General features: G+C 45.1%; 4 protein-coding genes, 2 long non-coding RNA genes and 1 other non-coding gene across 17 annotated transcripts; 3 read left to right on the forward strand and 4 right to left on the reverse strand.

Moving 5' to 3' along the window:
- Positions 1-5,887: 5,887 nt before the first annotated feature.
- Positions 5,888-6,027, reverse strand: LOC118547288 (U4 spliceosomal RNA). Its single transcript, XR_004923034.1, has one exon. It is a non-coding gene; the product is annotated as a U4 spliceosomal RNA (small nuclear RNA).
- Positions 6,028-14,735: 8,708 nt separating this feature from the next.
- MPEG1 (macrophage expressed 1) lies at positions 14,736-17,831 on the forward strand. The gene has a single exon (XM_036110576.2). It carries the CDS (start codon positions 15,003-15,005, stop codon positions 17,154-17,156), a length of 2,154 nt encoding a protein of 717 aa, XP_035966469.2. The 5' UTR covers positions 14,736-15,002; the 3' UTR covers positions 17,157-17,831.
- A 2,042-nt stretch (positions 17,832-19,873) lies between these two features.
- On the reverse strand, positions 19,874-56,339 carry DTX4 (deltex E3 ubiquitin ligase 4). 5 transcript variants are annotated; one of them, XM_078057971.1, is made up of 9 exons: positions 55,638-56,335; positions 46,877-47,600; positions 40,511-40,572; positions 40,004-40,165; positions 37,815-37,876; positions 36,766-36,918; positions 33,370-33,531; positions 28,522-28,611; positions 19,874-23,353 (listed from the first exon to the last, which is right to left on the reverse strand). In XM_078057971.1, exons 1-9 carry the CDS (start codon positions 55,846-55,848, stop codon positions 23,120-23,122), a joined length of 1,860 nt encoding a protein of 619 aa, XP_077914097.1. In that variant the 5' UTR covers positions 55,849-56,335; the 3' UTR covers positions 19,874-23,119. The 5 variants fall into 5 exon arrangements, with proteins under 5 accessions (XP_077914097.1, XP_077914101.1, XP_077914099.1 ...); XM_078057975.1 differs by lacking the exon at positions 55,638-56,335 and adding an exon at positions 53,858-53,951; XM_078057974.1 differs by lacking the exon at positions 19,874-23,353 and adding an exon at positions 25,119-25,430 and having other exon boundaries at positions 55,638-56,336.
- An 8,715-nt stretch (positions 56,340-65,054) lies between these two features.
- Positions 65,055-75,990, forward strand: LOC118547222 (uncharacterized). The gene is made up of 4 exons (XR_004923011.2): positions 65,055-65,166; positions 74,048-74,238; positions 74,440-74,544; positions 75,868-75,990. It is a non-coding gene; the product is annotated as an uncharacterized LOC118547222 (long non-coding RNA).
- FAM111A (FAM111 trypsin like peptidase A) lies at positions 66,459-77,848 on the reverse strand. Of its 2 annotated transcripts, none has more exons than XM_036110574.2 (5): positions 77,424-77,848; positions 74,589-74,618; positions 72,873-73,028; positions 72,223-72,336; positions 66,459-70,890 (listed from the first exon to the last, which is right to left on the reverse strand). In XM_036110574.2, exons 4-5 carry the CDS (start codon positions 72,298-72,300, stop codon positions 69,136-69,138), a joined length of 1,833 nt encoding a protein of 610 aa, XP_035966467.1. In that variant the 5' UTR covers positions 72,301-72,336; positions 72,873-73,028; positions 74,589-74,618; positions 77,424-77,848; the 3' UTR covers positions 66,459-69,135. The 2 variants fall into 2 exon arrangements, with proteins under 2 accessions (XP_035966467.1, XP_035966463.1); XM_036110570.2 differs by lacking the exon at positions 72,873-73,028 and adding an exon at positions 73,086-73,178 and having other exon boundaries at positions 77,424-77,845.
- Positions 77,849-78,105: 257 nt separating this feature from the next.
- LOC118547221 (uncharacterized) lies at positions 78,106-80,023 on the forward strand. The gene is made up of 2 exons (XR_004923010.2): positions 78,106-78,280; positions 78,784-80,023. It is a non-coding gene; the product is annotated as an uncharacterized LOC118547221 (long non-coding RNA).
- A 16,631-nt stretch (positions 80,024-96,654) lies between these two features.
- FAM111B (FAM111 trypsin like peptidase B) lies at positions 96,655-111,054 on the reverse strand. 6 transcript variants are annotated; one of them, XM_036110557.2, is made up of 7 exons: positions 110,914-111,054; positions 109,389-109,547; positions 106,743-107,613; positions 104,753-104,890; positions 103,822-103,868; positions 102,808-102,974; positions 96,655-100,419 (listed from the first exon to the last, which is right to left on the reverse strand). In XM_036110557.2, the coding sequence occupies exons 3-7, from the start codon at positions 106,865-106,867 to the stop codon at positions 98,302-98,304; spliced, it is 2,595 nt and encodes an 864-aa protein (XP_035966450.1). In that variant the 5' UTR covers positions 106,868-107,613; positions 109,389-109,547; positions 110,914-111,054; the 3' UTR covers positions 96,655-98,301. The 6 variants fall into 6 exon arrangements, with proteins under 6 accessions (XP_035966450.1, XP_077914104.1, XP_077914106.1 ...); XM_078057978.1 differs by having other exon boundaries at positions 104,753-107,610; XM_078057980.1 differs by having other exon boundaries at positions 102,808-102,917; positions 104,753-107,613.
- Between the last annotated feature and the right edge of the window lie 32,089 nt (positions 111,055-143,143).

A 143,143-nucleotide genomic window follows, 5' to 3' on the forward strand; every position in this document is an offset into this window, starting at 1 on the left:
GGGTTTCTCAGTGGGACAGTTTTATAAATGGTTTTATTCTCAAATGACTTGAAACAAGGGAGAAACAAAAACGTTAAAACAAAAACAGAATGGAATTGGTAACAAATACATAATGCTTTTCAAAGGTAACAGTAGTGATGATGCTCCATCCCAACTTAGAGCATTTGCATCTAGATTTAGATAAAGAAATGCCCAGTTGTGTTGTAGTCTCTGATGAAGGAGAACAGTCTCGAGTAACAATATCAAGACATTGGGGTCAAGGGGATGATAAGGGAGGAGGATTGATGTTTAAAGTCTACCCCTGGATTAAGCCAGATAAGAAGAGAGACAATATTGTATCAGCATCCATATTGAATTGTTTCTACTGGAGGACTCTAGAAGAAATATACCAACAAGTGCCTTCATAGCAACGATTTTTCTGTATTCCCCCTGTCAACACTGTGAATTATATCACTGAACATGGAAACATGAATTCTGTCTACACTGGCTGCTGAAAAGTTATGAGCAAAATCTGTGACTCATCTGTGGTAAGAATTTGGGTCACCTGCCATGCACTCTTATTCTTATTCCTGGTTCTCTTCTGTATTCCTGCTTTGTGTCTCTCACCATTCTTTATTCTATTACCATGTATATTTTATATATCTCTGCAAAGTGCTTGCTCAAATATTTGGGAGCAAAGTAGAATATAAAAATGTCTAAGAGTTTGCTTTACACACCAGGTTGGTGCATTTAAACAATTTTTTTAATTTAAACTCAATTTAGGTAACATATACTGTATTATTAGTTTTGGGGGTAGAATTTAGTGGTTCATCAGTTGCATATAACACCCAGCGCTCATTACATCAAGTGCCCTCCTAATGCCCATCACCCAATTACCCCAAGCCCCACCCACCTCCCCTCCAGCAACCCTCAGTTTGTTTCCTACAGTTAAGAGTCTCTTATGGTTTGCCTCCCTCTCTGTTTTTATCTTATTTTATTTTTCTTTCCTTCCCCTATGTTCATCTGTTTTGTTTCTTACATTCCACATGAGTGAAATCATATGGTGTTTGTCTTTCTGTGACTGACTTATTTTGCTCAGCATAATACCCTCTACTTTCATCCATGTCCTTGCAAGTAGCAAGATTTCATTCTTTTTGATGGCTGAGTAATATTCTATTATATATGTGTGTGTGTATATGCCACATCTTCTTTATCCATTAATCTATTGATGGACATCTGGGCTCTTTCCACAGTTCGGCTATTGTGGACATTGCTGCTATGAACATTGGGGTGCAGGTGCCCCTTCTTTTCATTACATCTGTATCTTTGGGGTAAATACCTAGTAGTGTAATTGCTGGGTCATAGGGTAGCTCTATTTTTAACTTTTTGCGGAACCTCCATTCTGTTTTCCAGAGTGGCTGCGCCAGCTTGCATTCCCTCCAGTAGTGTAGGAGGGTTCCCCTTTCTCCCCATCCTCACCAACGTGTCATTTCCTGATTTGTTAATTTTAGCCATTCTGACTATTGTGAGGTGGTATCTAATTGTGGTTTTGATTTGTATTCCTCTGATGCCAAGTGATGTTGAGCATTTTTCCCTGTGCTCTTAGACCAACCCAGTCAAGAAATGGGTTGGTGCATTAGTCATGTAGGTCGCTGATGTCTCTGACCTCTGCTCCAATCCCACCCTTGTTCCTACTCTGTAGTCAATCTAGACCTCTTCCCCATAATTCTCCAGGTTCCCTCTCAGTCTCTGTCTCTGTCTCTCTCTGAGCCTCTGTGTATCTCTCTCTCTGTCTTGGAGGACCATCCCGACCCCCTAGTCCAAGCTGAGGCCCTCCCAAATGTTCTCTTAGCCCTCCATACTGCCCTTTCATACAGTTCATCATTGTTCAATGTCTGTCTTCCCATTAGACTACAATCTCCACGGCCAAGCAAGTGGTGCCTGACACACTCTGTGCACAATAGATTTTTGTGAGTACATAATCATACGCCTGTATCTCAGAAAGTTTTTAGAGCTGTAAGTGACCTACCAGTGACTAATCTGTTCCATTCCCCTCTTTGCACAAATAAAGACTTGAAGCTCTGGGGGGTGACATGATTTGCTAACGGCTCCCAGTTGGTTAGTGAAAGCACCCTGTTTACAGCCCAGTAGCCTTCCAAGCACTCCACAACAGCTGGTGGTGGCCTGTCAACGGCTTCTCCAAGATGAGGTGAAACTGCTCTAACCAAGAACGCAGTGTAGGATCTTTGCTTCACAGTTTGGCAACTCTGACTTCCTGTTTTCAGGGAAATCATGCCACTCAGCTCTGTTGTGTGAATTTCATGACTGGGAAACTTTCCTCCTTCTGATCAGAATTGTAATGCCTCACTGAAATAAACTGGACAAAGTACATGCTGTTCTCATACCGTGTTCCAGGGTCCCAGGGATCTGTACAGGCCTTTTCCAAGAGGTGAGAAGGAGAGGAAGCCACTGGGCTTTGGGGCCCTGGCCCTTGTTCAATCAATCAAGGCATTCCCCTCCCTTTTTTTAAAACATGTTTTAAATATTAGTTTCTGTGTGAGCTTGCATTTGAAAATAAAGTTTCCACTGCTAAAATTATGCTTATAATCTGTAAATTTAATATAGTCCTCTAATTTTGTGAATGAAGAAGTGACAGGCTGAGGAAGAGAAGGAATTCGCAAGAGAATGACAAGTCTGGGATTCAAGCTTACTGCTCCTGACTCCTGGTGCCTTGTCTGTGCAATTTAAACACACACACACACACACACACACACACTCACACTCCACACAAACTCAGTCCTCTCTCACACGAACACATATACACTCACACATACATACTCACAGTACTCTCTCACACACACAATACACTCATACACAATCACACAACATATAAATACACACACAAACACACCATGGAAGTGAAGGGGAAGGAGAGAAGAGGTGGTTCTTGTTAACATCCCAATACCAGTAAAGTTGGTCTCAGGCCTCTCTCCACCCCAGGAGCTCGGCTTGCTTCATCCTTCCCTCTCCATCCTACTTGTGCAGTGACCAGATGTTCTCTTTCCCTCTCTCTGCTCTGGAAAAGTTCTGTTCTTGTCACTTTGTGAGAATAGCTATTCTCCATCTTTTCCTGGGGGTGCAGCAAGAGGGAAAGGCAGGTCACATTGGAAGCCTGAGCTCTCCCAGTGGAAACAGAGTTGTTGCCTCTGGAGAAAGGACTTCAGACTTCAGTGAAGGAGTTTTCTTACTGCGAGGAGGGGTGTGATAGCAGGAAAGTTTGCCTCCAAAAGCCCTGACACCACAGTGCCCGTGTGCCACCCCCAAGTACATCTATGAGAAATCAACCATACAAAGTAACCATAACATGGCAGAATGCGGCTGGTTGGGCTGACTCAACCAGTGGAGGACTCCTCTCCCCCTTAGACACATGCAGGGACACATTTCTTCAAACACAAAGATTCAAGCTCAAAACCAAGGAAGGGAAATACTTTGGTGTCAGAAAGAGAACTCGAAATCAGAGCAGCTAGTGGAGCTAAAGTTCTGTGGCTAAGGGGCTTTCTGAGTCATAGCGGGGTACTGAGGCATTAGGGGCTGTGGGAGGTGATCTAGGCCACTGGGCCTGTGTACAATATTCACAGGGGACTGGGAGTCAAGAGAGGCTGTCTGTCTCAGCCACCACCTGCAGATGAGAAAAACTCCACCCACTTGCCTGTGGGAAATGGTTGAGATGCTTGCCATCTTCTAAGAGGTATCAGAACCCCAGGTTGTGTTCATGCAAATGTCAGGTCTTACTTCACACTGAGGCCAAAGCAAGAAATTAACATAAACACTGGTTCAGTAGGAGTATCAGGCCTCAGCAGAGACAAATTTAAACCCACCTTGGAGGGACAACTGCATGAACCAGAGCAAACTGGCTTCCCATAGCAAACCCCAGTGGAAAAGGAGCTCAGGAGTCATAAGTTACAAACCACACAAGGAAACAAGCCAGCAAGAGGAAGTAGCAGTGGGAACAAGTGCAAAAATGTCCATGCCATGACCCAGATGGGACAGAATATCCTCAACATTTATTAGTAAAAGATCACAGCTGTAGCTTTCAGCTGAAGCAAGTTAATTGGATTGTAGACTCATGGACCATGTATCATGCAGACATTGCAAAGGAGCTCAACAAACTATTATTTTATAGATTCAGAAACAGAGATTTAGAGAGGGGAAGTGACTTATCTAGGGTCACCAGCAGGTTAGTTGCAGATGAGGAACACTATCCAAATCTCCAGAATTTTAACCCTGTGCTACTTTTACTGCCCCATGATGCCCTAATTTCCCAGTTAGACATGAAAAACCTAGCTTTAAGAGAGGAACAGGAGGAAAGAGGGACAGAAAGATGTTCTTAAGACCTTCTTAAGACCTTAAGACCAGAGCCAAGGCCCTTGGTCTCATTAACCAAGCCCAGATTTGGTTATGTAACAACTAGAAATTTTAAATAAAACCCCTCCTATTTTCTTTTGCATTATGCTGACCTGTTTCTCTTTCCTATTCTTCCTCTACCTTCCTTAGTCCTTGTCCCGACTGTCAGCATGAAGGAATTGTCATCAGAATCGGGGCAGGTCAGTTCTGATAGTTTCTCCTTCCTACCCAACTTCTACCCCACCCTCTAGGCAGGCTCTGCTTGCACACTGTGCAGGAGGGTCAGGGAGGAGGGAGAGGGAGTGGGGGAGGGGGTGAGACATGGTACCCTTAAGCCAGCCTCACTAGCTGCAGGTACTTGGCAGGGATGGGGATGAAGGTGAGTATGGAAGTGGATATGGGTTCACTACTTCAGGGCCAGAGCTTTAAACACCAGTTCAGACATAAATAAGGCAAAAGCTCTTGGCACGTAGGAGTACTCCCTCTGGGCTTTTATAATTCATTTGTTACATAAGACACTAGGCTCACACAATCCCAGATTCACCCAGGATATAATTACGGATCAGAAAACCAAATTATTTTATAATAAGAAATAACAAAGAGCACACAGTAGTCCCAGAGTAAGTGCTCAGAAATATTGGCATAAATTGAAATAAAAATCCTATCATAATGTTGCTTCAGCTTGAATATTCATTCCCAATCAGACCATTCATGGCCTGATTTTCCAGGGGTGTGTTTGAGAATTATTGCCAGCTTTGTCTGCTTTGTTCATTTATTTACTCATTCAATAGTAACAAATATTGGTTGGGCATTAGCTACGTACCAGATACTGCACTAGAGCCTGGAATACAAAAATGAAATGAAAGGACACAGTCTCTTCCCATAAGGAGCTCACAATTTACTGGAAGAGAAAGTCAAACAAAAAGGTCATTAAAATATACAGTGACAAATGCAAGGGATGCTATGGAGCACATAAGAGGGACATTATAATATTAACTAATGTTCCACATTAATTAATGTTTTATTGGGAGGTACAATCCCAGGGCAGCAAAGGTAAAAGCGCAAGGGAGCTAAGGCAGGGACAGAGACAAAGCAAACTAAGGGGGTCTATTACTGAGCTGATCACAGCTTAAGGAAAGATACAGTTGTCTAGTATCTTCGGACAGATCGCATGAAGCCACCAGTCCTCCAAACGGTCCACTGGAAGGAAGAGCAAATTATTTGCCAGATCCCACCTATCTCTTATCTCTAATTCATTAATGTTCACTGGCACGTGGAATTAAGTCCTCTGTACGAAAACTCTTCAGTTTGGGTTTGCCTCCACAACACCCACTAATAAAAACACATAGTCAAAACTTTCTTACATGTTCACACTCTTCATTTCTCCCTGCCCTAATCCCGGTAAATGCTATTCTACTTTCTGTCTCTATGAATTTGCTTATTCTGGGAACCTCATAAAGTGGAATCAGTCCTTTTTTTGTCTGTCTAGTCCCAATTTTGAAAAGCCTCAGAACGCTGGCATAAAATTTCTGGGATATGGATTCTTGTCTTCAACTTCAAACATAAATTGGATACCCCTCCTATTAGCAATAATCGTGCCTCAGATAAACCTCATTGGCTACGATATTGCCACTGCGCAAAGCTTGGACACCCCTCCTAAATGGACTGTCTTGCCCTGTTTGTTCCATCACCTCGGGGCCTGTAGGTCTCTGCCATTGACTGTTCTGGAATCTCATTAATAGAGTTCTAAGACTGCAAGGTTCTCACTACATTTGTTCTTTTATTCAGCTATTTTTTACAACAAATATTTATTGACTATCTACTATGTGTCAGATGCTTTTCTACAGAAGACTGGTATTCATGTGTATAGGTTGTGAAAATATTGAAATATATTCTTCTTGGGCGCCTGGGTGGCTCAGTTGGTTAAGCGACTGCCTTCGGCTCAGGTCATGATCCTGGAGTCCCTGGATCAAGTCCCGCATCGGGCTCCCTGCTCGGCGAGGAGCCTGCTTCTCCCTCTGACCCTCCCCCCTCTCATGTACTCTCTCTCATTCTCTCTCTCTCAAATAAATAAATAAAATCTTTAAAAAAAAAAAAAAGAAATATATTCTTCTTGTGGGGCGGAGCAAGATGGCGGAGGAGTAGGAGACCTAAATATCATCTGGTCCCAGGAATTCAGCTAGATAGGGATCAAACCATTCTGAACACCTGCGAACTCAACAGGAGATTGAAGAAAAGAATAGCAACAACTCTGAACAGAAAAGTGACCACTTTCTGGAAGGAAGGACATGCGGAGAAGTGAATCTGAGGCGATATTCGGGAGGATAGATGGCGGGGGAGGGGTCCTCCCTCGGCCACTTCTGGCAAGTGATAGAGCAGCGGAGCACAAAATCGGAACTTTTAGAAGTCAGCTCTGCTGAGGGACATCGCTCCAGTGGCTAAGCGGGGGGGGAGGGGGGGTGGTGGAACCCTTGTGGGACAGTGTGGTCTCAGGACCCTCGGGGTCACAGAAAGACCGGGGGTGCCTGAGTGCGGCAGAGCTCCCAGGGATCGGAGCGGGGAAGCCGGCTGCAGAGACGGAACGGTCACAGGCCAGGTGAGCACGGAGTGCGGCCGGAGACAGGGGAGACAGGAGTGACTGACTGCTTTTCTCTGGGGGCGCACTGAGGAGCGGGACCCCAAGTTCTCGGCTCATCCGGGGTGTTGGGAAAATTGGACAGCCACATGCAGAAGAATGAAACTGGACCATTTCCTTACACCACACACAAAAATAGACTCAAAGTGGTTGAAAGACCTAAATGTGAGACAGGAGTTCATCAAAATCCTAAAGGAGAACACAGGCAGCAACCTCTTTGACCTCAGCCGCAGCAACTTCTTCCTAGAAACATCGCCAAAAGCAAGGGAAGCAAGGGCAAAAATGAACTATTGGGACTTCATCAAGATAGAAAGCTTTTGCACAGCAAAAGAAACAGTCAACAAAACCAAAAGACAGCCAACAGGATGGGAGAAGATATTTGCAAATGACATATCAGATAAAGGGCTAGTATCCAAAATCTATAAAGAACTTATCAAACTCAACACCCAAAGAACAAATGATCCAATCAAGAAATGGGCAGAAGACAGGAACAGACATTTTTGCAAAGAAGACATCCAAATGGCCAACAGACACAGGAAAAAGTGCTCCACATCGCTCGGCATCAGGGAAATCCAAATCAAAACCTCAATGAGATACCACCTCACACCAGTCAGAATGGCTGAAATTAATAAGTCAGGAAATGACAGATCTTGGCGGGGATGCGGAGAAAGGGGAACCCTCCTACACTGCTGGTGGGAATGCAAACTGGTGGAGCCACTCTGGAAAACAGTATGGAGGTTCCTCAAAAAGTTGAAAACAGAGCTACCATATGATCCAGCAATTGCACTACTGGGTATTTACCTCAAAGATACAAGTGTAGGGATCTGAAGGGGTATGTGCACCCCGATGTTTATAGCAGCAATGTCCACAATAGCCAAACTGTGGAAAGAGCCAAGATGTCCATCGACAGATGAATGGATAAAGAAGAGGTGGTATATATATACAATGGAATATTATGTAGCCATCAAAAGAAATGAGATCTTGCCATTTGCAACGACGTGGATGGAACTGGAGAGTGTTACGCTGAGCAAAATAAGTCAATCAGAGAAAGACATGTATCATATGACCTCACTGATATGAGGAATTCTTAATCTCAGGAAACAAACTGAGGGTTGCTGGAGTGGTGGTGGGTGGGAGGGATGGGGTCGCTGGATGATAGACACTGGGGAGGGTATGTGCTATGGTGAGCACTGTGAATTGTGCAAGACTGTTGAATCACAGATCTGTACCTCTGAAACAAATAATGCAATATATGTTAAGAAAAAAAAAAGAAGATAGCAGGAAGTGAAGAATGAAGGGGGGAAATCGGAGGGGGAGACGAACCATGAGAGACGATGGACTCTGAAAAACAAACTGAGGGTTCTAGAGGGTAGGTGGGTTGGAGGATGGGTTAGCCTGGTTATGGGTATTAAAGAGGGCATGTTCTGCATGGAGCACTGGGTGTTATACTCCAATAGTGAATTATGGAACACTACATCAAAAATTAATGATGTAATGTATGGTGATTAACATAACATAATAAAAAAAAAGAAATATATCCTTCTTGTAGGTTAACAGTTACTTTTCCAAGCTTACCAAGTACCCTATCTGCTCTGATCCCTGCCTTGGAAACCCTGAAATTCTTCATGACCCACTGATTAAGGAATAATTGGGTCCACAAGAGGCCTCTAGGACACTCACACTATGGTCCTCACTTATTCTGATTAGTCATTAAACAAGATAGACTTAATCATACTCCCACAGGACTTCCAGGATGGTGGGTACGTAAGCCAAACACCTTCTCTTGCTTGGGTCTGGTATACAGCATCACTGTCAAGATGGCCATAGCCCAAAAGTCTGATCTCAGCCACCAGAGGATCAAACGGACAATTTGGGTTCAGTTGAAGAAAATGTTTTCTAAGAATCAGAATTATCTGCAGACAGTAGGTAGGGAGCCACCCTGCCCTGGAGGCATCTAAGCAGAGGTTGGATTATATTGGATTGTGAGACTATATTGGAGGTGGCACAAGCTTTGGCTGGGAGAGCAGGTCCACTCCAATTATGGGATTCTATAATTCTATGATTCTAAATTGGGCATCAGTAAACTACAGACCATAGCCAAAATCCAGCCCCGCCCCAACCCATTTTTGTAAATAAAGATTTATTGGAACACAGCATGCCCATTAATTTACATATCATCTACTTCTGAATTACAAGGGCAGAACTGAATAGTTACCACAGAGATCATTTTGTTTCAAAGCCTAAATTTTTTTACTCACTGGCCATCTACAGGAAAAATTTGTCAACCCCATTCTAAAAGCCTCCTAGGATGAATTCTTTGATAAAGCAACCAATCACTTCTAATTTACCTTTCTCATTAATCCAGATGGCATGGCTACTAGATTGTTTTCCTTAAAAAGATGCCTGTCTTCGTTTAGGATATTAGTAAAAAATATTCAGGTGATCCCTCAGAGTCAGTACGGCTTCCCATGCTGTCAAATGGACAACCAAAGGAAAGTTAAGCTCCTGAGATGCTATAATATGCCTCTTCTCCTATTTCCATTGTGAAAGGACTGAACTACAGAGTCAACCTGAACATAGCGGCAAGCTCAGCAAAGCTGAAAGTAGATACACACTGAGCTCCTACCTGCGTCCTATGGAGCTTTACATGGATGATTATTTACAACTTCACCTGTTACATACAGGTAGATGCTACTACTTATGTTTCATAGTTGATGTGACGGGGGTTTAGGGAGGCTCCAGAACTTGCCCAAAAGTCACATATGGAACCAGGATGTTGCCTACATTTCAATTCTGAAAACTCTGCTTCCCATCCATGTTTATCAGCCCAGACTTAAGATATTTTGAGTTACTATACTAAGCAGAACAAAATCTAGAGACTGAATAGACCCACAACCCAGCCCATGCTGTTAATGTCACATTTAGATCACCAAAAAAAGCAGAGACAATAGGAATATCTTTTTTAAAGGATTTATTTATTTTAGAGAGAGTGAGCAAGCAAGAGAGTTCACAATTGGGGGAGGGGCAGAAGGAGAGGGAGAATCTCAAGTACACTCCCCACTGAGCAAGGAGCCCAGTGCAGGTCTCAATCCCATAACCTTGAGATCATGACCCCAGCCAAAAACAAGAGCTGGAAGCTCAACCCACTGAGCCACCAGGCACTCCTGAAACAATAGGAATATTTCAGTGGAGGACCCAAAGCTCCCAACTCCAAATAATTCTGGAAGAACCACCTCACCTAATTTGCTTGTTTTACCTTAACCTATTCATGATTATTTTAGGTAGAAAGAAAAATGTCTCTGTTCAAAGTCCCATCTGAAGATCCTGTGGTTAAGGAGGGAAAGATTGAATGTTAGGCTGTTTTGTTATCCAATAATGAAACAAATATAGAAATATGAAATCTGCCAGCAGTTGACCCAGGGAGGTCAAATGCCACTCAGTCAATTCTTTTGTTCAGCTATTCCTCAAAGAGGAAGTTACATGACAGGAAAGACGTGGGGACCGAGAATCAAGGACATAGAGGAATCCCACTGTATTTCCAGTCCTGTTGTGTACAAAGTCCTTCATGTGAAGCTGCTTTCAGCTGAAGGAAAATACAAGAAGCACTCTTCATATTAGACTGATGTCATTTGGAACCCCGAAGGCAGATGGGGAGGGGGAATGGGTTGGTCCTAACTGCTCTGTCTCTGCAGAGCTTAGATTGGAGAGGAGATGGAAAAGGAAGGGAGCTCTGAGGGTTCACTCAGTCACCCAGACTCTTAAAAGAGCATTAAATTTGGTATTGGCTAATCCAAATATAGCACCTACAATGGGTGCCCAACAAATAATAGATGCTCAATAAGTATTTAGGGAGGTGGGTTGGGGGGATGGGGTAACTGGGTGATGGGCATTAAGGAGGGCACATGATGTGATGAGCACTGGGTATTATACACAACTGATGAATTACTGAACTCTACTTCCGAAACTAATGATATATGTTGGCTGACTGAATTTAAATTTTAAAAAACAAGTATTTATTTAACGGGTGGATGAATCAGGCTTTCATTAGAATGTCCTGGAGAACTATGCTGGGAAGGGTACGGAGGCAGCCTCAGAGCTCAGCAGGAATGAATGGTATGACTGATGAGTGATGTCTGCATGACGTGGAATAAGGAAGTGCAGCCTAAAGAGTCAGTGACTGTTTCTTCTTTATTGCAGTGAAAATGTCACCTTACACCACAGACCGTGTCCCTCAAACCTACATGTGGAAATGGCAAAGAGAAAAAAAGGAGCAGAAAGGGAATAGTGGATGAGGAGAAAAAGCATTAGCAAAATTGGGAGGAAGAGGGGAGGGAAAAGTGTTAACCAAGAAAAGAAGAAAAATGGCATAGGCTGGCAAATCCTAACCTAGCTTTCAGTGGGAATATGCGGCATTTCACATGGGCCTTCTGTTTTTACCAAGGTTAAAAGGACTCAAGGAACCACAATGTTCTTATTTTTGGGGTCAGAATGCAAACAATCCTGGTGGGAAGAACAGTCTCAGAGGGGAAGAGCTTGACAAAGCAGCTCTCCAAACATCAGCTTAGCAATCAACTCTTCAAGAAAAGAAAATGTGGTCACTTTGTTAACTGATACTTCCTGGATTTTCCAGAACCAAGTTGATTCCAGAATCTATAAAAGACATTGTTCCTCAGCCCATTTTGCGACCATTTGACTGGTTTCCTGGATTCCTGCTAAAAATAAGAAAGGGATTGGTCCCCGCAAACACAGCCAGGGTTTCCTGCCCATGTCAGACCGCAGGTGATATGCAGAAGTAGGAAACAGCTAGACCTGCTCCAAGCCCACACATAACTGAACCTCACACGTGAATCATGGTTTGGCTCAGAAGGTTGCACGTGCTCAGGCTGAGAAAGAAAGCAGACGTGGGACTTCCCTCTTGCCTGTTTCTGGAGGAAGTGAAATCACACTTTTGCAGCACTGAGGTATATCTTTTGCATAAAAGTGGCCTTTTTCTTTTAGAGACCAACATTGTGGTTTTTAGGCCCTTGAGAGTAGCCATCTGGAGAGTTTCTGGGATTGCATATGCATTTCAGCACAAGAAAAAGCAGAGGAAGTTGCCAGTGAGCAGAATAAAGCAGGAAAGGAATGTGTGACCCCCTCTTCCCCCCATAGTCAAGGTCTCATGGCCACTTCCTCACACCTGACCACCATGAGCAGCAATTCCTGCTGGTAGCACGCAAATTTAAGTTGTGCTGGAATTCCCATCATTCTACACTTCTCCTTTCATTGTTTCTCCATGAATAGAAAAGAGAACTTCCTTGAACACAGCAATCGCGGGCTTCACATCATTTCAGGTATATGGAAATTCCAAAAATAATTTGTTTCTTTTGTGTTTAAAATGCATTTTCATTGCTTATTTTCCCGAGTACAAAAGCGATGATTGTTCCACACCCATCCCTGTGTTTGCTACTTAGTAGATTCTCACTGAAAATGTGTCAGATGAGTAAAGATATGCTCCTTGTTGAAAACTCCAAAAATATACGAAAGTGAGAGGGAAAAATTTAAATCATCTATAAAACCTACAAGCTGGATACCATCGCTGTCAATGAGTTGGTGTGTATCTCTCTTGTGATATATATGTGTACATGGTGGAGGTCACACTAAGTGTCTATCATGCTTTTATCACTTAACATTATGGCATAAGAATTTCTTACGTTACTAAAATTTTTTGAAAATATAGTTATGTATAACACCCAGTGCTATCCACAACTAATGAATCATTGAACACCACATCAAAAACTAATGATGTACTATATGTTGGCTAACTGAACATAATATTAAAAAAATAAAAATTAAAAAAGACCTAATTACAAGATAAAAAAAGATAAAATAAAGAAAATATAGTTATGATGGCTGTAAAATATTTTGTCATATGGATGCAATATAATTTCACTCCTGCTGGCTCTTTTAGCTATTTTCCACTTTTTGCTATGGTAGAAATGAAGAAGACTGTCCAAACAACAGGACAACTGTGTGCGTTCAGAGATATAGTAACACCTGCATAGAGAATGATCTATATTCGCCTTGCTTTTATTCTCATTGCAGAAGAGTGAGAATGCAACAGGATCTATTAACAGGAAAACAAAAAATAAGAAACTGTCAGCATGTCTCCAAAACCGGGTCAGTGTGAGGGTTTTCTCGTGATGATGAACTAGCCCTGCGAGAGTCTGACAAGGAGTGTGTGGGGATTTTAATAGACTTTTTGGAAGTACTCGAGGGCACTCACCTCTAATTTTTCTAGTGGTCAAATCACTCTACTGAGCTACAAATTTATAACTAACTCATTTATAAATTAGCCAGGACATCCCGTGCACAGGCTTGCTTCTGTGGCCAAATATAAACGACACTGGCTCATACATTAATCCCTCCCCGATATAAGTAGATTCCTCCATGCATGATAAACTAGCCATGAATAAACCCAGAACATCACCAAGGTTTTAATAAGAGTGAGTTCCACCTGTGAACCTGGACAACTGGTCTATTTCTACCTGAAAACAGCTGTCACTGCATCGGGGGCAATATGCCGCCATTCAGTTCCCTGAGAACTCTTCCCAGGTTGCATGCAGGTGATGGTGTCGTGATACATGTAAACTGAAACATGATGTTTTCAGCCTCAGCACTGCATCTGGTTCGTGGTAAGATTTGGGGGGGCCATGAGGGTACCATTGGGAGCTTCGTTAATTGCTTTGGATTATTTGGCTACCACTGAATGTACTAAGATGCTCCCTACTGGTCTTAAAGTAGTGATGGAGCTGGGCTTCGATGAATCCTGTGCTAGATCAGTGGGTCTGGAAACACTCTTCCAAATTACGGGGTCTAATAGGCACAGAAGGAAATTCATGAAATTATGTTCTCCTGACGATAGAACAAATGAATTGTTGCTTTAAAAAAATGAGTAATAAAGAGGCACATTCTTTTTTATGCACCTATACTGAGTACATGAACTTAGCAGCAGAACAAAAAATTAAAGATGTAACAGCAGGTACCCACTTATTGCCCACTGTGTACACACACACACACACACACACAGAGGATGTATAAGTGTGTATATACATACACAAATATTCCTGGGCCACTGTCTGCTTTTCATCAATCAAAATCTAGATTAGAGTGTGGATTTTCTCTTTGCTTAAACATTTCTGCATGGAAGGAAACGACAGTGTGCGGATCACTGGCTTTGACTCTGGATGCGGAGGACAGTACACACTGAGGTTTCCAGCGTGCAGCAAAACCGAGTCCTCTCCAGGCCTCTACGGTCCTGCCTCAGGTAATAGCACCTCCGAAGCCTGGACTAAGGCTTGTGACAGGGAAACCCCACAGGACTTATGTCCAAGATTTTCCCTCCTTTCCCGTGTGTGAACTGCCTTCCCCTCTGGTGAATGGGAGCCCAGGCCTTGGCCTTGACCTACAGCGAGCCTAGGTAAGGTGGAGGCGCGGCGTCTCAGCAATGCTGATGTTGCCATTCACCTCTGCATTTATAGTAAAAGGAAACTGATGCTGGAGTCCCAAGAGAGAGCCGTCAAGGAAAATTTGAAACATCAGAGCAGAACGTGAAACCAAAGGTTTCTTTCAAAGCCGGAAATCTCCTGTGAAGGAAGCAGTAAGACATGTGGTCGCCCTTTTTCTGAGAGCCCACTGCTGTTGCAGTCACTAGCCTGGGGCTGGGGGGCGGTGGGGGCAGTTAGGGTGGTTACCTGTTCAGAATATAGGGCTGCATTCGCATACCTGGTACAACATGATTTTCTTCAAAGTCCTGATGGGCCTTAGCATTCTGATAGACTCTCATTTCCCTATTTTGCCCTGAGATTAGCCTGAAGAGGAACTGGTGGCTTGAGGAGAACTGTTGTATGTGTTTGTCTCAGCAGCTGCCTTTTTTCCCATCTGTTCAGTTTGCACCAAGCTCGCTGGCTGCGACTTAGGGCTGGCGTGTGGTTGGGGCTGAGCCATGAACGGCCTCGGGGGTGCCATCCTCTTCTGGGCGGTAGTAGCATGGGCTAAAACGGACAAGCCTTTGGGAGAGACAAATGAGGCTGGATTTCAAAAATGCAAGAATGCCTTAAAACTACCTGTTCTAGAAGCCTTACCCGGAGGGGGCTGGGATAACCTGCGGAATGTGGACATGGGACGGGTGATGGACCTGACTTACGGGAGCTGTAGGACCACAGAGGATGGACGGTACATCATCCCTGATGAAATCATCAGCATCGCCCAGAAACAGAGCAACCTAGAGATGAACTCCGAAATCCTGGGGTCCTGGGTGAATTACCAGAGCAGCACCTCCTTCTCCATCAACTTGGAGCTTTCCCTTTATTCCAAGATCAATGGCAAATTCTCCTCTGATTTTCAGAAGATGAAGACCCTTCAAGTGAAAGACCAAGCTATAACTACCCGGGTTCAGGTAAGAAACCTGATCTACACGGTCAAAATCAACTCAGCTTCAGAACTAAGCCGGAGGTTTAAGAAGGAGCTCATGGACATCTCTGACCGCCTGGAGAACAACCAGACGCGGATGGCCACCTACCTGGCAGAGCTTCTGGTCCTCAACTATGGCACCCACGTCATCACCAGCGTGGATGCTGGAGCTGCTCTCATCCAGGAGGACCACATCAGATCCTCATTCTTACAGGACGGCCAGAGCAGTCACACTGCTGTGACCGCATCCGCTGGGATTGCCTTCATGAACGTGGTGAACTACAAATTTGAGGAGAACTACACGTCGCAGAGCGTCCTCACCAAGAGCTATCTCTCAAACCGAACCAACTCCAGGGTGCAAAGCATCGGAGGGGTTCCTTTTTACCCAGGCATCAGCCTCCAGGCCTGGCAGCAGAGCATCACCAACCACCTGGTGGCCATAGACCGCGATGGCCTGCCTCTGCATTTCTTCATCAACCCCGACATGCTGCCTGAGTTGCCGGGGCCCTTGGTGAAGAAGCTGTCCCGCACAGTGGAGGCTGCCGTGAGGCATTATTACACGTTCAACACCTACCCTGGATGCACAGATGTCAACTCGCCCAACTTCAACTTTCAGGCCAACACTGATGATGGCTCTTGCGAGGGGAAAATGACCAATTTCTCCTTTGGAGGAGTTTATCAGGAATGCACCCAGCTCTCAGGGAAGGAGACTGCCCAGCTCTGCCAAGACTTGGAGCAGAAGAATCCGCTCACTGGTGATTTCTCCTGCCCCTCTGGCTACTCCCCAGTCCACCTGCTGTCCCAGATCCACGAGGAAGGTTACAACCACCTGGAGTGTCGACGGAGATGCACCCTCCTCATCTTCTGCAAGACGGTGTGCGAAGATGTGTTCCGGGTGGCAAAGGCTGAATTTAGGGCTTTTTGGTGCGTGGCGAGTGGCCAAATACCGGAAAACTCAGGACTGCTTTTTGGGGGCCTCTTCACTGGTAAGAGCATAAACCCTTTGACAAATGCACAGGCCTGCCCGGCTGGCTATTTCCCACTGAGACTTTTTGAAAACCTCAAGGTATGTGCCTCTCAGGACTATGAGTTGGGATATAGGTTTTCCGTCCCCTTTGGTGGGTTCTTTAGCTGTGCAGTTGGAAACCCCTTGGTAAATTCTGCCATAGCCAACGATTTAGGGGCACCTTCTCTAAAAAAGTGTCCTGGGGGCTTCAGCCAACACCTAGCCCTCATCAGTGATGGATGCCAAGTGTCCTACTGCGTCAAGGCCGGGCTTTTCACAGGAGGCGCTCTGCCCCCTGCCAGGCTCCCACCTTACACCCGGCCACCCCTCATGAGTCAGGCTGCCACCAACACTGTCATTGTGACAAATAGCGAGACGGCAAGTTCCTGGATTAAAGACTCCCAGACCCGCCAGTGGAGGCTGGGGGAGCCGTTAGAGCTGCGCAGGGCCATGGGGGTCATCCGCGGGGACGGCAGTGGTCTGTCGGGAGGGGCAGCAGCTGGGGTCACAATGGGGGTCACCACTGTCCTGGCAGCCACCATTGCCCTGGCCGTCTATGGCACCCGGAAGTACAAGAAGAGGGGCTACCAGGCATTGGACGACGAGAGGCAGAGTTTGGCGGCGGGCTCTGCAGAGACGGGGGGCGCCCCTGGCCAAGAGCAGGAGCAGAGTCCAGCCTAAATCTCTCTCGGGAAACGTCTCTCTCGTCTCTGTAAGCATGCCTTTCATCGCTTCACTCTTCACTTCTGCCTTCCTGAGGACTGGCGTGGCAGGTGCAAGAAAAAGCAGGTATAACTTTGTGACTTCCTTAGGGCTCCCGGCCACAAAATGAACAGAGCTGCGTGGACAGGGTTGGGGTGGGGTAGGAGAGCCAACGTGACTTTTTAAGCCAAAGTCATCGTGGGGGCTAAAACATGAAGGGGGTATCTTTTCTCTGTGTGCATCGTTGATTATCTTCACCTGAATACATACGTGAGAAAAGAGACGGGGGGAGCATGTTGACCTTTGGATTTGGAGACCATGCATTTAATCTGAGATCGGCCACGGTTTCCAATTCACGAGCTGTAAGAATTTCTGTCTAAGTGTTACCCTCTTACTGTTTTGTTTTTTTAAAAATCTCTCTGGAGTTCATGCTCCTGGAGGCTGAAAATTCCGCCAGAAGATACGGGAAGTCCCGCATGGCCACTGATTTTCACTGTTGAGGGCTCTGTACTGATGGATGGGGTCCCCTCAAGCTCATCTGAACAGCAAGATGTTGTCTCTACTAAGTCCACATTTTCCAGCCTTCCAGCCACAATCCTGACTCACTCAGACCAGGTCACTTTTGGACTTCAGAATAAAGTCCTCAAAAAAATATTTTAACTTATAATCTTCTATTAGGAGGTCAAGGGAGAAGGGATGGTTTGGAGAAAAGGCATAAGTTAAAAAAAGGGTGAGAACTGGACAAGATCCTGGCACTCAGGGGAAACTGGTTACCCTAACCACCTCCCTGGCTTATGGAGCTGCAGATTGGGGTAGAACAAGCATTACAGTTTCCTGGTCTCTGTTACCAGAGTACTACCCCTGCTTTGTCGATGAGGGGCCCTTCCCCTTTCTGTCCTCGCATCACATGTACACACCCCCAAACACACATGTGTGCACCCCCCGAACACATCCCCCAAACATACACAGACACACACCCCAAACACATGTGTGCACACACACCCCCACCCTCCCTCCACACACCACATTCCAACAAGAAGTCTGCATTTTTCTAGGGGCAGGAGACAAAGTAAACCCACACCTAAGTATTATTTCCTCCCTAAAACAAAATAGAGCAGAACCTACCAATTATGTACCCTACCTTTGTTTTTTTTCCCCCAGCAGAAAAGAGGCTGACATGATTAAATCTATGTTTTTAAATGAAACAAAAAAGGCATCCAACACCTTTTGTGATACATTTATTTCTGTTCCAGGCTGACCTCCCTCAGGCATCCAGCAGGATGCATGAGTGTTTCCTGGCATTTGGGGCTTTGCTCAATTTTATTTCTTTCTTTTTTCTTTTTTTTTTTTTTTTTTGAGGGGGGAGGTTTGGCCCAATTTTTATACCAATCTCACCGAATTGTAACGATTAAGGTGAGTCTATTAATACCTCTCCACGACATTAAAAAAAATTTTTTTTATTAAGTAAATTCTACTCCCAACATGGGACTTGAACTCACAAACCTTGAGATCAAGCGTCACATGCTCTACGCACTGAGCCAGCCAGGCGCTCCTTCTCTACAACATTTTTAATAGTTACATATCTCTTCACCGAATCAGATGCCACGAATGAGTTAATTTTTATGAAGGATAATCTGTCCTCACCTCGTTAACATTCACAATCACGAGTTTAGGCTTACATAAACCCTTCTGAGAAGGCTGCAGCATCCCAGGCTGTGGGAAGATGGGAAGGAGGCTACTCATTCGTCTCACCCTCACCTTCACACTCACACTCACACTCATCCCTAGCTGCCCAGCCGCCAACACTGATTTCTGCAACCTCGTCTCTGAACTCTGCCGCTTAAGCATTAAAATATTCTCCTAAACCTCTGGGGGTTTTGTGGGTAAATTTCAGCTGAACTAACCACTTCTTTGCAAATTCCCCCATGAATTCCTTGAAGACGACTGAGTCAGAGACAAAGTACAGCTAAGGGCTCTCGGACTTTTAATGCTAACTGCCCTTTGAGATAAAAGTTCTTCACAAACTTACATTTCTAACAAAATTATGCATAAGTATGCATTAAAATGTGTACTTAAGGAACACGCTGTCTGACTGCTCATCCACAGGAAATGAAAATGCGGGGGTTTGCAGTTTTCGGGTCATTTTGCAAAGTCAGGACCCAGAGCGGGAATTTCACAGGCTCTGCTGTCTTGACCCAGGAGCTCAGGCTGGGGCTCTGTGGGAAGATGAACCCCAGCTTCGCGAAAACAACACTCTCTAGACTCTCAGAAATAGAGACACATTTGGGTGATCAGGGCAGCTTTGCATTTGCATTTTGTGTTCGTGTTAGTGTCGCGATGATTAATACTAAGTATTTATTTGAGAAACAACAGCCTGCAAATTACTGAAACATACGCTACATAGTAGTCAGGTGGAGGGAACTGTAAGAAACATTTGTGTTTTTTAAGGCGGTCTTTCCCACATAGATTCACTTACATTTCCCCAGCCAGGCGGTGCGGTCTAGTTCTTGAGAGGAACAAGAAGTCAAGCCGGGTCCCTTGGTCAAATGTGGGGTGGAAAAGATATGGGGGGAAAAAGAGAAAAGGGATTCTCCCACCCCACCTTGGGGCTTGTGGTTGCTTACAGGTCGGGGAAGTGCCCCAAATGCCTCACAATTCGGTGCCCTAATCTGCAAAAAGCAGAAGGTTAACAGCAATTTGTGGTTGTTCACTTGCCATTTATTGTTCTGCACATACACCTCATGAGCACCAGGTGGCGATGTCCTCTCACAGCAACACCAAGGACTTCAAAACACACCAGTTACAAAGATTTACATTAGGACATTCGCCTTCCCTCTCCCAGAAAACCCCCACTCAATTGCCAGTGACCACAGACAAGAAAAGGGGACAGGGCCCTTTCTTGTACCACATGGGGCCTGCCCCCTACCCTCTCATGCACACAACAGTGCAATAACAGGACGAGTACTTTTGACCAAGTGTAAAACCACAGAGAAGTCCAAGTTTTACAAAAAAGGTAGAGGAAAGGATATGAAACACAAAGGCACGCACAACCACATATACACAAGTAACCTTTAAGGGATGCGCATCTGACAGAGTTAGTCCTCAATCCCATTTGTCATCCCTGGAGACTCAGGAAGGGAGAAAGTAGGCTGCTGGTGCATGAAAGGAAAGGCGTGGGATTCCCCTCGCGGGCCAGGAGACACAGCGGGAACAGCAGTGGTGGGAAAACATCCTATGTCGGAGGGGTGGGTGCTCAGGACCCCTGCTTGCAGGGTTCTCACTGAGCCCGAGACTGTGCCTTTCCAGGCTGGCACAGAAAAAGGGCAAAGGGATGCCCCCGCCTTGCCTGGCACAGTGTTAGAAAGGAGATTCAAGATCCCTTCTGCCTAGAAAGCCCCTCAGAAGAACAGCATAAGGATGAGGTCACGCCTATGGAGCATCTTCAGAGAGGAAGAGAACCGGGCACAGACATAGTCAGCATCCTAGACAGGGAAGTCTTGAAGTATGAAGACTCACTCTCAAAGTGGTATTGCCCCCGGCACCCTGCCTGGTCCATTCGCAGTCCTCTCCCTTCTTTGCTCAGCTGTCCCCTTCCCCGCCCATCCCTTCTTCTGCCTGCTGCAGGGAAACCAGCCTCTCCCCGCTGACCACTGCCAGTTGTCAGAGTGTATTTTCTTCCTCTCCCCACCTACTCCACAGCTGTGTGTTTCTACCCACTGACCCTCAATCTGTTTCCTGATCCCCGTGGGTGAGAAGCTCAGCAGACACTTGACCCGGGTCTCCTGCTGAAGGCGGAGATGGTACTAAGTCTACAGTGAGGCTCTTCAATGATCTCTGTTACACGGTAGCCTGGCAGAGGGCACGGGGTGTGATATTAAACACCGCAGCAATGTCCCTTCCACTGAGTTCATATGTTTCCTCCCGACTGTGGCAGGAAACTGTGCCCTGTGGTGCAGTGAACTCAGGTCCAATGTCCTGGTCCGCTGGTGAGATAAGATGGCTGCCGGCTGACAGGAGAAACTGGACCTAAGGTGTCAGGAACAATTCCTCCTATCAGAGCTTCCTCTGCTGGAGCCAATTAGCATCCTGATAGCCATTTGAAGAATGAGGAAAGGCTCAGCACCAGCATGTCCCAAGGAACTGGGTGACACTCAGGGGAATCCACTGGCCACACGAACATCAAAACGGTTATGGGCGAACAGCAAGGAGCTACAGAGCCAGTTTGCAGGAAAGCCTGGCTTCAGGTTCTAACTTAAGTACCATTTCTGAAGGTTCTTTTGTTTCAATTTTCTAGCATCAAAAACCTTCCAAATATTATGAAATATATATGGATATATATACGTCAAACCCCCAAAACATGAGGTATATAAATTCAAATTAGTATCCAGAGGAACTTCCCTCAAACATATAGTTCAAAGAACCCACTTTCAAAGGGGGAATTGGGTTTCCCTTCTTGATCCCCCTTCTCTCCTCCCTGACCCCCAATTCATTCCTTAAGGGAAGCGAAAAGCAAGAGGAATGCTGGAGAGGGGATAGAGTCTTGGGACACAACCCAAATGCAGGTTGGACTGGACCATGATGTGGTCCCAACCCTGTTAGGAATGAGCTAAAAAGTCTCCCTCCATGCTCTAGGTCAATCTGCAACAGATGAGGGGCCCAGCACCACCTCTGAGCTCTGATTAGCAAATGTACATGGAGACAGATCAAAGCCCTCATAGAAACAAGACTGGATGAATTGGTTAGATCCAATCTTGAAAGAGATATAAAAAGGGGTCAGTCCAGCCCTCATCTTACACTTCTTCCCAAGCACAGTTCCTTGGGGCATCTGGCAAGATGCATGATTGTTACCATCTGGGTCCAAGTTTACTATGGGATGGGTTGCAAAGGGTGAGGAAAGTTAAGGAACCACAGCTTGATTGTTTGATCCCCATCAGAACTGGAGTTTGACAGTTTGCAAAACAGAATGGGAGAACAGGATGGGACTGTCCACCAACCTGGCCCAGTGGTGCATACACGCACACACACATATATATGCACATACACAGATGGCACAGAGCCCAGCGTGGGCTCTACTCACAGTGACTTGATGAAACTCATGGAATCTTTGAGCTGGTCTGGGATGAGTTGGGAAGAAGGCTTTGGGCTCCTCTCCCTGAGGACAGTTCAGATGCTAAGTGGGATGCAGACTCTGGTCTGGTCAGAGAGGGGCTGGAAACATCATGGGATGCCACCCCAGAGAGGAATCCCAGAGTCCATCCATCCACACAAGAGAACCAGATGCCTCTTTGGACAGGTCAAAAATGTGAGGAGGGAGGGCCCAGAGAAGCCAATGACTGTTATGAGAGCTAAATGTGCTCCCAGAAGCCTTTGCCTCCCTGACCCTCTTGGTGAGAAGTGCTTCCTCGCTGTACAAAGAGGCATTGATTTCTGATGTCACAGCAGTTTAGCGGTTCACCCCTTTGCCCCCCAATCTTGCACAGTGAGAGCTCCTCGCCTCCAGAGGAGGAGAGAAAAGCAGAAACTCCGCTCTCAAAGGAGAGTGGAAGCAGCAAGAAGCCAGCTGAGGTACTGAACCTCAGGCTTCACAAGGCCAGGGTTTGGAGTGCCCGTGCACTGTCCGTACCCTAAGTGTGCTGACCGTGCCCCCTACTTAGGGGGGTGGGGGGTTCTTGCCTACCCAGCACCGAAAACTCCATGGGAACAGACCGAGGATGGCCCTCATCCCTTGTCCCCTTTGTGGTGGATGAGGTTTATGAATGACGTCACCTTACTCAATCTCGCTCCCCGCTATGGCCAGGAGGGATGGGGGATGGGGATAGGACAGAAGGGGAAATGAGGGAGTCGGGAGGGCATGGCACCGACTTCCACCTTGATTCTCCCGCTTCCTGCCCTGTGGTCCCCACAGCCCCTCCTGGCCCAAAGACCCCCCTCCCCCCACCAGCTCAATCCTTCTCCTGGGCAGTGCTGTCCTCCGAAATGCCCTGGGCAGCCAGTTCAGCCAGCACATTATCCAGGTAATTGGCGTCTGGGTAGCCGTGACCTGTGAGATTAGAGCCGAACTCTGTCTTGTGGTGGACCTCGTTCCAGATGACGGTATCTGACTCGCCTGTGGTGCTTGAGGTACCAATGGCAAAGATGAGGCGGCGATCCCAGGCCACGAGCAGCAGCTTCAGCACCTGAGCGAGTCAAGGCAGGAGACCAAAGGCAGACACTTAGTGTTGGTCAAAGACTACGCCTTGGACGGCAGAGTCTTCCCAAAGGTCCACCTCTTCTTGAGTCATGATGCCCCAAGCGGCACAGTGAACAGCAAGAGTTTGGGTGTGGTGTCAGGGAGGCGCAAGTCTTGGTTCTGTCACCAGTGAACTGTGGGAACTTGGACAAATGATGTCACCTTTCTGAGCCTTAATTTCCTTACTTATAAAATGGCAATGCTATGATCTGCTAAATGTTACCAGCGCTTTCATAGTAAGGACTGGCACACGCTACTCAACAAACGTTAGCTACCAACATCACGGCTAAAAGATAGGACCTAGGAATTTAAGGCACTTACGATCCCAGAGCTTCGGAAGCTGTGCCTTCGCTACCACCCCCTCCCCGAAGCGGGTATTAGGGCACACGCAGCTAGAGACGTGCCATAGTTCTCCAGGGACGTGGTTGAAGTGCTGTGACCTCTACCAGGCTATTTCATATGTATTTGCTCCCCTGGTCCTCACGAGCACACTTGGAGGCAGATCTGGCAGGGGCTATTATCGTCTCTATTTTATAAGTGACGCCCAGTGAGGTGTTAGGCCTTGCAGAATGTTCTAATTCAGCGAAATTAAAAAAAAAAAAATCGTTGTTGAGTAAGACAACTGCCTAACATCCTATCCAGCATGAAGAAAGCACCCGATGTAAATGCCCTGGATACAAAAAAGAACTACCATGGGGCATCCAGGTGACTCAGTCGGTTGAGCGTCCGACTCTTGATTTCGGCTTGGGTCATGATCTCAGGATCGTGAGATCGAGCCCTGAGATGGGCTCCATGCTCAGCGGGGGATCTGTTCTCTCCCTCTCCTTCTGCCCCTTCCCTTGTTCTCTCTCTCTCTCTCTCTGAAAAATAAAAAGTATTGGGACGCCTGGTGGCTTAGTCAGTTAACCGTCTGCCTTTGGCTCAGGTCATGATCTCAGGGTCCTGGGATTGAGCCCCGCATCGGGCTCCCTGCTCAGCAGAGAGCCTGCTTTTCCCTCTGCTGCTCCCCCTGCTTGTGCTCTCTCTCTCTCTCTGACAAATAAATAAATAAAATCTTTAAAAAATAAAATAAGGGGCGTTTGGGTGGCTCAGACGGTTAAGCGTCTGCCTTCAGATCGGGTCATGATCCCAGGGTCCTGGGATCGAGCCCCGCATCGGGCTCCCTGCTCGGCGGGAAGACTGCTTCTCCCTCTCCTTCTACCTGCTGCTTCCCCTGCTTGTACACTCTCTGTCAAAAATAAATAAAATCTTTAAAAAATAAAATAAGTATTAATAAATCTTTTCTTTTAAAGATTTTATTTATTTATTTGACAGAGACAGAGAGAGGGAACACAAGCAGGGGGCATGGGAGAGGGAGAAACAGGCTTCCTGCGGAGCAGGGAGCCCGACGCGGGGTTCGATCCCAGGACCCTGGGACCATGACCTGAGCTGAAGGCAGACGCTTAATGATGAGCCACCCAGGCGCCCCTCTTCTTTTTTTTTTTTTTTTTTTAAGATTTATTAACACTGGGGTGCCTGGGTGGCTCAGTCATTAAGCGCCTGCCTTCGGCTCAGGTCATGATCCCAGGGTCCTGGGATCAAGCCCCACGTCGGGCTCCCTGCTCCTCGGGAAGCCTGCTTCTCCCTCTCCCACTCCCCCTGCTTGTGTTCCCTCTCTCACTGTGTCTCTCTCTGTCAAATAAATAAGTAAAATCTTAAAAAAAAGAACTACTGTCAACATGGTATGGGCTGGAGGTGGGAAATTATAACAGTCACAACAATAACAATAGCATACGTTAGAAATATGATCGACCTCCCCTGAGTGTTCACTTACAAGTAGCAAGCACTGGGTCATGTAGTAGTTACAACAGATACAACAGGTATTCTCATCAATCCCCGTTCTGCAGATGAAGAAGCTCAGCAGAATAAGACTTGCCCTGGTCGGACACCAGGCAAGCGCAGAGGGGACCTTGACTTCAGGACTGCCTGACTTCACCGCCCGTCCATGGTCTGAATCACTACTCTGTTGACTCTCAGATGCGAATCTGTATAGATTTCAGGGAGGAAGATGCTTTTGAACCGAGTATCGGAGGGAGAGGAGGGTGTGAATATAGTTAACCCTTGAGCAACACGGGTTTGAACTGCTCAGGTCCACTTATATGCGGACTTTTTTTTTTTACAGTCCTATAAAAACTTTTATAGGACAGCACTTACAGTTTTCTTAATAACATTTTCTTTTGTCTAGCTTACTTTATTGTAAGAATACAGCATGTCATACACATACCATACAAAATATGTGTTAATTGACTGCTTGTGTTATCGGCAAGGCTTCTGGTCAACGGTAGGCTATTACTGGTTAAGTTTTGGGGTAGTCAAAAGCTTTATGTGGAGGGCCTCCTGGGTGACTTAGGCAGTTAACTGTCCGACTTGATTTTGGCTCAGGTCCTGATCTCAGGATCCTGGGATGGAGCCCTGTGTAGGGCTCCGCGCTCAGTGGAGGGTCTGCATGAGGATTCTTTCCCTCTGTCCCTCCCCCCACTCCCTCTCTGCTCCCTCCCTCTCAAATAAATAAATCTTTTTAAAAAAAGTTATATGTGGATATCAACTTCAGGAGGATGGGGGCCAGCTCCCCTGACCCCTGAGTTATTTAAGGGTCAACTGTATATCAGTAGAAAAGGACATGTAGACACAGGAAATAAATATGAGCTGAAGCGTGTGTAATTACAACAACAGTTTTCACCATGCTGGGCATTTTACAAATGCTACTTTCATTTAATTTTTACAACATCCTGTCCATGCAGATAGAAATGATCACCGCTGTTTTATAGATCCGGAAACTAAGACTTCAGAATGTTCATCTTTATGCCAGTCCCCACTTCTGGTAAATTGCAAAACTAGGACTCGGACCAAAGCCAGTCTGGTTCCCAAACCCATGCTCTTTATTACCTTGCTGTGCAAGAGCCCAGGTTAGGGCCCCAGACCAGCAGACAAATGAAAGATAAAGGTGAGGAATTAGTATGAGGGGAAGGTTTAGACCCACACTGTAGTAGGTCTTATATGCCAAACTGAGAAGGTTGTACATTGTAAAGAAGGAAGGGAAAGACATCAAAACAATTTTTTGGGTTTTTTTCCTACTTTATTTCTTCTCAACAAAAAAGCTTGATGCTAGAAACCATGCTTTAGGATATCTAACATGTGGGGCGCCTGGGTGACTCAGTCTGTTAAGACTGCATCTAGAGTAAAGCTCAGGTCTTGATCTCAGGGTTGTGAGTTCTAGCCCTGTGTTGCGCTCCACACTGGGCATGGAGCTTTACTTTATTTTTTTTATTTTTATTTTTTTTTATGGAGCCTACTTTAAAAAAAAAGGATATTTAACCTGGTAGCAGGTGAAAGATGAAAGGATTTACTAGGTTGGGAGTGGCAGGATTAGAAAAGGAGTCAATTTAGCGGGCAGTTCACAGGGAAATGCCCCAAGTGGGGTGGTCATTCAGAGCAAGGGTCCACTAACGTGTCCAATCTGGGTCCCAGGGATCCTGGGTATGTCATTAACATGGGGAAGGAGGCATGGAAGAGGAGCAGCTCTTGGCAAGAGGATTCAAGTTTTAGTAGTAGGACTTCATAGTGGACATGTTTAGTCAGCAGTTGGGACAGTCGATCTGGGGCTCAGGTACCGATTTGGGGCTGTTCAGGGCAATCAGGTATCAGGACTAAGCCTGACTCCTAATCTGAGGACCTTGCACTGGGCACATCTTCACGATGTGGTTGATTTTCTCATTGTTCCAAACGATCTGCTTTCTCCTCTGTAAGAGGAGAACATATCCATACCCTTTGCCGTGGGACCCAAGGGGCCACTTGTAGGCAGTTCACGACCCCATTGCTTGCATGGTGCCCAAGGCTGGTGAAATGTGAGTAGGAGCAACAAGCTTTCAGGGGCAACTCTAGTAGGATTGTACCATTCCACTTGGATTTTCTCTTGGTCCTCGGCCCAGTTCCATGGGAAGGGCATAGATCACAGAAGGGCTGCTCCTTCAAGCTGGATTCCAGGGCATGGAGCCCCGTGGAGCAGACTGAGCTGACTCAAGCAGCAAACAAGCCACAGCTACTGGCATGCAAAGTGCATGAGAAATAAACATTTGTTGAAGTCGGCCTCTGAGACTGAGGTTGTTTGTTACACAGCATGACCTGGAGAAAGCTAGCTAAAATCCACCTCTTGGGGCACCTGGGTGGCTCAGTCGGTAAGTATCTGCCTTTGGCTCAGGTCGTGATCTCAGGGTCCTGAGATCGAGTCCCGCATCAGGCTCCCTGCTCGGCAGGGAGTCTGCTTCTCCCTTTCTCTCTGCCCCACCCCTCCCCCGCTCATTCTCTCTCTCACTCTCTCTGTCTCAAATAAATAAAATAAAATCTTAAAAAATAAAATAAAATCTACCTCTCGTCCAGCACTGCACCCTAGCACCCCACAAGGGGCACAACACCCCCTAGATCTATGGTTCTTATCCTTTTTGAGGTTAGGGAAGGTTTTGAAAATCCAATGATTTTCTGGCCTTTGCCACAGAAAAATGAACATAAAAACTTCATTCTAACTTTACAATTCATAGAACCACTGAAGCCTGACCATGAATCACTGGGAATCCAGAAACCCAGTGATTTTTTTCCCTCTGCCTTTTTGGGACAGTCAGAGAATACAAAAGTAAATTATAAAAGAGTAATCTCCCCCACATTAAGATCCCTGCCGCAAGGGATCTTTAATGTGCTATCAGATCACCTGGGATCTTGTTAAAATGAAGTAGGTTCTAAGGTTCTGCATTTCTACCAAGCTTCTAGGTGTGGCCCCCAGTACTGGTCCCAGGACCAGTTGCTAAGCAGCAAAGCCTGAGAGAAAGGATCCTAAAATAGATCAATTATTGCCGGTATTATCCAGGAGAAGAAAGAGCCGTACCCCCACCACCCTGCAAGAGAAAAAAATTCTAATCCTATGTACCCTTACCTATGGCTGACTCAAATATGACCTTGTTACCATGTGCATCTAGAGTAAAAAGAGACCCCGCTCTTTTTAGCCTGTGCATGGCAGGAAGCAAAACTTGGGGCCCTGACACAGAAGTAAATCCTCCCCCACCCCACCCAGACGCCCGCTCTTACTTTTCTCCCTTTCTCGCTGTCCGGAAGGTAGCAGTGTCGTGGGAAGCCCCGGGCGCTGAAACTCTTCCCAGGATTCGGGTGTTCTGGCCCCTGAAAGCAGAAAGAAAGACAGCGAAGGGCGGTGTTCAACATATTTTTAACAAAGGGGTGCAGACCGTGACTAATTCAAATAATGATGACAATAATAAGGGTCGTAGTGTCTAGACAGAGAACAGATCCCAAAGCCGTGACAGTAGTGGTTTCACCTGGGTTTGGACCCAGAGGTGTTGGCTGGAGCCCTCTCTTGGGGTGTGGATACCCCGGCTGTTAAATAGGGAGAATATGAATGTTAAGTGCGCTTGGCCCCAGAGCATAGTAAGAACTCGGTAAATGTTCATAATCATCATCCAACAGCTATGCCGGCTCTTTTGTTTTACGAAAGAGGAAAACTTGCAGCCTAGAGAGGTTACTGGGCTTCTCCAATGGCTTTGCCAAAACTTAAGTCCAGGTTTCCTGGGGCACACTGAACGGTCTACCTCCAAACTACTCAGAATCACAAAAGTGCCTCTGAGCCAGGGGCCGTGTGATCACCTTCTTTATCCATTCAACCACTGGTGGACACTTAGGTTTCTACCCTGTCTTGGCTATTGTGAATAATGCGGCAGTGAACGTGGGGTGCACCAATACCCCAATTAGGCAAGCAGTCTCGGGCCGCTGGGTGGGAAAGAAACTGAAGCAGACTTCAGCCAGAAGGCAGGCTTGGTAATCAGGGTCCAGAATGTGTCCACAGGCCCCCTGAGCAGCTCATGAAAAGGGCGGGATTTTCTCCCAGTACCACTGCACATACTTCCCTCAACCCGTGCCCGCCCACACACAAAGGTCTGCCTGTAATTTCGGAGCATCTCTGACCCGTGAGGGTCTGTGGAACCCCTTGAAAAATCCCTTCTAGATGAAACCAATATAATAATGATAATTCCATGCAGCTCCTGGCACAAGCTCTCACACAAATGGTAAGTGAGTTCTGGCTGAAAAAAATGAGTGAACGAGTGAATGAATGCAAGAATGCCAAGATTGCAAGAAAACACAGACTTTTGAGGGTTTTTTTTCTTTTTTGTTTTATAATGGATGGTGGTTCCAAATTGATGTTAAAATCCTGTGATTTAAGAAAATTTTTTAATAGCGTGGTAGATCATCTATCATTTGGCAAACTGAACAGCGTTGAGTGCGATATTGGCGAAGGGAAAGGTCCCTGTGGGCTGAGAGCCGCAACACCGTCTTCTTGGAGATGCTTGGAGATGCGGGACCTGACAGCCCTGAATTCCGCATCCATGCGAAATCACTCCACATTTACAACACGCTCACGGCCACAGCTGTTTGTCGGCCAGGCTGCCCGACGGAAGGGCCGATTCCCACCACGGCTCTGCCCGCGCCTCGCCCGCCTGGGACGTGCCCGGGGTGCAGCCAACCCAGACGCCCGCCCGGCACCGACCCAGCAGGGCTGCCTGCTCCCGGCCTGTCACTAAGCGGAACAGTCACGACTCTGCCTCCCTGGATCAGAGTTTCTCCCCCAGGGAATCATTCTCTGAAGGCGGAGCTCCTAGTTCTCGACTGCTCATGGAAGCCCAAGCCCGTGCAGTCTCTGGGAGTCTCTGGGGACAGGGACAGACGTGGCCCTCGTGTCCTGCTGCGGATGTTCAGGGTGGGTCCACGGAGCGGCTGTCCTGACCGCAGAGAGAGGCATTTCCCTTGACACAGCCTTGGGGCCCCTCTCCCCCCTAGTGCCACCTCTCCGTTCTTCAGTCCCGGAGGCTGGGAAAAGAGCCTCCTGCAAAAGAGTTGCCCTGTCCCGATCCTCGCCCACTTCAGTCTGTTCTACTTGCCACCACGGGGCCGTCGGCTGTTTCTCCCGACTCCCACATTGTCAGTCCTGTGGCTACCATCCAAACTGGATGCCTCCAGTCATCGCAGAAGTCTCGGCGGCCCCCACATCCAACCGTATCTCGCTCTCCCTTGTCCCCAGCGCCTCCCGCGTTCGGGCCCCATGACCCAGAGTGGTCTCCTAACTGGCCTATCAGGTCTTCACCCCTCATTCTTCTGCCCGGCAGACCTTCCTGAACCGCATTCCCAATGCACAACTTTCCATGATGCTAGTCTTGCCCAGCAGCCTCTTAGTGCTCCCCAGCCTGGCAGGCGAAGTTGTAGCCCCCCACATGTTGGCGTCCTCCCATGGTCTGGCTGCGGTCCTCCTTCACCGCCTAGTCTTCTCCACCCTTCATGCGCCCTCCTCCCATCCCCCACCTTTGCAAGTCATAAATCCCAAATTAAACTCTTCCAACACCCCCATTTCCTCCCCGCTACAACTCCGCTGTGTCCTCCCACTACAAATCTCTCCATTTCTTCATGGTTCTCCAAGCTCTACTACCATGTGCCCTGCACCAGAAAGTCTCCTCCGACCCTCCCAGATAGACAGACATAAGCCCTCTTCCTCACCCTGAGAAATAGCATACTCCAATAACGCCAGTGACCAGGCACTGAGCACCTCAGCACTGCACCCAATACCACAATGTGCACATACAAATGTCATCTCCTAGCCTGCCAAACCCTCTGCACAGGAGGCTCCCAGCTCTACAGATAAAGAAACCGAGCTCAGAATGGTCAAGGGGTCATCCAAAGTCCCAGCCAATAAGGAGTCAACCAGCAGTCAGAACCCAGGTCTGCCAGACTTTGGAGACGCTGTGTGGCCTCCCACAGCATTCATCAATGGTGCACGCCGTGTTTTGCTCTATAGTTTTGTGGTGTGTATTTATTTTTCCTGAGTGGCTGGTAAGTCCCTCAAGGAAGAACCATGTTTTTTATTCAGTTCTTTTCTTTTACAGACTATCACACACCCCTGTTTTATTTCTTCCATGTGACTTATCACTAGTTGGAAGTACCTTGGTTGTGCATCTGTCTGTTGTCTTCCTCATCCCCCTTGAGTGGGGACATTAGGGGAGCAAGGACTGTCCGTTTTGTTCATCATTGTTTCTCCAGCACCTAGAATGTGCCTGGCCCATAATCCATCTCCCAATATTTGTTAAATAAGAGACAGGGGCGCCTGGGTGGCTCAGTTGGTTAAGCGTCTGCCTTCGGCTCAAGTCATGATCTTGGGGTGCTGAGATCGAACCCTGTGTGGGGGCTCCCTGCTCAGCGGGAGGTCTGCTTCTCCCTTTCCCTCTACCCTTCCCCCTGCTCATGCTCTCTCTCTCTCAATCTCTCTCTCCCAAATAAATAAAATCTTTTTAAAAAATAAGAGACAAAATGGAAGAAGGCAAGGAGGAAGGAGGAGGGAAGGATAAACTAATAAATATTTGCCCAATAAATGAATCCAATAAGTACCCTAGATCATTTTGGAAAAGCTTCAATGTGTGATGGAAGGAACACATTTGTATTTACTGGCAGGAATACTGTTCAATTTGTTCCTTAGGACTGCCTTTCAAAGAATCAAAAGAGGAGAGAAATGCCCCTCCCCCAAATCAAAGCCAAGGAACATCTATCAAATATTAAATGCAAATGTCATTTGACAAAGAAACTCTACTTCTGGAAAATTATTCTACAGATACACTCACAGGCATACAAGGTTTTTCACTACAGCATTATTTGTTGTAGTAAAAGATTGGAAACAATCCATATGCCCCTCAAATGGAGACTGTTGAATATAAACTATGGTACATTTACATGATGGATTATCACCCAGAGCTAAGAAGGAACAAGGAAGATACACTGACATGGGAAGATCTACAAACTCTATTGTTAATTGAAAAATGCAGGGCGCATCACGGTGTGTCTAATATGTCATGTTTTGGGTGCGCATGGGCGGGGCGGAAAGCATCTTCGCTGCGCAGGCAGAGAGAAAGCTGGGGGACACGTAAGAAAGTCAGAACAATGGTGGAAGGTCAGCGGCAGGGGCTGAGACCGTGTAGATGGGAGAAAGGAAACTTTTCATAGTATAAAATTATCTTAGCCCTCTCGGGCTGCTGTAACCAAAAGCCACAGGCAGGGCGGCTTAAACAACACAAGTGTGTTTAACACCGTTCCGGAGGCTGGGAAGTCTAGCGCCAGCAGATCCAGCGTCTAGTGGGCACCCCCTTCCTGGTTCACAGATCCTGTCTTCTCCCTGTGGCCTCGATGAGGCAAGGGGAGGGGGGTCCCTGGGGGCTCTTCTACAAGGGCACCCATCCCGTTCGTGGGGGCTCCACCACATAACCTGTTCGGTTTCACGGGTTCCCAGCTGGACAGGAACTTGCACCTGGGGTCTCCCCCACCTCTGATCTACATGGTCTGTAGGCCAGACCTCAGATTTAGACTTTCGAGTTGATGCTGGAATGAGTTAAGACTTTGGGCACTATTGGAATAGAACGCATTTTGCACGAAAGGACAGGAAGCTGATGGGATGCTATAGACTGAAAGTCTGTGTCCCTCCGAAATTAATGGGTTGAAATCTAACCCCAAGGTGATGGTATTTGGAGGCGGGGCCTTGGCGGGGGGGGGGTGGGGTGATAAGGTGAACCCTCCTGAATGGGATCAGAAAGGAACCCTCCCTTATGAAAAAGACCCCAGAGAGCTCCCTGGCCCCTCCTGCCATGAGGACACAGCAAAAAGACATCTATGGACTAGGAGGCAGGCCCTTACCACACAGTGAATCTGTCAGCACCTTGACCTTGGACTTCCCAGCCTCCAGAACTGCGAGAAATAAATTCCTGCTGTTTAAAAGCCACCCAGTGTGTGGTATTTTGTTACAGCCGCCTGAACAGATTAAGACACACATATTTCCTGCCAACATGTAAACCTAAAAAAAAAAAAAAAATAGCCAGTGGCTGAGAGTGAGCTCACCTGAATGCCGGGAGGGATGCTGTAGATGATCCGGATGGTTTTGCAGTCGGGGTGGCCAGGCAGGGAGTGAGGGATGAGGTGGTACTCCATCTTCCCCGGAGGCTGGGTGCCTGTCTTCACTCCATAAATGGTCTTACAGGTTGGACACTGCAGACTTCCATCCTGAGGGGACAAGGCCGGAACAGCCACATTGGGAATCAGTTTTGGTAACAACCTCCCCACCTAACGCTGGAAGGAAATGAAGATAAAGGGCCAGGGGAACGAAATGCACCCAAATAAGTAAATTCCACAACTCAGCTCCCTGCTAAGGGACATGTAAGAGAGACCCCACCCTTGAAAGGGAGACCAGCTCACGGGGGCGGGTTAAATCATTATTTACCCGCTAAGTACCAAATGAGTGGGGCAGACAACAAAGTACCAGGGAGTACATTGCCGAACTGCCAAGCATCACAACCCCTGAGGAGTTTGCTAGAAATAAAGATGCCTGGACCCCACCCCAGGACACCGAGTTGGACTGGTTGGGGGTAGGGGGTTACCTATGGAACATAGCGGTTAAGAGTAAGAACTCTGAAGTCAAACCACCTGGATTTGATTCTCAGCTCTGCCATCTACCTGCTGTGTGACCTTGAGCAAATTAATTAACCTCTCTGAGTCTTGTTTTTGTTTTTGTTTGTTTGTTTGTTTGTTTTTTCACAGAACAAGGAAAATAATAGTATCTATCTCACCGGGTTGTTGGAAAGATTAAATTAGATAACCCACGGGAAGTCTTGCACGCCATGAAGTGGTGTATCTAAATGTTATTCGTGCTTTTATGATCTCTGTGGCGAGTCTAATGCTCGTACAGTTTGCAAACCACTGCTCTGAAAAGACAAAGTGGGTGCCATGTGCTGGAGTAGATGAAGCTGACTTTTTTTTTTTTTTAAAGATTTTATTTATTAATTTGACAGAGAGAAAGAGAGCGAGAGCAGGAACACAAGCAGGGGGAGTGGGAGAGGGAGAAGCAGGCTTCCCGCCAAGCAGGGAGCCCGATGCGGGGCTCGATCCCAGGACCCTGGGATCATGACCCGAGCTGAAGGCAGACGCTTAACGACTGAGCCACCCAGGTGCCCCGATGAAGCTGACTTTTAAGAAAATGATCCCTGAAGAAGAGCTGTGAAATGGCTTTGAAGAGGGAGGATAAGGTCTGCACATGCAGTGAAGGAGGGAATGAGTTGTTAGTTACAGCATTTTAAACCTTACAACAGAGTTTACATCTTGTTTCATTCAGGCCTTACCTGATAGTGGCTGAAAAGGAATATTAGCCTTATTATTACTATTAGTCTTAAAAATGAGTCCCTTTGACAGAGAGGAAAACTGAGGCACAGCACACTTGAAGGCCAGGGCCCCAGCGGGTGTGTGTAAACACCCCAGCTCCGCATTGCACCTTGGGGGCTGTGTTGGGGGGCAGGGCCAGACTCCGGATGCAGAGATATAAGGGGCCCTGGCTTCACAGCGGGGCCCAGCGAGGCGTGAACTGCATGGGTGGGAGGAGCCTTGTTCCCAGGCTTTCCAGAAGAGAGTGGGTGAGAAGGAAGACGTGAGCAGGGAGCAGCGTGTGCAGAAAGGGCTGTGGCATAACAGGGACCGGAGTGCTCCAGGACGTCTGCACCACCTCAGGAGGACAGAGATCCTCTGCGGAGCTATCTGGGGACTTTTCAATGGAAGCTCTATGAATTTAAAAGAATAACTTGTATTCAGGGTGATGGAGAAGGTTCCTTCATGTGATCGATGGATAGGAACCCAAGGCTTGGGGTCAAGAGCCCACGGTCCCGCTCTCTGCTCTGGCCTTAACTTGCTTCATGACCTTGGGGGTGAATCACTTCATTTGTCTCTGGGCCCTTTTGTTCCCTCTTCTGTGCAAAGAAAATTTAAAATGCATGCTTCAAAGTATTAGTGCAAAAAGAATGAAGGATAGTGTCTTGAGACATATTTCTGAAGCACTATGGAAATAAATACAGAGGTGCTAGATTATTCTTGAAAACAGACACCAAAAATGGAATGAATGTGCTAAAAACCCGTTTAAATCCAAAATAACCTCTTAAAACGCAAAATCCCAATGAAACCTTTTAACCTAGGGTCAGAAAAGTGAGCACCAGACCAGACAGGCATCATCCATCAGTGACTGAGCTTGAGCTCTCTGAGACGAGAAAGATCCCAAGGTCAGCACTATGGGAACTTAAATCACAGGACTATATAAAGATGAAGGGGAAAAAATTACAGCTATCATATCAAGGAGATATCAAATTGAATAATAATGGTAATAATACCCTGAAAGTAGGTGTTGTTTTATCTCCATTTCCAGATGGAAAATGAAATCTCAGAGAGATTGAAAATCTGGCCCAAGGTCATTCAGTTGCTAAGCCAGGGTTCCAGCTTGGGTCCGCTGCCTCTCTTGCCTCTTTTTCCCACAGCAAGAGAAGTCCAGAGCACTCTCCGAAAGCCAGACTTTTTTTGGGGAGGGGGGATGAGTAAGCAGCTGGCGATACCAGGGAAATCTCAGACTCTGATGCGATCCAAGCTGGGTCTGGAGAAGCAAGTAGGATTTGAATTCATGGAGATAGGGGAGTGATGGTTATTCCCAGCACAGCAAAGAACTTGAGAAAAGTCAGTGGCTTCATGAAAGCTCGGACAGTGTAAGGAGAGAGTTGTCATCTCAGGAGACTCCCAGATTCCTCGGAATCAGCCTCCTGGAGGAATACCACCCCACCATCAGTGATGGACAAGAGAAGCACCACAAACGGCCCTACCCTCCTCCAACAGGGAGGTTCAAAGGCCTACCAGGAATACTTTGGCAACAGTCCCTAATGTCTCTGAAGGGGCAATCGAGGGTGTTTTGAAATTGTCCAAAGAAAATGAATTGTAGGAGCGCCTGGGTGGCTCAGTCGGTTGGGCGTCTGCCTTCGGCTCAGGCCATGATCCCGGGTCCTGGGATCGAGCCCCACATCGGGCTCCCTGCTCAGCGGGGAGCCTGCTTCTCCCTCTCCCTCTGCCTGCCTCTCTGCCTACTTGTGCTCTCTCTCTCTCTCTCTGTCAAATAAATAAATAAAATCTTGAAAAAAAAAAGAAAGAAAATGAATTGTAACGAAAATCACTAGCCCTGGAGAAGGACAAGTAATTAAGGAAATCCATCTACACTGGTAGTAATGAACACCCCCACGGGCCCATTGTCATGGACCCCCCCAAAAAACCCCTCAGGGACTAGAAGTCTATACCTCTCAGACCACCCCACCCAGTGTAGAGACTGGGGGCAGTTGGCTAAGACAGGTTATCATTTTGCGGAGGCCTGATCCTGATCACGGGGGCGCAACCCCAACAGGGCCCAGCGTGGGAGGTGGGCGCCCACGGGCTGGCGCTAACCTTATTGCCATTGTTGTACATAGCGACCAGGCAGTAAATGTGGTAGATGTGGCCGCATCTGGACAGCTTGCCCACCAGGTCAGGCTTGACTGTTGGCTGCAGGCCCTTGTAGCCCGAGGGGGCCGTGAGGCGCTCCATGCAGATGGTGCAGTCCTGGGGGAGGGGGGACAGAGCAGAGAAGCTGTCAGCTCTCACCCGGCCCGGGAAGCCAGAGCATCTCCACCGTGATTCTTGCATGGTCAGAGGTCAGGCGAACTGTCCCTCCTACTCTTCTAGAAAACCCACAAACCAAGGTAGAGACAGATGTGCCTTTGGGAATCTAAATATAGCTTTACCTCACTTTACACAATGGAACAATTCTTAAAATAATTGCTGGTGGTGGTCTGTGCTTACCTGGGGCTCACCCCCAAAGCTGTAATCTCCTTCAGGGCTATGGGATGATGCACTGTCCTTTCCTGGTGTTCTCCAGTGACTTGGGGAAGAAATAGACTCTTGCCGATAGACCCTTTAAGCTGAACATTTGCAAAGGAATTGCACCTCAAGTGTACCAGACGGGCTGCTACTTAAATAAGTTTATAAGAGGATTTCTCAACCTTGGTGCTACTTGCATTTGGGGTTGGAGAATTCTTCGCTGAGGGGGCTGTCTTGGGCACGGGTGGGTGTTTGGCATCCTTGGCCTGTGCCCACAAGCATTCCCTCTCCCCTCCAGACATGCAAAATCCCCTCTGGCTGAGAACCACCGATTTACATCAAACCCATTGAAAAGTCAGTTCATGATACGATAATGTAGCTTATCCTACTGTTGGTCTTAAATTCAGACTGTTAATGGAAAGGTAGCTTAGAATCAATCAGCCCTTTGCTGAACGGGGCGGGTGGGGGGTCAGCGGGTGTCTGCAGCTCCGGACCACCAACCTCGGAGCCCTGTGTCAGCTCTGACCAGCTCTGTACCAGTCAGGACACAGAAAGCTGCTCCCACTGCATCCTGCGGAAAAATCCGGCAGGGGAAATGCTGAGGGGTGCAAGCCCTGCCCTGCTCCCCCTGCGCTCACCTCATCTGGCGGGTGCCGGACTTTCTGCAGATACTTCTTCAACACTTCTTCGGGGGTTTTACCTGTTGGGGGACAGGATGGTTGGTGGGCCACCAAGACAGAGATAAGGGATCAAACAGCCTTGTCAAGCTGGGCATGCCAGAGAGGGGAGTTATCAGCCAGGCTCCAAGCAGGAAAGGGGAGGAATTCATTCTGCAATCGGATTTTAGACTCTGAAAGGGAATCAGCAGATGGAGGAGGAGGTGGGAGGTGTTCGTGCCCATCTCTACCTCCTGCAGTCTTCTCCCTGACAAACGCCCCCTCCCCACGCCGTGCCTATTTTCAACAAACCCGCTTTTTGCCCGAGATAGGCTGAGTGGGTTTCTCTTCCATATAATCAGAACCTGGGCAATGCCCAAAGCATGTGGTGAGGCGACAGCTGGAGGAACTGTGTAAACTGTTACATGTTAAAAAAAAAACAACAAAAAAAACCCATGAGGTAGGCTTATCGCTTTCCTTTTACATCGTGCTAAGTACTGTCTCGATCTATAATGTGGTGTCGGGGTGATGTTATTTCCCTGGGAAAGCAGGAAGCGGTGCCCACAGCTTCGGGATGCTGTTCGTCCGCTGAACCTCCTTCAGGGCCTCCTTCCCGCCTGTGCGCAATCCGGCCACTAAGGGGTCAGAACCTGTGCCTACACACTCGCCCCGAAGGACCCCGCCTCAGCTCTGCGGCTGCTCTTTCTGGCTGCTGGTACTGGTTGTTAAATGTTTTGACCATCACCCCAAGCCCCCACCCGGCAACCACGTTTTGAAGTTCCAGTGGGATCGCACCTATATTGTAACTTGGCCCAGGGCCTGGCAAGTAACAGGCTCTCAATTAATTCTTAGACGCAGGACCGTGGCAAGGAAGGGCCTGCCTCCCGGCTCTTGTCTCTGCTGCTAGCAGAGACAGCCCTGCAGTGGGGAAGCAGCCTGCCAGGCTGCCGTGATTCCGGAGTTTCTTTGGGGACGGGCCCCGGAGGCGGCAGCCCCAGTCTGAAGGCAGGAGGCAGGATGACTCGGCCTAAAAAAGGGTCAGTGCCTCCCTGGGCACCTACGTCTCTGAGCCGCTCTGAGCTTCCGTTTGCTCACCTATAAAATGGGGAAGAGCAACAGCTCTTGCTCAGAGGGTTGCTTTGACAATTCAGAGAGCGGATGGACGCACAGTCCTTTAGAGCTTTTCCAGCTAAGGGTCCAACGCGAGCTATTAATAATCACAGGAAGAGCGCGAAAGTGTGAAATCCCGTCATTTCCTATCAGATGATGAACAAGGCAATCGAGTTCATTTAAGTAGAGAACTTTTGATGGAGCAGGAAAGTAGGGCAAGGGTTTGAGGAGGCGGATCATGCAACCACCAAGAGCCGGGAGGCAGGCCCTTCCTTCCTACTGTCCTGCTTCTAAGAATTAAGCTTCTTTTAATTGAGAGCCTGTTACTTGCCAGGCCCTGGGCCAAGTTACATGTAGGTGCGATCCCACTGGAACTTCAAAACGTGGTTGCAGGGTGGGGGCTTGGGGTGATGGTCAAAACATTTAACAACCAGTACCAGCAGCCAGAAAGAGCAGCCGCAGAGCTGAGGCGGGGTCCTTCGGGGCGAGTGTGTAGGCACAGGTTCTGACCCCTTAGTGGCCGGATTGCGCACAGGCGGGAAGGAGGCCCTGAAGGAAGGTTCGCATGGCCAGAGTCTAGGGGCTCTAGAGGGACACAGGACAGTGGTTACTCCCTAGCTGCCATGGATGCATTCTGGGGCACCCCTGCCCAATACTGCCTGTGAGCATTTTCACCCCATCGGAAAGGTCTGAAAACAGACTCTCTGCGGTCACACGACTTGCAAGTGGCAAAGTTGGGGTTTGAACCCAGTCTGTTTGGGTTCCAGTGCCACGGCGATCTTCCTCTGTATTGTATTTTATTTGCGTCACACTTCGTGGTTTTATGTTTCTATATTTCTGTGCTGCGTTTTTATCCATCTTAAAAGCGTCTCCATCTGATTCATACACAATCCACTTTGGTACCATCATCGGAACAGGTACTAGTTGGGCCCACTTAGCGGAGGCAGAAACGAAGGCACACAGGGTGAAGCTATGGGTTTGACCTTTAGTGATGGTGGCCGAGCCAAGGCTGGGGCCCAAACCTTTGACTCGTGTACCCCTCAAGATAAGGAGGCCAATACCTTTCTTGGCTTGTTTTTTGGTAGTCTTGCGGCTCGTGTTGGAAACCCCTGGGATGGATTTGATTTCGCTCTTGCTGACCGGGGGTGGGTGGAGGACCAGCTTTGGGGGCCTAGTGAGACACACAGGCAGCCCCGCGGCGCTCATGAGAATCCCAGTGATTCCTGGAAGGGCAGGGCATGAAGAAGGACTGCAGAGTTAGCTCCCAACATCCCATAAACTCCCCTCCCCATAAACCCACCCTCCTGCTTCCCAGCAGAGTTCTTGGAACTCGCTTATTCTCTACCTCCCCTTCCTCGCAGCTTTCCCCAGAAATATATGCATTCACTCACCTTCAACAGCATGCTTTGCTTTTAACAATCAGTTCTCCCCACACTCTTCCTGCCCTTCCAGCCCTACTCCTAAAATCCTCATTCACTTTAATTCTTTCTCTTTTATAAATTGCTCACTACCGACTTTACTGCTTTCTTTTTCTGCCCCGAGCAAGGGCAGCCCAGGGTCTCTCTTACCTGCCAAGGCAGGATTCACAGGACTGGACCCATTTAGGTTCTTCACTGGCACGGTGGGGACCCTGTGGAAGGCAAGAACAGGTACGTTATGGTTTTGACAAGCGGGACAAAATGGGTCAGTGCTGGAAACCCCAAAATTCACCCCCTGAGGGGTTCCCCTTTTATACAGAAACTACGTATCCCTACTAAAGTCAGAGTCAGTTCTTAGCACCACAACCAGAAGAGTTCCCTTTATTTATTTATTTTTAAAGATTTTATTGATTTATTTTGGGGGGGAGGGGCAGAGGGAGAGGGAGACAGAGAATCTCAAGCAGACTCCTAGCTGAGTGTGGTGTCCGATGTGGGGCTCGATCCCAGGACCCTGAGATCATGACCTGAGCCGAAATCAAGAATCGGATGCTCATCCGACTGAGCCACCCGGCATCCCTAGAAGCGTTACCTTTAAAATCTAAGACCAGGTCACCCTTCCACTCAGAACCCCAAAACTCAGAATGGCTCCTCAGTTCACCCAAGGTCCCAGCAATGCCCACACAGCCCTGTGTGACCTGCCAACACCCTCCACTCTCAAGCCCTCACCTCCCTGGTCTCTCCACATATCGCTCACCATCTCCGTCGGCTCCAGCTGTTCTTCCCAAATGCCAGCGATGCCCCTTCCTCGGAGCCTTTGCATACGCTGTTCCCTCTGCCTGAAAGGCTCTACCACCAGAGAGCTGCTCAGCCTCCTCCTACGGATCCTCCGGTCGTGGCTGACCTTTTCGTGAGGTTCCTAAGACCATCTCATTTAATACTATGACTCATCCCTCTCATCCCACCTCAATCCCTCTTACCTCGTGCTATTTTTTTTTTCATGGAACTTAGGATTTTTTAAAAATAAGTTGTTGCTTTATTACCTCCCCTTCCAGAATCAGAGGCTCTGTAAGGGCAAATATCTTTGTTTCATTCAGAGCCTGACACTAGCAGGCATTCAGTGAGTATTGGTTGACAGAACGATAAATAAAGAAGCAAGTTCAAACCTGGGTGTACATAAGAGTCACCGAAGAAGCTTTTAAAAAGACAGAGCCCCCAGTCTGAATCAGAATTCCCACTGGGGGGGGCCCAAGAACCTGCATTTCCACTAGCTTCTGCTGAGAGGATGCAGCCCAGCATTGGGAAACCACTGTTCCAATAGCTGTCACCCCTCCTTTTCCCTGAGAAATCTAAATATCAGGCAAAGCCTCCTCCTCTTTCTGTCCTTCTCCCCAGAAACCCGAGCCAGGCTGGAGAGGAGTCCGCACAGCTGCCTGGGAAAAGCAAGCCCTCCCACGATGCTGAAGAGAAAAATAGAGGACACGTGGGGCTGGGTCTTGCGCCATCTCCCCGCCCCCCCCCCCACCACCCAGGCTTCTACAGCTGGGCTCGGAGGGGAAGTGGGCTTGGAGACACATGGACTGGGTCACAGATGACTCCAGGAGCCAACAGTTCTGCTGTGGGGGCAGGGCTGTGCAGGGAAAACAGGAGGGGGAAGGGCATGTTCTGTTGTGTCTTTATATTGTTTATTATTTGTTTATTTGCCCATTCCTATTGAGCCCTACTTCGTTTGGGACGTTCCGTTAGAGCCTGGGGCACAGCAGTGGACAAGACAGCCCGTGGCCCTCCATCTATGTGTGGTCATGGCGAAGAGGCACAGGGCCCACCTGGTCCCATGCACAGTCGTAACAGCTCACGGTGTATAAATCCATCTCAGACTTCCAACAACCGACGCAAGAGGGGCTATTATCCTCAACCTCGTTTTAATAGGCAAGGAGGCTGTGGCTCAGAGAGGTTAAGCAAACTTGATGGAGGCCACACAGCTAAGGATTCCCACCCAGGAAGTCTGGCCACAGAGCCCACTGTTGTAGCCACGCACCGGGCTGCATTCTCGTGTCCGTGCGAACCTGCTATCACCCCACGTTGCAGACAGAGAACATGGGAGCGCAGAGAGAGTGTGGAATAAACCCACGACTAAGACAGAGGAGTTGGCATGGGGCTGAGCAGGGGCTCTGTCTGTCCCCCACAAGCCCGCAGGGATGGGTGCTTCCCTGGCTGAATCTTTGGCAGGGGCGGGGGCGGGGGGGGGGGGCTGTCCCTTCCCGGGATGTTGACATGTGCGCTGGGGCTGTAAGGATGTGAAAGAACAAATGTGGGAGTGTTTGTGTCTCAACAGGCCACCACAGGCTACTTTCCCCCCAGGATAAATCAAACTCGCATGGGGGGAGGGGAAGGCTGCATTCAACACAAAGGAAAGTCAGCCAAGGAAAGAGGCCCAGCCTTGCTTCTGGACTCCGTGGCCTGCCCTCAGGGCCAGGCCTGCTAGGGTGGATGGGAGTCAGGAAAACCAGGTTCGAGTCCCAACCCTGCCAGTTAACTCCTCACGACCTCCCTCAATTTTTTCCGAGCCTCAATCTCCTTACCTGTGAACCTGTGAGGGTCTGGAGTTAGCAGATGCCAGGGGGACTTCCTGAAGATTCCCTACCTTAGTGCTTAAGAGCAAGGCAGCTGCCTGAGCCCTGGGTCTCCCACCCGAGCTGACTGGGCTCCCCACAGCTGGTCTGGGGACCCGCGTGAAGGGTCTATTCCCCGGCTCCCCACCAGGGGGCAGCGCTCGCAGTCCAGCCCCGCACCTGCCTTGCCCCTACCAGCTCCAAGGCGGCCCCCCCACCCCAGCTGATAAGTAGCTGTGATCTGGGTGACAAAAGCCACCTTTGTTCCCACAAACTGGACTGGCAGGTTTCCACACCCAATCTGGTTAACCAGGAAAGAGTCCAATCCCCAGAGCACACCCTGGGCAGCCCAAGAACCCGGGGAGGGGGCCAGGCCTGAAGAGAGGGAGGGTCTGCATGAGGACCCTGGACTCCGGGAAATACTGTGGGAGAGGCGGTGTCCCTGTCTTTCCAGGAAAGGGACAACGTGTCGGTAGGCTCTGGATGGTGGCAGCGAACCGGCGGAGGGGACTATTTGCTTACGGAATGCAGAAGGGCACTGTGGAGGGGGCCCTGCACGGGGGTCAGGAAACCTGCCTTCTCGTCCAGCTTGGCCCGGCTTTGCGCCTTTGGTGGGGCCACACAGCCTCCCTGCACTTCGCTGACCACATCCGAGTCACCACACCCATGAACAGGACACCTCCATCTCTGTCCCCGGGGTCCCTGAGAGGATTTAGGTCAAATAATCTGCAAACAGGCAAGCCCTATGCAAATTGGGTGGTTGTTTACATTTTTGTTTCCCAACTATAAGAGGAAGTTGAGCTCGATAAAGCCTTTTCCTGCTGTAATAGTCCAATTTTCTCAGATTCTTGAGGACATCGAGTGTACAGGGTAAGGTTGAGAGGAGGGCAATGCTTAGGATTGTTGAGTTGGCCTTACCTGATCAGCTCCTCCCCCACGGTGGTGACTGGTTAAAATGGAAACCAGGGAGGTGGCCCATGTCGTCCCCACCGGTGGCACCCTGCGGGCACCCCGGCTGTCATGCCTGAGCCCTCCTTCCAGAAATCGGCAACGCAATGACTGGCATGCGGCTCACATCCTCCCGGCAACTCGGCTCAGCCGAAGCTGTCTGGCCTAACCATCAGAAGACTCCCTCCCCCATGCCGCCGGGCTGTTCTCAGTTTCCATTTCTGTCCCTCAAGCACAGAACTAAGAAAAGAGAAGAGCTGGCAAGGTGGCAGAAGGAGGGGGCCGACGGCAGGAGAAAAGCTCTGCAGATACCATGGTGAGAAGGAGTGGGGGTTTTCTGGGGAGTTGTGAGCCGACCCAGGAATCCTCAGGCCGGACAACGGTCTTGTCTCTCCAGCAACCGAAGTCTCGCCAGAGATAGAGAAGCCTCAGTTCTGGAGGAGGAGGCCAGAGGGGCCACTCCTGCCCCCCACTCCGCAGCCCCCCTCTCGTCTCTTTAGAAACCCCCTGCTTGTGTCTCTGAATAATTCACAGGGTCTTTTGTTCCCCGCAAACCCTTCTCCTCAGCCCACCTCTCCCGCCCTCCCTGGTCTTCCTTTTTTCCGTGGGAAAGTTGCTTGAAGAGCTCGCGGACAGGGAGAGGAGGGGAAGGGGCCAGTCCACGACAGAAGGTCGACGGCAGTGCCGCACAAAGGGGACAAGCACGCTAATTAAATGGCCAAGAAAGACTGGAGGAGAAGATGGTGGTGGGGGTGAGGGTGGTGGTAAGAGGTAGAAAAAGGAAAGGGCTGGAAGATAGAGGGGTAGGGCGGGGCCTCCCCTGTCAGGAAAACAGAGCAGAGCAAAAAGCTTGTTTCTATAGCCCTTTTGAAGGGGGGTGCTGCCCGGACCTCCGCGCCATTCTCTCGCTCCAATTCCACTGGCAGGCAGGGGGAATAAAGCGGAGAGATGAAGAGCTGCCGGCTGGCTCCCTGGGTGAGATTTAAAGTGATCTGGGAGTCCTTCCCCTCAGTTATGGCGTGAGGTCACTTGGCATTTGTCAAGGGCGCCAGCAATGAGGTGGGGCATCAGACTCTGCTCAGCTCTGACTTCAGTTCAGCGACTTTCAATAGACACAGGTGAATAAGAGCAGCTAATACTGACCAAACCCTTCCTAGGTGCCACACATTGTGCTAAATCTAGACACGGAGTATTTCATTTAGTTCTCGTGACAGCCCTGAGAAGGAAGGTACTATTACTCTCCCATTTTACAGATGAACAAACTGAAGACTGAGGGTGCATAATCTGCCCCAAGTTACACACCAAGGTACTTGGGTTCCCGCCTGGGTGGGCAGGCTCTGGAGGCTGCGTTTTTTGTCCACTATCCGAGCCTCCCTCTGCCACACAAATAATTACCCCAGAACTGTGTCAGAGGCCCCCCGGAGGCTGCTGGCTGACCTGGGGAAGAAAGAGAGCAGTGGCGTGGTTCAGGTGCCCATTCCCCTCTCCCAAATATTCTGCCAGCTCAGAAGTAGTCATAGGAAAATCCCATGCATCTGACCAGCACTTTACCATTTATAAACTGCCTTCACATCAGCGAGGAGCTGAGCTTGAGCCAAAAGGGCAGAGGACGGGGGGAATAAACCCTGGGCTCCAACCCCCACTCTATGACACCTGAGCCGTGTGGCCCTCCTTGGAAAGTTAATTCTGAGCTGCTGACACAGGGCCAGCGAATGAGGTAAGACTGGCAAGTGCATCTGGTAAACTCTCAAGGGATGAACTCCCTTTGTGGAGGTTTCCACAATGACTCCATGGGGCGGGCAAGGCGAGCCTGACGATCCCCACTTCATGCACAAGGAAACTGGACCTTGCAGAGGCTCTGTGGCTTCGTTTAGTGGCAGAGGCCGGAGGGAAGGCTGGGCCTCTCCTTCGGCAGCGCACCCTCCTCCTCTTTCCTCCCACTGCTGAGCCTCTGTGTGCAGACAGCCTCCTCTGGGCAGCCTGAATTTCACACTCAGGGGTTCAACCTCACTGCAAACAGCGCTGACCGCCTGGGGTTCAGGGGTCACAGGTGGGGTCAGGCCCTTCTGGAGAAAGGAAGAGTGGGCCGTTGTGAGAGGCCCATCTCACCAGAAATCAGGAGCTGGCAAGGCAAAGGCTGTGGGCACCACATGGACCTGGGTCTCTCCCATTTGAAGATTGGGAAGACCAAGAAGATCATAAAAAACAGTGATCACAGAACCCACAGCAACACCAGGCTGTCACAGGAAGTCCTGAGACGACGCACAGAAAGTGCCTGGCACACGTAGTGAGTACTCGCTAAATATGCGCTGTTACTTCCAATCGGGAGTTACCCCTCCAGTTTCCAGAGAGACCAAGGAAAGGGGCTGACCTCGTGTGGCACTACTGTGTGCTGGGCACTGCGGTGGGTGCCTACAGGGAAGCAGCACGGCCGAGTCAGAATAGTCTGGCCCTGACGTCAGACTTCCCGGAGTTTGAATCTTGGTCTCAGCCAATGATGGCTCCGAGCCTTTGAGGAAGAGAACCTCTGGTTTCTTCATGGGTAAGATGGGATCGAAAGGCCTACTTGCTTAAATGAGGTGATAAAGCCCCCAAACTAGATCCTGGTGGGAGCCCATTCAGTGTTGCCTGTTAGGGCATGGTGTGTGTAACCTTGAACCCTCAGCAGCTAGCCTAACATGGGGATTATCACCGGCATTTACACAGGAGGAAGTCAGGACTCTGGGATGTTAGGGCTCTGTCCCAAATCACATGGCCATGGCAAAGCTAGGACGGACCCCAGAGGCCAAGCCCACCCTTAGCCACCACACCACGCTGCCTTCCACCCGCAACCAGAGGGTCAGGACAAGACGACAGGGAGCTTAAGTCTTGGCAGCCCCTCTTTCATCTCTGGCCCAGCCCAGTCGGGTCCTATGCCCTTGATGAGGAAATGCGCAGAGGCAGCCTTGGAAGTACCTACCCAGAGGCGATCAGCACCCGGGACTGGGCAATGGCCAGTCGCTGCAGGTTGGTCCGATTTAAGGTCGCCAGGGCCACCCTTCCGGTCTTGCCGTTGGCTCCGGGGGGACTGGCGGGAGAGCCCGCCGTCACCCCTGCCGGCGTGCTGGAGGCCTGTCGCCGGATCGCCTGCGATGGGACAGTCTTCCCCGGCCCTCGGACGGTGCCCGTGCTGTCCAGTGGCTTGGCCCCGGGGCCTGGCGGGGGGGGCAGCTTGACCGCTCCAGGTGGGGGCATGTTCTTGCGGGCCGCTGGGGGCTGCAGGGGCCCGGTACCCCCGTCGGCCACGGCCGCCTTGATGCTCATCACCAGAACGCACTGCGGGCAGGAGCAGGGCGGGGCGGCGGGCGAGGCGGCCGACGCGGGGCTGGCCGGCCAGGACTGGGCCTTCGGCAGGGTGCCGGTGACCATGGGGTAGATGAGATCCAGGCGCCGGCGGACGCGGCGTTGGCGCTGGGTCTGCCGGTTGATCTGGCCCATGGTGCTGAAGTCAATGACGTAGCTGAAGCCGATGGAAGTGAGGTCGATCCAGGGGTGCTGCTTCTCATAGGCGTGCTGGATGGTGATGCCCACTTCCATGTCATAGGGCGTCCAAGAACCGTTGTCGTTCTCCCACTCCCACACCACGCCCTTGCCGGGGGCCGAGGACGGGTCGTAGTAGTTGCGGCGAACTGGGCGGAGGGTCCCTGCCGGAGTGGGACGGAGGACAGGGTCAGGGTCAGCAAGGAATGAAACTGGACTGTGTTCCCTTCAGAGGCAAACGGGAACCAGTCCTGCTGTGGGCGGGCCCTAGGCTGCCTGCTGAGGTACCAGCTTTGAATGAGACTCCTTCCTGCCTTGAGGACTGTGCGGTTGCCCGGGGTGGGAGCAGCTCAGCTCGGTGACAGTGTGAAGGGTGTGGGGCCGTGCGGGGTACCCGAAAGAGCACCTGCCCCTTCTTAGTCTGGAGACCTTGGTCTGCGGCCAGATTGATTCACTTCCGAGTTTATGTAGAACTCCCCAACCTCCTTCCCTCCCCTGAGAAACAGTGAGTCCTTTGCAGAACTTTTGTGAAAATTAAATGTGACCCACTTATTCATTCAACAAATATGTATCTGCATATGCCAGGTTCTGGATCTCTCCTGCACCCTGAAATTTGCACTAGGGCACCTGAAGCCCTCAACACAGAGTAGGTGCTCATAAATATCATATCACTTCTCCCCTACTCTCTAAATGCCCCTGCCTGGAGGGCTATGAAGAGAAAGAACAAAGGGTCACGGAAGCCTAGAGGGCAGAGGAAGAAGACCGTCTCCAGGAAGGCAGCCCCCCAGCGGTGGAGCTAGAGATCCCGCTCCCTGTCCCTTTAAGGGTGCAGTAAAAACAAAAATAGAAAATCAGGTTGAGAGAACTCTCTTAACACTTGCGAGCTTTCAATCTTGTATCAAAGCAGTAATAATGATCATAATAATTTTCTATTTCTCTAACATCTTTCTTTCAAAAGCCCAAACCCTCCTAAAGATAGGATTGTCTTCATTTTCGGTCTCACGGGGGGAGGGGGGCAGGGAAGGGGGGCCAGGGCTAGTGCAGGGAAGCTGCACAGCAGAAATGAGCCTGCAGCCCTGGAGGGAAACTAGGTCTGTAACTCTTGCCTCTTCCTCCCCTACCCACCCCAAACCCGGATTCAGACTCACGCCCAATCAGGGCTCATTTCATGGGTATCAACATCAAGGCTGAAGATGCCAGGGTCAAGGCAGGGTGAGGGGGCCTGGGAGGGCTCCAAGGGTGCTTGAATCTCGCATCTGTCAGCTTAAGCTCTATCCATCAAAGTGGTGGGAAAAGGCTCCCCTTCGCTGGCCTCTGACCCACCCCCTCCTCCAACCCAGAGGGAGACACCAAGACCAGGGACAGAATTCCATTCAAGGGGGGAAGAAAAGGAACAATGGCTATTCAGGCCTTTGCCAGGGTCATAACCCACCCCCCACCCCAACTCCGAGCCCCTTAATGACCCAAAACATCAACATTCAGAGGCAGGAGGGAGAAGCAAAACAATCCCCTATTCAGCACCAGGACCTCTGCTGGGGGACCTGGAGGGGGGGAGCGGGATGGGAGGAAGAGAGGAGGAAGAAGGGGGGATGGGCAGGAGTATCCTGGTTTGCCTCCATTTCCTTCCTAAATAGCCAGCTTGCTGGGGAGCAAAGAGCACAGGCTTTGGGTCCAACAGTGGAGGCTCTGTCCCTTCCAGCTGTGTGATTAAGCCTCAGTTTCCTCCTCTGCTTGGGCCGGGTGGCGACTTCAAAGGGGGGATTTGAGGATTAAAGGAAGGAATGAATATAAAGCGCTAAAATAACACCTGCCATGGGGCAAGAGCTCAATAAAAGTTGGTTGATTATCATTGTAATTTACTTTCTATTATATGTCTAAGCAGGATGGAGGAGTCATAGGGAAAGTTTAGTTCAGAGGATGTGGGGTGTGTGTGTGTGTGTGTGTGTGTGTCTGTGTGTGTGTGTAAGAGAGAGATTATATATAACTCCTTATACAATCTTTATTATTTAGAAGGCACCTAACTCATCCCATATGATCTTCATGGCAATCCTAAGAAACACCTTTTAGAAATGAGGAGATTAAGTTTAGAGAGCTTAAATGACCCTATTTTATATTCTCTCCAGGGTGGCAGGGGAAATGCACTTGTCCAGTGCTCCTCAATGTCCTCAAGAGGCATTTTTTACAACAGTGGGGTCAATCCCAGAGACGCTGGAGAGCTGCCGCAGAACTTCTGGAAGCTAGCTGTGGCTCTCCCAGGTTTAGCTCCCCCATGCCTGTCTCTTCCTCTACTCCCAGCAGACAGATGCCCTTTTATCCTCCTGCATTCCCTCACCTACTATTCGCCAGGTCTCTCCCCGCCCAGGTGCCCTCCTTTGCCATTTTTACCTATTGAAATTGTCCTCATTCTGGTCCTATGCCATTTGCCACCCATTTCCTGAAATGTTCTCCCAGTCCAGGCCCCCCGCCTCAGGAGGTCTGGGGTGCGTATCTGCGTATGCCTGCCTGGTGTGTACGGGGGCTCGGCATTCTTCATACGGGCCTTAAGTGGAGGCGCAGATACGACCATCTAGCTCTGTGCCCTGGGGCGGTGCATGGCACTCACGAGGCCTCCATAAACATGCTGTGATTGACTGAAGACTTCGGCTACTTTTTAATCATTTATCCCATGTTGCTGAGTACCCACTGCTCTGAGGAATTCGGGCACTACTCAAATAGCTTATAATCTAAAACTAGACAAGTGTGCGAATGACTATTTATGAAGCAGAATATGCCAGAAGAAGGGTGCCAACAAAACGCACGTGAGCTGAGAAAATTCGCCCACATCCCCTCCGGGCTTAAACCCCTTCCGCGACCTCCCCTTAGGTCAGGACCTGACCCTCCCAGCCCCAATCTCTGTGGGCCCGCCTCATGCCCTAATAAGCTCTGGACTTTGGTGCCACATTGGCCTCTTCGAGTCCCCTCCCCCCCCCCCACATGTTTCTCCTCTCTGGGCCTTTTCACAAGGCTGGTCCCTCCCCCAAACACTCTGGCATTCCTCTTTGCTGCTCATCCTTCCGAGTTCAGCTCATTTCTTCAAGGAAACTTCTCTGGGCTGCCCTGACCAGATGGGATTCCCACTCCCATTTTTTTTCTTTACAGCATTTATCTTGATGTGCAGTCACACATTTCTTGGTGTGATTAATTTGGTGAGTGTCTGTCTCTCTCCGCTGGACTCCCAGTCCTGCCGAGCGGGTATCCGGGGGGTTTGCTCACGGTTGTATTCCCGGTGCCTGACATGTCCTAGGAGCTCCATAAATACTGACTGAATAAATGAAGGAATGATGGGTGGGAGAACATTTCCAGAAATGGGATGACAAGTATCGTAAGGCTTGAATGAGAAGCACAATTTCGATAGGCGAAAGTGGCATCTCAGTAGAAGGGGCTTTGTGAATAGTTGGGGGGACGGGGTGTCAGAGAACTCTAAGGGGATACATGAGGATAAAAAGGACATCAGTTTATCAGGAGTAGGGGAAAACATAAGGCAGAGCTGAAGAGAAACCTGGAAAGCTATGTTAGAGCCAAAGCATAGACGGTCTGGAACGCCAGGCTGTGACGGGTTTTATTTGTAGGCAACGAGGAGCCAGTGAAGTCTGTGACACAGAGAAGTGACAGGACCAGAGATGCTCTGTTAATTAGTTCCACGTGAGAAGTAATGAGGGTCCTGGCAGTGAACATGAAAAGGAGGTGACAGACTGGAGGGACCCTACAGAGAAGTGGGTAGGACTTGACCTTGAGTAGCTGAATGCTTTCCCAGAGAGGTTCCAGGATCACCTGCTTCCGAATCGCCTGGGGTATGGATGAGCAACACCTTCTAGAGTACCCACTGGCCGCTAGGAGGAATCATCAGCCTCTCCGGGGCCTGGGCCTAGGAATCTGCATGGGAATAACCGCCCTGGATTTTCATCATGCATGCTAATTTTAACAGCTGGGCCACATGGTCCACGTGCCTTGACACACTGGGCACCCGAAAGAGGCTCCGAACGACAGAGTCAAAGACTCCTGAGGTCTTGACGATGGGCAAGTGATAAAATGGTGGCACGATTTGCAGGCAGAGCAGTGTCATGAGGAAGAGCTGGTTTTGGGAGGGAAAGGCGCTGAGTTCATTCAGCCCCAGCAAGTTAGTTAGAGACAGAAGGCAGACCTCAGAACCAAAGCTGTGGGACAAAAGAATGTCACTGTGGGATTTCACTTCTCTGATTATGTTCAGAGACCACCGCAATCTGGAATGTGCTGGCTAGTCCTGGCCTCCTCTAAACGCAGGACCATGAACTAGATGATCTGAGGAATCCACTTAGTCCTTGGGTGCAGTGACCCAAAGAAAAGGCCTCTAATGGGATAGGAATAAAGAATGTTCATAAACTCAGCAGGGAGAAAGAGAAAGAAAATCAGTTTTTCCTGGCAACTCAGACACCTGCATTCCAAAGCACCTGAGATGTTTTGGCTCCTGGGAAATGGGAGAAACGCCTTCCAGGCATGACCCTGTCTCAAGGGCACTTTACATCTGCGCATCACGGTGTCAGAGAAATTCCGGGCCTCTCCAAAGCGCCCCTCAGCCCCACTGGAATGTCCCAGGAGGGCAAAGTCCCGGATGTTCTGTTACTGGGGTATCCCACGTGCCTGGAACAGTGCGTGTGCCAAGGAGGCGCCCTGGAAGTGTTCACCGATGACGGAGTAGAGCGTGGGACACTTGATTTGGCATCTCAGCTCTGCCTTTGACTACCTGTAAAACCTCGAGCAACTTAATCTCTTCCAAATTGTTGCCCTTCCTAAGATCGATGTGAGGACTAAACAAGACAAAGTGTGCAAGGGGCCTGGAGCATCCCCCACACTGTCACGACCACGTGGGCCTCGTGACACTTGCTTCCTCCACCCCTGTGCTCACACAGGGCGGAGTACCCTGTGGGGACCTAAAAATCAGCTTCTGTCAAAACCGTTCATCTCTCGCCATCTGACCTTTCTCACCATATTAAAGACATAAAAGAGGCAAAAGTTGCAGAGAAAACTGTGAGCTGGAAAGGGCTCTGCGTCGCACCAGGCCACTTCTAAGCAGCATCCTCACTGGTGCAGAGACCAAACCCATTCACCTGCCCAACTGCACGATGACAGGACAGGAACCAGAGGACTCTCAAGGCTGCTCTTTGTTCCACAGAGAAAAATGAGGCCTGAGCAGCTAAGGGACTTGTCCAAGGTCACACAGGAAGCCGATGAGTCTAGGGTGAGAGCCTGAGTCCTGTTTCCCCACTCCCAGCCTGGGGCTCCCCACATCCCACTGCTGGAACCCTGGAGGTGGTGGCGATCAGATGTCCTGGAAGATACAAGGGGCTGGGACGCTGAAGGACAGCACTCCAGTCACTGCCCTGGGACAGAAAAGGTGAGTCCAGTCAAGATAAATGACCATACGTGGACAGGACCCAACCAAGGCTCTGGAAGCAGCCAAGACCATCCCCTCCACCGCCCCATCTCCTCCCTTCTTCCAGATTCCCTAGCCCAAAACACTCGCGGAGACCAGCATAGAGTGCAAATAAGCTCAAACCCAGAGTCCGTGTGGGGAGGAAGGGCCCAGGGCAAACAAAGGCGACAGAGGGTATCTGTGACCTCCCAGCCATCTCCCTGGAGACAGGGTGGGTGAGGCGGGAGCCCAGGGGAGCTGAGAGTCTGAGGCCTCCCTCCCGGCAGGGCAGGCAACTTCTGAAGAAACAGAGCTCCCATGTCAGGAAATGTCCCCACATAGAGGAGGCAACAAAAAAAGAGAGGACTCGCCTCTAGGCAGGGGACTTCCAGCTCTCCTTTGTTTGTGGGGATGTTTCTGGTTCCCAGCTTCAAACTGTGGCTTGGGGATGGCGGGTAATTTAATTAAACATTGCCAGGGCTTGGCTGAGGTTGCCTGGGCGCCGGCAGTATAAAGTTCCTACCCTGTCATGGCCTCATCAATGAGCTATATTGAGAGGAACTGAGTGTCTGTTGGCAGAGAAGGGGGAGGAGGGGGCTCCGAGCCCAGAAACCCAGAGATTCTATTCTGCTTTGACAAGCTCCTTGACAGCCCGGCATTCCTGGGAATTCAGCCCAGTGCCTTCGGCATCCAGCGCAGGGCCTGGCACTAGGAGAAAGGCGCTCAGTACCCACTCACCCACTGACCACTAACTAGAATGAGTGGATGAAATCTAAAGCGGTCTGAGTCGTGCGCCTCTAAGACAGACTGGAATGTAAAACAGACCCCGAGGCAGTCTTTAAAATGATGCAGGGCTAGCTCTCGGCCTCCAGTCTCCAGTCTAAGGAGCCACCAGGCGTAGTCAGCCTGTCCTCGTGGTCAGACCTGGACCGGGGGGGGGGGGGGGGGGGATATAGATTCCGTCCCTCAACCCCGTTTTCTCTGTAACTTCACCTCTGTCCAAAGGGCACGCTTCATCTCTGTCTTAGACACCCCAAACACTGATTAAACTTCACCCCCTCCCAAATGTGGGACAGGGGCTGGGACCTTTATGTCACCAGGGTGTTTCTCCATATACTGCAGAGATTTAGTCTGAAACAGAAAAGTGAACACCTGCCTGTTTATTCTGAGCAGGACTGGAATGCCCGGTCAGGTGTCTTAACTGCTAGTCCTCCCTGGTCCCACCTCCAGAGCTCAGCAACCACCCCCCCCATCTGCTGCCTGCACCCTCACCTCCACAACCTTTACCCCAATTGCCCAATTACATTCTCCCCCTCCCCCTAGCCACACTTAATCCTCTTTCTCAATCTCCCCACATTCCTCCTCATTCCCTCCTCCCCCTGGTCTCTCTCAGCTCCACCACCCTCCCTTTCCCACTAGGGTTTAAGCCCCTCCAGATGCTAACACTTCTGGAATCCTTCCCCCCAGAAAGCTTTACTCAGCTGGCCAGTATCTGCAAAGTCCCTGGCAAAGAGGCTTTTGGGAGTTATGACTAAAGATGGGGACATGAGGGTGGAAAGACGTCCCTTTCCCATGACAATCCTAATTAGCACACAGGATGTGGGGGCTTTCCAAGGAGGCTGGGATGCCCTGCTCAAGCAGCTGTTCTCGGATCCTCTGGGACTCCCCGGGTCATCCTCTCTAGCCCCTCCCCACCACACCTGCTTCTCCAGGCTCCCGGGTCACACTCTTGGGAAAGCGCCGCCAGAATTCCAGAAACAACCTCCCACCCCTGTGAAGAGACTCCTGGAGAGGCAGACTGGTCCCAGGTCCTCAATTAAGCCTGGACACCCTGCGCTGAGCAAAGACAAGCCGCTCTGCCCCGCCGGTGACCACCCCCCCCCACCTCTCCCTGCCGGCTTTCCGCCTTGCTCTGACCTGGAGAACAAGGAAGCGAGATTGTGGTGGCCACAGTGGCAACTTGATTCCCATAAAAAGACAGGGGTTTAGTGCTGGGGACAGTTTCAGGAGGAAGCTTGGGGACCCTTTCTCCTTAGGAATCCACCTCCTCCTCCTCCTCCACGGACAAAGAGAGCGGCTTCCCTGCCAGGCATTCCGGAGCCGCGCCCCCCGCTCCCCATCTGCTCTGGCCTGTTGCTTCGGCACCGGCCAGCGCCACAGCATCCAGGGCGTGCCATGCCCTGGAATCCCCTAGCTCCAGGCTCCCCTCCCAGGGCGACCGCCCTTCCCATGCTAGAGCACCGCGAATGTCCCCAGGGAGTCCCTTCTTCTCTCCCCGGGTCCCACCCCGAGGACCCAGCTGTGAGAAGGCATCCCACACGGAGGGGGCGGAGGCAGTAAAGTGGGTGACGAGGGGGACGTGTGTCAGTCCCAAGGGTGCCTGAGGCAAAGCAGGGCCAGCCAAGGTGTGAGGATGAGAGCAGGAAGCCTTTCCCAGCGGCCGGGATTGCTTGTGGGCTGGGCGGGCCCTCGAATTTCTACATGGCAGAACTTGGGGTCACCGAGCGCTTAAAAGGGGGCGCGGAAGGGGAGGGTTTAGGGCTCGCTGGAAGCTCCATTTGCATATTCAGGACACTGATATTACTTGCATGGACATTTATTGCAGGGGGATCTTACGAGGATGGTGGGGAGTAAAGCGCCCCCTCCACAACCACCTCCCGGTGACACACTGCACGGAGTTGCGGACTGGGTGGGTCCCGGTGGGCTCTCGAGGCGGGAGATCCCAGGGCAGGGAGGGGAGGTGGGCGCAGGCGGGGCAGGGGCGCCGGCTCACCCGTGTCCTGGCGGAACTGGTTCATGGACTGCAGGTCGATGATGTAGGGCGCGAGACGGCTGTCCACCTGGCCCAGCACCACGCTGCCCCCGGCGCGGGGACCGGCGCGGACCACCGCCTCAATGTGGTGGCTCACGGCCGGGCTGTAGGGACGCCAGCGGCCGTGCTCGTTCAGCCATTCCCAGACCACCACGGCCGAGGCCAGGAGCATGGCGAGCCCCGGGCTGCGGCGGCGGCGGCGGCGGCGGCGGCGGCGGCGGCAGCGCTGCGCTGCCTGCCTCCCGGGCCCCGCGCGCCGGTCCTCCTCCGCTTCCTCCTGCGCCGCCGCCCGCGGGCCTCGGCCGCGCCCCCCGCGCCGCGCCCCGCCGCCCCCGGCAGCCTCAGCTCCGGCCCATGGGCCGCTCCCCAGCCGCGCATCCACCGGGGCCCGGACACCCGGGCCGCCCGGCTCCGACCGCGCGCCGCCGCCGGGGTCCGCCGCTGCCGCCGCTGCTGCCGCTGCTCCGTGGGGTCCAGCGGCTTCATGCAAATGCCCGGCTCTCCGCAGGCAGGCCCCCGCCTTGCAAAGCCCGGGCGGGCGCGCGGCCGGAGCGCGGGCGGCCGGAGCCGGGCGGACGGCGAGGCGAGCCCCGAGCCCTCGCACCAGTTGCGCCGCGGGCTCTGCAGACGCCGGGGTGGGATCTCGCCGCGCGCTCGCGCTCGGAAAGGCACGCCGGGCTCCCCTCCCCGCCCGCCCCTCCCTGCCCACCCAGTGGCCGCGCGGACGCTGTCGCCGCCTCGGCGAGAGCTCCCCCTCCCTGCGGCTCTGCTCAGTCGCCTCCAGAATGAAGCGCCCCTCCCGAGCTGGGCGCTAAGGCAAAGCCGCGCCTGCGGGGGTTTCCCCCGTCCCCAGGCGCCCAAAAGCGACAGGCCATGACGCGGCCCCGGGACCGCAGCTGTCGCCCGCCACCGCTTTGCAGCCTCCCTCCCAGAAATGGAATTTTCTTCCTTTCTTTTTTTAATTCAGCATGATCGGTGTCCGCGGGGCCAGGTCTCCGGCTCGCGCACGCACTCACACTCACACTCTCGTACACACGCGCCCGCACCCCCACGCCCTCCTTGCTCGGGCTCCGATTACCTCATCTTCGCTCGCACATCCTTAGCTGTCCGTCAAGGAGGCGGAGCCACGCCCCTGACCGCCGGGGGCCGGTGCCCCGGAGCTCGCACGCCCCCTGCTGGCCCGAGGCGACGCGTGCGGGCCACCGGCCACACACTATACGGCTCGACTCTAACCTTTGCTAGTGAGACCCAGGGCAAAGGGATTAAGCAATTTGGTGGCTGATGGGTCTGTGTCGTCCACGTGGAGCGCAAATGTGTTTTTCCTGGCCTGCTTCAAGACTACTATAGTCCAGAAGATACAGGCTAACCCGATTTATTCTGCAGGGTTTCTAGGAACGAAATAACACCAGGACAAACACAAGCTAGACTTGGTTATTTTCGCAGTCACTAGTTAGCACGGAAAATAATCTAGAAGGGCAGATTAACATCAGGATTTAGTGTTAATTTTGCCAGCGAACACAGACTTCGTTTTATTGAGGTTGCAACGACACACATGAATTCATATGATGAAGATGATGCACGATAGGATATAGAAAAATAAAAACAGTATATGTGTTAGGGACTGGGGTCTCTTTGAAATAATCGTTTTCTCTCATAATATCATAAACTTTTTTGTTGTGAAAGATTTGCTTTCCCACAGCCATCCTTTCTTCTGTCGTTAGTATTACGTCTATCTTCTTCATCCCTCTGACCTTGCCTTCCCCCTCACGGGGTTCTAAACACAAAGCAAAAGAAAAATATCAGAAATATTCTTCTTCCAGCCTCCAAAAAGCACTAGGATCGAGGCTACCTCGGAGCTTTGTTCCTAATGGTGCCCTTGCCCAATAGTCTCCCTAGCATGACTTCTAAAGATTCCAGTTAGTTTCTCCCAAAGGCCAGCCTCCCAACCCGATTCAATCAATACCTTCATTAAAACATCAAATTTCAGGGTTTGAAGGACAAAGGGGAAAGGAATAAAGGAGATCTCAATTTATCCTACCAAGAGCCATTATTATTCTTATTTTTCAAATAATGAGACTTAGGGAATTTAAACAATTTGCTCTAGGTTACATATTTAGCCAGAGGCGAAATTGGTATTCAAAACTTGGTTGGGCTCCTCCCCACCCCAAAAAAAAAAAAAAAAAAAATGCCTATTCCATCCATGACAAGGAGGTGGTGCGGTAAGAAACAAGTTATGTGGCAATGTGAAAGAGCCTCCATGTGAAACAAGGGAAGGCAGAACATGAGGAAAAGGTATTTTGCAACAACAAAAGTCGAAGTAAAGAAAAGGTAATCTAAAGCTTTATTGAGCTATTTTTATTTCCAGTCGTAAGACCAAGAGTATGAAGACTCTGGAAGATTTCTTGTGGTCTGGGTAAGTATAGACCCAGAACTGTCAGTATTGCTTTAAGGAATGCTGGAAGTTCCAGGGAGAAAACAGAGTCTGACCAGCTCAAGCAGAAATTCTCAAGCGGAAAACGCCTAAACCAGATTAGAGGGCTATGAAAAAATGTTAGACCGGCCATTTGAAAGATGAATAGGAAGTAGGAAGAAACTGGCTCTTACCTATGTCCAGCTTGATTCTGTGTCTGGTCTTCTTGTATCTGCCATGCAAAAGATGGCAGTGTATTACAACAGAACAAAAATGCCTAATGACACAAGAGAGGGTTTGTATATATACAAACTGATTCATTTGTAAGAAGAAGTGAATATATAGATGACTTGACATTAGTCATTAATTATAGTTATAGGATATGTGTATTTTTGATAAGCTATGATGAGTTGTAATTTATAACAACCCACTTGGCAATCATAATTTATAATTATATGTCAACAATAATAGTGATGTATTCATTTATACATTTCTCAGATCTCCCAAGACAATCTAATTTCAAATAACCCATACCATAAACCCCTGAAAACCTCAGACATTTTATTTTAGTATCCAAACTATGTCTCCCTAATTGCCTCCTGTTTCCAAGTGGTATACTAATCTTTAACCAAGTGAGGTGCCCAATTTGTAATTTGGAATACGGCAGCTATAATAAAACCTCACTAAGTGAGACTGATTGGAATGAAGCCAGTCTGAATTGTTTAAAGGTATAATCTGATGATACTCCAAAAGGTGCCATCATAACTTAACACTAAGTTTCAATGAAAAGGGCATTCTCTTTTTCTGTGGAATGTTCATTTTTTCCAGTTACCTATTGCTCTTATCAACTACCCTAAAATTAGTGGCTGAAAACAGCAACAAGCATTTATTTTGCACATGAATCTGCAATTTGGTGAGGGCTTAATGAGGACAGCTAGTCTCTGCTCCACATGTAGCTCAAGGCAGCTTGAGGGATGGCTGGGGGCTGGAATCATGTGCAGGCTTGCTCATTCACATCTAGTGCCGGATGCTGGCTGTCATCTGGGAATTCAGCTACGGCTATCCGCCCAACCACCTACACATGCCCTATGTTGCCGATTGGCTTCTTCATAGCATAGAGGTTGGGTTCCAAATGAGTATGACCCAACAGAAAGAGCCAGACAGAAGTTGCATTGCCTTCTCTTTAAGTTTTTTATTTTTAAATAATTGTAGATTCACAGGTAGTTGTAAGAATTCAGACAGCTCCCATGTACCTTTTTCCCTCATATTACCCAACGGTAACATATTACAAACCTATACTTAAAAAAGTATCGTACACGTGATGCCTGGCTGACTCAGTCGGTAGAGTGTTTGACTTGATCTCAGGGTTTTAAGTTTGAGCCCCACGTTGGGAATAGAGATTACTTAAAAATAATATCTTTAAAAAAAGTATTATACCATATCACTACTAATATTGACACAGTCAAGATACAGAATAGTTATAATTCTGCTCCCTTATTGATACAATATCATTGTATCATATATTACACAATGTATACAAAATATAGACTTGGTAAACAAGTGTATACAATACACATTTCTATTACCACAAGGCTCCACTATGTGGCCCTTTTATAACTACAACCAATCTTCCCCCTACCATGCTGTCCTTAACCCCTAGCAATCACTAATATATTACCAAATCTATAATTTTGTCATTTCAGGAATGTTATGTAAATGGAATCACAGACTACGTAAACTTTGGGGACTAGTTTGTCCCACTCAGCATAATTCTCTAAAGATTCATCCAGATTGTTGTGTATATCAAGGGTTTGTTCCTTTTTATTGCTAAATAGTATTCCATAAAACAAATGTACCATATTGCTCACCCACTGCAGACATACAGTTGTTTCTAGTTTGGGCTATTATGAATAAAGCTGCTATGAACATTCATATACCAGTTTTTGCATGAACATAAAGTTTCCATTTCTTTGTGATAAAATGCTCAGGAGTACAATTGCAAAGTCATATGCTTAGTTTTTTTTGGCATCTATATATCCTTTTTAATGAAATGTTTGTTCATGTCTTTTGCCACTAATTTTTGTTAGTGTTGAAACTTGAGAGTTCTTTGTATATCTAGTTAATAACCCTCTGGTGGATATGTGGTTTGTAAATATTTTCTCTCAATCTGTAGCTTGCCTTTCCACCCTTTTTGTGGGGTCTTTCACAAAGCAAACATTTTTAATTTTGATGAAGTCCAACTTACCAAACTTTCCTTCTATGGTTTCTATTTTCTATGTCAATTCTAGGAATTTTTTGGCTAGTCCTAGGATTTGAGTATTTTCTCCTGGAAGGTTTTTTTTTTTTTAAGATTTTATTTATTTATTTGAGAGAGGGAGAGACAGGATGAGAGGGGAGAGTCAGAAGGAGAAGCAGACTCCCTGCTGAGCTCGGAGCCTAATGCAGGACTTGATCCTGGGACTCCGGGATCATGACCTGAGCCAAAGGCAGTCACTTAACCAACTGAGCCACCCAGGCGCCCCTCTCCTGGAAATTTTTATAGTTTTACAATTCGTGTTTAAAATCTATGATCCATTTTGAGTTAATTTTTGTATGAAAATGAAGTTTAGCTTGAATTTCTTATTTTTTCCCTCTTCCTTCCTTCCTCCCTTCCTCCTTTCTCATCCCTTCCTTTCTTCCCTTCCTTTTTCCCTCCCTTCCTCCCTTCCTTCCTTCCTTTTTTTTTGCCTATGGATGTTGAATTGTTTCAGCACCATTTGTTGAAAAGGCTATCCTCCCTTCTTTGAATTGCTTTTCTATCTTTCTCAAAAATCAGTTGGGCATATTTATGTGGCTCTGTTTCTGATTTCTCTGTTCTGTTCCATAGGTGTGTCTGTTTGTCTTTCCACAAGTGCCATAGTGTTGATGAATAAGCTGTATGATGTCTTGTTTTAAATTAAGTAGACTGGTTCCTCCCACTTCATTCTTCCCTTTCAAAATTGTTTTAGTTATTCCAGTTCTTTTGATTTCCATATAAATATTAGAATAATCTTGTCTATATGTGCAAAAATATGTGCTGGGATTTTTTAAGGAATTTCACCTGAAACCGTGTATCAATCTGGGGAGAACTGACATCATTTCACTATGCTGAGTTGTCAAACCCAGGAACACAATATGCTTCTCTAGTTAGATCTTTGATTTGTTTTGTTAGTGTTTTGTAGCTTTCAGCACACATGTGCAGTACGTGTTTTGTTAAACTTACGCCCAAGTATTTTGTTTTGGGGAGGAGTGCATGTAAGTGGCATTGTATTTTTCATTTTATTGTCCACATGTTTGTTGCTATGTAGAAATACAATGGATTTTTGTATGTTTACCTGGTATCTTGTGACTTTTCATGAGTCCAAGTGTAGGTCTACGAGTTTTTTTGCAGATTCCTTGGAATTTTCCACATTGTCTGAAAATGGGACTGTTTTATTTCTTCCTTTCTGATCTTTATGCTTTTTGTTTCCCTTTCTTACCATATTATAATTCTTAGAATTTCCAGTGCTATGTTGAATATGGTGGTGAGAATGGGCATTCTTGCGCCTTGTTCCTGATCGTAGGTAGATAGCATTTAGTCTTTCATTGTTAAATATGATATCAGTTGTACTTGTTTATTTGTTTGTTTGTTTCCTTTTTTTTTTCAAGAGAGGGAGGTGGAAGGGGCAGAGGAAGGTGGAAGGGGCAGAGGGAGAGAGAGACTCTTAGGCAGACTCCATGCCCAGTGCGGAGCCCAAGGGGGGGCTCGATCTCACGACCATAATATCACAAACTGAGCCAAAATCAAGCATGAATCCCTTGCTTAACCAACTGAGCCACCCAGGTGCCCCAGTAGTTGTTTATTTCAAATGTTCTTTATCAAGTTCTCCTCTATTCCTATTTTTCTGAGAGTTTTTTGTCACAAATATTTATTGAGTTTTATCAGATCTTTTTTCGGCATCGATTGACAGGTTCATGTGATTTTTCTTCCTTAGTCTGTTAATATGGTAGATTGCATTAATTGGTTTTCAAATATTGAACCAGATTTATATCCTTGAAATAAACTCCACTTAGTCATGGTAAGTAATGCTTTTAATATATTGCTGGATTCTAACTGTTAATATTTTGAGGCTTTGGGGGTATAAAATTATGGAAGATATTGGTTTGTAGTTCTCTCTCTCTCCCTCTCTACTATCTTTGTATGGTTTTGACATCAGGATAATAGTATAAAATGAAGCATTCTACCCTCTTTTACTTTCTGGAAAAGATTGTATAGTATTGATATTAATTCTTCTTTAGAAGTTTGGTAGAATTCTCTAGTTCATTAGTAATCTGTATTATGTTTTAAATTTCAAATTTCAATTGTTCATTGCTGACGTATAAGAAAGCAACTGACTTCCATATAGTAACTGTGTGTCTTGCAACCTTGTTATCATTGCTTATTAGCTCCAGGAGATTTTGTTGTTGATGATTCTTTGGGATTTTATACATAGTATATAGACAATCATGTCATCTGTGAATGAAGATAATTCTATTTCTTTTTTCCCAATTAGTATCACTTTTGTCTCTTTTTCTTGTCAAATTGCATTAGGTAGGACTTTCCGTATGATGCTGAAGAGGTGAGAGCAGACATCCTTGCCTTATTTCTGATCTTAGCAGGGAAGCATCAAGTTTCTCACCATGAATTATGTTAGCTGTAGGTTTTTGTAGATGTTCTTTATCAACCTGAGGAAGTTCCTCACTATTCCTAGTTTGCTGAGAGATTTTATAAATGGGCATTGGAATTTCTCAAATGCTTTTTTGAATCTATTGGTATGATCATATCATTTTTCTTCTTTACCCTGCTGATGTCATTACATCAATAATCAATTAATTTTTTCAGGTTGAACCAGCCTTGCGTGCCTCGAATAAATCTCACTCTTCTGCTGATTTTAATCTGTGTTTTTTCACTGTAATACACCATAACCATGAACATAACAGTTTTCTGACTTCTATGGATCTCTTATAAAACTACTGAACCTAAAGGTGGGGTCTTTGTGACCTCCTGAACTTCTGCCCTGTCACAGTTTTGGCCAACAGGGAGCTCGGAAGCTAACATGGCCAGTTAGAGATGCCCCACATTTGCCCTCTGCCATGGAATTTAACATATTCACAGGTTCCTGGAACTGGGATGTGGCTGTTTTTGTAGAGATGCTCTCCACATTGCCCATGCAACTCGCTTGTGATCTTTTGTCCTGCTCATACGTCCCGGGTGTACCACTTTCATCTTCCAAGAGACAGCTTTTGGCCACACCTGACATTATGACTTGGGAAATCTGAAGGAACTCACCACATAATGGACAATTCTGGATGCGTGGTCACTTGATGTCTCAAGATCAGGTGTTCCACCCTTAACAGGGCCCAGTAGCACACCAGGAGTCGCTATGCAAAAGGCATACAATTCTCCACTGCAAACGACATGATCTTGCTGCAAAACCCCAGGAGTCTGTACTGTGATTCTCCCACTTAGGTTCGCCATGAACTCCACATGGTATCTCTGCCCTCACCTGACATTTGTAATATCATAGGCTCAGCTAGGCGGCACCATCCAAGTAACAGCACTGTTTCTGCTTTTTCACCATAGCCAAGGTCTGCAGAAACTTTTTCTAATCTGAGCTTCATGTAGAGCCAGCAGCCTATTCTGTCACCCTTGTAAATGGGCTAAAGCGGTATGCGCAGGCGTGGAATACGCTACCTTCAGAAACCAAAGAGGCAGTGTACCTCCTTCATAGTGAGGTACATAAGATTCAGTAATTTATCTCTTGCTTTGGATGAGATGTCCTGGCACACCCCTGATTTAGTGCGCTGCTGATTCTTCATAGAGTCGATCTCCTATCATTTGAAATGTGTGTCTACCATGACCTCTGATGTACTGGCTACTTCTTGCTCATCTGGCCTGATTAGCATGATGTCATTGACAGAGTGGATTGATGTGATGGTCTGCAGGAAGTACAAATAGTCCAGACTTTTTCTATCTGTATTGTATCAAAAGAAGAAAGTGTTAATATAGTCTTGGGCAAAACTAAAAAAATATATACTATCGTCTGTTCCACTGAGCTGCTTGTGATCCTCTTTTCTGATAGTGACAGAAAAGAACACATTAATCCGGTCAATGGCCACATACAGTGTACCTGGGGCAGTGCTAATTTGCTCTGGCAAAAATACCACACTGTGATATCACAATGTGGCACACTGGCCTACCACTTGGTTTGACTCTGCGGAAGTCAACGGCTGCTCTTCAGACTTACTGGTTTTCTGCAGGGGTCAACTAATAAATTATATGCATATATGACAGAGACCACTTTTCCTATATTCTTCAGATCCTTAAGGATTGCACTAATTTATATTCATGCCCTCCCCTGCTTAAGGCAATGAAAAGTGGGGGCGGAGTTCTCTAAAGGCTTATATAGTGTTGACGAGATAAAAACGACCTCAGGATTTGAAAAGGGACATGGCAATAGGAAACATCCCTAGCTCTCAGGTGGGACTAACTTCTGGAAATGGAGCAGACCACAGGTCGACAGAGCTGTCTGTGACTCAGTCTCAAGTCAGTTTTTTCCCTGACTGAATGAAGGTGATCTGATTGTATTCTATCAGAAGACAGGGAATCTCCCTCCCTGGAGGAAAACAACAAAATCCAGGTGTTGATGCAGGTGATAAAGCAATTGCCACCTTTTCATGTAAAATGCAAGAATGATGCCAGAGCCAGGCTGGCTGAGCTCCTGAATGTACATACCGTTTGTATTTGACTACCAAGGCCTTTGGATCCTTCGTTTGTCGTAAGTGAGTCCGAGTCGAACTGCCCTAGAAGGGACATGCCAGGTGGAAGAGACCTCCTCAGGTCCGGAGGTCAGTTTCAACAGAGCTTAGCAACAGGTCAAGGGCGGCCTCTGTTTAGAAGGGGTGCGCTAGTTGCTGCATCCAGCAGGTGGCGACGTTGTACCAGGAAATGGCCTCTCTCAGCGCCCCAGCGGCCTTTCCGTCCTTAACCAAAACTGGGATTTTCCCTTCTTCTTCGGACATTCTGTGTTTGGAGATTTGGCTGTAAGTTTGGGTCCTCCCTCCTGTATTTACACAAGTGTATATGGCCTTTGGTCCCCCTTGGGGACAGGGTGATCTCAGCTTCATCTCTAATTGTCTTTCTCCAAAAGCAGCTGAGGTTTTGGTAGAGAGGAAGGAGGGCAACAGGGGTGAGGAGGGAGAGGAAAGTCACTACATGCTTTTATTTTTGGTTTTGAGTAGCTGGTGGTGGATTGGGGTCGACCAAATGAACTTTTAATGTTTTAGTTGTCCCAACGTAGTTGCAGTGAGCACCGTGGACAGAGTCCAGAGGTTTGGTGGAGGCCAGGAAGGGACCGGAGAGAACTGGAGGCTTGGTAAACAAGTGACAAAATGGTTCTTGCTGAATGAGACGTCAGGGAGAGGTGAATCCAAAGGAGACACTGGCTCTGCAATGGGCTACAGCCTGGAGGGAAACTGATCTGCTCACTCGGTGGTCTTCTTTTTCCTCCTTCCTTTGGACCATCACCCCTACTGTCCCATCCAGGGCTTTTCAGATCTGCACATCTTCCTTTTCTTCTTCTCCCTGCCCCCCCCCCCCAAAAGCTTTCTTTCTAGGATGTGTTAAACCTCTCTCTCCTTTCCCTGGTAAGGACCCCAGTCATTGGATTTAGGGCCCACCCTAAATCCAGGACTGTCTCACCTAGAGATCCTCAACTTAACTCAACATCTGCAGACACTATTTCCAAAAAAAGTCACATCCATATTCACAGGTACTAGTGGTTAGGACTTGGACATATCTTTTTGGAAAACACAGTTCAAGCCCCTACAATCTCTAACATTTACCTAAATATCAATATATTTCTTCCCATAAAAGAGTCCTAGTTAATATTTCCCCAGGTTTCTGGTCTCTTCTCTCACTTTCAGAAGGTCAGAGCCAAAAGTCCTATAAAGATAATTCAGTGGCTTTATTCTCCTGACAGACTCCAGACTCATACTGTAAGTATGTACACAGCCAAGACAGCCCAAATTTCATGAATAAATCCCATAATCCCCTAAAGAATACCAGGCATTCCAACACTATTAGTAGGCCTACAATCCCCCCCCCCCCAAAACAAAACAAAACAAAAAAAAACCTGACACCACAAAATGCTAGTGAGGATGTGAGGCAAAGGGAACTCGCATTCACTGCTGCTGGAAAGGCAAAATGGTAGGGCCACGCTGGAAGATGGTTTGGCAGATCCTTACAGAGTTAAACACAATCTTACCAGACAGTCCAGTAATCACACCCTGAGGTATTTACCCAATTGAGTTGAGAACTTAGGTTCACACAAACATTTGTACGCAAATGCTTACAGCAGCTTTATTCATAATCACCAAACACTGAAGCAACTAAGATATCTTCCAAAAGGTAAATGAATGTACAAACTGTGGTAAATCCATACAAGAGAATATTATTCAGTGGCAAAAATCAATGAGCTCTCAAGCCACAAAAAGATGCAGAGCAACCTTCGTTGAATATTGCTAAGTGAAAGAAGTCAAGCTGAAAAGGCTCCATACTGTACAATTCCACTCCGGTAATATTCTGGAAAAAGGCAAAACTATAAAGACAGTAAAATGGATCCGTGGTCCCCAGGGGTGCAGGGGAGAGGGAGGGAGAAGCAGGTGAAGCACAGGGGACTTTGAGGCTGGTGAAGCAATTCTGTACAATATTGTAATGGTAGAGATCTGACATTATTGCACTTGTTAAGACCCACAGAACTCATAGCATGGACAGTGAACCTTGATATATGCAAATTTAAAAAGATTTATTCATTTATTTATTTTTAGAGACAGACAGCATGAGCAGGGGGAGGGGCAGAGGGAGAAGGAGAGAATCCTCAAGGAGACTCTGCACTAAGCGTGAAGCGTGATGCAGCGCTCGATCCCGAGACCCTGAGACCACGACCTGCTCCAAAATCAAGAGTTGGTTGCTTAGCCGACTGAGCCACCCAGGTGTCCCAATATATGCAAATTTTAAATGTCACTTAGGTTGAGAGGTGAAAGGAAAGAGTGGAGACTGTGACAAGAGAAACTAACTGCACTGCAAATGTACAAAACACCTCACTGAAGGGCATGGAACGACAAGTACTGACCCCAGTCCCTTTGGGAGTGAGTCTGTAAGACTAGAGGCAAAAGAGATGGTACACACACACACCCCCGTAGCTGGCCATGTTATTTCCCGTCCCAGTACAGGTGAACAATTCTGACGCCGCCTTGCATGAATACCGAATTAAACAATTAAGGGGGTGGGGGATGGTCGGAGCCAAGTTTCTCACTGTTGGACTGGGAGTTCACAGATGAGCAAGGGAGGAGGCGAAAATGACCCATGTGGGACTGGACTACAGTGGGAGACATCAGTAAAAACGGGTTCAACTTAATTATACATCCAGACAGTTACACGTAGGAATGTTTGTAGATATATGTATATGCAGTGGCCCTCCCCCTTATCTGCGGGGTATACGTTCCAAGACCCCTAGGGGATGTCTGAAACCTATATATACTCTGTTTTTTCCTCTACACACATACTTATGAAGAGGTTTAATGTTTAAATGAGGCACAGTGAGAGATTAGCAATACCTAATAATAAGATAGAACTCTCTCCCTCTCTCAAAATACCTTATTGTACTGCACTCATCCTTCTTGTTATGATGATGTGAGGCGGTAAATTGCCCACCTGATGGGATGAAGTGAGCTGGATGACATAGGCACTGTGACCCAGCATTAGGCTACCACTGACCTGGCAATAAGTCAGAAGGAAGATCATCTGACCACAGGAAACTGAAGGCCCAGAAAACAAAATCAAGAATAAGCTGGGAAGGATGACTGTACCTAAGTTAATATATACACACATATTTCTTTTCTCCGGCTGCTGAGTGAGCATAAAAGAAATAACACCCAATAGCAACAAGCATACCTAGTGCCCAGATCTTGGTTTCTAATACTGTTCTCCATGAAAAGTAACCATGGCTCCTTGGAGAAATGGCTGATTCTAGGGCTGGGGCAGGAAATATACAAGCGGAGCCTGGGGCATCTTGTAGGAGCACAACATAAGAAAGTGCTCAAAAAAACCAGGAAACAAACAACACACCAATGAGGATACGTCAAAGGGATATGTACCCTTGATATGATGTGGTGAAAAGGCACTTTGCCCCTCCAGTCTCCAAACCCCACAACCCCAGTCTAATCATCAAACAAATTCCAACAGAAGGACATCCCACAAAATACCTGACCGGTACTCTTCTTAACTGTCAAGGTCACTAGTCAAAGTCTGAGAACAGGCAAGAGAAGCCTAAGGAGACATACAACTAAATGTAATGCGCTATGCTGCTTGCGATCCTAGAACGAAAAAGGTAAAAACTAAGGGCATTAAGATCACAGTGATATGATCTTTAAGACATTCTCTTTGCCCTAATAGCCTGATAAATATAGGAAGAGTGGTATTACCCTCTGAATTTCAGAACACATATATCCTGGGTTTTAGTAATATGAAGATTTGGGAAATTCTAAAGATTTTGTGTGAGATTATTTCTAACCAAGCATTTAGTTCCTCAATTAAGATTAACTGCAGCCCTAAATTGTGCTACTGGTTGACCCACACATTTTCTAAGCACTTGCTTTCCATCTTCCAGACACCGCAGATAAAGAGATGAACAAGTGTTAGATCCTGCCTTCAAGCACTTGAACTTAGGGGAAGACACAGAAGATAGGGAAAACACACACACAACGGTGACACCAGTGTTAAGTGTCACAATCCCATCATTCTTCCCATTGCTCGACTTTAAAAACAGGTTAACAGCCCACTTGTTAGGATTATAGTCTTCATGTGTTTAGAGAAGTGGTGCATAGGAAGTGCTCTATAACAGTAATTTTTCATAACAGAAGTAACCATTTTGGAATTTAGGAAATGATCACCATTGCCTATGGAATAACAACTCCACTGAAGTGAGGAAATAAACTGAATTCTCACCATCCTCAATCCTCATCACTCACCATTTCCACATCCTGCTGATTTATACAGTCTTCTGCATTTGACTGATTTATACATTCTTCTGTAAACCACCGTCCATGGTTTTGCTTCATATGAAGGAGGATGGATTCCATAGTACACCCAAACTCAACGACGTGAGATAACCCAACTTGGTACATATAAGCGAAGCCAGCCGTATGCATGGCTACCAGGGAACCTTTTGCATCGAACACTGGGGAGCCGGAAGCCCCGAAGTAAAAAGAGGTGTCATAGGTAATCACATCAGGATCATGAGCGATGTCCTGGAAGCTTCTTTGAGTGTACATATGGATATACTGCATACCATCACAGCTACCCTCTCCCTCTCTAGCCTGAGGATGTTCCTGAAATTTCCCTACTCGCTGCTCCAGAGGAATCACAGTGCAAGCATCACTAGACTTTGCCTCTCCATACGGGTGGCCAATGATGTATATCAGCCCACTAAGTGGTGCAGGGGCAATTCTGTGATAGAGTCCCAAAGGTACCTGTTGTCCATTTGCCTTCAGTTGCAGAATGGCATAATCGAGAGTTGCATCAGATACCTTAAACCAAGGCTCAACGAAAAAGCAGTTCTCTTCTTTCTCGGGGGGCCCTTCATAACTAAACGTCACCCTTACGCACTGACCAATTATGTCTGCCCACTTACTTGGGTCTATTCCTTTTCCCACAATATCATTTACTATGTGCCGACAAGTTAAAATGAACAGCCTATTAAAAACAAAGCAGGTGGCAGAACCCCTATTTCCATTGTTGTCCCATGACAGGTACCCAACTGAGTCACTGAGATGAGAAAGAAGTTTGTGCATTTTTACCGGGGTAGAGTTTTTTGTCAGTTTCCCAAACTTTACTTCATGCAATTTAAATAACGAAGCTTTGTTGTTTTTATTTCCCAATTTCTTCTTGAAGTTGTCTCTGATTTTTTCACTTTCTCTCTTCAAACTGGGGTACTGAGCTACAATTTCTTCTCTCAACACACAGGTGTTTCTTTCCTCTGACTCCAAATTCTGAGCAGCTCCGGCTCCAGGGCCCGTGCTTTTCTCAACTTCCACCTCAAAGAGCTCGCCTTCCAGGTTGTCAACAGTCTGTGCGCTTTCTAGAATGGAGTCCAGGTTTTTGATGAGTCTCCAGTCCTCCTTCTCCAGAAAGGAGAGAAACCTTCCGTCCTTGCACACAGCGTCCCTGATGGTTTCTCCTTTGAAAGCGTAGACGCAGAGTTTGCACCCTTCTTTGTGAAGATGCCCGCGCTTAACTATCCTCTTCTTTCTCTTCCCAATTGCATGAATATAAAATTTGACACAGCCAGGGGACACCTTGTCATGCCGGCCACATACCTGGCTCCCTTCTTTCTGCCTACTTCTACTCTGGGCAAATGTGATTAGCACGTGGCAGCTTTCAGGAAAGCAACTGAGGGGCATTCCAAGATTGATGTAGCCTTCAATTCCTTCCGTGCCAAGCACCAGCATTTCTTTGCCCTGCTGAGTTTTGAGTTCCTTCTTGACAGCCTCTAGAGTGTTGAGTGCTGCGTATAAGCTCTCCCCTTCACTATGTGTGAGCACGTGTTTCCTGTGGTTCACAGCCAAGGTGACGTAAATTGTCTTGTTTGGGGGCATGGTCTGGTCTTTGGGTCCTTGAGCCTTGGTGTTAGTTATATCTTTTGGACCTTTTTTAGAGCCCATCTTCATTTGAGGAACACTGGAATTATTCTCTTGGTTTTTATTGACCTAAAAATAAATGTTAAATGCTTTAAAACCCTGAATACAACCTTACACAAGGAGGATTCATCAAATAGCAGAAATTCCCTGAAAAATTAAGAGCATTTGATTTCTATGCCCGAATGAGACATTTTTCCCAAGTCACATTCATCATGGCATTGGTGTGGACAGATACAAGTTCATATAGTGGCAAGATCACTTGCTGGCCATGGAAATAACAAGGCAGGCTGGTTGTAAAGATTCAGTGTACCGTCACGGGTGACAATACCTAGCATGATGACTGGCACATTAACAGATTAACTTTTGTTTCCCTTCTTTGTGATGGTGTTAATATTCTGGATCAAAAAAAAAAAAAAAAAAAAGGAACATAAGGTAATATAAGTTTACTCTGGGCACAATATAACAAACTGTCAAAGAGCATCTCTTCAGCCCAGTGTTGTCAGAAACATCCTTGTTGGAACACTGTAATGGATTTCCAACTATTCAGAAGATTCTAGAGCAGATACAGACATTTTCAAATAAGGGAACCAGGTAGCACATGGTTATTAGCTGGCTTTGTCACGAAGTAGGACAAAGAGAAGCATAACTAGGCTTTTCTTGCCTTCCCTAGATACTTGGATATTCTAGTTACAACCAGAAAAAAGAAAACAAATGAAAGCTTTTACGTTGCATCCTCAAATTCTCAAAATTCTCAGCCTTCTTCTTGATAAATGCAAGGAGCATTTCAGACTCAGGAAAGAATGTGAGGGCTTGATATGATAACAGAGCCCCTTTATTAGAAAAAGCCCTGACTTAATGTCAGTAAATAAAAGTGCAAGTCTTCCCTCGTCTGAGACAAGTCTGTCTCAAGCAAGAAGTCATTTCTCTCTCTGCATAAATAAATTGAGGATAATAAAATCCTCCCTCCCTGCCTAATAAGGTTATGATAAGGATGATTATTTTAGAATTTGTTTCATAAACTAGAAAGCATGGCACAAATGTAGGTTATTACTGTGATCAAACAGATTAGCCATATTTGGAATAGTATATATTTTCATGCCATGAAATAGTATTAATTTTTTTATTCTATAGTTGACTGTAATACATTATAGTAGATTTGTTGTTGTTGTTGTTCAGGAAGTGTTACAATAGCTTTTTACTGAAGGCTCTTTTGATGTGGCCAAGATTTGTATTAAAACTGTATTAAAACTAAAAAGTAGAATAAAATGGATGAGAAAGATTTTAACAATATCCTCAACCTACAAGAAGGTAATTTCTTGGCAGAAAGCACTATGACACCCAGGGCCAAGGAGAGCTATGTCTCATATTGGCATATTCCATAAATAGTATTTACAAACATACCTGAGAGAAATAGTGCTCAATTTTCATATTACTCTTCTCATCGAACGTGATCTGTGACCTGCGCTTCTTAGGGCTCATGATGGTTTGAAGATGAATGGACAGTTAGCCGAAACACTAATTTCAAAAAGGTTCAAGTTAGAGTGGCATTTTCATAGCTATGTTAATTGTAGAGGATAACACTGATGGGACCCCATACCCCACCCTTCCCCTTTGCCTCTAGCATCCCTCTCTTCAGAGATGTTAACTTAGCAAGTAGAGAGCTTATCCAACAACTACAATCACCTTGATGATAAAAGCTCCCTTTTATGGAGGGAGCCCGTGCCTGTCAGTACTATACTAAATACTTTACCGAAATTTTCTCCAATTGCCAATTCCCCTAGAAACTATGCGAAGCTGGTATATTTGCTTTTTGCAAATGAAGAAAATATAACTCAGAGAAGGTAGGTGACCCTCAAGGCCAGAGCCACGTGGCAGAGATGGAATTCAAATGCAGAAGGGTTTGTAGTATGAGAATTCAAAAGTGTGTTCTAGTTACAGGGATGTTAAAATCTGGCCCGCATTTAAGGTGGAGGTGGCACAGGGATGGTGTAATTACAGGGGATGGATGGGAAAAGAACCATAAAGACAAAATAATCTTGGAATGAGGGCACCTGGGTGGCTCAGTCGTTGGGCGTCTGCCTTCGGCTCAGGTCATGATCCCAGGGTCCTGGGATCGAGCCCCACATCGGGCTCCATGCTCAGTGGGAAGCCTGCTTCTCCCTCTCCCACTCCCTCTGCTTGTGTTCCCTCTCTCGCTGTCTCTCTCTCTGTCAAATAAATAAATAAAATCATTTAAAAAAAATAATCTTGAAATGAGAGTTTACCTGGGAAGATAGTCAGGAAGTTTAGTTGCTCCTTGGTTTTTTTTTGTTTGTTTGTTTGAAGGGATATTTTTCCTTCTATCTTTCCTCTGACGTCTCCCCAGAAGAGAATGAACAACGTAAATAAAACACTGAAATCCTCATTAGCAATAAATAGAACAAAAGCCATGGAGGGCAGCAGCTCTCTGTGTTCAGTATCCCAACATGTGCCACGATGCCTGGCATGTGGCGAGCTCTCAATAAAGACACATTTGTGGGGCGCCTGGGTGGCTCAGTCGGTTAAGAGCCTGCCTTCGGCTCAGGTTGGTCATGATCTCAGGGTCCTGGGATCAAGTCCCACATCAGGCTCCCTGCTCAGCAGGGAGTCTGCTTCTCCCTTTCCTGTTCCCCTTGCTTGTGCCCTCTCTCTTTTTCTCTCTCTCTGTCAAATAAATAAATAAAATCTTAAAAAAAAAAAGACACATTTGTAAAGATCCAATGAATGAATGGAGTATGCACATGAGATGCTATGACCTATCCTAAGTGCTTTTTTATAAATTACCTCATTTAATTCTTCCAACTCTGTGTGATAGGTATTATTAGTTCCATTTTACTAATAAAAAACTTGAGCATCCAGAGAGATTAAACTATTTACTCAAGGTCACAAAGCTCCAGAGAGTATACTTTTGATTATGAACATTTCCAAATAGGAACAACAACAAAAAAAGAGAATAGGATAATGAATTTCCATATGCCTATCACATAGAGTTAATGACTGTTTTTTTTTTGATAAATTTGCATCATCTTTTTATTTTCCTAGATTATTTTACACTTAGATACATCGTGACATTTTATCCCTAATTGTCTCTTTCCAGCTCTACAAATTAAGAACTTTTTCTTGCATAATCACAATACTATTTTATTTGGACGAAGAGCCAATTGAGGTGCACAAGTTGTCTTTAATTATTATGTCTCTTTCATTCTAGAAAAGGCCCTGATTTAGTAAAGAGAACAGAGAAGTTGTCTGCAGAACGTTCACCTCCCGGGCTGCTTTATCGTGTGGTTAACTTACGCTCTAGCGCATCTGTTTCTTGTCAAGTTCAAGTTCTCTAAAGACTATGACTATTCTCCGAACCATTTCACTATGGAGCAGGAGCAGTGGCTTCATTCTTTACCAGTAATGAGCTACCCAGGAAACTCTAGCATCTCTGAGCCGAACTTCCTGTTTGTAAAATGAGGCAATGACTCTAAGTGAGGTAAAGAATCTGAAGGTGCTGCAGCAAAGGGAGTTTTTGTAAGACCACCTGGGTTCCAGATTACCTTTTACTGGCTGCCTGACCTTGGGCATGTTAATTAACTGCTATCTCCTTGTCCACAGCTCTAAGATGGGAGGAGTGGTGGAATCTGATTCCCTTGTGAAGACTGAGAAATAGAATGCATGAAAAGCCTTTAGAACAGTGCCTGGCTCATAACAGGATGCACAGTAAATATTGCTACTGTTACTATTATCAATATCAATATACTTACCACAGGGATACTTTTTAGACAGCAGAGAACCTGGGGAAACAAAAACAGATACCTATCACTGGGCTGTGTTGGAAGATCCTTGAAGGCAAGAACTTAACTGTCCAACAATTAAGAGAATCTGGGGTTTCAGTGTGTCCGTTGATGATAACCCAAACTTAGGGACTGAGATAGAACCTAGGAGATTTAGGAGTGATTATCACATATGGACCAAAAAAGGAATATGAAGTGGACAGAAGGAAATGTGAATTTTGCACTACACTGGGATGAACTTGAGCATTCACAGTGGAAAGGGGCAAGAGATTAAGAAAACACCCCAACATTCCCCCCGCCAACATCATTTCCAGTATCCAGCGTGAACCATGTAATAGTAAATGTGAAGTGTCCTTAGCTAGGTATCCTACTCCAGCCCACTCTTGGAGCTGACCTAAAGGGCTTGCCTGAAGTCCTCCAGTAAGGAGATAAAGATAAACAGCCGGTCCTTGGTCCATTTCCTGCCCACCCAGAGGCTCTCCCTTGGAATTCCTCCCCCCCAACTCATCTCTCTGTTCCCCTCTTCCTCTGCCTCCCCAAGCTCTCTCTGCTTCTCCTCCTTCTAGCTCCTCCCCTTCCTTCCTCCCTCGCCTCCCCCTCCTCTGTCCCGCTCCTCCCCCTCCTCTCTGGAGCAAGTGCGCAGAGCTGAGCCAGACCGTAGGAGACGGATCGGGTCTCAGCCGACCTAGGCCTCCCGCAAGGCCGCCGCCCCGCTCCCCCCAGTACACGACGTGACGAGCAGCCGCCACGGAAATAAAAGCTGGGTCCTCCGGGCCCCGCGGGTGGGCGGCGCTGTCCCGCCCCGGCCAGCAGACCCCAGCCCTCCGCCCCAGCCCCGCAGGCTCACGCGCGCTCGCCCACCCCTCGCCGGCCGTCAGCACCCGGGGCTTGAATCCAGCGCCCAGCCGAGGCCGGTGCTTATGGGAGGCAGCCAGGGCCTCCGCGCCCTCGCCGGAAGCTGGCCTGGGAGGCGCGCCCCCCTAGCTCAGCGGGCCGAGCGGGCCGAGCGGGCGGGAGGCGGGGGCTGTGGTTCGAGGCGTCCCGCCGGTTGCGATCCGCTGCTCGGGGGGCTGCTGGGTTCCTTCCACTTTCTGACCTGCCCGGCTTCTAACAGCCTCAGCCTCCAAATCCACGCGCCTCTCCCCGCCGCCACCTCTGGGTCTTCGCTTCTTTGGACACCCGGGAAGCCGGCCTGGCTGTCGGGGGTCTCCAGAATAAAATATTAGCGTGTCTGTCTCTGTCCCTCCAGCCTGAAACAAAATCTTCCCAACGTCTTTCGTCCCCACGGCCGGTTTGAGAAACAGACATGGGAGTCTAGGCCTCTTCTCTTCCGTGTGAACTTTCCTGTCACACAAGGACAGCCGCAGCTGACACGGGCAGAGACCAATTGTTGTATTGCTAAGAAGGCGGATTTTCGTCAAATCTAGACCTTTTAAAGTTTTGGTCAGATAATCAAAAGGATTCCTTAAAAGGTTTCTTTACTCCCAAGGGCAAAATAAACTCAGCCCTTGGGGGAACGCAACAAAAAGAAGCTGGAGCTGAACCTCATCACACAAGATCCACTTTTCCCACCTTTGAGCTCAGAGAGAACCGGAGAGAAAGTTCAAGGGATCTCAGAGGCACACAGCAGCAGAAACTGACTAGGTGTTGTGAGGCCTCCGAGGTCAAATGCTGGCTCCCAGAAGTCTCAACAGAACCAACCCCCTGTTGATAAAACAAAGCTAAGCCCACTGCTTCTTTTTTTTTTTTTTTAAAGATTTATTTATTTATTTATTTGAGAGAGAGAGAATGAGAGAGCAAGCACATGAGAGGGGGGAGGGTCAGAGGGAGAAGCAGACTCCCTGCCGAGCAGGGAGCCCGATGCGGGACTCGATGCGGGACTCGATCCCGGGACTCCAGGATCATGACCTGAGCCGAAGGCAGTCGCTTAACCAACTGAGCCACCCAGGCGCCCAAGCCCACTGCTTCTTGAGGTTACGGGGAACAGAACTTTGGTAGTGTCTCAGAAAGGGGAGAGCAAGTTTGGGCTCTTTACTGAGATACTGACGTCTGGTTTAAGTCGGGTCTTTAATGTGGGGGATTAGTTAGGATAGGGTAAGCATTGGGTGACAGTTTAGGATTGGTGGATGACAGGCAAGGATTTTCAAGAAGGTTTGGGATGGAAACTGTACTTTGATGTTTTCAACTAAAGAGTGCTGGGGTCTTTGAGGAAGTTACTGGAGTAAACAATAAAGATATTTGCAACTTTCATGTCCCTGGGCAGAAGTTTCCTGGTATAGTAAATTCATGTTGATGAAAAGAGAAGATAAGTCCTATTAAAGTATTAATGTAGTTAGCAAGCTATGTGAATGTAGATGGCTTCAGTACTCTTAATGATGAACATGCTTGAGAACATAGTCACCATTTGTCACTTAGAGTACTGAGTATTTTATCTTGGGAAGAAGCTCACTCAGGAAAACACATTTGACATGATTTGTTTGCTATACACAGAATTCAGACACAGAGAGGCTGATCTTCTTAGGAAACATTTTAATAAAGTTAACGCTGGGTCTTCAAAGACACATCAGTTTTTAAAATTAGAACCTGCTCTCCCCTTGGGCACTGCAAAAGAGATACACATGCTTTCATTTTACTCTAAGTTTCCAGGGACAGACCTCAGTCCTTGCAGGAAACAACAGTATCCCGGTGTATGGGGTTTTTCTGCCCCCTCTCCCCAGCCTGAGGTTTTTCTCCTTCGTGACCCTGTCAATCAATAAATTTTCTCTAAACTCTTAAGTCAGCTCCAGAACCAAAGGGGTAACTCACCGAAGAGAATAGTTCGCCCCGGACCTAGCCTTCACTCGCCTTCACTCGCCTTCACTCGCCTTCACTCGCCTTCACTCGCCTTCGACTTTGGGGGCACCTTTGCCTCCAGCCAGGAAGTCCGCCTTCTGGGGAAGCTGTCTGTGCATCTGACCGAAGGCCGGAGAGATCCTGAGTCGCTTTGCTCTCATTGGATGGCTGCCCTCCTGCTGCGGAAGCCGATTGGTCGCGCCCTAGCCGCCAAGTACAGCGCGGGAAAGGCGGAGCTTGGACCCACGCGCTGCAAGGTGCACACAATCCCAGGCAGGAATCGGGGCTGCGGCAGTCCGCGCACTCTCCCTCCCTAAGCGTTCGCAGTCCCCGCGAGCAGGACCTGCCTCACTGTGCTGCTCACTGCCATCACTGCCTGCTTCATCTCCCTCCTTCCCCTAGTCCTGAATCCCCGAGACAGTCCCGGGGGAGGGGGGTGGAGCGAGAGGCGGGACACAGGACATGAGGCACTGAGGCCGCTCCTGGCCTGCGCGCAGGAACCCGCCGCGGAAGTGGGTGGGTGGAAACGCGGCTTCCGGATGCCAGGCTGTCCCCTCCTGCAGATCATGTTGAAGGCGAGGGCAGAGGCACTAGCCAGGCGTCTGCAGCGTGTCACCAGCTCCAGCGCGCTGGAGGCGCCGCGGGTGGGTGGGGAGGAGGGGACTTGGGCGACTCCGGCGTTCCCAGCGGATGGGACAGGTTCCATGACTATGACAATCAGGAAGAAGCGGAAGCCGAGAATGGAGGTGGGGTGAAGGACCTTGTCATGAATCGATTCTCCAAACGTCCACCAATACAGGCAGACGTTTACAATCCTGATGAAGAAAACGGTAGGGACTCCAGGAATAAGAATCTCAGAGCTGACAACTCCAGTAGGATAGGGCTTGCAGACAGCCTGCTGTTGAAGGATCTGCGTCAACAGCAGATGTGCACGCATTCGATTTGAAAAGGAGCCACAGTTACAACCGTGACACGTTTTCTGCAATTGACAGAGGAATATATGATGTGTGTAGAGTGACAGGGTTGAAAAGTGTGTTGGTTTAACTACAATATATGTGATAATTTGGGGGGAACCGGACTTAATGTGCATACAGCACTCCCAAAGTAACTACAATTACTGCCTCCTCTTCTGTGGGTTCTCTGGGGTTTGGAAAGAGTAAACTTTAATAAGGCAAAAAACAAACAGAAAACCCAAATTGTATGAAAATTTCACCACTCACTATCATTCTCTGAATTATTAGAAGTTTCTATGCTCCTGAGAGTAGTGCATGCAATGATCGCCAAAGACTTAACTTTGGCTGATTTTTTTTTTTTTTTTTTTTTTGCATTGTAGATTCTGAAGCAGTAAAAATTTCAATGACAAGCAAGAGGTGGTAAAAATACTGGGGTTGAAACTGCCCAACAATCTGAGCTATCTGGTTTTGGAGAGCTATCCTGGTGATTATCCAACATTGACCAGCAACCTCCTGGTCCGTTACTCCAGCTGACTTGTTAGCATTTGATAGACTTTTGAGATATTATCTGTAAATTAAGAAACGATCTCAACTCTGAAGAAGAGTGAAGTTGTCCCTTTTTGGTATTGTTGAAGCCACTGCTTGTGCAGATACCATGGAGTAAGAAGACCTATAATGAAGAGTACATCTAAATGTCTGGTCCACTGAGAATGTATTTATGCCAATGTGAAGCATTTTCTGTGTCTTTTTCTCTTTCCTTCCCCTCTTTTTTTTCCTTCCCTCCTTCCTTTTTTTTTTTTTTGTCTTTTGTACATTTCAATGTATAAACAAAATAGTGACTTAGAAGACAGTGGGCTTAACAACACTTCCCAAACATGCATGTTAAGAATTCAACATTTTGTCTCTATGAAATATTAGTGCACAAGAAGATAGTGAAAAGTTAAAATAAAATCTGTTCTAATCTATGAGACATCTGTGCAACTCCACCTACTATGTAGCAAGGTATCTATCACTTTTTTCTTAAATCTTTCTATAATTTTGTATAATTCTAATAACCCTTATTTTTTTTTTTTAAGATTTTTATTTATTTATTTGACAGAGAGAGACACAGCGAGAAAGGGAACACAAGCAGGGGGAGTGGGAGAGGGAGAAGCAGGCTTCCCGCAGAGCAGGGAGCCCAATGCGGGGCTTGATCCCAGGACTCTGGGATCATGACCTGAGCCAAAGGCAGACACTTAACGACTGAGCCACCCAGGTGCCCCTAATAATCCTTATTTTTAAAACATTTCTGGCTTCGTAAGTTATGTGTTGGCTTCTTGGGGAAAGGACATAAAATAACAAATATTTCCTAAACCTTAAATATATTCACAATAAAATATGTTTTGCCTTAAGGACATAGGAAAATAAACTTTTTTGGATGAAAGATTACTGTCACACTTTTTCCTTCATAACCCCTACATCTTCTATTATTTCTTTCTCCAAATTTCAGACAAAATGAAGTTGTAATTACAAAGTTACAATATAGAGCTAGTGAGAGCTAAACCAAATAAAATTCACATTCTCAAGACTAGAAACCAAAAAGTTTTAAAAGCAATTTGACCATTAAACTTATTTATGAAATCTTCCTCTTGTTTTCTTTTGTCTGCTAAAGACCAGAGTTCTTATAATTACCAGGGAACTCCTAAAAAAGTAGATGCATTCCTTGTAAAGGCTTAATCAAACAGGCTATTTCTTCATTCCTAGATTAGGTCTACAGAGAACAACTCTTTCCCATCATTAGCCCCTAAAAGTGTTTTCTTCCATACTTAATTTGCAGCCAGTAAGTTGTTGGGTGGGGGGGGGGGAGGCGAAGCAGGAGGGGGTGTTTTTTTCCATGATGGGAAGAGATTAATTTTTACATGCAAGGTCGAATATAAAGGTAACAGTATGGAATGAGTTTTCTTCCTATGCATATTCTCCATTTTATTTCTTGCCTATTGCTTTTATGGTTTTGTTTTTTTTTTAGCTTTTATGTTGTTAAACAGTTATGAGCAAATGGACTTAATACAGTAGCATTTTTATAAATAATTCCTGTGTTTGTTATTCTGCTACAGAAATTCGCCCTGTTATTATATTCAAAGTTTATACTACTCTGTGACATTTTGGAAAACATAAAAATAGGCTTTTCATAGGTTTATAAGACACTGTGGTCTATAAACACTAACTTCAATAAATCACTCATATATTCTATGACTAATTTTCTTATGGGAAACAGATATCAACAATTATATGCATGGGTATAATTATGCTGTGGTAACTGGTCTATTTGGAGAATGTTTACTGTGACTCCTGAATGTAAAATCCTTGCTAGAAAATCTTAATTAGATAATGTGCCTATAATACATTACATAAAACATGTGAAAGTACAACCTCATCTGCAGGGTTTTGTTGTTGTTGTTTGTTTTGTTTTGTTTCTTTGTTTTTTTTTTTAGAGAGAGAGTGCAAGAGGTCCTGGGGGAAGGGCAGAGGGAGACAGAGAGACAGAATCTTAAGCAGGCTCCAAGCCCAGCACTGAGCCTGATGAAGGGCTTGACTTAACAACCCTGAGATCATGACCTGAGCAGAAACCAAGAGTCGGGGCACCCCCGCAGTTGTTGCTGTTAATTTTTTTGCAAGGCCTTCTTGCAGGAAAAGCTTATATCATACATGAAGATGCCTTGTTTTCCATTTTTACTTCAGAATTTATCTTAAAAGCCATGCTTCCTCTGTAAAAAAACAAACAAAACCCAAAAAAGTAAATAAAAATTCCAGGTTCATCATACTTGATACAAACTTCTTTTTTGGTTGCCTGTTATAACTCATTCTTTTTTTTTTTTTCATGTTTTTTAAATGTAACATTCACAATTTTTTTTTTGGATTTTTTTTTAAATTTTTTTATTGTTATGTTAATCCCCATACATTACATCATTAGTTTTAGATATAGTGTTCCATGATTCATTGTTTGTGCATAACACCCAGTGCTCCATGCAGAACGTGCCCTCCTCAATACCCATCACCAGGCTAACCCATCCTCCCACCCCCCTCCCCTCTAGAACCCTCAGTTTGTTTTTCAGAGTCCATCGTCTCTCATGGTTCTTCTATAACTCATTCTTAATTACTGAAAGCACTGTAAATAAATACCCGTTTCAGAAACCAAGAAAGGTTTATATGACACTGTGGTCTATAAACACTAACTTTAATAAATCACTCACATATTCTATGACTAATTTTCTTATGGGAAACATATCAACAACTCTTAAAATAAATTGGTGGTGGTGTATAACATTATATTGTAATTACTTTTATTGGTAATTTATAAATGGAGAGAGGGGCATGGGATTCCTTGGCAAAGGCCAGCCAGGCTGTTTGCTTTCACAGATGGGCTAACACTTATATCTGCGGGTGGAAGGAGTCAAGAGGGTATACAGGCAAATAAGATCTGCTGGGGGACTGCTCTGAGCTCCTTCTCTCTGCTTGACACATGCATATGCCTGCTTCATTTTTTTTTTAAGATCTTATTTATTTATTTGACAGAGAGTGAGAAACAGCATGAGAGGGGAGAGGGTCAGAGGGAGAAGCAGGCCCCCCGCTGAGCCGGGAGCCCGATGTGGGACTCGATGTGGGACTCAATCCCAGGACTCCAGGAACATGACCTGAGCCGAAGGCAGTCACTTAACCGACTGAGCCACCCAGGCGTCCTGCCTGCTTCATTTAATACTCTCAATAACCCTGTGGGGAAGGTGTGGTCATCTGCCCTGATTCACAGATCAAAGGTTTAGCAAGTATTTGCCCAGAAACATTCCTGTCAGGATTTGAACTCCCATCTGAAACTAAGGCTAAACTCTTTCTATTGAAAGAGTTCTATGGTTGCCTTTAATATTTAACGGCGGAAGGCACAGCAGCTCACTTCTTCCTACACATTTTTTTCATTTATGCAATCCTTTCTTCAACACATAAATGTGCAGTTATAATTTACAAGAGTTGTAAAGTGTAAATGTTGAGGAGAGTCCTGCCCTTAGGAAGGAGGAAATGGTACACACATAATGGAATTTCCAACATGGTTTCATTCTTTTAAAACACATGTTGGTTCCTGCTTCCAGATAATGTACTGGATATTAGGGATACAGAGTTGAATGAATGAATGCTCACATTCATGGATCCAGAGCAGTTTAATACAATCTAGTTCTACGCACAGTACTTTTCCAGGACACACTATACATGTTTGCTATTTAAAGTTTTGTAAAGCTTTATGTAATTTTGCCTTAGAAAACATTTATTTTGATTTTCTGGGAATTAGGGAAACCCTAATTCTGTTTCTCTGATTTTGGAAAGTCTGGAGAACTGGAAGAACCAGATGATGAATGTGAGAAATTGTTCTCAAATCTTCACCCTTCCCTGTATATACACCTTTTGCCCGGTGACTCTGCAGTTCCTCCCACCTCATTAATGTCAGGCTTAGCCACCTGATTGGCTTTAGACAGTGGAATGTGCACAGACCGAAAACTAGCTGAGCTTGGCCTTGGGTGCCACTGTTTGTTCTTTCTGTTCGCCTTTCTTTGGCTTCTGCCATCCCCGGGTAAAGAACAGCTCCTGCTAGAACTAGTCATAATGTGGGGAGGCTTCAGTGAGGCCGTATGGAATGAGTGTCCAAATATACCAGGCACAAATAGTCCCTAAATGATAGGTGCTGTCATTGTTACTTCTTTTATGACTATCATATTACTCTGTTTGGTGCATACTTGTCTACAAGACTGTGCACTAGGTCAAAAGTTGCACATGATTTCTAGGTTTGGGGGAATATTACTAATACAAAAGGATGTACCAAATTACTCTTCCACCAGCAGGACGAGGTGATGTTCATTTCAGTTTGAGGTCAAAACTGTTGAGCGACCTGGATTCCTAAATTCAGGGCCAGATCATAAGACTCCAGATCCGCCCAAGATCTGGAGGGCGAAAGACAAGGTAACGCCGTCATGGGGGGGGGGGGGGGAGCTCTGCTTAGACTGCTTAGAGGGTGCCTGCACCGCCCTGATTGCAGAGACTCCAAGGAGGAGGCTGCCTGAGTGCGGGGCTCATCCTCTCTCCGGGAAGAGCGGTATCCTCCGCGAGTCGCGCAGTCGTGGCCAGAGGCCAGAGCTCCTAGGCCTTGGGTCAGCGCAGGGGGCTCCGGCTGGAGTGCCCTCTGTCCTTCCTCCTACAGAGCGACGCAGAAACCCGCCGCGGGTCATTCCTGGTGCACCAGCAGCTCCTGACCTGGCTGAGCGGGACTGAGCACCATGGATGGCCGGTCCCTAACCACCTTCCCCAGTCCCCCTTCCTGAGACTCGCACTTCCAAGGCAGGCTGTTTGACTTAAGAGCTTCCTGGTGGGGACCGGCCTCTGCACCTCCGAAAACTGGATGGGGTCGGGTGGGAACCTTCATTCAGCACTTGTCGCCCGTTGGGGTTGTGCTTGACACACCTGAGTCTTATTTAATCCTCACATTCACCGCTTTGGCAGTGGGTGTGACTCTGTCTACATTTCACAGATTAGGAACCTGGTAAATTTGCTAGGCGCCACGGAACCAGTTGGAGGGAAAGAAAGATGTACGGGAGGATTTTAGTCTTAGAGCCTTACAGTCTTTTAGGACTCTGCAGAGAGACTTTGGGCACCTCTCAGTTCCTTCATTTGCAAATCACAGATGAGTGATTCCCCAACTTTAGTGTCCATAAGAAATATTTAGGGCAGTCTTTTAAAAATGCAGATTCTTGGGGCGCCTGGATGGCTTAGTGGGTTAAGCGTCTGCCTTCAGCTCAGGTCATGATCCCAGGGTTCTGGGATCGAGCCCGGAATCAGGCTTCCTGCTTATCAGGAGAGCCTGCTTCTCTCTCTCTCCCTCGGCGCCTCCCCACCGCTTGTTCTCTCTCTCTCAAATAAATAAACTCTTAAAAAAATAAATAAAATAAAAATGCAGATTCTTGAAGCCAACCCAATATGTTATAGTTCAACAAATCCTGGGTGAGGCTCCGTAAGGAGCATCTTTAAAAAATTACCCCGGTGAGAGACTCCTGCTTAGAAGATCCTTAAAGTCAATTGTTCATTAACAAACACCGCACACTCTGCCTGGCGGTGTGCTACGCACGCCACGTATTTTAAATCACCACAACCCCTCTGCGAAATGGGCACCATTTTTATCCCCCCATTTTGCGGAGGAGAAAGCTGGCCCCGCGCCTTCAGGCTCTAGGATCCGCGTCCTTTCCATTGCTCCGTGGGTTTCCGTGACCCCACCCCAAGTCCGCACTTCCCCACCTCAGCTCTTCCCCGCCCCGCTCTCCCCTCGTCCCGCCGCCCCCACCTGTCCCTCCAGGATCCTCTCGCGGCGTCCGCGGTGCTCTTAAACTCGGAGTTCGAGTTCAGCGCAGGAAGCCCCCTTCTTGCAAAGTCCCGGCCGCTAGAGCCAAGTCCCTAAGAACCCCGCCCAGCGAGGGCGTTTCTTCACCGCGAGCCGAGTCCGGGCGGCCGCCTGCAGGTGGCGCGAGAGGATGAGCCTGAGAGAGGGTGGGAAGGGGGCGGAGCCAGGGCGAGGATTGACATCCTTCCTGCCCAATAGCAGCACAAGAGGGAGGCGGTTTGCCCAACTCGTTCCCTGCGGCAGGAAACTGCTTTTCCTTCGCTGTGTGCCTGACAAGCCGGAGACGTTAGCAGCGAGCTGAGAAGCTGCGGAACTGGACGCTCTCTCTCAAGTGCTCCTCCTAGATCCAGCTGTTGGCCTAAAGGTGCCAGAACTGAGGTTGGCTTGGCCTGCTGGGGCTGCCTCGCCGCCTCTTCAGTTTAGCATTGATGTACCTCACCTTGCTGGGAGTCAAGTGCCCTTTTCTCCATCATTGATGATACCCTGGATTTATTGTAAACATGTAAAGGGATTCTTGTTTTTTATTAACTTAGCCGCCAGGTATTTCTGGCCCTGAAAAGGAGAGAGCAGGCAGAATTTTAAAATATATTTTGTTATATATTTTTCTTTTGTTAATCAAGATATAACATATTAGGAAGTTTAATTCCTCAACATTGGGTTTCTTCCCTGGCCTTTTTATAGCAGCAACGACAGCAAAAGCACACTGTAATTTCCCGGGGGTGAATCGAAGCCGCTTTCTGTTTCCCGAAGCCTACCAGTTATTTTATGTATCCTTTCCTCCCTTGCTGTAAGTTTGGGAAGCGGTTGGACAACATGATGAGACTGACTAGAAGAATCACTAGTCAGATTTCATTTTGAGGGTTTGGTTTTTTAGTACTACTTTAACCATATAACTGACCTTCACAATCAACAAGAAAAAACAAAACAAAACAAAACAAAAAATACCAGGCCAAAGCCAATGTTCTATGAAGGTGGATTTGCAAGTCATCTTACCATGGAGGTGTGGACCAGCCTCTGATTTTCTCTTCTTGGCTGCCCTTTGCAGGGTTGGATAAAGCCTGGGAGGACCAAGCAGCAAAGACAGAAGGGCTGGAGGAGCCGACCCTTGGGGCCTCATCTTTAGCTGATTTGTGTTGTTCCAGGACAAGTATTTGTTGGGGTAGAAGTCCCATGAATATACTAGAGGATAGCCTTTATTCATCTCTCGTTGACCTGTGTCTAAGAACTATAAATCTAAATTCTTCTTTTAAAAAAATGTACTCACTCTTTTTGGAGTTACTAGAACTTGATGTGTGTGCTAAAGAAGTGTTAAGCACTGGGGATACATTGAAGAATGTAACGTTGTCCTTATCATCAAATAAGTTACAATCTAGTAGGTGAAAAAGACAGGTAAAAGAGAGTTACCACCCGTGTGCTATTATACAGAAATGAGGGAAGGGCGTGGTGGCATAGAGAGCGCTTCAGGGATGCCAGCACAGAGCTGGTGACGCTTGAGCTACAGATCCCAAGTTCAGATGTGCTGATCGTGGCAAAGTCCCAGGGTCTAGGTGTCTGACTCCTGCACATCCCAGTGATAAGCTTTACCGAAAATTTCGGTGGAAAACACATCTTACTATAAGCACTTAGAACCACCTCTTGTCTGGGCATCTGGTTGGACCCATCTTTGGCTCAAGGGGGCAGGTCAAGTGGCAGGCAAGCTCAAGCAGTGGCATATGCTTAGCCTCCTAGGATTGGCACTGAGATAGGCAGGCTTCCTTTGCATGCTTTTTAAAAACATAAGTTTGAAGATCTGATTTCCCCAATTAGGAGCTCCCGTGAAAATTTTTCAGTGGACATTTAATTGCAGCAGCAGGATCAGGTGATCTGAAATCCTTATGTGTGTGGTGCAGGAGTACTGGGCTCCCAGGATTTGACAAGAGGGCCCACAGTTTTGTGGACACGTCTAAAGGTATCCTCTTGGTTACAGTTATAGTTGGCCTTTTGTTGCATAATTCCTTCTTTCAATTTCAGTAAATACCAAACAGGAAATGTCAGTACCTGTGGTGGTCTGGTAGAGAAAGAATGAGTCAAATGCCGAGAGTAGAACTTAACTCCCCATTATTCAGATAGTAATTAAGAAAGAAGGCCTGTCTCTCAAGTAAACATGTTGGGCCCTTCAATTGGCATATAAGTAAATAATCATAATACATTTCTCATGTTAGTATTGGATAGAAGAATATGGTCACATTCTTCTCATCAAGTCTACATCTTGGCCGTCTTTCTTAATCTATGTCACCAATACAAGTCCTTTTCCTTCTCTTTAAAAGTCCAAGGTTTCATTTTTATGTAGCAAATTTTGTCTTGTAGGAAAACTATGAGACTCAGCATGATATAACCTTCCTTCAAAGAGACTTTACAATTCATTCTGGGAGGTGGCGGGGCTGGCATCCCTAGTAATCCCCAATCACCTTAACCTATTTTGGACTGAGGTGATTTCAAACTGATGTGTATCCCTGTGAAGGCTGAGCTATTTCTGGAACATTCTTATTTATGGGTGCAACACTTTGCATTCAAAATCCTGTGTTTACCAGAACCCCTACTACTTGATAGGCCTTAAGCTCTAATTCTTGTGCCTCCTCAGTTTCATGATTCTCTTCAAATGTCTGGTCAGCTACTCAGCCTCTCAGTCATCTCCTCCAGAATTGGCAGGTGCCTCTAAGGTAAAATCAGCACTAACTACAGAGCTGACACCTTTGGGCTTCCCTCCTCACTGGGATATTGGCCCTGTACTTCCCAGATGCTTTGGTAGAGTCCTGATGCCTTCACACAGGTGTTTCCTATTTTAAGTCTAGATTTTCTGGTTGTTCAGTGTACGCGCGTGTGTGTGTGTGTGTGTGTGTGTAGGGTGGGAGAGTTGGTATGAAATATCTATCTCATCATTTTTTTTTTAAAGATTTTATTTATTTATTTGACAGAGAGAGAGTGAGAGAGGGAACACAAGCAGGGGGAGTGGGAGAGGGAGAAGCAGGCTTCCCGCCGAGCAGGGAGCCCGATGCGGGGCTCCATCGCAGGACCCTGGGATCATGACCTGAGCTGAAGGCAGATGCTTAATGACTGAGCCACCCAGGCGCCCCTATCTCTCTCTTCATTACCAGAACTCTGAGATTGATTTTTTTATGTTACTAAATTCTGATGGCAACTGCATGCACAAATTTCCCTGTCCTGTTTGTGAAATTTAAGACATTCATTTACAAAGGGTAAGTTTCTTAGAATTGGAGTTATGGTATTTGGGAGTCTTCTAAGACATGGAAAATAGCATCCCCTAAACTTGAATGACACATTCATTCTCTTTGCTGCTTCTCTTTTTTCTTCTGGTAGGAGAAAGATGACATTTCCCTCATGTTCTATGCCTCACTGTAGAGGTCCTGCTACCATATGTATTAGGGTTCTTCAGAGAAACAGAATCCATAAACATATATAAAACAATATAATTTCACTTAGTATAGGTAATTGATTCATGTGACTATGGATGCTGGAAAGTTCCAAGATCTGCAGGGTGAGTCAGCAAACTGGACCCCCAGAAGAGCCGGTGGTGAAGTTCTAGTTTGAGTCTGAAGGTCTGAGAACCAGGCAGGCTTGAGACCCTGAAAAAGCCAATGTTTCAGTTCAAGTACGAAGGCAGGAAAAAGTCAACGTCCCAGTTCAAAGACAGCCCTACAGGAAGCATACCTTGTAACTTGGGGGTCTCCCAAATCTGTTCTGTTCAGGTTTTCAACTGACTGGATGAGGCCCACCTACCCACTGAATAAATAGCTTTATTCAGTCTATCAATTTAAATGTTAATCTCATCCAAAAACACCCTCACAGAAACACCTAGAATAATATTTGACCAAGTATCTGGTCACCTTGTGGCTGAGTCAAGTTGACACATAACATTAACCTTCACACCAGAGTTAAACTTACTATGATCTGAGGGCGATTTGCAGAATGTGTGGGAAAGAAGTTTTTTGCAAAGAGAATTTTCAGGAGTTGCTAAACCTTGCCATCAAAAACCAGGGAATTTTGTGGGAGTGGATTTTAAAGTTTAATAAAAGAAGATGGAAAATGATTTTCGCTTAGTTCTTTGAAGTAGTGAGCTCCCCAGAGATTCGATTCAACACTCAGTTTTAGGAAGCCAGTGGGAGTTATCCTAAATCTCATGATGCTATGAAAATGAGAATCAGATATTGACCCACAGTAAATGTAACTGGAAGGCCAAACATCCCTTGGCACAACCTAGGAAGTATTCTTGGCAAAAAGTCCAAACTGAATATAATTGAGCCTCTAGATCTAACCACCAGTTTACAAGAAATACAGGGACTCCAACTACACATTAAATGACACCAGAAAGATGGAATTGCAAGGTCCAGAATGTAGAATATTCTACAGGACAAGTATGATCCACTTTATTCAATAAATACATGTCAGGAAAAAGATAAAGGGGGAATTTACACATTAAAAGGGACTGAAGAGACTCCTAGAACCAAATACAATGTATAGACTGTTTGGATTCTGATTTGAATGTTCCAGAAGTAAAAGAAACGAAAATTAACAGCAAATTTATCACTTCATCATGGAAGATACTTCAGATTGCACCTAGAAGTTAGGGAAAGCTATACATTGACTGAAATTACCTTTAAATTTCCATAAGCATGTTGACTGCACTGTATATTTTATAAAATAAACGCTCCTTAACTTTTTGATTGTGGTAGTAGTTACTCCAGTATATGTATGTCAGAATTCATAGACTTGTATCCCAAAAAGGATATATTTTACTACACATAAATCCTAAATTACTACAACTAGACTTTGCAGAAACAAAAGAAATGGCCACAGAAAACAATGGACAGAAAAAAACACCCCGAAGGACAAAATCTGAGGTTTTGAAGGACAAAGGTCAAGGCAATTCCAACTGCCATGAGCAGTGACCAACAGCTGCAGTGAGCTAACCTAAACTTATGCTCCCTGCCAGAGCGGGGCATCCTGGCACTTCCCGCACAACAGAATTTGATCACTGCAATGGGACAGGAACAGTTATATTTTCCATTCTCTTTTCTGAATTGAAATTTTACTTTAAGTGGTTGGATTTTGGCCATACTCCACTATGGTCTATCGGGTTTGTGAGTAGGGTGAAAGGGAACGGGCAGATTCATCTCTGGGCTATGAGGAGCTGCATCCAGATGTGATGGAGAGACATGTACATCACCCAGAATCCTGGACGATCTTTGGGAGCAGAAAGAAGAGTGTATATAGACACCAGAGAGGCTAGATGAGTGGGTTGACACGACTAGTTCATCCAAAATCTACTTTCCCTTTATTCCAAAGTAAAAGAATTTAGGCTGGGCATCTGGTCATCCAGAATAAACACTACATTTCACAGCCTGACTTTCAGTTAAGTGAGCTACGTAACCAAGTGGTAGACAATGGGTACCAGCAGCTGGGATATATGCAGTTTCTAGACGGTGTTCTTAAGAGGAAGAGGTATACTCCCTTTTTGCACATTTTCCTTTTACTCCTGGCTGTGGTATAGGGGTGCTGGCTGGAGGTTTTGTAGCCATCTTGGACCTGACAGAGAAAACCTAATACCATCACCCCCTGAAATTCCCACAACCACAGAGGGCTGTATCTTTAGACTACCATGTGAGAAATAACCTCATGCTATTTTTCTTTTGAATTTAGCAGTTGTTCCTGTATCTTTCTAATACACATACAGATCTAGAGTTTCTGAACCAACAATTTCTCTGAGATTTATGGCATTTGCACAACTGAAAGGCTATCACATATTTGGACAATCAACGGCCAATTGGTAAGGAGGGTGTATCAGAGATCTGTGCAGGTAAAAGAGATTCAACTGAAGGGATTAACTGCTAGAACATTTTTTTAAAGATTTATTTATTTATTGGTGAGGGTGGGGAGGGAGAGAGAGAGAGAATCTTTCAAGTAGACTCCATGCTGAGTGCAAAGCCTGACATGGGGCTCAATCCCCCAACCCATGAGATCATGACCCGAGCCGACGAAACCAAGAGTTGGATGCTTAACCCAATGAGCCACCCAGGCGTCCCTAGAACATCTTTAGAATGACAAAAGCAGTGGGAGGGATTCAAAGGGCCTGCACTGGAATGGAGTTCAAGAATGCACCCTCTCAGTTGCAAACCAGGAATCAGGAAGGTAGATGAGGAAGCTGTTACAAATGCCTCTTCATACTCTCAAAGTAAATGACCAGACACTGCAATATGGATTTTGGCTTCTCCTACTGCTTGCAATCACTCCTCGATACACATGAAGCTGAGGACTAGACACTGACACTTACCATGGCCAACACTACTCTCTCTAGACACTCATTTTACTATGACATTGTTTGCCAGAAGAAAAAAGATGGTTTCTATCTTATTTCTATCTTCCAATAAGAGGCAAGTGTGTCTATTTTAAGGAATCTGACTTATAATCCTAGTTGCAAATTAGAGATATTATTTATTTATTTTCTTCAAATTTTTATTTAAATTCTAGTTAACATACAGTGTAATATTGTTTTCAGGAGTAGAGTTTAGTGATTCATCACATACATAAAACACCCAGTGCTCAACAAGACAAGTACCCTCCTCAAAACTCATCACCCATTTAGCCCATTCACCACCAACTTTCCTCCATCAACCCTCAGTTTATTCTCTAGTCTAAAGAGTCTCTTACGGTTTGTTTCCCTCTCTCTTCTTTTTCCCCCCTTTCCCATATGTCCATCTGCTTTGTTTCTTAAATTCCACATGAATCAAATCATGGTATTTGTCTTTCTCTGACTTATTTCGCTCAACATAACCCATTTTTGCTCCATCCACACTGTTGCAAATGGCAAGAGTTCATTCCTTTTGATGGCTGAGTAATATTCCACTGTAAATATATGCCACGTCTTCCTTTTTTGAATTTTAATTTTATTTTATTTTGTTATATTAGTCACCATACATCATTAGTTTTTGATGTAGTATTCCACGATTCATTGTTTTCATATAACACCCTGTGCTCCATGCAGTACATTCCCTCCTTAATACCCATCACCGGGCTAACCAATCCCCCTATCCCCCTTCCCTCTAAAACCCTCAGTTTGTTTCTCCAAGTCCATAGTCTCTCATAGTCTGTCTCCCCCTCCGATTCCCCCCTTTATTTTACTCTTCCTTCTCTAAATGTCCTCCATGTTATTCCTTATGTTCCACAAATAAGTGAAACCATATGATAATTGACTTTCTCTGCTTGACTTATTTCACTTAGCATAATCACTTCCAGTCCCATCCATGTTGATGTAAAAGTTGGGTATTCATCCTTTCTGATGGCTGAGTAATATTTCACTGTATATATGGACCACATCTTCTTTATCCATTCATCTGTTGAAGGGCATCTCGGCTCTTTCCACAGTTTGGCTATTGCGGACATTGATGCTATGAACATTGGGGTGCATATGGCCCTTCTTTTCACTACAACTGTGTCTTGGGGATAAATACCCAGTAGTGCAATTGCTGGTCATAGGGTAGCTCTATTTATAATTTTTTGAGGAACCTCCACACTGTTTTCCAAAGTGGTTTTACCACCTTGCAGCTGAAGATTTCTGTTTCTCAGATTCTTGGCCCGATTTGAATCAAATGGACATGGGGAGATTTGTTTCACCAATGTGTTATGGCACTTTCTGTGGAATTGCAGAAAGATCACCCAGGAGCCCTGAGGTCTAGCTACAGCTCTGGGCTTTAGTTTCTTTCTTTCTTTTTTTTTTTTTTTAATTTTATTGTTATGTTAGTCACCATACAATACATCATTAGTTTTTGATGTGGTGATCCACGATCCATTGTTTTCATATAACACCCAGTGCTCCATGCAGTACGTGGCCTCCTTAATACCCATCACCGTGCTAACCAATCCCCCCTCCCGCCTCCCCTCTAAAACCCTGTTTGTTTCTCAGAGTCCATAGTCTCTCATGGTTCATCTCTCCATCCAATCCCCCCGCCCCTCATTTTTCCCTTCCTTCTCCTAATGTCCTCCATGCTATTCCTTATGTTCCACAAATAAGTGAAACCATATGATAATTGACTTTCTCTGCTTGACTTATTTCACTTAGCATAATCTCCTCCAGTCCCATCCATGTTCGTGTAAAAGTTGGGTATTCATCCTTTCTGATGGCTGAGTAATATTCCATTGTACATATGGACCACATCTTCTTTATCCATTCATCTGTTGAAAGGCATCTCGGCTCCTTCCACAGTTTGGCTATTGCGGACATTGCTGCTATGAATATTGGGGTGCATGTGGCCCTTCTTTTCACTGCATCTGTGTCTTTGGTGTAAATACCCAGTAGTGCAATTGCTGGTCATAAGGTAGCTCTATTTTTAAATTTTTGAGGAAACTCCACACTGTTTTCCAAAGTGGCTGTACCAACTTGCATTCCCACCAACAGTGTAAGAGAGTTCCCCTTTCTCCACAACCTCTCCAACATTTGTTGTTTCTTGCCCTGTCCATTTTTGCCATTCTAACTGGTGTAAGGTGGTATCTCAATGTGGTTTTGATTTGAATTTCCCTGATGGCTAATGATGATGAACATTTTTTCATGTGTCTGTTAGCCATTTGTATGTCTTCTTCAGAGAAGTGTCTTTTCATATCTTTTGCCCACTTTTTGATTTGATTATTTGTTTTTTGGGTGTTGAGTTCGAGAAGTTCTTTATAGATCTTGGATACCAGCCCTTTATCTGTAGTGTCATTTGCAAATATCTTCTCCCATTCTGTGGGTGCCTCTGTGGATTTTAAGTCTTTGATGAATTTAATATGTGAGAGCATAACATGAGACGTGTCCATCAATAGGAACACAGGTCCATTCGTTATGGTATAATCCACACATTGGAATAATATGTAGCCATTAAAGAATGAAGCAGCTTATATGAACTAATAAGGAAAGAATTCTAAAATGTATTGCTAAGTGGAAAACAAGAACAACAAATAAAATGGACAGAATCACATTTACAGTATGCTATCACAGTATGTACACATCTAAAATTGCATAGAATACCATTGGAAGTTACATAAATATATCACATCACTGGTAGCCTTTAGAGAAGGGTATAACTGGATAATAGGGTTCAAAGAAATAGAATTAATTTCCATTAATATCCACTTATGCTCTATAATTACATTACTAATTAAAAAAAAAAAAAGAAACAAAATCTATCTACTCAGAAGTACAACTGATTTAGCCAAGAGAGCCAACAATAATCAATTCTTGCTGTGGCCCAGCTGTGTTCCCATGAGAATCTTAATAATAATATAACTCTGAAAATGTGGAATGGAGTACCTGCCCTAAGGCAATTCTTTCTTTCCTCTAAACGCACATGCTATCTTGATATCTTGTCAACCTAGGTTTGACTCTGCTACAAGAGAAGGGCAGGTGAGGATGCCTGAGATCTTTGGGGAAACAGAGCCAGAGAAGGTCAGGCAGGCAGAGAGCAAAAGGAGGCCTGACCCACCTGTGGACATTTTAGTGCCTAGTAACCCCCACCCACTGGCAGACAAGAAGTGACCTTGAAACTGACCAATTCTGGAAAACTCCTCCTCCCTGGGGAGAGGTGAAACTTCTTTGGGCTCTCTCTTCCACCTGTTCCAACCTCCTCTACCCACAGAGGATGTCATTCTGATTTTGCACATAAGAAGACTCAGTCTCAGATAACTTGTCCAGTGAGAGAATCAGGATTAAATCCTAATTGTTATCACCAAAAAGTCCAATGTTCCTTTTCCTATATTGGTGCTTCTTAAATTGCATTTTTGGCACTTCCCTAGAGGCATGTGATGATGGGCTTTGGGACACATGAAACCATAAGATCAACATGGCTCTCATCTTCCTGTGATACACATTTTATTGAAATATCTGTTGAAAGATATATTATCTATTTAGATATTTTGTGGAGAATTCAAAATCCATGTGTTTCAGAATGCATCTTCAAACAAAACTGAAGACTGTTCTGGTCTATCCATATCTCTGCACTCTTAAGACATACGCTTATTTTCTTCTTCCTCGGGATATATGATTGGAATTCTTTGAGACGTACTACAATATATGATGCTCACTTTCTGCTGTGAAATGTATCATAAAGCACATAGGGTTATCTCCCTCTTAATTGTTCAGGAACATTTTGAAGCAGACAAAGAATTAGTAGTTTTTGTCCATCTGTTTCTTCTTCTAGGCTGTGGGATCCTCAAGGAAAAGGGCTGATGTCATATTTATTTTCTGTAATCCTGGTGTTCTGTAAATGTTGGCTGAATGAATGCACATTCTTTTGTTGACAGGAAAGGAAGCTTTCAGAACATCTTCTTGGATGCCTCCACGCGGGGCTTGTGGATGAGCAGTAGAACTTTGGAAAAAATGATAGGAGCTTGAAATACATTGAACGCTGCCTCCAGAATTTTCCAGGATTTGGTGTGCTGGGTCCAGAGGGGGACCCTATCTCTTGGACTGTGATGGAACAGTCTTGTGAGATGAGAATGGGTTACACTGTCCCCACATACCGAGACCAAGGCTACATGAAGAAAATCGTTTTCATTTTATAAAGTATTTTATTCAGAAAAAATGCCATTTTATTTGGCGGTGGCAAATGATAAAGAAGAAAAATGTCATGCACTGAGAAATGTGGGGTTTAATGCTATTCCTCTTGGCTGGCATTGATGGAAATGCACTGCCAAGAAATATTGCTTAGTGCCATTGTCCATTTCAAGCCTTTCTTATCAGTGAAAAAAATACCATTTTCAAACACAAACCTGATAATGTGTATTAGCACAAAAACATCCAATGATTTCGGGTCCATGCATTACTTAACCCACCCTTGTATAATATTTTGTCCTCCATATTACAGAAAAATGGAAGCTTGAACTTTGGTGTTACGTTTTGTCTTTATGGTGAGAGACCTCTCAGAATTAAAATCATCCAATGTCAATCATTAGTGCCAGGATGGCTCTTTCAAAGCAACATTTGCCACTTTGAAGTCTTCTTTCATGAAAGAATCCTGCTTTTTCATGCTTCTATGCTTTAAAATTAAAAGTCTATTTTGAAACGTGTCTCCTCTGCTATTGTCCATTTCCTCTGACAAAATATTCCAAAGGACTTTTCAAAAGTTCAGTTGTTGTTTTTTTTTTTAAGATGTATTTATTTATTTATTTATTTGACAGAGAGATAGACAGCAAGAGAGGGAACACAAGCAGGGGGCGTGGAAGAGGGAGCAGGGAGCCCGATGCGGGGCTCGATCCCAGGGCCCTGGGATCATGACCTGAGCCAAAGGCTGATGCATAACGACTGAGCCACCCAGGTGCCCCAAAAGTTCAGTTTTTGATCCTGGGTGCCCTCTCAAGAGTTTTGAGATACTCTACCGAACTAAATTATGTGGCCATCAGTGAACATTTGGTTTTCTTTTCCTTTTTAAGATTTTATTTATTGGAAGGATTTTATTTATTCCCAAGAAGAAAACAAATACACGTTTTAAGATTGTGTGTGTACGAGAAAGAGAGAGAGAGAGAGAGAGCACGTGCAAGCCTGACCAGGGGGAAGGGCAGAGGGAGAAAGAGACTCCCCGCTGAGCAGGGAGTCTGATGCGGGGCTCGATTCCAGGACCCCAGGATCTTGACCTGAGCTAAAGGCAGATGTTTAACCGATTGATCCGCCCAGGAACCCCGAAAGTTTCGTTTTTCTGATTAGCCTTTTATCACAGGGCTGGATAGGTTGAGTTGTGTGGCTTAACTTCATATTTCCAGCATGACTTTTCTATCTGTTCTATATTAGTTTCCTATTGTTCTTGTGACAAATCACCACAAATTTAATGGCTTAAAGCAGCAAAATTTATTATCTTACATATCTGGTGGTCAGAAAGGCAAAATGGATCTTAGGAGAAGAAAAGCAAAGTGTCAGCATCAGTTTCTTCTGGAGTTTGGTCGGGAGACAGTTCCTTCTGGAGTCTGGAGGGAAGAATCCATTTTCTGCCCTTTCTAGCTTAGAAAAGCTGCCTTTATGACTTAGGCTGTGGTCCAGCATTCCTTTGTGTGCTTTTCCCACACAACCTTCTCCTCTTCTGTACTCAAAGCTCTCTCCATGTCCCTCTCACATGGACACTTGTGATTACACTCAGAACCCACTTGGGTTAAGTCAGCATATTCATCCCATCTCAAAATTCTTATTTAATCACATCAGCAAAGTCCCTTTTACCACATAATTTAACTTTCAAAGCTTCTAGGTAGTAGGACCTAGATAGCATTGGGGGTCATCATCCATCCTACCATATAGGAGTGTCAGGTTTATGTTTCTCTATGAGCAAAGTCACCGCATACTTCCAGAACTCACAGGTTCTCAGTCCGAGACTGACTAGCATTTGTATATTCTAGGTCTGGATCATGGGAGAGAACTTTAGTTTGAACCCTGTGCCTATCAAAAATTCTATCAATTATGACTTAGAGGTCAGGTCACGTAGAAACATTGATATTCAGGGCCCATTCATTTAGGGGACCTGGGGAATAAAGCACCATAGATACAACAGAATTTGATCACTGCCATGGGACAGTCACTGTTGTATTTTCCACTCACTTTTCTGAGTAGAAATTTTATTTTAAGTGGTTGGATTCTGGCCATACTCTACTATGCTGTATTGGGTATGTGAGTAGGGTGAAAGGGAATGGTAGGATTCATCTCTAGACCACAAAAAGCTGCATCCTGATGTGATGGAGACAGGCACATCACTCAGAAATTCTGGACTATCTAGGGGAGTGGGTAAATACGTCTATGACGTAGTCTGCCAGAAGATGGAGAAAAAAAGAGTTTCCATCTTATCTCTATCTTCCAGATAACAGGCAAGTGCATCTATTTTATACCCGAATCTTAACTTGCAACTTAGACTGAAATATTTCTATTTTAGCTTCCTAGACTATGGATAAGAGAGGGTGGGCATGGAGACTTAGCAAGTCATGCTTCTATCCTCCACAGAAGGGCAGAACTAGAGGAATGAACAGAAAAGCTAGGATTTTCTGTTGGCATTTGCAATAGGGGCTGATGTTACAGGTGACACAAAAGAGAAAAAACATTAAGATTACCAAAGAATTTTGAGTTTTAGAGGAACAATAAATCTTTTTTCCTTCGCTCTAAAGGTTTATTTACCCATTATTTTGTGATGCAGAGAATGGGGTCACCTTACCAGTTAGGAAGATGGGATGGATGTATCCTCCTAAGCATTCAGGATGGTAAATACCAAATTCTTTGTATGTATATAACAGAGGCTTGAGATAGCCTCAAATTAAAAAAAAAAAAAAAAAAATCAGAATTTACTTAAACTCTTATATGTGTTTTGCACATCCACATGATCTCTAAAACTTTTTTAATTTAAAAGAATATTCATTATACTTTAAGGAAACAGCCCCAAATACTCTAAATTATTGGCATATTTTCTTGAAAAAAATGTTTCTAGAAAACATTTTTCTAATGTTCCATGGATTCAATCTGATGATCTTGAAGTGACAACTCTTGTTTGTTACGGTCTTCGTTATGGTTCTCGTTTTCCCCTTCATTTAAGAATTTATAAAAGCTCTCATTTTTACGTTTAACGTCACAAAGAACTGAACACATAGAATAGCCATATTCAATAAGGGCTTGGGTTTTATCTCCACGGTTGTAAAAATGCCCAACGGTATGAATAGCAACCAATTCACCAGATGTATTAAACACTGGGGAGCCAGAGGACCCATTGAAAAAGCTGGTATCATAGCTAAGTGTGTCAGTGCTCCAAACTTCTGGTAGGAAACTTCTTTGGGTGAACATGGAGAAAGCATTATAAGGGGCAGCATGGAGTCCTACCATCCCATCTTGGTGTTGTTCTGGGTACCTCTCTAACCGCTGCTTTAGAGGAATCACAGCACAGCCATCTATCTTCTTGACCTGGCCTTCTGGGTGACCAATTAAATAAACCAAACCACTAAGTGGTTGAGAGGAAATTCGTCCAAACAGGCCTGGAGGGAATCCATTTCCATTATTTCTTAGCTTTAGAATGGCATAATCTAGAGGTCCATCAGACACTCCAAACCATGGCTCAATGTCATACCAATCAACATTGATAGGGCGGAACCTTTTATAAGTGAAAGTTACCTTTGCACATTTGCTTATTATATCTGGCCACAAACTTGGATCTGTGCCTTCTCCCACCATAAAATGTATTACATGTCGACAGGTGAAAATATAACCATGATTGAAGACAAAGCAAGTAGCATCACCTTTTTTTCCATTATTGTCCCATTCCATGAACCCAACTGACTTACTAAGATGAATAAGATCTTCATAGGTTGCAACTGAAGTAGAATTTTCAGTCACTTTCCCAAAGTACTTTTTATATATGTTGAATTGTTGAAAGGTTGTCAGTTTGGTTCTCTTCCGTTCATCCCGAAAATACTTTCTCATCCAAAGTGCCTCCTTATTAAAATTTGGATATTGATCCATTATACGTTTGTCCAATATTTGGCAATTCTTTAGCCAGAGGTTAGCTGCCTTCCTCGGGATAGCTTGAATAACATGCTGCATACCCACATGGGGCCTTTGCCTATGTCTTGAGTTGTTCCTCCAGTGTTTTCTGTTAAAACTATTATTATAATAACTCCTTATTCTGGAAATTGTGCGTCGTTTTTTACCTTCAATTCCATGCCCTAGACTCTGAGGTGGGACGATTTTTTCTCTGTTGGACTCTACAACTTCAGTTTCCCCATCTGTCTCTGGTTCGTGTTCTTTGATCTCAGACTGTATCTGATCCCAGGGACCGATTTCATCAGTGGCATTTTCATTCTGATTAATTTTTTTAGGAGCACCTCTCCTGACACATTTCTTAAAAATGTCCATTTCTAAGGTTTTTCCACATACTTCATCCACCAGGGTCGGCTTTTCATGAATTTTCTGATGATCTTCCATTACTTTCCATTCAAATTTGTCAAGGTCGGACCGAAATCGGCCATCCTTGCTTAGAGCTTCTTGGATAGTCTCACCCTTTAACGCATAGATACAAAGTGTACTTCCTCTTTCATGAAGTTCCTTGATCTTGACAATCTTCTTTACATTCTTTCCAACAGCAACAACGTGAAAAAGAACGCATTCCATGTTTGGATCTTCACATTGGCGAAACATCTGATCATCTTCCTGGTTACCCTTTCTTTGACCAAATGTTATTTTAAAATGGGAACCTTTAGGTAGGCACTTGAGAGGCATTCCTAAATTTACAAATCCGTCTATAGTTTTCTCTTCATAAACAAGGATGTTCTTATTAAAATGATTCTTCATCCTTTCTCTGAAACTGGCCTTAGCTCTCAGGGCTGAGTAGATATTCTCAGTGAGTTTACCATGGGCTGTAAACACACTACGGTCTGATTTCCTGGAGCTTCCACTCAAGGTAAAAGTAAAAGAACATTTTTTACTGGTGCTCAAGTCTCGGTTCTGAATTTCCACAGAGGCTTCCTGCTTGACTTCACTTTTAAGCTTAATGGGACTGCTATGCTCTTTCCTGTCAGACAGAGAATGAGCAGCAGGTGTGCCAGGACATGTCTGCCTCATGACAGTATCCTTAAAGAAGGAAAGATTAAAAACTTAGTAAGAACCACCTTTAATAATAACGTTTCCTATTTTTCTAATTATAAAACTGATAGATACTGTGAAGAAGAATTGGATAATAACATGGATAATGAATAATGGAGAAAAAATATCAGTCAAGTTATTCTATCACCAGAGATAACCATTCTACATGTTGTTTTATTTGTTTCTATGATTTCACATGCACATACAAATCACTAAGCAATCTGCCATTGATTGACATGTCATGAAACACATTTAATGACATACATGCCATTCAACAACCTCTGAAAACACAATTCGAGGGGCTACAGGATATTTCACTGTACAATAATTTCTAATCCATTCTTCTGTTGCTGGATACTTAGATTGTTTCCAAGTTTTTACTACTCTAAATACGACAAACATTTCTACACACGAAACATTTTGTCTCAACATCTGAATATTTCCCTAGGCTAGATTCCCTGCTGTAGAAAAACTGAGACTAAGGTTATAATATACTTCACAACATCTATGCTGCCCAACTCCTTGCCAGAGAAATTGCACCAGTTCATCCTGCTTCTTCTCCCCTTGCTGCCCAAAGAGGCCAACCAAATGGTTGACTCCTCCAAAGGATTTCAGTACTATTATTTTAAATGTCTACCAACTGATAGAGGAGATGCCATTTAATTTGACTGTTTCTAAAATCTGCATTACTTACTAGTAAAGCTGGAGCTATTGAATGCACCTCTTGGACAGCTGAAACATCACCTTGCAAAAATTCCCATTAAGTATCTGTTTAGTTCTATTCCGTAGATGTTTCAACAGCAGTAAGGAAATACATAAGATACTAAAATGATTGATAAATCCCAGGATCGGATAGATATACAAGTAAATACACATGGGCATATACACATAAATATACATATTCAAAAACATATACACATAGAACCAGTTGGCAATAGCCTGGGAAAAAGTATTGATAATCTGATGGCAACAGGAATCAAAACCAAGGACATAAGTGAAAAGCATGACACCACAGGATTCAGTAGAACTTAGATGGGAATTCTTGTGGAGTCTCAAGTCTTGGACCTATTCTATATGAACAGAAGAATAAAGCTGGAGAGAGTAAACTCAGGAGGGACAGAGGGGCTTGGTTTATTTAGGAGGCCAGTGCAATTGAATGAGCTCTGTCTGGTTTCAGGCACAGTGAGTTTCTTCCTCTCATGGTGCTTTCCTTTTCCTTTGCATTTATTCATTTCCAGGTTTTTTCTACAAAAAAACAGTGGTTCCATCCTGCTGTGAATATCCTTGAATGTTTCCTGGTGTACACGTGCAAGAATGTCACTCAGGGGTAGGAGTGGGACTGCTCCAATTTAGGATCTCTGAATACTTCCCTTTATTAAATACTGCCATATTATTTACAGAATGGTTGTACCACCTTGTACTTCCACTGTGGGACATCTACATCCTCATCCAAAGTCAGTACTGCCCAACTGTCGACATTTGCCAATCTTGTGGGTGTGAAATGGCATCTTAATTAGTTTACTTACTAATGGGAGTTGAATGCCTTTTCGTGCTTCTGCCTGTTCATGTCTCTTGCCCGTTTTTCTATTGGACTATATTCCTTTTGATCACTGAAAATCCTTTCTATATTCAGACACGAGTTGTTTATTTATTATATGTCTTAAACATATTCTTGGAGTATCTGACTTGCTTTTTCATTCTCATCAGGCATCATTCCAGATAAGAAATCCTTAGTTTTCTGTTGTCACGTTTATTAATCACTCTATGTCATAAGATTACCTTTCATAGAATTATTCTATTTTTTTTCTAAAAAGTGTAAAGGCTTGCTTTTCCTATTTTATTTTTATTGAAATAAAGCCTACTGTAATCTTCAAAAACCGACTCTGAAGTCTGACTGCTTGGATTCAAATCCTCACCCTCAAGTTCATCATTTTTGCAACTTTAAGAAAAGTGGGTTTCAGTTTCTTCAATTTTAAAACAGGGATGATAACAATATCTATTGTTTTATTAAATGTTGAATGAGATAATCCACAGGACATTGCAAGAGTAATTTCAGGTACACACTAATTTCTCAGTAAGCAGTAACTGCTTACTTAATTATTTTGGCCTGTCTGTCCTTCTGATATCAAGCATCTACAGTGTTTGTTAGTGATCTTGTTGTCTAACAAGGCACACTTTGCACTGCTAATTCATACACTATCATTTGGTTTTGACAGGCACTTATAGATGTGATCTCCCAAATACAAAATTTCCACAACACAGAGGAAGGGTTTATAACCGCCATTCTTTATGAGCTTATCCCCTTCCAGGATCCTAATACCGTACTATGGTTAGAGTATGCTGCTCCAGCCAAGAGTTGTTAAAAAGGAGACACACCTGTGACTCTTCAGGTCTGGTACCCCGGCCATTTTCTGTAGCAGTGAATGACTTGTTCTCTTCAGGTTTCATGGAGTTCATGATGACTTCTAAGAAACTATGACTCACTTCTGCTAGTGGCCAAGTCAGAGAAACAAGGGTTGGATTTACCCTCCCACTTGCAATGACTAAAAACAAAGGAAAGACAAGGTACATGAAACAACTTTCCAAACACTGGGCCCCAGGCAGTGCAGAACAGTGATCTCCTACCTCTCAGAGACAGAAATCAAATGAGGTAATCCCCATGAACCTCTAGCTTTCTGCCTGGGGAGTGTTTCCAGACCATATCTCAGGGAAGGGAAACAGCAGAGCCTGGCAGTTTCCTTGGGTTGAGAAGACAAGCTCAGGGTCATGGGAGGCCGAAGTGGCTGGAGTTTGTAGGGCAGACTACTAGAGAGAAGAGAGCTACAGCTACACACAGGATCGGAGATCTGCAATGGGTACCCCCTGAAATCTCAGCCGAGTATCGGTCAGTCCATGCATGTGAGGAGGCTACTGGAAGCCAGGGGAAGAACCACTTAAAGGAAAAAGTGGAACAGTTCTGAGGCTCACTCAGGCCTGAGAATAGTTTCTGCTCCCAAAAGCCAAACTAGAAAACTTCACCATGCATGAGGTATCAGGTCGAGTATTCAGGAAGGTATTGTCTCCGTAATGGGATAAAAGTAGCCCCAGACTGAAGGCTGCCCTGGTCCCACCTGAGGAAGTTGAATGGCAACATTTGCCGGGATCAAACTGTTTGCAAGTCACATAACTGGGCACTAGAGCAAAGCTTAAGAAGATCAATGAGAATTGAAACATTTCTGGCACCCCAAAATGTGGAATTAACAAAGCTGGATGTCCAATACAAAATCACCAGGCATGAACAGCAGAGGAAAATAGGACCTCTAATGAAGAAAGAAACTGAGGAACAGAAACAGATCCAGAAGGGACACCGTTCACAGAACTAGTAGCAAAGAACATTGAAATAGTTATTACCTTGAAACTCTGGCCAAATGTAACAGGGACCAGATTTAGCCTCCACACTGAAAACAAAACAAGACAAAATGGGCAAAAGATAGGTAACAATGATTTACAAGGAACTGGCTGGCCATCATGCAATTAAGGACAGTACAAATAGGGCACCCCCTGTGATTACTGCAGCTGCCCGCTTGAGAGATCCCAGGCCAGGCTGCGAGGGGGGCAGTACGGCAGAGCCAGCTGGAATCCCTGAGTTGAAGAGTCAGAGAGAGGGAGGTGGCAGAGGTGACAGGACACAGAAGGGAATGCCCTCCCCACACCGAGAACTTGGGATACACGAAGAGGGTTCCTCTCAGGTATTCCGGGGAGAACTGAGCAGAGCAGCAATGGAAGAAAGTACCTAAGGCCAAGAAAGAACCACCCCGAACCGTCAAACCCTCTCCCTACACCCCTCCCAGGGATCTGGGGTTCCTCATTTGTAAATGAAGATGTTTGGTGTAGATCAACCTTTTATTGTTCCTGTGAATTACCCCTCTGGGCTTGTTAAAAAGGAAGATATACCGGATCCCACCCTCAAAGATCATGATTCAGTGACTCTGGGCTGCAGTTATGATATTTGATCCGTGTCCCCCCCCCACCCCCAGCCCAGAACGTTCCCGCCTCCGCATCCCCCCCATCCCCCTCTCCTGATGCCCAGGCACACAACAGGGTAGCTGAAACAGCTTCCTAGCTGATCTCCAGGTGTCTTTCTAGGAGGAAAAGTCTTGATCTTTGAGGGTGGGGGGCGGGAAGGAGGTTCCTACAATGGGAGGCTGCTTATCCCTTAACCCCCAAACTTCTTGCTTATCCCTTACAAAACTTCTTGGCTCAGGACCAAGGTTTTGCCTAGTGCTCTTGACGACCACCCCTAAGGGCTCCACGTCCCACTGAGGACCAGAGCACCACTCACAGATGCGGAGCGTGTCCACGGGGCCGGTGACCGCTGCCTCGGGAGTCGCAAGAGCTGAGAAGACGTGGCACGGACGGCTCCCCGCGGGCTCTCTTCCCTCGGGGGAAAGTGGAAGTGCGCACGCCCGCGCTCTTGGTCCTGCCAACGGGAGGCGAGAGGGCGGTGTCTGCCCTCATTGGCCAGGAACACAGCCACTTCAGGAACCCATTGGCCGCTCCCGGCACCGGGGAGGCGGGCGGGAGAGGCTGGGCGCGGACCCCATCCGGTGAGCTGGAGGGCGCAGAGGCTGGATTTCGGGGAATTAGCCCGCGCGCGGGCGCCGCCTGAGGCTGCGGCTCGGTCCCTCCGCACACGCACTCCCCACGCGGGCCCCGGGCCGGCATCTCATTCCGGGACCGACTGCGCACTCTCCCCCCGCTCGCCCGGGTCTGTGGGGCTGCGGTCGGGCGGGGAGCTGAGCGAGCGCGGGCGGGAGTGGGAGGAGCCTGCGATTCCCGCTCTCGCGGGGCCGAGTCCGCAGCGCGTAGGCGGGACGGGCGCTCTGGGCCTGCGTCTGGAGCCGCCGGGCTATGGTTCGGCCTGCGGGGTGGGCGGTGGCGCGAGGCGCATCCCGGGCGGCACCCAGCGGCTGCTGGAGGGCCGGCCTGAATTGGGCAGAGGCCTGGCCAGAGTCTTCGTGTGTTAGCCGGGCGCAGCACGGGCTTCCAGCGGTCTAAAGGGCCCAAAGCGGGCAGCAGCGCTCCTGTGGTCTGTCTAGTGGGACTTGGCCCCCCCATCAAATGAACCAGCCTCACCGAGAGGCTAATGCACACACTTAGGCCAAAGCAAGAAGCCCAGAGATCTGAACTTCTCCCTAAATCTTCCCCCCAGCCCCCGCCCCCGTGATTTACCGGAGGAGTCTTATTTTATCAAGGACCTCTTAGAGGGAAATCAGCCCGGCGAGGGCCCAGGGCCTTGCAGGCATCTCAGGCTCTGGGGCCTGGGGTTGGTTGATCACTGTAGTTCAGCCCCTATTCCCAGCTGGCCGGTGTTTTGTAGTTGACATATTTGGGTCTCATGGGATCTTCGCAGTCACCCTTGGAGTTAGGTTGGCGCTTGCTCCCATTTCACAGATTAGGAAACAGGACAGTTTGCCTAAGACCATGGAACTAGTTGGGGACTGTGGTGCACTGGAGGAGTTTAACCTTAGAGTGTCATAGCTTGCAGGGAGACCTTGGGCAAGTTCACTCCCCTCTTGCGGGTCTTGATTCCCTACTTGTTACTTAAACCGGTCTGCCCCTTTCTGATTCTCCTTCCATTCCTGTTCCAACTTACCACTTGGGTAGCTTTAAAAACCGCGGAAACTCAGACCAGGGCTTCGCAAAGTTTATGATGCATCAGAATACTCTGGTCAGCTTGTCAAAACAGATTTCTGAGCTCCCTCCGTGGAGATGCTGACTCGCTAAGGCTGGAGTATGGCCCGGCAACTTGCATTTCTCAAGAGATGATGCCAGTGCTGTTGGTGGCCATCTCTAAGGCCAACTGTTAATTTCAGTGACCAAAATGTACTCCAAGTATTTACAAATATTAACTAGGTTTATCCTCTAACAAGCATAGGAGGCAGCTACCCTTATCCCCATTTTAAAGGAAATTGTGGCCATAGAGAAACATCAAGCAATTGACCTAAAGATAAACAGCTATTAGCAAAGCCAGGATTAAGCAGGCAGGCACGGTGTCCTTAGCCCCCTTCCATTGCTTCTCTGTTTTCTTCCAATAAGCTTCCAGGACCCAAGCCCACCCCAGCACTTTCTGCCCGTGCTCCCCTCCAGTGCCGCTCCCCACAGCCCTCACTTTTCCCAGTGTGACCCTCCCTATTCGCCCGCGGGCTCTCGTACAGGCAGCTCCTGGGGATGTGGTCAGCACGGGCAGTCCCCTTGCAGGATCGCCCAGGCAGGGAACAGAGACCCCAAGAACGGAGCCCAGTTCCCAACACCAGTGGATGGATACTCACTGTGAGTAAAGGTTCTCCACCACAGCTGGAGTTCCGAGCGTGGCCTGCAGAGGGCGCCAGAGAACGAGCCTGATGGAAAGGGGAGGGAAAAGGAGGCGGGGAAGCGGGTGAGGTTTGACACTCATTGTCTCCAAAGGCAGCTTGGTGTTGGTTTGCCCACTCCTTCATTCTCTATTGCCCAAGAGCTTCTCACCCCTTTAGGGGGCTGCACTTGTGGCACCGATGGAGAGGTGGCAGTGGCCTATGCCGCGTCAGGTACTCCCTGAAAGGACCTGCTTCTGTCAAGGTTGCTTTAGCTCAGACTGGCTCAACCCTCTTTTTCTAGCTGCCTTGGTCTCAGTTAACTAAGGCCCACTTCGCTGGTCTCTGGGTTCATCACTCTGGGTCCTTGGCGGTTTTGTGAAAGGCTTCGAGGGGGCAAAGCCAGCGTGGCACCTGTCATTGCCTTAGCAGCTAAGTATTTCTGGGTGCTGACAATGGGGAGCAGAGTGCGTGGGCCTGGGGGTCAGAAGAGCAGAGTGGGAAGTGTCCACTAAACATCAGGCATTGTAATTTGAAATTGTCCAGAGCATTGCCTCATTTCCTCTTTCTGCTTAATTCATTTCCTATTTCACAGATTAGGAAACAAGGGAAGTAAGTCGCCTGTGGGTGGTCCTTGAAAGGATTTTCACTCCTGTCAGATGCCAAAGCCAAAGTCCTTTATTGTGCCAAGGCTGCCTTTGTAGCATTTCAGTGCATGCGGGTTCGGTGAAACAGGTCTGTACACTGATGCATCCTTCTGTCTGTCCAGTCATCTATTCCTTTATTCGGGACTCCTCTGCCAGGCATGGGTCTAGTTGGTATTGAAAATACAGAAGAATAGGGGACTCTGCTGTAAAGTAAAGGAGAAAAAGATGTACACAGATCAAAAAGATAGACACAGCATATAGATACCAGTTTTCTTCCAGGTAATATGATGGAAAAAATTTACCCTGGCCTTTCAGATTATTGCCTTAGGCTGTGCTGTAGTAATCTCTGAACTTTTAATTTCTCACGGGTATAATTGTTAGCAAGTCGAGCACTCACCCCATATATACTTATTTACATTATATATTTTAATAACATAGTAAATGTTAGGCGCATGTAACTTTTCATGTTTAGATAAAAATATAAATGGAGGTTCAAATAGTTTCTTCATTCACCCCAATGGACCATCTCGGGCACTTCCTGCAGAGCTTCCTCAGTCTGGAAGCTTTCACCCGGATCTGTGCCTGGCTCTCTTCCTTCTTTCTTCAGAACAACACCAGGTTTTCAGGGTGGCCTTCCCTGACCACTTCCTATTGAATATGCCCCCCACCCCCGTATGTCTTCTGTCTCCCTATCCTGCTTTATTGTCCATATACAGTATCTCACTCTGTAATAAATAGGATCATTTTCCATTGGCTTAGTTTTGCCTCCTCACATCAGTATCTAGCTTGTAGATGGGCAAGGGGGAGTCCCATAGTGGGAGGAAAGCAACAGAACCAAAGGGCAGGAGGTGGAGGGGAAAGCCCTGGGCTGAGGTGGGAGAACATGGAATATGGGGGACAGCTTGTTCGTGCCTCCTTTGTCTCCTCCATTCTTGCAATCCTCAGGGCCAGGGGCACCCAACCCTTTCCTCTGGCCCACTTAGCTGCAGCCTCTTCCTCTTCTCTCCCACTTTTCAGGCCCTATCCCACAGGAAGGACAGGTAAATGTCCCATACACAGATCCCTCCAGGAACTCAGTTACAGTTCAGAGACTCTGCTCTTGTCTCTCTCAGCATCTTCTCCCTTAAGGTGCTGGTGGGGTTGTACCGGGTGTTCTGGGCTAGGAGCCAGGAGATCTAATCTCGGAGCCTGGATTTGCCCCTGAAGAAAGGTTGAACAGAATGGTTGAACAGCCTGTCCTCACCCTAACTGACCCACTTCCTATACAGGAGCCAAGGACCCCTGAGAGTTGACCTTGGAGTGACTTCTTAGCCACCCGATGGTCTGAACAAATGACACATGAATCTTCTGAGTTTACCAGTTTCGGCATAATTTAAGGAGAACATCGTGAGAAACCTACTCAGGGTGCGGAGGTTATTATATGATTCATAATCAGTGGGAATGAGTGATACGTCCAGGAAGAGCTAGCATAACTAGCCAGGGACAAAGTCGATTGCAGATACACATTAGCTCCTCTGTGACATCCCCACCCCTTGCTGCGACTGAGCCTGGCATTTGCACCAGGGCCCCGGCAGCACTCCCGAGGAGGAAGGATATGCTCTGCCAGCTCTGTCCAGCCCTACATCATTTTATTTTTTTTATTTTTTTTTTTTTTAAAGATTTTATTTATTTATTTGAGAGAGAGAGAATGAGAGACAGAGAGCATGAGAGGGAGGAGGGTCAGAGGGAGAAGCAGACTCCCTGCCGAGCAGGGAGCCCGATGCGGGACTCGATCCCGGGACTCCAGGATCATGACCTGAGCCGAAGGCAGTCGCTTAACCAACTGAGCCACCCAGGCGCCCCAAGCCCTACATCATTTTATAAACACGACATTGGGTCCAGCCCTGTTTTATCTTGTGCTTTTGATTGTTAATCACTCTGAAACCCCCCATGGCTAGTCATCCACTTCGTACTGGCTGCATGACCTTGAACAAGTTACCTACTTTCTTTGAGCCTCAGGTTCATCATACATAAGATGGAGGAAATAGAATGTCATCAGTCTCGAACGTGGGGTCACAGGGTGTCAGTCCCCTGAGGATCGGAGAAAGATATCTGCGGCTTTGGAAGACTTCAGAAATCATATCACTAACATACTCATCTGTAGAAAATAGTGGAGGAAGAATGCTAACCACAGAGCAAGTAAATAGGAACACAGACCTCAGACAAGAGCAGATAACAAGGAGAGGAAACAGCGATGAGCAAAAAAGTCTGGCCAAATTTATGTATATGGTTAAATCTCAATGACCATGGTAGACCCTCTGGAAATGACTGACAGCAAGGGCGAGTCTACCACATCTGGTCTGAACCACCAGGGTTGTGCTCCCAGCCAGCAGGGCTGGGGGAAGAGAGGTTTGGTCTAGACCATCTACTCACTCCTCTGGATGTGAGGAGGGAGAAGGACAAGGGCTGAATCTTTAGAAAGACATCATCTTATTGGGGTGCACCGGGGAAGCCGAGGGAGAAGAGCTGGCACTTTATCTCCTATAGTAGGAGAGAAATTTGTATTCATTTATGAATACTAGGGAAAATATTATTGATCAATAAAAAGTTAATCAGTGAATATGATGGAGAAGTGAATTAAGATTCCTTAGTGGAGGTGCCTGGTCCCTCCATGTGACCTTCAGCTACCTACCAGGCAAGCTCTGCATCTCTAGTCTGAGTGCCTGTACTCACCAGGTCAGCCTGTGGGTAAATGTCACCAGTGCCCTGCTGTTGAGGACCAACAGGGGCTTGAGGATGGAGGAGAGATGGGGCTTGACAGGATGGGCCCAGGGAGGGCATATGCTAGGCCACCTCCCACCCACTTCTTTCTTCCCTATCCCCAAACGTGAAGGTTTTATGTAGTTCCTGTCTCCACAGCAGTCTGCCCTGTGATGTGTTGGCACCTGGGGTTTCCTCCAGGTTCATCTCTCTGCTCAAAATTTCAGGCCAACTGACATTGCCTTTTCTTTTCTTTTGCTTTGCTGTTGCAGATTTATTCTGATTTTGTTTCTTTTATTTTCCCCATTATTTCATATAGTTATTGGTGTGAAGGAGACAGACACCTGCAACTTGGTTCACCATCTTGATCCCCGCTCCACCTGGGACTCTCTTCACTCTTTCTCAAGGCAGACCCAGTGCTCATATTTTATCAGCACCTTCATACCAGCCACCCACAGTTGTCCTGGGCGTCCCATGAACCTGGGCCGACCCAAATTTCCCGTGGAAGCGAACTCCCCTGAATTGTGACCCGAGTCTCGAGTTTGCATATGAATCTTCCCTTGACACAGCAAGCAGTATTTTCTTCTACCTTCAACGAGGCCTGAATTCGGGAGTTGGGGCAGCCCAACAATTGATCCGAGTGGGCTGTCTCTGCAGGTAAACTTGCTGTGCCATCTTAGGGTACAGAGGTAATTACAGGGTAATTATTGGAGTTGCATCATTTATAATCATATCAAACATAAACAGGAAATTCTATGGTTTACCTTTTGTTGGAGAGATGGGGGTGGGCATTGGCCAATCACCCAGAGCCAATTCTGTTAAGATTTCTTGTTTTATACAGTAGCTTCAGTGTGCACAGTGTTTCACATTCCAGTGGCAGGGTTGCAGGGCAGGGCCAGAAGAGGCCATTGTTGTATTTGTGCTCTTCCTGAAGTGTATAATTCAGGGATTCTGAATTAGTAATATCAATTTTCAATTATAAATTGCTTATCATAGTGCCTGGCACATATTCTCTCGTTCATCTGGAATTTCTCACCACTTTTTCATCTGGTTCACCCCTACTCACTCTTCCATCCTCACCATCCTTGTTACTTCTTCCAGGAACCCTTCTGATACCAGATCTTTCTCCTGAGACCACACAGGGAAAAACACAAAGGGCTGAACAAAGAGCCAGACTCACAGGAACACCTAACCCAGGATCAAGCTTCACAAATGACTAGTGAAGGGTATGAGAAAGGAGTCACAGGAAATACCACATCTAGCAGAGGACTCGAGGCCATGGAACTTGATCCTTTGGGTGCCATTTTCCACATCACAGTGATAAATGCTACTTGTGTGAGTGGGTGAAGTTAGCCTAGGAAAGCCATTTGTTTGGGATTTCACCTTTTATACTTTGCTAGTCACAAACTAGGAGACTGACATTCATTATTTAGCATAGCAGTGCCTCAAAATCCATAAGTAGCAGGGTTATTTACAACAAACCCTCTAAACAGACTAGGCCTATTCTATTGACAATTTTATTAAAGTCCCTCATTTATATTTTTGATAGTAGATTCTATCTATCCAGTTTCATAAACTGTTCTGACTCCCAGCAGTAAGAACTGCCCCTAGCTTCCCTGTCACATGCTTACTGGTAACCTCTTCTATCCCAAGAACACCCATCATACATGGAGGCGCTGCACCAACCACCTCCAAGGTCTGGTCTCGCCAGATTGTGAGTTGTTTAGGATTGTAGCAGGGCCTTTTAACATCCTGCCTCAACATTAGAAAAGTTCCCAGCACATCATAAATGCCCAATAAACATCTGTGAGTTAAAGAAAGCTATTTTGTGACTTGTGCTTCAGTATTATAGAGGACTTTCCCAAGATGACTAAAGAGCTTTGACATTTAAACAAATGGAAGTAATTTCTGTGGGTAGCAGGTCCACTGGGGCCATGCACATGAGGCCACAAAGAAACCAGACAGCATCCCACCCTTGCCGGCACAGAGAGGTATATGGAACACTCTCCTGACACAGATATTTCATGTAATGCGCCATCAGCTGTCTTTGGACACCCTGGTTTCAGTATCCATCCAAGTATGGCCTATTCACACATCACTGGTGAGGTCCATGTGCCTTCATGCCTGAGCCCCCTTTAGGCCCAGCATAGTGGGCTGGCAGGGTCTGTGTGCCATGCTGGAGGTTGGGCAGGCTTCTCTCATTCTGACCTGGTTTCCAGCGGTCCTTTTCCAGCACAGAATGAGAGAGATCAAGTTTAGATCCTCACTGTGGAAACAAGACAAGACAAACAAACTTTTAGTCCCCACTCCTGTAATTTCTGATACCATCCCATTCTAGAGCTCTCAAGCACTCGTGTCCTTGATGAGATACCTGCCTTTGAAAAGTTGTCCATTTTGTCCATTTGACAACTTTTATTCATCCCAGGGAATGAATTTGTCTTCTCCTCACTCAAAAACTGATATAGGAGAAATACAAAAATGTGTAAGAAATAACAATATTGAAGAAAGCCACAATATTGATTAGAACATGTTTTTTAATATGTCTCAAACTCGACATCTGGAGGGCATGTTCACACCAGGTTCCAGGTTTGCTCTCATTGGAGGTACTGAGCTTCAGAATATCTTCCCTTACAGAGAGGATTTTGTTCAGATATTCTACTCTAACTGACTTTGAGAATGTAACTGTTCCGGGCTCCTCACCCAAATTTTCCTGACAACCTGGGAAGAGAGGTAAGAAAGCAACCCTGTTCATGGTTCAGAGTTCTCTGCTTCTTTGGCTTTCACCTGATTAGTAACTCTGTACAAGTGCTTGGTGGTTCCCAACCCTGAGCTTATATCAGAATCAGTTAGTGATGGTGACCAGAGGGGAGGTGGGCAAGGGGATGGGTGAAAAAGGTGATGGGGATTAAGGAGGGCACTTCATGTGATGAGCATCAGGTGTTGTATGTAAGTGTTGAATCACTAAATTGTACACCTGAAACTAATATTACACAGTATGTTAAATAACCAGAATTTAAATAAAAAGTAAACAAACAAAGCCAGTGAAGAGCCCAAGAGACATGGTAAGTAAATGGAATACCTGATCCCAAACTAGAGTCTGTACAAAAGGGGAAAATGGTATAAAAGACACTATTGGGTCAACTGACAAAATTGGAATAGGGATGGTATAGAAAATAATCATATTATATCAATCTTAAGTTTACAGGTGATAAAATACTGTGACTATGTAATGAATATCCATATTCTTAGGAATATACACTGAAGAATGTAGAGGTGAAATGCAATGGCACATGCAAGGTGCTCCACATGGGTCATGAGAACATACCATGTATTTATGTTGTGAGTACAGAGGGAGGGGGCCCAAGCAAGTATGAGCTCAAGTCTAAAACAAATGGAGGGAAATGGGAACAGTGGGTAAATATGGACGAGGTAATGGGTGTTCATTCTACTACTATTTTCTTGAAATTTGTGTTAAGTTTGAAATTATTTCCAAATGAAATTTTTTTAAAGATTTGTTTATTTATTTTAGAGAGAGAGAGAGAGCATGTGTGAGTAGGAGAGGGGCAGAGGGAGATAGAGAATCCTCAAGCTGACTCCACCCTGAGCACTCAGCCTTGATCCCACGACGCTGAGCTGAATCCAAGTGTCGGATGCTTAACCTACTGTGCACCCAGGTGCCCCTAAAAAGGTTTTTTAAAAGGAACAAAAAAAGAGAAGCATATGGAAAAGGTCATGTGCTTCCCTCTTAGAAACTACATTGTACTGAATCTGTCCTGCAACTACCAACTTCCTTTCTTTAAGGTAACGAGTGTTTTAAAACTTTCCTCAACAAGCACTAGGGAAAAGTCATGTGCTATTATCCTGGAAAACATAGTGTGCTCAAACCCCACTTCAACTAACATTTTCCTTTCATTATGATGGAAGTGTTTAAAAACTGAATGGTGGGGGTGCCTGGGTGGCTTAGACAGTTAAGTGTCTGCCTTTGGCTCAGGTCATGATCCCAGGGTCCTGGGATCCAGCCCCACATAGGGCTCTCTGCTCAGTGGGGAGCCTGCTTCTCCCTCTCCCTTTCCCTCTGCCTGCCACTCCTCCTGCTTGTCCTCTTTCCCTCTGTCAAATAAATAAATAAAATCTTTAAAAAAAAAATAAAAACTGAATAGTGGAGGCACATGGAAACGACCATGTGCTTAACTCCTAGAAATGACAATCTGTTAAAACTGTCATGCAAGTTCCATCTTCCTTTCAGTCAGGTATAAATGTTTTCTTTCTTTTTTTTTTTTTTTAAAGATTTTATTTATCTATTTGACAGAGTGAGAGATAGCGAGAGCAGGAACACAAGCAGGGGGAGTGGGAGAGGGAGAAGCAGGCTTCCTGCCGAGCAGGGAGCCCGATGTGGGACTCGATCCCAGAACCCTGGGATCATGACCTGAGCCGAAGGCAGACGCCTAACGACCGAGCCACCCAGGCGCCCAGGTATAAATGTTTTCATACATACAAGCACTTGGGTAAAGCCAGGTGCTTATTTCCCTGACACTACAGTGTTCTTATACCATCTTTCAAGGAACATCTTCCTTTCATTAAGATGTAATTGTTACTAAATGCATAAATAGAAGCATATGGAAAGGGCCATGGGCTTATCTCTTAGAAACTACATGGTGCTGAATTCATCCTGTAACTAACATCTTCCTTTCATGAGATATCAGTGTTTGAAACTCATACGTAGAAGCACTAGGGAAAAGCCATGTGGAAACTTCATTGTGCTTATACCATCTTTCAACAAACATCTTCCTTTCATTAAGATGTAAGTGTTAATAAATGTATAAATAGAAGAATATGAAGAAAAAGAAGAATCAGTTGGTGCACTTACTCTATCACACATTGCTGTCCCTCTTCTGGGCCCCATGGTTTCTGATTCAGGAAGCCTGAGAATTGGCATTTTTAATAAGCTCCCAGGTGATGCTGATACTGTTGGTTGGGGACCCACTTTGGTCACCAGTGCAGTTGCTCATTGTCTCTGACTAGTTGCCGTGGATTTGGAGCATCTTCTGGTTAATGACTCCATAATTTTTTAGAACTTCCCATAATTGTTGAGGCTCTTTGGAGAACATGCTTTGTCTGCCTGTGTATGGATGGCCAGTCAGCTCCTGTATGGGATAGTGAAAGGTCAGATCATGCCCTTGAACTTCTTTTTCCCAGCTTTCACGTACTGAGAATCTACACTGTCTAGAGCATGGGCAAGATGCTCCAGTGGAAATAAACTTGAATAAGACATTACCCTTGTCCGGGACGCCTGGGTGGCTCAGTCGGTTAAGCGGCTGCCTTCGGCTCAGGTCATGATCCCAGGGTCCTCGGATCGAGTCCCACATCGGGCTCCCTGCTCGGCGGGGAGCCTGCTTCTCCCTCTGCCTGCCTCTCCCCCTGCTTGTGTTCTGTCTCTCTGACAAATAAATAAATAAAATCTTAAAAAAAAAAAAAAAAAAAAAAAAAAAAGACATTACCCTTGTCCAAAGAAACAGACTATTAACCTATGAGGACAGAATACCTTATTCAAAGCCAGAAGCCTTTAAAACGGAATAAGGTCATCAGAAGTTTTGGTGGCACTCTGGGCAATTTGCTATGATATTATTCTCGTGGGCTTGGAAGAAAGAGACTTGGAACCCCATTCTGGCAAGCCACAGCTTCCATGAGAGACAATATTTGTTTCTGAGAGTAAATAACAACAAGAAGTCTGAGAGTTTCAGCAGTGAATATATTATGTGGAAAATTATATTGCTGAAAACTAAAACATAAAGTAATATAACTAATTTTAAAGAATCCTTCAAGAATTGGAGGGTTCTTGTAAAAGTAAACGCAGGTTCCTGAATGTGGCCAAAGCCAAACCTTGATGAATTCACAATAGTAGATATATTAAGAAGCCTCATTTCGAAAGAATGACTGGGATAAACAAAGTATTCAAGGGATTGTAAAGAGAATATCAAAGTGACCAAAAGAAAGCAAAGGGAGCAGTCAATAAGAACAATAGTTGAAAATAATGAAATGGAGAATGAGACATAGTACAAAAAGCAGACAAAACCATAAACTCCCATTTAAATGTCAAAAAAAAAGTCGAGATAAACTCCTGGTGAGACTTTTTAAGGAAAAACAAGAGAAAGAAAACCAAAAATCAGACAGTACTAGAGATGAGGAAGGAGACAGCGATGGGAACAAGGGAATTATAATGGAAGGTTAGATGTGACTCCAAGGCAACATGTTTACTGATAAAAGAAATGGATGATTTCCACCCATTTTCAAAATTGATCTTCAAAGAAATAAAACACCTCAACATACTAATAGAAACAATTGGAAATGAAATGTCTATCCACTATCAGGTGGCTAAAATCAGATAATTTTATATTTAAGTTCTACATAAGGCAAGAATTAATACACAATTTCAGTATCAAGCCATGGTAACAGCTAGAAAGACCCCCAATCTGAAATTGGTCAAAAGAGGTATAAAAGGTATTTATTCAACGCTTTTGCTTATGAATACAGGTGCAAGCATTCTGAATAAAATATCCAGTATTATATCAAATGAATAGTAGATGTGAACAAATAGAGTTTATTTTAGAAAGGCAAGAATGGCTTAGACTCAGAACATCTTTCAGTGTAATCTGTTAAAGGATGAAAAACTGTGTAAGTGTAATCAACTGCCAAAAAGAAAAGAAAAGGAAGAAACAAATACAAAAGAAACCTATAAATTTCAGTCACTATTCCAAATATAAATAGTAAGAAAATAGGCATCATGGGAAAATACTCTAAACATGTAAAGGCAGATCAAATATAATTCCAAATGTGAATTGTTAAAGCCATCTCATTAATGTCAGAAATGAGACAAGGATGGAGATACTGCTGTTCTTAGTTGGTATTATCTTCCTAGGTTCTGCACATGCAATAGGACAAGAAACTAGAAAACCAATACTATGTGGGGAAAAAAGAAGCAAATCATCTGTATGTACATATTATAGTATTATGTGTTGGCAAAGTCAAAGAGGCTCTGATGGAAAACACATAAACAAACAGTATCTTAAAGAATCTTGTGTGGCATGTTTAGAAATTAAGAATAGAGGGGCGCAGGCTTCAGGATGGAGCAGAAGCCACCAGTAAGCAAATGGTTAGTCATTAGCTGTGATATTAAGACACCTTGACCTTAACTTTTTAACATTATTACTTTTTAATCTCCTTTGGGACTGGGGAGGCCGGCCAAAATAATTCTGAAAACTGCTTGTGTTGTATTTGAGTTTTAAGGTCATGAGATTGAGAAGAGCGAAGAGATAGATGTTTTAAGCCACTTAATGTTGATTCTGATTAAAATATAACAACAACAACAACAAAAGAATAGAGGGGAGCCTGGGTAGCTCAGTCGTTAAGCGTCTGCCTTCGGCTCAGGTCATGGTCCCAGGGTCTTGGGATCGAGCCCCACATTGAAATCCCTGCTTAGCAGGAAGCCTGCTTCTCCCTCTCCCACTCCCCCTGCTTGTGTTCCCTCTATCGCTATGTCTCTATCTGTCAAATAAATAAATAAATAAATAAATAATCTTTAAAAAAAATTAAGAACAGAAATAAAAAATCAATAGTAAAGTAATAGTACTCAGAAATGGAAAAGGAAAACTAATTCCACTGACAGTCTTGACAAGCATAAAATAGCCAAGAATAAATTGAATGGTTTTTATTTCATTTGGCTTACCCTAGGAAAACAGTATAATTTTACCAAATGGTAGTAAAACAGAAACTGAGAAAATTGGGATACATATCATGTTTCTAGATGAAAAGATTTAGTAACATGTAAGTCTCAATCCACTCAAAATTATTTTTAACAAGTGAATCCAGTTCAGATCACAATTGTAGTAGGTAGTTGGAATACTTGTTGGGGAACTGGAAAAGTCTGTTTAAGTCCATACGAATATAATATAAAACCATAAGGAAAAAAAAAAGAAAATTAAGAAAAAGGATAGGAAAAGAGATGTTAAAACTTACCATAAAGCCACTGAAACAGCATAAGACTAAAATCCAATACAGGAATAGATACAAATACATATATGTATTATATGACAAAAGAGGTATTTAAGCTTTGGTGGGGTGATTTATTTAATAAATAGTACTGGCATCATTGGTTAACCATATGGAAGAAAGATGTAGAAGAATCTTAATACTATTCAAAAACAAGGGCGCCTGAGTGGCTCAGTCGGTTAAGCGTCTGCCTTCGGCTCAGGTCATGATCCCAGGGTCCTGGGATTGAACCCCACATTGGGGCTGCCTGCTCAGGGGGGAGCCTGCTTCTCCCTCTCTCACTCCTCCTGCTTGTGTTCCCTCTCTCGCTGTCTCTCTCTCTGTCAAATAAATAAATAAAATCTTTAAAAAAATACTATTCAAAAATATATTCCAGATGAAATGTAAAAAGTAAAAATAAGCTTACACTGAAATGTAAAAAATAAAAATACTGAAATATTTGTATAACTTTGGAGTAGGAAAAAGCTTTTTAATTAAAAAAAATCTCAGAACTCATAGTGAAAAATGTATGTGATAACATGAGAATTAAAATTTTCTGAATGAAAAACTTCCATTGATAAAATAAACATAATTATATGTTGGGAAATAAATTTGTAGCATACACCTTAAGTGTTAGTATCCCTGATTTTTAAAAATCCTTACAGAATTTTAAGAAAGACATGAAAACCCAGTGTGAAAGTGGTCAAAGGATATGAACAGACAATTCAGAAGTAAACCCCAAATAGCTGATATACATGAAATATATCAATCTCACTAGTCAGGGAAATGCAAATTAAATCTATAATAAGATGCTATTTTTCATCCATGAATTTGGCATAAATTAAAAGGAGGGATAATATCCAGTGCTGGAAAAATAGTTCTTCTAGTCACTGTTAACAGAAATAAAATAACAGCAATCTTTTGGGAAAATAATCAGGCAGTGCCTACCAGATTTTGAAATACACATGTCCTTTGACTTGGTAATACCACTTTCAAGAATCAGTTCTACTGAGGAAATGGTTCAGGATGTAAAGATCCACATACAAGGATGTTTGCTGAAGCACTGTTTGTAGCGGCAAAGAACCATGAGCGATGTGAACCAATAGGATGGCTGACTAAATATCAGTGTGTTCACTGTACCGACTATTACACCATTAATTGAAAAGAATGAGTTAGTACTGCACTGATTGACTCGGAGGGATGCTGGGTTAAAGGCAAATCAGAATGTGATGGCAATAAGAGATAACAATACCCCTCTATGTGTTGGAATGAGCTAGGGCACTGATTACCTCAAAGGGTGAGAAAGGAGGGGAAGAGAAGAGGTCAGGGAGTAATTTCGTAAAGCAACACGGGATTGTTCCCCTTGTATAATCAGCATAGGTTACCTTTGTGGTAAGATTGGAACCTTGCCTACATAAATTCTCCTGCATCCCACATTTCTAAAGGTTCTTAGTCCTTACCTCTAGGGAAGACTTTAAAACCTGTAGTTTAAATTAGCATCCCAGTGGATTCAGATGCGGGGTGAACCCCCTGTTTTTCAAATGAGAGAACTGAAGGAAGGTCCTTAAGCAGACTGTGTAGCAGAAAGATTCCCAAGGTCAACTAGTAAGTGGGCGGCCAAGTTAGGAAAGACCCATCAAGTTAGAGGAAGGACCGGCCCAGTGTTACTTCTGCTCTTCTGCAGCTGCTCCCACGTTGTGAAGAAGTTAGTAGATTTTTTTGCTTCTTTTATTTGAAAAAAAAGTTTTTTAAAAACATTTCGTAATGGAAAATGTAAAAGCGACACAAAAGTAGAAAAGTGTAATAAACCCCCGTGGACCCATGACCCAGCTTCAATGATTACCAACATACGACCAACCTTGTTTCATCTGACCCCTCCAATGGATGATTTCATCCTTAAATACTTCACTTTTTAACAGGATTTTGATCTTCTGTTGGATAATACCCCTAACATTTGTGGGACACGTATTGTAATAGTCTCTGAGAAAAGTTTTTGCACATAAATTTGAATTTTTATGACACCACAAAGTAAATGGAAGTTGGTCAGGGGAATAAAGAAAGAGGCCCAAACTCAAAATACAATTTGGGATCAAAACTTAGAGTTGAGGCACCTGGGTGGTATAGTTGGTTGAGTGTCCAGCTCTTGGTTTCAGCTCAGGTCATGATCTCAGGGCCCATGGACATAGTGCAGAGTCTGCTTGAGATTCTCTCTCCCTAATAGCCAAATTATGGAAAGAGCCGAGATGTCCATTGACAGATGAATGCATAAAGAAGATGTGGTTCATATATACAATGGAATATTACTCAGCCATCAGAAAGGAGGAATACTTACCACTTAAATTGACATGGATAGAACTGGAGGGTATTACGCTGAGCGAAAATAAGTCAATCAGAGAAAAGACGATTATCATGTGGTTTCACTCGTATGTGGAATATAAGAAACAGCAGAGAAGATCATAGGGGAAGGGAGGGAAAACTGAATGAGAAGTAATCAGAGAGGGAGACAAACCATGAGAGACTCTTAATTATAGGAAACAAACTGAGGGTTGCTGGAGGGGAGGTGGGTGGGAGGGATAGGGTAATTGGGTGATGGGCATTAAGGAGGGCACGTGATGTGATGAGCACTGTTATATACAGCTAATGAATTATTGAACTCTACATCTGAAACTAATGATGTACAAATGTTGGCTAATTTAATTTGAATTAAGAAAAAGAAAGAAAAAAAGATTTTTTCTCCCTCTCCTTCTGCCGCTCCCCATGCTCTCTCTCTCTCTAAAATAAAATAAATAAAATCTTCAAGAAATAAAAAAAAATTAAAAATAAGTCATAATTTCATGACAATTGGATTAACTTTTAATACTGAAAAGAACATGGTATGCCATGGAATTTGGCTAGATGGATGTATTTCAAAATAAATTGTATTGTCTCACAATCTTACCAATTTTTTTTTTAAATTTTTTATTGTTATGTTAATCCCCATACATTACATCATTAGTTTTAGATATAGTGTTCCATGATTCATTGTTTGTGCATAATACCCAGTGCTCCATGCAGAACGTGCCCTCCTCAATACCCATCACCAGGCTAACCCATCCTCCCAACCCCCTCCCCTCTAGAACCCTCAGTTTGTTTTTCAGAGTCCATCGTCTCTCATGGTTCTTCTCCCCCTCCGATTTCTCCCCTTCATTCTTCCCCTCCTGCTACATTCTTTTTTTTTTTAAAATAATTTTTTTATTGTTATGTTAATCCCCATACATTACATCATTAGTTTTAGATATAGTGTTCCATGATTCATTGTTTGTGCATAACACCCAGTGCTCCATGCAGAACGTGCCCTCCTCAATACCCATCACCAGGCTAACCCATCCTCCCAACCCCCTCCCCTCTAGAACCCTCAGTTTGTTTTTCAGAGTCCATTGTCTCTCATGGTTCTTCTCCCCCTCCGATTTCCCCCCCTTCATTCTTCCCTTCCTGCTACATTCTTCTTCTTTTTTTCTTTCTTAACATATATTGCATTATTTGTTTCAGAGGTACAGATCTGAGATTCAACAGTCTTGCACAATTCACAGTGCTTACCAGAACACATACCCTCCCCAGTGTCCATCACCCAGTCACCCCATCCCTCCCACCCCACCCCCCACTCCAGCAACCCTCAGTTTGTTTCCTGAGATTAAGAATTCCTCTTATCAGCGAGGTCATATGATACATGTCTTTCTCTGTTTGACTTATTTCGCTCAGCATAATACCCTCCAGTTCCATCCACGTCGTTGCAAATGGCAAGATCTCATTCCTTTTGATGGCTGCATAATATCAGGAAACGACAGATGTTGGCGGGGATGCGGAGAAAGGGGAACCCTCCTACACTGTTGGTGGGAATGCAAGCTGGTTCAGCCACTCTGGAAAACAGTATGGAGGTTCCTCAAAAAGTTGAAAATAGAGCTACCATATGATCCAGCAATTGCACTCCTGGGTATTTACCCCAAAGATACAAAAGTAGGGACCCGAAAGGGCACATGCACCCCGATGTTTATAGCAGCAATGTCCACAATAGCCAAACTGTGGAAAGAGCCAAGATGTCCATCAACAGATGAATGGATAAAGAAGATGTGGTATATATATACAATGGAATATTATGCAGCCAGCAATCTTACCAATTTTTGTCACATAGGTGTCCCATGGCATGTTTATATATTCAGTATTTTTATTTATTGACTCACTTGTTGAAAACTGGCCTTGTTCAAAGCAATGGAGGTGTGAAATCATGGGTTTGATGCCATAGTTCCATTGCTCCAGTACACATCATAAATACAAAATTATCGAAATGAAAACAAATATGTAATCATGAGCCACCTATAGTTATTTAGCACATTATGCTCTGAAGAAATTGGGCCATGGAATTTACTAAACGGGGTGTTAGTCCTCAAAGCCAGCCTGTCAGGAAGCCAGGAGACCAAAGGCACATCCCTAGGGAAAGAGCCAAGAAAGAAGATGTGGGGAGTGCCAGGCCCAGCCTGTCTCCCTGGTTTCCTCAAGCTGGGGTTGCTTCATTACCATCTGCATTCCAGGCCCAACCTGGTTTGCAAGGTTAGCTTGACCTGGATTAGATTATTATTATTTGGGGACCCAGGTTCTGTACCCACAATAAAGCCAGCTGGCCATGAAGCATCAGTTCACTGACTAGACGTCTGGGGAAGTTCAGAGGCTTTAGGGCAAAAACAGATGTAGGTTTGCACTTGAGCTTAATCGTTTTCTCCTTGTGTGACCTCAGCCAGTACCAATGGTAATATTTACAGCATGTGCTATAGACTAAGTTTTTGATATATGGTATCTCATTTAAATTTTGTCATTCTATGAAGAAGTTACTCTTATTATCTTCCTTTTACAGAAGATGAAACTGAGGCTCAGAAAAATTTGTGCCTGTGGTCACAGACCTAGTAAAATTGGCCATCCTTCAAACTTGAATTCAGGTCACACTCGGCAAAGCCAAAGACCATGCTTTAACACATGATCTCCTGCAGCCATGTGATTTAATCTCCCTCCCTCAGCATAGCTTTCTCCTCTCTAAATTGGAGATATTAAGGCTCACTGACAAGGTTATCCTGAGGATGTCATCCACTATCAGGGGAAGTGCCTCCACATAGTTGACATAAGTCATTATGACTGTCCCTGTTTCCTGAGAGGCAGATTTTGGGAGTGGACTTCTGCCTGGTGTTTGTTTCTAAGTCACTGTTCCCTTTAGATTGGCCTTGTCTCAGCCCCTGTCACTGATGCCTGCCACCTCAGTCAGCGCCGAATTTCCATCAGATCAGAGGTGCCCTTCCAGTACTTTCCTTCTCCTCCTCCTTCTCTTCACATCCTTCCCTTGCCCTGGTGAGTGTTATGCTGTGACAGGCAGGGTGGGAATGTGGTGCTCATCCAAGGTACGAAGCACCAAGGGAGTGTCTTTAAAGCACCTCAACTTCTCTTTGACCCTGCAAGCAGCCATGGTGAGTCTGAACTAGATTGGCTCCTCAGGCCCTTTGAAGCTGACCAGTCCCACCCACCCCGGGCTGTGTACTTACCTGTTTCTGAGGCCGGATAATGAGCATCTGGCACTCAGGCCAGGAGTCCACCTGAACTTCCCAGTTGAAGGGGTTTCCATGGCTGATGTGATCAACAGAGCCGTACAGCGGGAGGAGCGGAAGGGATTAGGGGAGGTTGGGAAGGTTGCACTGGCCTTCTCAGACATGGGGGCCCGGATATGATGAGCAAGGGAGACACATAGGCCAGGAGAGGGTACTGGGATCAAGCCAATGACAGGAGAGATGAGCCGTGTCTCTAGGACCATGCTGATGAAAGTGACGTTACCAGCAAGTTACCTGGAAAAATTCACAGACATCCTCATGATAATGAATAGCAAGGGTGCACTAACTGGGCATTTGCTAGGCTCTTAGTACTTACATCCTAGGGACTGTAGTGCTCATAACGACTTAAGACGAAGGTGCTAATTTTATTCCCATGTCACAGATGAAGAGAGCAAGGAGCAGGAAGGTAAAGGAACACACCCAAAGCCACATAACTAGAAAGTGGCAGACTTGGAATGCATATCCATTCAATCTGGCTCCAAAACCTATGCCCTTAGCCATCATCCTCCACTGCCTCCCCATGTGAATGAAAAAACCTGCAGAATGGGCCAAGTTGCCTCCCTCTGAGAAGCAGCAGCAGGTCTAGATGTGCCTCCCCCTCCATTCTGTTTGCAGCTCAAACCTCTGCAGAAAGTCAGGGGGGAAGGACCAGAATCAGGAGCCTGCTACTTTCTTATCCTCAATGCTCCACTTCAACGCCCCGACCTCCTGCTACTCCCTCACTTTCAGGGACTCAGGGATGCTTCTGGCCAAGGATTTGTATGAAGTCAGCAGCTTCTGGGAATCATGCAGCAGAAGCACTTTGCGGATGCTTCAGTCTGAGTTCAAGGAGAAACTCTGACAAGGTAAGTAAAGGGAAAGTGTTCCAGGTACCAAAGGGATTGAAAACTGCACTTCACACACACTCACCACGTAATCTTCATGAGGCTGTGATCTTCCTCATTTTGAAGACACCAAAGCTCAGAGATACCGAGTAACATTCTTAAGTTCATCCAGAAATGAGAGGCAGAGGCAGATTTTGAGACTATGTATGAATGACTCTGAAACACACGCTCTTCCCCCAAGAATGGAATGAGTATTAAAAGTGAACATTAAACATTCTGGGAGGCTCCCAAATGCCCACAACAGAACTCTCCAGCACTCCCATAACCCCTTTCCTATAGTTTGGTCACCAGATGTCTAACAAGCTCTCTTTTATTGGGAATAAAAAATGTCAGCCCTCCAAGGGCAGTTAAGAAAGGAAAACTTAGAGCGGGGTTAGCAAACATTTTCTGAAAGGCCCAGCTCGTCAATATTTTATGCCTACTGGCCATTTCCGTAGTTGCCTGTTTCATTACAATATTTGAAATACAAGGAAAAATGTGAACCCATACCATGAAGTTCAGTTGAAATGATACTCAAATTGTTGAAAATGTGTCAAGAATTTAACAATTCCTTGGAGAAGGCCATCAGCAGAACTGAGAGTGATTCAAAGATCAGGATGGGTTCAAATTTTACTTCTGCCTCCTACTTCATTGCCCAGTTGTTTAACCAATCAGAGTCTCAAAATGCTTTCTAATCAGTAAGCCAGAAATTAGAGTGCAGACCTTTCAGAGGTATGGTATTAAAACAAGGCCATGCATGTAAAATGCTTAGCATTATGCCTGGCACAAAGTAACTAACATATGTTAGGTGGTTGTATTGATTATATGATCAACACACCAGGTTATAGAGTTACCAATTATATTCAGTGATGCAAAGAATAATGAAAAAAAATGTGAGAAACTTATTAAGTTAATTAACATTAAGAGAAAGAGGCCTGGATCAGATAGGTAAAGCAGTCATTAGCCAATTAGCTAATACAGATGTTTAAAAATTTTTCCTATCCACGGAGGTGAAATAGTTAATACACATGTGTTAAAAGTTAAATATATCTTGTCTCCTCTGGGGCTAAAGCCTTTGCTAAAGCTGTGCTCTATTCTGTGGCTTGATGAAGCAATCTCTAAACAAAGGCATCCTGTTGCAGGAACTGAGAATTTCAGAATGTTTGAATGTCTGAAGCACTTGGAAATAGAACTGGGTGTCTGATAAGAGTCCACCCTCTGCACCCTACTTTCTTATGCTGTTCTTGTAGCTAGTGGAAAAAGCTACTTTCTTCTTCACTTCCAAGTGCTTTTTGCTCTCTGTTTCTTCCTCAATTTATCTAAAATTGAGGAAGTCTTTCACTATTATTTTCTCCTTCTAACTTTCGGTTAAGGTTTTAGAGGTTTTAATTCCAGATTCATGGTACTTTATCAGCCTGCAAAAAGAACTCGTGGTTCCATTTGCCCCGAGAACACAGTGGCCTGTGCTGACACTGGAGGACACGAGCTTCCTTCCCCACACCACTCTGTCAGCAGCCACCTACTGCAAAATGCCTCACGCCCCCTTTCCTTCTGCTGCCCTCTACTCTAGCCTGAGTCCAGGGCCTCCTCTTCACATCAGATGTCCTCGCTATCTCCTCACACTGGCTCTGCCTCCAACATTTACCCAAATACAAGTTTTCTTGAGCTTCACCATCAAATTTTTCTTTCTGAACATATATCTCCAGAGGCAAGGGAAACAAAAGCAAAAATGAACTATTGGGAATTCATCAAGATAAAAAGCTTCTGCACAGGGAAGGAAACAATCAACACAACTAAAAAACATCCTACAGAATGGGAGAAGATATTTACAAATGACATATCTGATAAAGGGTTAGTATCCAAAATCTATAAAGAACTTATCAAACTCAACACCCCAAAAATAAATAATCCAGTTAAGAAATGGGCAGAAGACATGAATAGACATTCTTCCAAAGAAGACATCCAGATGGCCAACAGACCCATGAAAAGATGCTCCAACATCAATCAGCATCGGGTAAATACAAATCAAAACCGTGATGAAATATCACCTCACATGTGTCAGAATGTCTGATTAACAACTCAGGAAACAACAGATGTTGAAGAGGATGCAGAGAAAGGGGAACACTCTTACACTGCTGGTGGGAATGCAAACTGGTACAGCCACTCTGGAAAACAGTATGAAGGTTCCTCAAAGAGTTAAAAATAGAACTGCCCTATGACCCAGCAATTGCACTACTAGGTATTTACCCAAAGGACACAAAAATACTGATTTGAAGGGGCACCTGCACTCCAATGTTATAGCAGCATTATCAACAATAGCCAAACTATGGAAAGAGCCCAAATATCCATCAACTGATGAATGGATAAAGAAGATGTGGTATATATATATATATATATATATATATATATATATGAATATTACTCAGCCATCAAAAGGAATGAAATCTTGCCATTTGCAACAATGTGGCTGGAGCTAGAGTGTGTTATGTTAAGTGAAATAAGTCAGAGAAAGACAAAGCCATATGATTTCACTCTCATATATGGAATTTAAGAAACAAAACAGATGAACATAGGGAAAGGGGAATAAAAAAGGTGGGGGGAAGCAAACCATAAGAGACTCTTAACTATAGAGAACAAACTGATGGAGGGAGTGTGGCGGGGGGATGGCCTAAATGGGTGATGGGAATTAAGGAGGGCACTTGTTATGAGCACTGGGTTGTTACATGTAAGTGGTGAATCACTAGACTCTACACCTGAAGCCAGTTTTACCATATATATTAACTAACTAGAATTTAAATAAAACATTAAAATGAAATAAATTTTTTTTCTTTCTAAATAATAAAATTGCTGAAAAACCTGAATAGGCCCTTCTCCAAACTCTCTGTTTTTATTGTGGGAAAATATACCCAAGATAAAGTTTACCTTTTTTTAAAGGGTATAATTCAGCCACAGTAAGTACATTTACAGTGCTGTGCAACCATCATGACTATCCATTTCCAGAACTTGTTCATCATCACAAACAGAAAGTCTGTGCCCATTAAGCAGTAATTACCATTCCCCCATTCCCCAGCCTCTGATAACTTCTTTTCTATTTTCTGTCCCTCTGAACTTGCCTACTCTAGATGACCTCATATAACTGGAAGAATACCATATTTGTCCTTCTGTGTCTGGCTTACCTCACTTAGCATAATTCCCTCAAAATTCACCCATGTTGTAGCATATATCAGTATTTCATTTCTTTTTAAGGTGTAAAAAGGTCCCGTTGTGTATACATACATACCACATTTTGGTTTTACCATTCATCTCTTGATAGACACCTTTTGGTGATAGACATCTCTTGACTTCCACCTTTTGGTTATTAGAATTAGTGCTGCTAGGAATGTTAGTGTACAAGTATATATTTGAGTCTCTGCTTTCAATTCTTTTGGGTATATACCTAGGAGTAGAATTGCTGGACCATATAGTAATTCTACGTTAAAGTTTTTAAGGAGCCCCATACTGTTTTGCACAGTGGCTATGCCATTTGAGGTTTCCTACCAGCAATGGCCAGGGTTGCAGGCTTGCGCATTCTTCCCAACATGTTATTTCTGTATTTTGATTTCAGCCATCCCAACAGGTGGAAAGTGGGATCTCATTGTGGTTTTGATTTGCAGTTCCCTAAAGACAGTGATGTTGAGCAGGTTCTCATGTGCTTATTGACCTTTTTATATCTTTTGGAGAAACATCTATTCCAATCTTTTGCCTATTTTTAAATTGTTGTTGTTGCTGCTGTTATTGAAATAGGAAAAATTCTTTATACATTCCAGATAATAACCCCTCAGATGATATATGATTTGAAAATATTTTCTCCCATTTTGAGGTTGTCTTTTTCACTCTCTTGATAATGCCCTTTAAAGCACAAATGCTTTAAATTTTGATGAAGTCCAATTTGTCTAGTGTTTCTTTTGTTGCCCATGCTTTTGCTGTCAAATCTAAAAAAGCATCACCAAACAATGTCACACAGATTTCCTCCTATGTTTTCTTCTAAGAGATTTATAGTTTTAGGTCTTACATTTAAGTCTTTGATCCATTGTTTTTAAGCTAAGTTTTTTGTATGAGTGGTCTTGGCACTGTTTATGAAAATCAGTTGACAATGGGGCAACTGGGTGGTGTATTCAGTTAAGCATCCAACTTTTGGTTTCGGCTCAGGTCATGATCTCAGGGTTGTGAGATCGAGCCCTATGTCAGGTTCTGCTCTCAGTGTGGAGTCTGCTTGAGATTCTCTCTCCCTCTCCCTCCGCCCGTTCCACTCATGCTTTCTCTCTCTCTTTCAAATAGATAAATAAACCTTGAAAAAGAAAAAATCAACTGACCATATATATGAGGGTTTATTCTGGGCCCTCTATTCCATTCCTTTGGTCTATATGTCTGTCCTGATGCCAGTAGGACACAGTTTTGATTACTTTGTAACTTTGTGTTAAGTTCTGAAATCAGGAAGTATGAATCTACCTACTTTGTTCTTCTTTTTCAATACCGTTTTAGCTATTTGGGGTTCCTTGAGATTCCTATGAATGTTACCATGGGTTTTTCTCTTTCTGCAAAAACACCATTGGGATTTTGATAGGAGTTACATTCTATCTATACACTGTTGTAGGTAGTATTGCAATCTCAACAAATTTCTCTTCTATTCCATGAACAGGGTGTCTCCCATTTATTTAGATCTTCTTTAATTTCTTTCAGCAATGTTTCGTAGTTTTCATTGCACAAGTCTTTCACTTGCTTGGCTAACTTTATTCCTATGTTATTCTTTTTGATGCTATTATTAATGAAACTGAGCTCTGCCCCACACTTTTCATGTGTCAAGACTGAATCTGAACTTATGATTTTGTATTTTAGGCCATGACAATTAGACCACAACTGACCTTCCTGGTTTCATTTCATACCATGCCCTCTATACACTCGGTGCACCAAGATGACTTTTCTTACTACACACCATATGTCTTCCAAACCCAGGAAACCAAAGAGCATGAAGGAACAAGTGTCTTCCCACCCTTCTTAACTGGTAAAATCCTATTCACCATGCCAGGTCACCATTCTCCTGCTGTCAGAATTCAGGTCCCAAGGTGTGAACATTGCTAGATGACACGTGACTACACTGAAGATCCCCCAGACTATACCCTGAGTTACTGTAATTTGTTGAAAGAGCAGTTTACCCCATATACCAAGATATCAGGTGATAAACTTTCAATGACAAAACCCTAAGTAAACAAGAAAAGTGAAAATAAGAAATGATTGATGGTTTCTAAATATATAGTTAACCAAAAAACATTTATAGATTTAAGCATGTCCTAAAGATATAAAATAGTTTATAAAATAAACTAGTCATCTAAAGCACTAGTGTTTGTGATACAGAGAAAAAAGGTGTGCATAGTTTCCTCAAGAATTTACAGTCCACTGAAGAACAAAAATGAATTTGAAAAAGGTAGTTAGTAAACATGACTCTCACACAGTAGTCACTGAGAAGACTATATATAAGAGCAGTTGTAGTAACTATATAAGTAAAAAGCTAAATATATAATAATTTGTACCTGGTATTTATGCAAAACATGCATGCATGTGGAAAAGGACTTGGAAGGAACAAATAAACATGAAAATTGTTTTGGGGTGATGGTAACATGGCTTTCAGAATTTCCTTTAAGAAAATTGGTATAATCTTATTTTTATACAAGGTAGAAAAAGCATGTAAGATGCTGTAACTATATTTAAAAATCAGGATTATCAAAACAGAAAAAAGTCCTATTTTCCTTTTCATCATTATAACTTTATCCAGTTGAGTCTCTTTCCTGCTACAAAATTATCAAAATTCTAGACCAGATAACAGTTGACAATTCAGCAAACTGGAGCCACTCTCAAAAGGCAGCCACCTTCCTCACCTTGTAAATTCAGCATAATGAGTACAAGTGGAAACTCAGGAGTCCAAATGCCTGGGTCAAATTCCATCTCCAGTTACTAGCCACCATTGACTTCTTGAGTGTCAAGTTCCTCATAAAACATGGGGATTGTGGTACACATACATAACCCGTAGCCTCACTATCTAGAGATAGCTACAGCTGACATTGTAATGTATATATCTCCAATGCTATTTTCTATGATTGACACCTTAGTTATGAAGGTATACTTATCAAGATAGAGGAGAGATATACTTCATTTAACAGGTTTCAGATTTTTTTTTTTTTGGTAACCTTGTTTTGTGTCGGCATCAGCCTATCAATAACCAATATCGTGGTTGGAACAGCCCTTGTGGTTCCTATTATGACTATAAAATGCCCTCACAGTAACCATCAGGGTACTTTGAAAAAAATAGAGTTTTATTACGCACAAGACCTGGGAATTACACAGTACACTGGGGGCTACACAGTGAGGTCAAGGTGAGAGAGCACACAGGGGTCTAGGGTTCTGTTTTTATTGACTTTAAGGGCTGGGGGCCTGAGATTTCATGGGCTGACTCCTCATTGGTGAATTTATAATGTAAAAGCGGGAATTTACACAGGCTGAGAAAAGGCAAGTGACACAATGGTTAGTTATCAAAATCAACCAAGATCTCTAAAACAAAGGAAACTTGGTGAGGGGAGGTGGCCTGGCTCTTTATCCAGTTGTGCCGCTGACGATGTGTTTATTCACAATAGCCTTCTTTCAAGTGGATGCCTCCTTGAAATGGATGCCTCAGCAATCAAAGCTTAGGTCAGGCAAAAAAAGAAAAAGAAAAAGAAAAACGCAACAACTTTCAGGGCTTATAATACGTGCCTGAATATTTAGAGTATGGTATATGGACCTATATATTTGCCCGAATGTTAGGGTGGTCCTGTCCTCCAGGGGGAAACACAGAATTGTCCACAGATAGATCTCTGCAATAGGGCAGAGGTATGCCCAGGAAATATCTGTACTTGGGGGTCCAGATGTGCCTGGGCATCTTCCTAATCTTGGGGGACGGGCAACGTGTTGGGCTTGGGACAGGATCCAGACAGGAGTCTGGAGAGAAACAAAACTCATACAGGTAACATTTTTGTAAGACTGATATGCTCCCCATATTGTTTTGCAGTCTGCTTTCTTCATTTAACAGTATTTTTACTTAATAGTACTATTGAGAACAACATAACTCATTGAACCACTTCCCTATGGTAGGGCATTTAAATACGTTTCTGAGTTTTCACTTTTCCAAATATCTCTATATTTAATCTTCCATGCTTTCAAATCATTGTAAATAGCCACAGTTATTTCCTTAGATTACATTTCAAGAATTAAAATTGAGAATCACAGGTGCTTAATTGTTTTGGAAACATGTAAAAGCCAGACTTTATTAAGCCTCTGCCATGTGTTAGTGACCTTCACGTACAATATTTTCTTTAATATTCTCCATAGCTCAAGTTATTCTCATTTTACAGATGAGGAAACCAAGGCTCAAAAAGTGATAATTCCTGGGCTGATCTTGTGAGGACAGCAATTGCATGATATTAATGTATGGTATTTTTTGTTGTTTCTAAGCATACCCTTATAAAATGTACACGTTTTCAAGCTATGAAATAAAGCTACTATAATTTTTAACCATGTTTTTGTTGTCCTTATTTGAATATCCCTAGTAACACAAAGAATGGCCATGAACTGGCCATCCCTGAACTTTTGTGAGGCTCTGACTCTCAATGTTTGGGATCTCAGGGCCAGTGACTAGGGGAGGCTGGTGTAATTGCACCCTCTGCATTCCTTCACAATGTGTCAATGATCTCTGGGATGCTACTTTCATAATGATGTCCTTCATTTACCCTTAGCAATGTCAGATTGGGAGCTACCTTGGGAAAAAAAAGTGGCCATCTGATGGTCCTTAGGGATTCTGAGGTGACTTATCCTTTGGAGGGACCTGAAGGTCAAAGGGTTACTCTGACCCTGACTTACCTTAAAACTAACTCCTTAAAAGTTACCTTGAGACAATGACTGAACACTTGCACACCTCTTCTAAGTGGCAGTGAATTCCTGGTTTTTGTTCTTCAGGAAATTCACTGAAAGATCCTCCTACTCTCAAACCTGGAGGCAGTTTTTATATTGAGAGTCTTTCTAGGTCCATGGTATTCTCTGCTGGCTTCTGACATGACTGGAAGACACTTGGGCTGGGGACTTTCCTGATATATCTACTCTGTCTCAGAATTCCTAATGAGGTTCACCTTAATGGTCCAAAAGGGAAGCCTGACTCTCAATTCTGGAACTTCAGTGAGTGAGTAGATTCTGTATGTCTGGACACTCAAGGAAGGCTTGTTCAGCCAGTCAAAGGAAATTGGAATGCTGTGGTTGTACTTCTTTGTGGCAGAAGAAAGCTCCTCTAGCTGCCCAGTGAGTGGCTGGAGGCAATGCATAAAAGAGGCATGTAGATGCAGATTCCTTTGGGTTAAAAGATTGATGGCACCAATGTGAATAGATCCCAGAATGGAATGGGGGTCCTGGAGTTTGAGACAAGCAACAACCTGCTCCTGTGGAAAAACTAGAGACCTCAGACTAGAATTCTAAGGCCTTCTTGGGGGAAGAAAAAGGACCTTATGGACAGGGCAAGTCATTCTGAGTTGTTTTGGGGAGGTGATGAACTTTCAGTGGCACCTTAGAAATAGGGAAATGGGATATAGTCTTGGATGGAACAGTGATTTGGGAAAATGTGGGCTTTGCAGGACATGCTTCCTGGGCTTGGGGTATCTAGAACATTTTAGAGTGCTGTAGCAATTAAAGGCTATCTCTTGGTGTCTAAGGAAGGGAAAAGCAAATACATTATCAGCTATGCTACAAAGCCTCAGGGGATCTTCTCTGTTCCTCTTCAATCTTCTCTTCCCTGATTCTTTGATCACTTGCTCCTCAATTTTCTACCCCAAACTCAGCTTTTATTATTTGTCTAGTCCCTTCTGATGTGTAAGCTATTCATTCTCTAAATCCATGTTCTAGAACTGTGGATAAAAGGGACACCAAATGCCTTCTACTTTTGTTCTCTGGGACCAACCAGTTGACCTCAGCCCCTGCCTGTCTTCTCGCTAAGACAGTAGAATTGGAAAGGAGGTAGGTTAGAGATTGACTACTCTTAATATCATTTTTCACTTGTAGAAACTAAGTCCCAGAAGGTGGACACATGATTGCACAGGCACTCTGAATCCCAGGTCACTTTTTTTTTGTAGGATGCTTGCTCTTACTTTGTGATGCATTTTGCATGTGGTGGCTTTAAAAAACACCTTCAACATATTATTTTGAGACTCTTCCCCCTTTAGTTTAATTAATCTGCACAATTATAAAGTCTGGAAAATTTCCCCCCTTCCTGTAGCTTAGTCCTAGCTTAAACAACTTTGAAGAGTCTTCTTCTTGTGTCCTGGTTGAAAAGTTGAGGAATACATCCTTACATATATATTTTGTCCTCTCTAGCCCAAGGCATCCTGTTTTCTTTCCTGACAAGTGTAGTCACCATCTGTTACCATACAATGTTATCACAATATTCCCTATGTTATACTTTTCATCACTGTGACTTAGTTTGTTCTATAACTGGAAGTTTATACCTCTTAATCTCCTTCACCTATTTTGCCCGTCCCCACGCACTGTCTCTCTGTCAAACAGGAATTTGTTCTTTATATTGAAGAGTCTGTTTTGTCTTTGTTTTGCTTTTTAGATTCCACATATAAGGGAAATCAATAGGCATTTGTCTTTCTCTGTTTGACTTATTTCATTTAGCAAATTGCCCTCTACATCCACCCATGTTTTTCCAAATGGCAAGATTTCATTGCTTTTTATGGCTACATAAAACTCACTGTGTGTATACCACATTTTCTTTATACATTTGTCTATTGACAGATGCTTGGGTTGCTTCTATATCGTGGCTATTGTAAATAACACCGCAAAAAGCACAAGGGTGCATATCTTTTCAAATTAGTGTTTTTGTTTTCTTTGGATAAATACCCAGTAGTGGAATTACTGGATCGTATGGTAATTATAGTTTTAATTTTTTGAGGAACCTCCATACTGTTTTCCATAGAGACTGCATCAATACACATCACACCAACAGCGAATGAGCGTTTCCCTTTCTCCACATCCTTGCCAACCCTTGTTATTTCTTGCCTTTTTGACACTAGCCATTCTGACTTGTGTGAGGGAAGATCTCATTTTGGTTTTGCTTTGCATGTCGCTGATGATTAGTGATGTTGAATATCTTTCATGTTTTTGTTGGCCTTTTTAACAATATTAATTCTTCCAGTCCATGAGCATGGAATATCTTTCTATTTGTTTGTGTTGGCTTCAATTTGTTTCATCAGTGTTTTATTGTTTTCAGAAGACAGGTCTTTCACTTCCTTGATTAAGTTTATTCCTAGGTATTTTATTCTTTTTGAGGTTTATCAACAATTTTGAGATATTATGATGCCCTGACATTTGCTAAGACTATGTTGAAATTTCATCAAACTATTAGGGAATATGGTGTGAAAACAAGGCTGTGAGGCATAGAAAAGGTGAGCATAATGGTGCTTTTTTTACCTGCTGACCTCTTACCATTTCCACCAGCCCACCGCTCCTGCCTTGTTCCACCCCAGGCTCACACCTGCAGATATTCACTCTTGGCTCTGCCTCTAGACTCAACCACCAGCATGCCATGTGCCCATGGGCAATCATCCCAGTGACTCACAACAGCAGAGCCCTTTGTGATTTGTAGGTTTTTTCCTCCAGTTCTCTTCAGCTTGCTCAGCTGTAAAATAGTAGGATTGGGTTAGAACATTGAAGGATTCTAGCATTCAAGGACAGGAAGAAAGGAAGAAGTTGGTAATACCACTAAGCTCTTGGCTTGGATGGGAAGAAAGAGATAAGGTAAGTGAATGTTGCTGACCACAGTGCCATCTTTAACCTTTTTTTTGAGACTTCTTACACCAACATTCACACTCATCAGCTTTTGCTTTCCCCGTGGAATGCCCAGACTACTCCCACAAGGGCTTTATGATTCCCCCAAATTTTGTTCCAGGATGTTGCTCTGAGATCATCTTCCTTATATGGAGGACCCGTCACCCATTATCTCAATTTCCCTTGCATCCAGTTCTACTCTTTGCACAGAATTCCAAGTGTCTTTATGTTGACTAACTCCCTCTTCAGAAGATAGCACCTTTATTTCTTAAATTTAATATAATTTAATATCCAGGATTATAGTCTTTTATCTAAAAATCTTAATTTTCTTTACAATGAGGCTAAGTCCTATACCTTCTTATTTCTAGGCATGCTTACATTTTCACTTTATAAATGCTGTAGGCTCCATGCTTGGTACAATGTATATTGCTTCTGGTGATATGCAAAGCAATATGTTAGGTTGTCCTTTAGTCAATATACTAGTTCATTAAAGATAATCCAGAATGAAAATAGCTAATATTTATTGTGCACTAACAATGTGGCTGACACTGTAAAGTGCTTTTTGTATACTAAATCTCTTGATTCCTATAATTACCCTATGAGTCAGATATGGGTATCCTGCATTTTTTGAAATTTTGCATTATGCCATTTTGTTTTTATGAAAGACCTACATCAGTAACTGTTTTTGCTAACTGAAAGAAATATGAAGAGGATTTTAGCTTTTATGAAAAAAGGTGAAATGTGATAATAGTAATCAATATTTGTTTTGCAGCAAGCTGTTACAGAGGCAGCCAGAGTGGACCCTCCAACCTCCTTCCCTGGGAACCACAATGAGCATCTCAGCATCCAGCCACCAGAGTTCAAAGCTCTGCTCAGAGACACACCTACTTTATCTCAATTTATTTTGTGCATCTGTTGGCAAGATGTGTCCTAAGGTATCAGAAAATCCTAAAAAAGTTTATTTCTTTGGTCTGGGAATGCTCAAAATTTTTTTCATATAAATTGATGATAATCGCTTCTTTGCTTTATACCATTTCTGCTTATGAAACATAAGGAAATAGGGGCACAAGAAAGATTTAGCTCCTTGCACAACATTACACATCCAGTAAGTAGTCAAGCTAGGAGTCAAACCTGAATATCTGGCTCTCAATTACATGCTCTTAATCCCCACAGTACATAGGAGAGCACAAAACAGAAAGCAGGATAAAAATGCACTGTGGAATAGTAGATAGTTTTTGGGAGTACAGAGTATGTTTATCTGCTTACCACATTCTCTTCCTACAAATGATCTCCCAGCCACAAGTGTGTGCAATCCAGTAGTCGTGGTACTTTGTAGCCCATTTCCCTGCTGCTCTGGTCACTGCTGCCTGGACAGAAGATGGATGCCTAATCCAAGTTAGGTCAAGGAGATCCTATATCGCAGGGCTTTGGAGCAGGATTCAAGGCATGCCTGAGCTCCCCATGGCAGTAGTACTGGTCATGGGGGCCGCAGTATGGAGATTATCTTGGATTTCTCCTGACATGTTTCCAGGCTGGCTTTCTATTGGATTGGCTGTCCTTAGGTTCTGAATTTCCTTCCAAATTCAGAGATTCCTTCTACAATATTCCCCCTTTTCTTTATGATGAGGGAACAAAAGGAAAGCCAAGGACAAAACATAAGCTAATACCTCAAAACCCCTCCTTCCCCCCAGGTGAGATATGTCCTCAGGCACTCCTGACTGCCCAAGAACAAAGAAAAGGGAAAAACAAGTGGTTAACTGATAGAGATCATGGTCAGGGAGGAAGTGAGTCTCCATTAGTTTGCAAATATCTTAATGATTGACAAGAAAAAAGCAATCTCCAGATATCTATAGACTCAATTTCCTGGAACCCTAACATCACCCTCCCCTCCATAGGATAGAAAATCTTATATAATCAGTTACTCCTCACAACCCCAGTGCAGTTCTTTCAAGAGTCCCGTCCCTGTGCTATAATAAAAACACCCTTTTTACACTGAAAATGTTTCGAGAATTCTTTCTTGACCTTTGGCTGCGAACCCCACCACTCAAACCACATCATCTACACAAGAAGAGAAAAAGTTTTGGCTTCCTGTAACCCAAAGAATCTTAACTAATGTGCAAAGCTCCTAAACCCTAACTAACCACTGAAAGTTTTTATGTGTTTCCTCCAGACTTTTTCAATGATTATCTTTATCATGATTGAGCAATCCTCTAAATGCAGGTTGGAATAACTTTTCTTTCCATTTATCATGATAATAAATCTTTCTTCATGTTGTCATATTGTCTTCATAAGCGTCTTTTCTAATTCCTACATAATGTTCTGTGGCTTCTTTATTTTCTATAGAATTTTTCTTTTTTTCCTCTTGAGTCCTATATGCTTGTTAGATGGAAAGTTCCATGTATCTTTACTCCATTTAAATACTCTTTATAGGTAATATTCAGTCTCTGATATTTTTCTCCTCTTCCTGCAATTTTACAAGATGCTGTTTGAATGTACAGGAGGAAGGGAGTAGCTTTTGTAACTTCATGGAAGAAGAAAAGACTCAGGTTTTCAGGCTGGAAGTTTTGTTGCTTTTCTAGACCCCATCTGCCTGGTAGCTTCTTTCCCTTCTGGCATTGATATATGGGGAACTGGTCGGCCATTGTATGACTCACACAATGCTTCTTGGGAGTACCGGCCACCTCCCTCTTACTGATTGGGTGTCCCCTGTGTTAGTTGCCTGGCTGTAAACCCTGTAGTTGCCACTATGTCCTTCCTCTAGTCCCTCTTACTTAGAAAACTCCACCAGTCCTGTCCTAGTCAACTCAGTATCCCTGCCACAAAAAACTGCCAGGAGGGCTAAGCTTCAAGTGGGCACATCACCACCTTTATAGGAGCCAGGACAAGGATACAGATGGAGGCCCATATGCCTACGTCTAAATATGTATATGGTAGAAATTAGTTATCAAACTATTAAAGAATGTTTTGTGCTCCCACCCTGACAAATATACTTGCATAACAACACAATAAAAAGAATCCTAGTAAATGTAGTTTTAATATGAGTAAAAGTTGGCAATGTATCAAAGATGCCTGGATTTGGTTATACTGAGTATCTTTGGGTATTCTGTATGACCCACTACTAACGTTTAAGTGATTAACACAATAAGGTCTACATCATTTTACTTGATCTTAGCCAAAAGGCTGAGAAGCGATGGGGATCTGCATAATTTATCAGTTATTACAAATTTATTTAATAAAATTTATTTTCCTTACTTCCATTTAATCAAAATTATAAGATATGATTTATAAACAATGTTTCACATAATTTTTGCTCCTTCAACACTGATAAATTAGATAAGCTTTCTTGACTCATTATAGCTCTGAGATTGATTTCTATCAATCAAACCTTGCCTTGCTGAGGCAGTGGCAACAGATATTAAAATTCTTAAAGCAATTCCTAAATTCATAAATAAACCATGAATTTTATATATGATGTCAGATGCTGTAATAAGGCAGTCATGTAAGATAAATTATTATTGTAGAACTATTCCAAATTGTTTTGATTTCAGCATATAAATCACAATCACTTCTAATACTATTCTTATTATATCTTCAGGCAATACCTGGATCCCTAAAACAATACAAAAATTGATGTCACAATTCATACATGTTCTCTCTGCATCTACATGACTATCGATTGAAGAACAATATTAACTACTTACTATTGCAAACTGTCCCTTTTCTCCTTATGCAACTATTGCAAATACTCTACTAAGTCATTAGAACCTCTTGACCCATGATTTGGAGCACAAAGAAAATGGGCACCAGGGGCTACCTAATGTCATCATGTATTGTATTTGGGCTATCTGAGAAGAGGATTTGGCAAGTTAAGTAATAAACAATGTAAGTTAAGTCTTTTTTCTTACAATGTTTCAGCAATGGCACAACCAACCTACCTTCATGGCATTAGATTGGTAGCCTTTTGTTCTAAAAATGTGAAGCATTTTCCTGGGACCTGAATAGTGTTAATCACAAGAACAGATGCTTAAGTATATTTATATGTTAGCACTGAGAAGGAGCCCATGTGGTAAAGGAGGCATGTTGTCTTGAGTAAATTAATGTTTGTGATATGCTGATCCCTCTAAAATATGGTACCCAGGTCAGGGGCCACTTTTACCCAGATACAATTAGCTTCAAGGTCTCCTTGTGATTATGATGCACCACCAATTACACTCTCTTGGTCTGCTCCCAGGGTTGTACAGGGAATCCCACAACATGACCCTCTCCAGGTACCAACTGGGGAAGTGGAGTCAAGAATCCTTCACCTATGGTATTACCCTTCATCATCCAGCACCCCCAGTGCCTTCTCCAAGCAAAAACCCTCAAGGAAAAAAATCACAGGTCTGATGGCTAGTCTCTCCCACCACCTCATTCCTCTCTCTCACAGGCCTGAAGCACCCAAAGGTGTCCTCATTGTCATAACCCCTTTTCTCCCCCAGAGCAGCAAATCACAGGCCTTGATGCCATAAACAGAAGGGAAGATGTCTATGAGAAGAAGCTTCCCGGTTTGGTTTCTGATGAGATAAAGAGGGGGGAAAAAAAGCTTTGCTTCATAGTCCTATTTTTAAGAAACCAAAACTAAACATTAATTCTTTCTTCTTCATTGCATTATTTTTCTACCAAAAGCCATATCTCTCCCAAATACATGGAAGCTCAAGTCAATATTATTTGTCATGGTAGTTAAAAATTATATATATTCAGATAGCTGGAAATCCTGCAAACAACCTTGCAGGGCTGGTCTAATTGACCATATTTTACAGAGAAAGAAGCTGAGATTTAGGTTCCTTTGCCTGAGTCACACAGCTCAGTAAATGACAGAGCTAAAACAAGGTTTGAATAAATGACTACATGAGTGGAATTCTTTTTTTTTTTTTAAAGATTTTATTTTTATTTATTTGACAAAGAGAGAGTGAGAGAGCACAAGTAGGGGGAGCAACAGAGGGAAAGGGAGAAGCAGAGGGAAGAGGAAAAGCAGGCTCCTTGCTGAGCAGGAAGCCCTGATGGGGGGGCTCGATCCCAGGACCCTGAGATCATGACCTGAGCCAAAGACAGTGGCTTAACGACTGAGCCACCCAGACTCCCCCATGAGTGGATTTCTTGAGTACATGTGCAAATCAAGTGAATGCCATATGAATGGATGTCAAATGTGCTGCTATCATGTAAAGGTACTTAATCAGTGAGGGTTATTGGTTGTTAGCAACTCTCTGGGTGATTTAAGTATCAAGAGTTCACTGTGGTGGAAGAGACCTTAGAACCAGCTTTGGGAACAGAGAGTATCTTAGGAAAGTCCTGGAGGTTCAGGAAGCAAGAAGCATTCTCCCACAAGCAACCCTTTGTTTAGCACACTTCTGCCTTGCATCACCCACTCAGGATTCAACATGTCCAGTGAAAGTACCTGGTTGGCTGATCTTGCATCCATACCAGGGACTTGGAGGAACAAACTATTTTTTTGAATAAGAATGTGACATGATTAGGAAAAGGGGGTGGAGATAACAATGCTTTAAAAACATGCAGTATGTTCCAGAAAGTTTGCTTTGTGCACCCCATGCATTATTTTATCATCCTCAACAGCTCTGTGAGGTAGACAGTATTATTGTTTATATATCACAGCTCTGTAAATCAAGGCTGCAGGTCTGTAAATGGCTTGCTCAATGTCATGTAGATGCTAAATTGCAGGATCTGGTCTAGAACTCACGCCCAATCACCAAAAACTCCTGGTTTTAACTATTGCTTTGTACTGCAACTCTACCAATGCTGGGTGGGGGAGACTCACCAGAAAAGGGGGATGAAGCAGCCTCTGGTCCAAGTTCCTTTTGGCTTACTTGCTAATCTCCCAGAAATAACCCTGAACACTGTGGACCTCAATACATTTATTCTAAACTAGCTTGATCTGAAAATACATTTTAAAAAAGATTTTATTTATTTATTTGAGAGAGAGACAGAGAGAGAGCCCACGAGCAGTGGGAGGGACAGAGGGAATATTAAGCAGAATCTCAAGCGGACTCTGTGTTGAGCTCGGAGCCTGACCCTGGGCTTAATCTCACAACATTGAGATCATGACCTGAGGCGAAATCATGAATTGGACAATTAACTGACTGAGCCACTCAAGCACCCCTGAAAATATTCTTGTATCAAGTGCTGTCTTATAGTTTTGGCAATTAACTTTCAAGAGTTGAACAAACAAAATCTCTCAATATTTACCTCTTTTTACACTTTTGTGGTCTGTCTGGGAATTCTGGCTTCCACATCAATGAGGAAACTGGCAGATAATGTGGTCTCAGATAGCTGGTGGCAATCAGAAGCACAAAAACGATGTTTACCTCCATTTCATTGGAGGCCTTTGGCAAAGCTTTTGGGGCCTTAGGTTCTGGAACCAGACAATCTAGATCTGAGTTCTGGCTCAGGTACTTCCATCATGTGCGATCTTGAGTAAGCTTCTTAATCCCTCTGTATCTTCATGTACTCCTCTATAAAATATAGAGAATAGTGGTGCTTTACCTCATAGGTAAGGATCAATAAAACAGTATGTTCATTAGAGTATACTTAGTAGGGGCGCCGGGGTGGCTCAGTTGGTTAAGTGTCTGACTCTTGATTTTGGTTCAGGGCATTTCTCAGGGTTGTGGGATTGAGCCCTGCATCAGGCTCCACACTGAGCACGGAGTCTGCTTGAGATCCTCACTCTCCCTTTCCCTCTGCCCCTCCCCTGGTTCTCTCTCTCTCTCAATAAAATAAATAAATAAATAATAAATAAATAAATAAATAAATAAATAAAATCTTTAAAAGAAAAAAATGTGCTTAGTATATTGTTAATTACTCAATCAAAGATAGCCATTATTATTCAAAACCAACAGTCCTGGCAACTCCAGACCATCTTTGAATTTCTGTTGTTTACATTCTCACTGCTCTCCAATGGAATGTCCATAAGCAGATTTAAAAGGCTTCCCTGGTAAACAGTGGATCCTTCCTCCTGAAGCATGAGGAGAAGGTGGAGATGGGATTGGGCATCTATTAGCCCTTACTGCAGAATTTGTTGTGGAGAAACATGTGGTCTCATGGAAAGAATTGGGTTGAGGGAACTGACTTTAGAAGGTTTGAGACCATGAAAGCCCTATCAAAAGTAAGGACATTTATAAGTATGGAGAGAGATTTGGGTTTACAGTTGTTCTAAAACCATAATAGAGACCTCAGGTGATGTAACAGTTACCTACTCACATATTTTTCCTTTAAAATAATTAAGATTATTGATGTTTCCATTAGCTCAGTCCACAGACCTAGATGTCATCTTTTACATTCCCCTCCCTCTCAATCAATCACCAAATTCTGTCAATGCTACATTTGAACTATCTCAAATCAACCCTCCTCTTTCCATGACAACAGCTATTATACCAGCTCAGGTGGCCATCACCTCTGTGCATACCCCTCCAACACACACCCACCTCCCAGCCATGTTTCTCCAGTCTTGACTTTCCAACAGCCTTCCATCCTCTTGGGGATGAATTAGAAAGTTCTTAACAGGACCAATAAGTGCCTTCTCACCAGGCACCCTCTTTCACCCTCCCATCTAT

The sequence above is a fragment of the Halichoerus grypus genome, chromosome 11 (assembly GCF_964656455.1).
Source record: "Halichoerus grypus chromosome 11, mHalGry1.hap1.1, whole genome shotgun sequence".
Lineage (NCBI taxonomy): Eukaryota > Metazoa > Chordata > Mammalia > Carnivora > Phocidae > Halichoerus > Halichoerus grypus.

Coding starts and splice junctions, on each gene's coding strand:
- MPEG1 (XM_036110576.2), top strand. CDS start 15,003: ATGAACGGCCTCGGGGGTGCCATCCTCTTCTGGGCGGTAGTAGCATGG.
- DTX4 (XM_078057971.1), bottom strand. CDS start 55,848: ATGCTCCTGGCCTCGGCCGTGGTGGTCTGGGAATGGCTGAACGAGCAC. Junction 47,601..55,637: donor CCAGTTCCGCCAGGACACGG/GTGAGCCGGCGC, acceptor CCACTCCGGCAG/GGACCCTCCGCCCAGTTCGC. Junction 40,166..40,510: donor TGTGAATCCTGCCTTGGCAG/GTAAGAGAGACC, acceptor CTGCCCTTCCAG/GAATCACTGGGATTCTCATG.
- FAM111A (XM_036110574.2), bottom strand. CDS start 72,300: ATGAGCCCTAAGAAGCGCAGGTCACAGATCACGTTCGATGAGAAGAGT. Junction 70,891..72,222: donor TTGAGCACTATTTCTCTCAG/GTATGTTTGTAA, acceptor ATTTATTTTTAG/GTCAATAAAAACCAAGAGAA.
- FAM111B (XM_078057978.1), bottom strand. CDS start 105,528: ATGGGGGGGCCAAGTCCCACTAGACAGACCACAGGAGCGCTGCTGCCC. Junction 102,975..103,821: donor CATTTGGCCAGAGTTTCAAG/GTAATAACTATT, acceptor CTTTGTTTTTAG/TCATTGCAAGTGGGAGGGTA. Junction 100,420..102,807: donor CCAGACCTGAAGAGTCACAG/GTGTGTCTCCTT, acceptor TCCTTCTTTAAG/GATACTGTCATGAGGCAGAC.